At 36.9% G+C, this 144,179-nt stretch overlaps 2 protein-coding genes across 2 annotated transcripts in view; both read left to right on the forward strand.

Moving 5' to 3' along the window:
* Window positions 1-30,935, forward strand: part of COL24A1 (collagen type XXIV alpha 1 chain) — a 380,712-nt gene extending 349,777 nt beyond the window's left edge. The window contains exons 53-60 of the mRNA XM_074221770.1: window positions 3,497-3,532; window positions 15,122-15,157; window positions 15,251-15,277; window positions 17,191-17,256; window positions 17,946-18,114; window positions 21,594-21,703; window positions 28,354-28,569; window positions 29,736-30,935. Of these exons, the coding sequence (XP_074077871.1) occupies window positions 3,497-3,532; window positions 15,122-15,157; window positions 15,251-15,277; window positions 17,191-17,256; window positions 17,946-18,114; window positions 21,594-21,703; window positions 28,354-28,569; window positions 29,736-29,882 (807 nt within the window). The 3' untranslated portion in view covers window positions 29,883-30,935. The remainder of the gene's footprint in view (window positions 1-3,496; window positions 3,533-15,121; window positions 15,158-15,250; window positions 15,278-17,190; window positions 17,257-17,945; window positions 18,115-21,593; window positions 21,704-28,353; window positions 28,570-29,735) is intronic.
* Window positions 30,936-54,838: 23,903 nt separating this feature from the next.
* On the forward strand, window positions 54,839-110,848 carry ZNHIT6 (zinc finger HIT-type containing 6). The gene is made up of 11 exons (XM_074221771.1): window positions 54,839-56,153; window positions 56,262-56,416; window positions 59,504-59,569; window positions 59,654-59,760; window positions 59,850-59,935; window positions 62,121-62,224; window positions 81,353-81,421; window positions 82,648-82,728; window positions 83,637-83,714; window positions 100,281-100,405; window positions 106,621-110,848. The coding sequence occupies exons 1-11, from the start codon at window positions 55,206-55,208 to the stop codon at window positions 106,704-106,706; spliced, it is 1,905 nt and encodes a 634-aa protein (XP_074077872.1). The 5' UTR covers window positions 54,839-55,205; the 3' UTR covers window positions 106,707-110,848.
* Window positions 110,849-144,179: the final 33,331 nt, after the last annotated feature.

A 144,179-nucleotide genomic window follows, 5' to 3' on the forward strand; every position in this document is an offset into this window, starting at 1 on the left:
CTAGCACATAATATTGCTTAATAGATATTGTTCCCTTTCCCACAAAAGAGTGTAAAACACCCTATTTTTCTCTGCTCTGATATCAGCATGTCTAAGTTACCAGTAATTGACCACCACCACCCCTTACATCAATCAATAAACATTTATCAAATGCTTTCCATATGCCAGATAAGCACTCAAATTCAAAAAAGAAGCAAAGGATAGTCTCTGCCCTCAAGAAGCTTATAATCTAATGAAGAGCCAACATGCAAACAAATATATACAAAGCAAGTTGTATTAAGGATAAATAATCCAAACCCTCTCAGGGTCCTAGGAATTACCTTGTTTTAAAATATATGTATTTTCCCTACTCCCTACACTTAGTCTTGAGCCCCAGGCCAATGAATTTACAATCTATACAACCAGTTACTTACAAGGTAACTTATCTATATCATACATGAAATGTATACAACCAGTCATTCACAATAATAAAACTTCTAGATTTTAAACATAATCAACAATTAAACAAGCAAAAGAAATAATATTTAGGTGCTATAATATCAAAACAAATAAATAAATAATTAAAATATATCACAATACTATATAAATCCAGATTATACTCTCCCATCAATGTACTCAAAATCTAATTTAGGGGATAGAGTTCTGGGTTTGGTATCAAATGGAGTTCTAAGTTTCTAAGTTCAAATCTGCCCTCCTTAGTTTGAACAGTAAAGCACTCAAAATCTGACTCTAATTGTTCTTTCCAGTCATATTTCACACTACTGCTCATTTCTCATTTCAGTATTCCAGCCAAACTGAATTCCTAGTAATACACTAATCTTGTCTCATCTATGGGAATTCATTCAAGACATGTTCCTGGTAAAAAATAAACTCCCTTTAAATCCTTACCTATTGAAATCATTCTCTTCTTTTAATGCCCACCTCACACATAACTAAAAGTGATCTCTCCCTACTCAGATTTTTCATCATGCTTTGTCAAAAACCATCACATTTTGCCTATATCATGAATGACCAACTTAATTGCCCTCCTCTATTAACTGACCTCCTAGAGGTCAAAGGCTATGTAATTATTTATCTTCCTGCTATAAGATGGTAGATATAAGAGTGAAGGGATAGATTTTATTTTGAATGTGTAGAGTTTGAAGTGGCAAAGGGGAAGACTAAAATAAGTTTGTAGGTGGGAGCTATGATAGAGTTGGGAAAAAAGATAGTACATAAATTGAGTAGTTATTAACATTCAATACAACTACGAGAATAAATTAGTAGTCTAAAGAAGAGAGTATACAAAGAAATGGGCAAAAGGCTGAAAATTGACTTTGGAAGTGCTCAGTGTTAGAAAAAATTAGAAGATTTTTAGGAGAGTAATCAAAAGTGTTGATTATAGAGGTGGGAGAACCAAAACACTGAAATGTCACTAACTACATGGGGACAGAGAGCTTCAAGTAAATGTGGGTATTCAGCAGTATCATATACATCAGAGAGAGAAGAGGAGTGAGGAATAATGAAAATTCACTTAACAATATGGAGATCATGATGACCTTGAAAAGATTACTTTTGGTAGAGATGGAAGACCTATTATGGAAGAGTAAGGAGGAAACCAACTTGAGAAAATTTTCAAAGAAATAAAGAAATATTTTGAGGAAACATTCAAAAAGGATTCTTATCTTTTCTGGTGTTGCAGACTTCTCTGCCAGTCTGTTGAAGGCTATGAACCCCTTCTCTGTCAGTCAACTAACATTTATTAATAGGGATACAAAACTCGCAAGGAACTTGCTAGTTTATTGGAAAAGACAACATGAAAAACCATACAAACAAGTTATATAAAAGATAAATTGGAGAGTGTCAATAGAGGGAAAACACTAGTCTTAAGGGGATTGGAAAAGATTTCTTGCAAAAGGCGGGACTTGAAGGAATCTAGGAGGTAGAAATGAGCAGTAGAAGTGTTTATGGATAAGGGATAGTAAGTAAAAAAATTCCTGAGTCAGAGATGGGAGTCAGAGATGGAGTGGGAAGAAGAGCAAGGAGTATCTGTTTTGACTAGAGTAAATGGTTTAACTAGTTATTTTAGAGCCCTAAAGCCCACTTCCAAATTAAATGCAAACTTATAGTGAGTAAAACTAACTGAATATCACATCAAAGAGAATTTTTAAACATTTGAGAGGTAAAACTGGAATTTGTATGAACTAATGAAAAATAATCTGGCTGTGGCAGAAAACGCATAAATAGTACACATTGTCATGTTCCTGAAATTTTATTTCCAACCACACTGGATCAGAGCACATCTCTGAAAATTTTTAATGAATAAAGTAAAATATATAAGAGTACAAGGGAAACCAATTACATTGGAATAATTACCAAATAAATTAAAGTCCCTAGTTAATAACATTGCAATAAAGTGAAATTTTTTTCCAGATTTGGGAGAACTGATTATTCTTGAAAGAAAAGTGAGGAGAGCAAATAGATAAAAAATTAAAATGCTGACAAAGGATGATTCAATCCCTGTGAGGAATTAGCATCTGGGAATAATTTGGAAATTTTTATTAAATGCATATAAATGAGAGTGAAGAAAGAAAAATAACATTCTTCTGCTATTGGAGAGGTTACCCTATTGTTTGAAAGGATCAAAAGAGAACATCACACTGAAATAGATTTACAACTAGAAAAACATGTGGTTATCAATAGACATTTCTCTAACCTTTCAATATTCCTCCCTCTGAGCTTCAAAGTCTATGAGGGAAAATCAAATCAAATACATTGTATTTCATAGATTGATTCATCAAGATGAAGTGGGTGATTGTATTTACAACATACTAATAACTAAAAGATTATTCTCCACAGAAGGATAAGATGCTAATTAGTCAAAGAAAATGTATGTGACTGATAAATGTCGAACCAAGTAGAAGAGATCTATTGGGAATCTGCTTCTGAGTAGATTACCTAATTCACCTCTGCTTTCCCATGACAATGAATTTCCCAAAAATGTATGGTGTGATTGGGCCCTCTTTTAACAAATTCTCCTTTTATGGATTTCTCATCCTAAAATGGCTTTGAAATGAAGATTTCAGAGAGACAGAGAGAGACAGAGAGACAGACAGAGACAGACAGAGAGAAATTGATGTTGGGGAAAGGGATCCCCACCTGCTTTTCAGCAATAGTAAGTGTTACACAGTTTTGGTTTTGGCTACACATGGGATATGGAAATAAATGTTTTGACTAGAGTGACTGAATTAACTGATTATTTTGGTTTCTTAGAGATAGTGCCACAGTCAAATATGGAATTAGAGATAGTAAGACTAACAGAACATCAATTAGTATTTTTAAATCTATCAAAAGAGAGACTGGAATTTTATACAAACAAATGAAAAAAAATGTTTTTCTGTGGTAGAAAAGACATAAATAGTACAGACTGTAATGTTCTTAAAATTTCATTTTCAACCACAAGAACATGTAATAACTAACATACTAGGCAAACCCTCCTTTTCTTTCTTTCTTTCAGGGACCCAGAGGTGAAAAGGGCCATAGAGGTGAAATGGTAAGTGGAAAAGTATTTTTGGTTGTTAACTGCATTTTAAGTATCATTTGTCATTATTTTGTGCTGAATTATTAGGAAGTATAGGAAATATATAAGTGCAGCTAGGTGACACAATGAATAGAATACTAGTCCTGTGTAAGAAGGACCCAAGTTCACATCCAGTCTTAGACACTCACTAGCTGTGTGACCCTAAGCAAGTCTCAGTTTCCTCATCTGTAAAATGAACTGGAGAAGGAAATGGCAAATACTCTAGTACCTTTGGCAAGAAATCTTCATATGGGATCACAGAGAGTCAGACATCACTGAAACAGTTCAACAACAAAATAAAGAACATTTATTACATCAGTTAAATATGCTGAATTTAACTAAATGTGTAAAGATATGAGAAATAGTAGGGGATAGTAAATAGAGAACTAGCTCTGGAGTGAGAAAGACCTGAGTTCAAGTCCTTCCTTATACATACACACACACACACACACACACACACACACACACACACACACACATATATATATATACACATGTATATTTGTGAATAGATAGATAAATAGATAATGGATATAGATGTAGATACAGATTTAGATAGATATACTGACCATTCACCTTCATTGGTTGAAGGAGTCTTCTCATTCTGAAATGAGAACAGTCATCAATATCAATGAAAACACAGGACTAGTTCTTGTCCCTGTCCCTATAATAAATTATATATAGCTTTAAGAAATACCATTAGCTCACATAAATAACATTTTTATATAATTTAAACCCTTCATCACATCATCTGAAGATGGTCTCAGTTTCCTCTTCTGAAAGAATGGAGTTATTGGATGAGAAGATCCCAAAGTTTATTCCTAATTCTGTATTCTATGATGTTAGATAGATGTCAAAAGACTCATCCTACCTATTTTACAAGTAGCAAAGTTAAGGTTAGAAGTTAGATGAGTTGCACTTGACCATACATCCGGTCTGTAGGACTGTCCCCCCACCAAGTCAAAATCAAGTTTCCTGATTCCCCTTAATTCAATGTTCTTTCCAAACCAGTTCTCAAAAAAAACTTTTCAAAATTCCTTACTGCCCAAATGTATAAAATGAAATAAATTTTTTCATTTGACATTTCAAAAACAGAGGGTTTCTTCCTCCCCCAGCAACAACTAAACAAGAACACAATCCATCTTCACTGGGATACAGTGAGACAGGGAAGGAACCCATCATGGCCTCCTCACCACGGAGGTAGACAGTCATCCAGGAAACACGACTAGATAGATGGGAGCCCACCTGACCTGCCTACTCAGCATTGGCTATTTTTTAAGTCTGAAATGTGCTCCCTTCACTTTTTTAGAATCCCATTTCTTTCAAGGCTCATCTCAAGTGCCACATGCTACATGAATCCTTTCCTAGCACCTCTCCCTCCTGCCATATTACTGTCTTCCCCCCCGCCAAATATTTGTGTAGACCTACTACGGAAATGCCATCTCCCCTTATATGCTCTGGTTGGGCAGAAATGATTGTATTTTAATATTTGTGCTCCTAGCTCCTAACACAATACCTGGTACATTAATAAATGCTTATTAATTGGTCGATTAAATGCCATCCATTTTCCTTGAGTATCAGAGAATCATAGTTTCAGAATTGATAGAGATGTCAGTGGTCATTAATCAGTCAACCATCAAGTGTTCATTACATGCATTCTTTGTGCCAGAGACATAGCACAAGACTGCCAGAATATAAAAACAAAGAATAAAACGGGCTTTAATTCCAGAAATTAAAAACAAAAATAAAGAATAAAACAATTCCTACTCTCAAATGGGGAAAGTAGCAATTAGTAAACAAGTGTTTATGTGCATTTACTACTTCCCAGGTATAACCTGAGAATTCAAAGGAAAAGTTAATGCAGTCCCTGTCTTCAAGGAGCTTACCTCCTAATTAAGGAGACAAAAATTAGTATATGCAAAATATATACAAAGTAGTTGGAAGGGAACCTTAGAGGAGAATATATTAGCAGCTGGATGATCAGACAAGACCTCCTGGGGAAGATAATAATTTAGAAAATCTAGATGGACATAATAATAAATATTAAGAAAATAGGTATGAATAAATACAAGGGAGAGGGAGTATACAAGCATTTGGTGGGGAAGGCTCTAGAAAGACTCCCTTTAGAAAGGACACAATTCTTCGAGTTAGAGGTGAAGAGAGAATATATTCAGGCAGGAGATGTCAGTTCAAAGGAAGGCGTGTGTTAGATGAAGCTGTGGGATGCAACTAGAGAAGATCAGAATGTCATAACATGAGGAAAGAAGAATAATGAGTAATGAGGCTGAAAATATAGACTGAGACCAGATTGCAAATGTCTTTTTTCAAGAAAAAGCAGAGTAGGGGGATAGGGAGACATTGCTGTATAATAAGCAGAGCAGTAATGATCAGTTCTATTAAGGATAAACACTTTTAATAGTTCATGAGAGACTTGATCCGGGAAACTCAAATAGGAGACTGATCCAATAGTCTAAAAAACTCAGAGAAACAGAATCCATTTAACTAGACAGGAACCCTGAGGGTTACATATTGATTTTGTTTTAAAATATAAAATATTCAATTGTATTTTTATTTATTTTGCTAAACATTTCTCAATTACATTTTATTCTTGTTCAGCCCACAGTCAAAAGAATTGACTGGTCATATATAACCCCTGGTTGCATATTTGAATCTTTGGTCTGGGCAATCAGGGTCTGAACTAAGGCGATAGATATATAAATAAAGAAAAGCCTCAGATGTGACAAATGTGATAAGAAGGGAATGCCAAAATTGGCAAGATGGGACATGTGAAGTGATGGAAAGGAAGAGATTAAATATAGTCCTGAGGTTTTGAATGTGTGAGATTATAAGGAGGCTGATAATGTCAACATATAGAGGCAAGTTTGGGAGAACATAAGGTTTTGGGTAAAAGATAAAGAGTTTTGGACAAGCTATTGAATGGGTTGGGGCAAAGTGAGCTTGAGCTAGTTTGAAAAATCCATTTTAAAATGCCCAATAGGCAGTTGCTAATACAGAATTCAAGTTGAAGGAAGGATATATAAATCTAGAAATCATTTTCATAGAAAAAGAACTGATAATGTCACCAAGAGAATCTAAAGATAGAAGAGAAGGCTCAAGAATTAGGGGCATCATAAGAGTCCAGGCAAGATTATCCAGGAGGAGAAGATGCTTAAGAGTGTCAAATACAGCAGAAGAGTCAAGAGGAATGAAGTCTCAGAAAAGACTATCAGTTTAGCAAATCAATGGAGAGAGCTATTTCAGCTGAGTTATGAAGTAATAGAAGGTTTAAAAATAAATGAGAAGAAAAGAAACAAAGATGTAAAATGTGTAGTTTTTTCAAGGATTTGACTGATTAGGATTTGGACCGATAAGATGAATGGTGAATGATAGTTTAGGAGTATACAGTGTTCTAAAACTTTTTGCTTATTTTTGTTTTGCTTTTTAGGATGGAGTAGACTTGGGTTTGTTTCAGGTGAATAGGTAGAAAGGCATAGATAAGCAGAGGGTAAAGATTAGAAAAAGGCAGTGATCATAGAATTATAGATTTGGAGCTAGAAGGAGCTTAGAGACCACTAAATCTAGTCATATTTTACAAGTCAGGAAACAGAAACAAAGAGATTGAGTAACTTTCTCAGAGTCAGAGAACTAGCAAATACCTGCAGCAGAATTTGAACCCAAGTCTTTCTGATTCCAAGTCCAGTTCTCTATCTAAAAAATCATGTGCCTTCTCAGTGATTAAGGACTGCAATCTGCTGAAAAAAATAAAAGAGAATAAAGCCAGGTGAATATGTAAAAGCACTGGTCTTGGCAAAGAGCCTGAAGTCGCTTCATCAAAGACTAGAGGTACAGTCCAACTGAAGTTGGATAACATGAATTCATAGTGTATCCCGTCAGTACACGAATGTTCCTTCCTCTAGCTCCTTTCAACAGCACAGGAGTCAAAATGGAGGAGGCAGATGGTATGTGTAATGTAGGGCTAGGATCTGGCAAAGAATGAATAGCTACAGGAAATCCGAATCGGGGATTTAAAAGGCCAAAGCAGTGTAGCATTGAATTGGTTAACTATAAGATGATTATTGGAAAATGAGGAAAGTGAAGTCAGAGCAAGAATATTGGCCTGAGAAAGTATTGAGAGAATTGGAGCTCCCAATGAAGACAGCAACCCATATAGTCCAATCCATAACTGAAAAAAATATTATCTCTATAACATTCCTGGCAAGTGGTCATCTAATTCTTATTTGAAGACTTACGTGGCATGTTTATCAAATGGGAGTGATGGAGAGGAGCCTAGTATCCCTTTAAAAGTCCAATACACATTTGGATAACTAATTCTAGGAAATTCTTTTTTAACATCAAGATTAAATTATCTTTCATCTTCTTCTCATTGACCCATATTCTTTTCCTGAAAACAAAAAGAACATCTTTTAAAAAAATTAGTCTGAGCTTAACATGCACCAACTAAAATGGAAATTTCCATCTGCACAGTAGGAAAGGAAAAAAGAGTATTATAAATGAAGTTTCAGGTCTCTATTATATATAGCTTGTTTTTTGTTCTTTTTAAGTTTATGATAAATTTAGTTTATAGCTTTCAAAGCTGACCTGCCTATTATTTTTTCTCACCTTCTTCTGTTCCCTGCATTAAAAAAAAAGATTCCTCAATAACCCTCTTTTCATTTTCTTTATTTTTTGTTACATTTTTTCAAATACTTCCTTCCCCTCCCATCTACTGTCATTCGGAAAAAAAGAAAGAAAAACAAAGCCCTTGCAACAAATATGTAGTTAGGAAAAATGAATTCCTGCATTGGATGTATCCAAAAATATATCTTTTATTCTCTATCTTGAGTCTGTTACCTCTGGAGATAACATGCATCAAATCATCATCATTCCTCTTAATCAGTAACTTCTTTGTCACTGAATTGATCCAAGTTCTCAGGTCTTTCAAATTGTGTCTCTTTTTTATGATGTTATTATATAAATTGTTCTCCTTTGTATTTTACTTTGTATCAGTTCAAGCAAGTCTTTCCAGGTTGCTCTGGAAAACTATCCATTTCATCATTTCTTATGGTGCAATATTTTATTTGATTCAACTAAATGATGAAATGGGAAAAAGTATTATTCCTGGAGTCAGGAAAACCAGAGTTCAAATTCAGCCTCATATTCTTCAGAGGTGTGTGAGACCTTGAATAAATAAATCACTTTCCTTAATTATAATATGAAAATAATAAAATAATAAAATCACCTTTCCCAGGTGGGATCACATGAGATATTTGATTTTGTTTTGTTTTTAGGTTTTTGCAAGGCAAATAGGGTTAGGTGGCTTGCCCAAGGCCACACAGCTAGGTAATTATTAAGTGTCTGAGACCGGATTTGAACCCAGGTACTCCTGACTCCAAAGTCAGTGCTTTATCCACTACGCCACCTAGCCACCCCTCAAATGAGATATTTGTTAAGAACTTAGTTGTTCCTGGAAAAGAATCTGTTCCTAATAAATGCTTGTTTCCTTCCTTCCTTCCATTCATGTACTATAACTATTTGCCAAAAAAAAAATAGGAACCTTCTTCATTTATAGTTCTTTGCTAAAATAAAAAGATCTATATATATTTACATATATATGTCATCTTTCTCTTTCTTTTTAATTTCTATATTTAGTACTAACCATTTTATGTTCCATGATACTTTATTCATTCTTGGTGATATTGACCTCTCCCTATCCCTTGGAACAAAAAGCAATCTTTGTCCTTTTTCTCTAATGTATTTATGATGTCACTCTTTATGTCTCAGTCATGTCTCTATTTATAGCTAATCTTGACATAGGGTAGAAGATGTTGGTCTACATCTACTTTCTGCCCAGACTACCCAACAGTTTTGTCAGAGTGAGTTCTTACTCAGCAACTGAAGTCTTTAGGTCTATTGAGCAGCATTCCACTTTGTTTCATTTTTTTCTGTATCTTGTGTCACTACTCTACCTTGATTCCCCTTGAATTGTTTCACTTTGAATTTTTGAGTTAATTCCATAACATAATAATTGCTTAAAAGAATACTTTTGTAGTCTCGTCTTCATAAAGAAATCAACATGATTTGACTTCTTCTTCTTCCTCTTAATCTTGGAAGACAGAACTGGGAACAATCGGTGAAAGTTTCAGCAAGACAGATTTGGACAAAATTGTTAGTAAAAATTTCCAAACAATAGAATTTTCCTGAAGTAGAATGGACTGCCTTGGGGTGCAGTGGTTTCCTCTTTACTTGAAGTCTTCATGACATTCTCTAATTGAGAATGCTGCAGATAGGATTCTTGTTCTTTTTAAAGGAAGATTAGATGGCCTCTAAAATCCCTTCCAAAAAAATAAAATAAAAAAATAAAATAAAATCCCTTCCAACCCTGAGATTCTGAGGGGAAAATTCACCTCAGAAGTGAAAGAAGGTAAAAATATTACATGGTGATTTTACTGAAGAAGAAAGGAAATTGGATAAGGGAAACATTAAAAGACAGAAAAAATGACTGAAAGACAGAATGAGAGGGACATAAACGTTGGTAAAGGCATAAAATTGAGAACTGAGACATAAAGAGAAATGCAACTTCTGGTATAGATTCAAGGAAAGAAATATAAATACTGTAATAAAGTAATTTGTCCTGCCTACCAGAAAAGCAAATTCAAGGGTGAGAAAGCAGACCTGTAAATATTTTCCACTATGTTTCTTCCATCTCTTCTAGTTATCCATGTTCATATGTATAGTACCATCCTTCTTATTAAAGCCTCTATAGCCTACTCTTTTACTCCATTAGTATTGGAATTACTTTATACAGTAACAGCAATATTGTTTTAAGAACAGTTTTGAGTGAATGACTATTATAAATGCTCAAATGAACTACAAAGAATACATGAAGGAGAGTACTATCTGCATCCAAACAAAAAACATAGATTGGAAGTATGTAGAGGATGATATTTACATATATGGGTGTATGTATACACAGAATTTGTGTCTAATGTCATCTCTAGGGTGGGGGAAGAAAGAAAAATGAATTAAAAAGAAAGTTTACAGATAGCTTTATTATATATTTAAAATGAATAGCAAGTTGTATCTAATAGATTTTCAATTTTATGGTCAATCTTTTTCTTTTTAGTTATATTCTTATAGAAATATTTATTTTATTCCATAAATTAAAAGTAAAATAATTTTTAAAAAAGAATTGGAGAAAAAAACCTTCTTCATTTTAAGTTCTGTTCCAGATAGAGACATAAGAGGAGTCCTGCTTTCCTTCCACTCAGAGATTCTCTTTACATAGTAAAGAACCATGTTAAAATTATTATAAATAATGAGAAATTAGCTGGGGGGAAATTTGTACACAAAATTGAGGGGGTAAGCCTAGAAAAAGATAACAAACTGATTAGATAATGAGAAAGAAGGAACTAAAGTATGATTTTCTAAGCTATTATATGCCAGCTTTTGGCTAAATGCTATATTTGTTTCAAATCAATAAGTTTTATACCAAATACCTAAAAGCAACCAAGAGTATGGCCTTTGCTTTCAACAATTCAGTAAATTGCTTTAAAATATTAATGAAGCAATAAAATAAATAGTTTATTCTCTTTTTAATGTAAATGTACTGATTTTTGTGTATTACTTCTTTCCTTTAATCTCATTAGAGTTGATGTTGATTCATAAAGGTAAAAACCTGTAATTTCTTGGGAACATTAAGCTAATTCATGAAAATTTCCAATTAACTTTATGTTGTTATTGGATTAAAAAAATTAGTAGCATTTCTTAAAGTGTCATTAGGAAATTCTCAATGCATTCTGTAAAAGGTTTTATGTTTAAAGAATTAATTGACTAAAGACTCCTAAAGATTTACTGTATTTCAGAAATATAATATACCCAAGGGATATGTCTCAGATAGTGATACTACAAATGGACCTTTTTTGAAGAGAATTTTATTAGCAATGAGTTTGTGAATCAAAGCAATTAAGATATAAATACCCCTTTGTAGAAGTATTGAAATGTAATGTGCAGTCACATTTTCTAGAAAGTAGTTTTAGGAATTAATATTGCCTCTGTGCTCTAAAAACCAAATTACAATAAGATTATAGTGTTACTCATCGAAAGGAAAAATGCAAAGTAAGTTGTAACACATTAATTACCAGATAAATTTGAATTTTCTTAGAAAAAACATTAAACTTTCACATGTTCTATAATTTGACATTTGTATAACCTGATCTTGATTGAAGACAGGTCTTTTCCACCACTAATTTGTGGCTCCCTCTCTCATTTTGCTACCTAGTTGGAGGGATGGGGGTGGGATAAGGGAAACATTTCCTTCCTTTCTTTTCTAAGCTGCTAAACTGCTTCTTTAAGAGCCATTCTGCCCCTGTCTTAACATTACACTTCTTTGTTCCTAGAAACTATATTGAAAATTAGTTTTTCAAAACTCTCTCTCCCTTCCACCAAGCTCACTCCTCAGATAAATCTGCCATGTATATATCAAACAATTATTCCCCTTCTTTCTAAAGTATTATAAATTTCTCGATCAGATGTATAACTAAGGACATCAGGTTTTATTCCACGGGGTGGAAATTTTAGAGGGGGTCCTCCTAGTGGATTTGTCCCAGCAGGTGTTTGATTGTCTGGTTTCTTCTGTGGCAGTAGTCTCATCTTAGAAGCACTTCTTTCTCCTTCAGCAGTTGAGAAACCTCATGGTATCTTGGACTCAGTTCCTTCACCCAGTAGTCCCTATCAGGGGATGACTAGCCCCATAACTCATCACTTATTCCTATTGCAAAAAAAAAAAGGAAAAGGAAAAGGAAAAAAAGAAAAAAATTACTAGTTGCATCATTATTGTCAGCAAACTCAATTTTGAAAGATTACAAAATTTCCTGACTACAGCAAAAAACTACTTTTTTGTAACAAGATGAAGCAAAGGACTTTATAAAGAGCAGTAAAACAAAATAAAAAAAGCAAAAGTCGGTCTCATTACCAAAAAATATCTTAGCATCAAAGTGTAATTTGTTCCCATCTTCCAAGGATTCTGGCAAATTCTTTATAAAGGTACATTTGAACCAAATAACAGAAGTAGAAAAAACTCATCAGAAATGATTACAGCAGGAAACAAATAGTGAGATTACCAAAAATCACAGATCCAGACCTTCACTAGAATAATACACACATGCACATGCATATTTAGTCATGTGTTTGCATGTATGTGATCATGTGTGTGTGTGTTTATGTATATCCATTCATGCTCACCTGTTATCCTGTCTTATCTTGATTTGGAAAAATATAATCAGAAGACCCTTCACCTCTCTCTTTGGTTCATCTGTCCCTTCTCACATTTGGCAGTACCTGAAACACCTCAAAAGTTGGCCATTAAATCTTTCCTCTCACTAAACTGGATCTGTTACCCTGAACCATCTAAGAACACAAGCATTTATTCCTCAAAGAATGACCCACACCTCCTTAATTGAAAGCACTTGGATTTACAAGACACCGAATAAAACTGGTTTAATTTAACCCATTATTGATCTAGAAAGAACTTGGACCTAAGAGTCTAGAAAACTCACTGTTTTGTTTTGTTTTGTTTTTTATTTTGGGTTTCCACTTTCACCAGCTATCTATACTGTCTTTGTTATGTCTAGTGGTGCCACCTCTCAAAGGGGAAAGAATTCTGGGTTTGTATAGAATTCAAGAAATACCCCCTTTATTTCCAAACACTTCCAAGGACTTGCACTGTTGGCTTCATTTACTGGTATTGCCCTAAATAGGGCCCCTTTAAGGAACAGGGTCCAAGTTTGCTTCTCCCTAAAAAGATCCCTGTTGTTTATTTACTTCTTAACCAACTTCTCCTCTACTCCTGTGACCATTACTCCATCACTATACTGTTCTGGTTCCTGGTCATACTGGTCTATTCCTTGCCTCTATCTCCCTTTAAAGAGTTTCATCCTCAGTTTTGCTACTTAGACTTCTGGCAACATCAATCTTTCCTGTTGGCACTCCATTGCTCTGTTGCTTTCTTGGTTTGTTTGGTTACTGTCTCTGTTTTCTGGTGTTTAATTTCCTTCCCACAAAATGATGCCAGGACCTCAATAGTTGGAATACAGATCTTTAGAATTAATTAGTCAGGGGGTGGCTAGGTGGCGTAGTGGATAAAGCACTGGCTTTGGAGTCAGGAGTACCTGGGTTCAAATCCGGTCTCAGACACTTGCCTTGGGCAAGCCACTTCACCCCATTGTCTTGCAAAAAACGTAAAAAAATAGAATTAGTCAGGACCAAAGTGTTTCTTGTCTATTTGATATTTTCCTGTTCTAAACCTAACCTCAGAAACATCATTTCAGATTTGGGCTCCCCCTGATTCCTACTGTCTTCTCCCCTAAGATTATCTTCTATAGATCTTGAAGATGGGCTTCCATAGATCTCTACATATTTTGGATACACCTGTTTTTTAGACACATTGCCTCACCCATTAGAATGAACTCCTTCAGGGCAAGGTTTTGACTTTTTTTTCTTTGTATTCTCAGCACCTAGATAGGGTATCCCCTTTTCTCACAGAATCTAGGTAATATGACTATCACTCAGTCAATATTTCCAAAGTAAGTCTTTTAGGGAGCTTCTCTTTATATTTTCTACCATCTTCTGTAATAACAGGGCAAAACCGTGCAAATTATCTCAGATTTTTTCAGAACCTCCAGAAAATTTAAAAATAAAGAGGCTGAGCTTTATTCCCTGACCATGAATAAAGTTGTAACTAGGGACAAGATGACAAAATTTAAAGCAACTTAACAGTACACATACTCATTCAACAGGAGGAAACTACTGAGTGTTATGCCATTAGCAAGAATTGGTTAAAATAGAAAGTTAACAAATGTTGCCTTCCTGACTACTGTCTCTTCCTCCATCTCCCAGGTCATTTTCTCCCTTGTCCACTTCTGTCCCCTCCCTAACAGGGGCTTCCTGAAACATCTGAAATACAAGTCTCTCTTTATAACTCCCCAGGACTCTGTTCTTGGGTCCAAGAGCTCTCCCACCAGTATCCCTTCCCCTCACCAAAAGAACTGATCTTTCGAAGTTCATTTAAAGATGTCTTTGATGCTCTTGCGTTGGGTTCATTTTGGACTGTTGCCTTGTTTGCTAGCCATAGCTCTTGACTTGGTAAAGATTCATGTATCACTAGTGTGTGTGTGTGTGTGTGTGTGTGTGTGTGTGTGTGAGTGAGAGAGAGAGAGAGAGAGAGAGACAGAGACAGACAGACAGACAGAGAGAGAGAGAGAGAGAGAGAGAGAGAGAGAGAGAGAGAGAGAGAGATTGAGAGAGAGAGAGAGAGGGAGTTTAGTTTAATTCTTTAAAGGGAGGGAATGACTTCCTCCCCAAAGTTAGCTGTCCAAATTAAAGGATTTTTGCAATAGAATATAACCTATGGGATAAGACAAGAAACAACTCCTAATTTCAAGCCATTGAATTGATTTTTCAACTCTCTTTTGGTTGCCTACAAAGAAAAAATAATGATTGACTTCTAATATAACTCCCCATGCAAAAAGAACAGTATTCATATTCTGCTTTGTGTCTTTCTTTCAGGGTCCCCAAGGCCCAAGAGGTCATCCTGGGCCACCTGTAAGTTTACCTGCAATTAGACTCACACTTGAAATTCACTCATGTGCTTCTTTTGAAAAGTCTTCTATTAAAAAAATCTCTTCTGTTTTTCAGGGTCCACCAGGAGCACCAGGGCCACGAGTAAGTTTCATATTTTTTTAAAGCACATAAAATAATTTCATATTTAAAAAAACTTTTCTAGTGAACCCTATATCTATGCTCTGGCTTTCTATATACTACCCATATTGTTGTCTTCTCAATATTGTACTGACCTAGAGAAATTATGTCTGTTTAGCACAGTGTTTAGTACTTAGTTGGCACTTAATAAATGTTTCTTCCCTTCCCTTAACCTCTTTCCTTTCCAAGAGAAAATAAGGTTCATCTCAGAAGTGTAACAGTGGAAAGTTTAAGTGTTAAAGTATTTGTAGCAGTGCCTCTTCTACTTGGGAAATTTTTGCACATGTTTTCTTATTCTGTTAGTCAAAGTGAAGAAAAGTTTTTGCTTTGGGCTTTGAAATAAATGAACACATTTGCTTTTACTGTCTTTCATGTGGCAACAAAAGTTCAACTCAAAGAGAGCAGCAATAAGGCCCATGGAATAGACATAAGACTAAGAATTCAGGAACCCTAGATATCTAGTTGCATTTACACTAGTGATTCCCACTGGAGACTGGATCATCCTTCTTGTTCTTTGGTCTGAAGAGTAAGATATAATTTTCACAAATAGACTTCCTTTATGAAAACCCTAACAGCTAAAAGGAAGATAGAAATGTTGCCCCTGGTAACCATTTTTCTATGATCTCTTCCATCATTTTGTTTTGTGTTTGGTTGGGGGCTCTTTTTTGGGGGGGTGCAAAGCAATGGTATTAAGTAACTTTCCCAAAGTCACTCAACTAAGTAATTATTAAGTGTCTGAAGTCACATTTGAACTCAGGTCCTCCTGACTCCAGGGCTGGTGCTCTATCTACTGCACCACCTAGCTGCCCCTCTTCCATCATCTTGTATAGATGCCCTAGATTTGCCCTTATCTCCCCAGTCACATATTAGTCAAGAGGCTTAAATCATTCTGTAGAGACAGATTATCAACTAACCAACACTCCAGCTTGCGATATTACATTGGGATCACCGGAAATGCATTTTTATACCATTCAATCATTTTACAGAGATTCTTAAATAATCAAAAATCAAAGTATCATTTATGTAGTAAAAGTTACCAATAAATTGAGAGAATTACTGAAAGCAGTTTCCATTCTATGGGTTTCCAAGAAGACAAGCAATATGATTGTTCTGAAACCAAGTAAAAGGATTGGTTGACTTGGATGTGTATTAACTTAGGATGTTCTACCAATTCACAGCTCTTTCCTTACCATCTTGGTTTTTCAGTCCATTATAAAAAATAAAAAAAGAATTAAAAAAAAGAATTGCTGAAAGATTTGAGTTGTACTAATGGTTCTGTTGAGTCTCTCTCTCTCTAAAAATATCTTTTATTAAATACAGCAGTAGATTGAATTCTTTCTGTATTATTTCTTTTGGGAGTAATGGCACATTTTCCTACTTACCAAAATTGTTTTTAAGACCACAGAAGTATCAGATTAAACTAGTGTGGTAACTACCTCAGAACAGTATTATTTTATTCTCCTTTCCTTCCAAGATTGCAACTGTTAAAAGTTACTAAACTTATTTATTCTTCACTTTACAATTCATTAAAATGAGACTCATATTTCATTCATCTTCCACTTGAGTAGCTCTTTCCCCCATTTTCACCTAGTGTGGACAAATAGTTTTTCATTTAGGAGCTGTGATTTTTATTTCTACATTAATTAAGAGACCTTGGAGATTTGAGTGAGGGCAATATGTTGTCCTTTTGGAGAGCCAGGCAATGTCTGCTAGAACTGTCGTACCCTAAGCTATAAACCAAACCACCACCCTCTACACCCCCATCAGATAATATGTCTGGTATCCTAGAACAGCAATGCTTTAAGAATTTACAGCCTCCACTTAGAGTAGTCCATGTTGATCTTGTTGCTGATCTGAAACGGTTTTGTTTTATGCAGAAACAAATGGATATCAATGCTGCTATTCAAGCTTTGATTGAATCAAATACTGCACTGCAGATGGAGGTAATATATTTTGCTTTATTTACATTGGCATGCAGAGTATACAAATTATAGAGAGTTATTTTTTAAGAGGCCAAAATGTGGCTTCATCACAAAGATTGTATTTAAAACATATTGAAAAATATGAGCCTGCTTTTTCATGGAAAAAGTTAGTTGCTTCTAACATGATTAAACACAAATGTATACAGAGGATGCTTTTTCAGGAACATTTTTAGAATACAATCTTTACATTGTTAAATGATTTACTATAGAGGAATTTCGAATAAAATGTCAGAAAGAGTTAGCTATTCTCCTAAGAGGAGGATTGGTCATTATTGCTTCTTGGTTTTCTTAATCAAATACTTACCAGACAATAAAAGATCAAAAGAACATACCACAGTAAATATACTACTTTCCCCTCCCTTTTCGATTATTGTCTTAGATTTCTTGAAAATATGCAAAATAACACCTTTGAGAAAGGGGAGAGGGAGGGAGAGGGAGAGAAATGTCATTTCAACCTTTTAATGCAGGTAAATGTTAATAAGACATATCCATGTATTTTTAAATTTTCTTCTACTTTACATTTGTCTCCCATATGATTCTTCCATGCTTTGGACATCTTTCCTGCCGGTCTGTGGTCCATGTTGATCATTGGATTTAATCTTCTGTGATGGCTGCTCCATGCTAATGTGATCATCATGGTGGCTTGGCAGAGCTACCAAAATACTGAAGTGACTTTATTAGACCACAGTACAGAAATATTCAAAACCCTGCACTATCTTAGTAATGTTCTACACAGCATCAAGAACCCTCTAGGCACACGAGATAACCCAGCTCGCATCTGTAAAGATTTGCTTAACTGTGAACGCAAAGTGTCAAATGGTAAGTACATTCAGTTTCATATCATTAAACTTTTTCATTGATTAGTTTGAAATTTGAAATAACCTTTTTCAAAATATTCATTTTTACCCTAGCAGATAGCATTTTCCCCCAGATACTCATACTGGTGAATCAGAGGTATGACAATGAGGAGCTTCACAATCCACCTTCAAAAAAAAACCTACTCTCCTTAGTAGCCACCATATTGAATAGCCTCACTAGCTCAAACTAATTTCTAGAATTCTTGCCACCCACAAATAAAGGAGCATCTTTCTTCTACCTTTGCAGACAAAGAGAGACATACAGAAAATAACTATCTCACACAAAGAGCCAATTAAAAGAAGAATCACATTTTTTATATTTTATATATAATATATAGCATAATTTACACAATGTATGTTAAATACTAATAATAACAAATATTATCATTTTACTTTGAAATAACAATTTTCAGCCTACTAGTTCTACTTCATGCAAATGATAATTGATATGACTTGATCCTTTAAAGTATTCTTCAATTCCGGTCTTTCTTTAAAAAAGAAATCTCAAAGAGGAATCCTATCCTTATCTATGCTAATTTCCACCCTCAGTGTGACAGATGAGGAAAAATCAATCCACCAGTTTCAAGGGGAGCACTGATAAATGTAGTTAGTTCAGGCATCTGGTGGGCAGCCACTGATGAGGTCATCATCCTAGCTATGTCATGTGCAAATCTGCTCTCAATCTGAAACTGGAACACCTACTAATTAATCATTTTGGCCAGAATTGTCAATGGGGCCCAATCTGTCAGTCTGAAACAAATATTTTGACAAATATATTCTGTAGTATGGATTCATTTTCACATTTGTATTTATCAACATATTCCTTCCCAATGTGTGTTGTTATTTGCCTTTATAAAAATACTTCCCAAGAGAGAAAAATGAGTGTGAAGGGCACTGAAGGTAAATTTCCCATTTCCTTTTTCCTAAATTTGACTGACAGTTGAGATTATCTTATAGACTATTTCACAGCCTTCTGGAAGAAGAAGGAGAAATAATGGAAGTGCTTGCCACCAGAAATCTACCAAAAAAATCTTATAGATTATAGTACAGTTTTCTAGATCATTAATGGTATGATGTCATCTAAGAAGGAGGCTTTCATTGAAGTGCCCTGCAGATTGTTGCTTAGTCTTCTATTTTTTAAATCAATAGTTTGAGTAATGACAGAAATAGTATGATAATCAAATTTTCAGATGACACAAAACTAGGAAGAGTAGGCAAAGTTTTTGAGTGGCAAACAGAATTCAAACAAAATAGCCTAGAAAATTGCACCAAATTGATCAGGCAAAATTTAATAGGGATAAATGTAAAGTTCTTCCATGGGTTTCCACAATCAGTTTCATAAGTCCAAAATGGGGGAGGCATGATCAAGAGGTACAAGTGAGAGAGATATGGATATTTTGAGGGACTTTATACTCAATAGGAACCATCCATATGTTGACTAAGAAAATACATTATTATGGTACCTTAAGAGAGGAATGATGTTTCTAACCTCACTGTGCTCCACCTCAGTCACCCTGCATCTGGAGGACTACAGTCCATTCTGGGTGTTACATTGTATGAAGGACATTGATAAGGTAAAGGGTAACCAGAAGAAGGAAACTCAAAGGATAAAGGACTTAGAATTCAGGCCACATGGGATCAGTTGAAAGAACTTAGCAGGTTAAACTTGGAAAAGAGAAACAGAGAATTGTCTTCAAAGATTGGAAGATGTAAAAGAGGTTTTAGACTTGTGCTCCTCTGCTCTAAGAGGACAGAACTGGGGACAATGGATGGAAGTGACAAAAGTTTTATGTAAAGAAAAATCCCCTAACAGAGTAATCCAAAAGTGTAAAGGATTGACTCGGGAAGACATAAGTCCTACTTCATTAATATATTTCTCAAGTATGTTATAGGTGGAATCTGTGTTCGTGTACAGGCTGCACTAGATGAGTAGCCTTACCACTTGCTGTTGTATAGTTGTGTCCTACCCTTTGTGACCTCATGGGTCATAATAGCACACCAACCTGTCCAGAGGGGTTTCTTGACAAAGAGACTGGTGTGATTTACTATCTCCTTCTCTAGTAGATTAAAATAAACAGAGCTTGAATGACTTGCCCGTGTTCATACAGATAGTATCAGAGCCTTGATTTGAACTCAGGTCTTCCAGACTCCAGGTCCAGGGCTCTTTCCACTGACCCACCTCCTTTACCACTAGTTGATGTTACTGTTGTTCAGTCATTTGGTCATATCAAACATGTCATGACCCCATTTGGGGTTTTCTCAGCAAAGATACTGGAAAGCTTTGGCATTTTCTTCTCCAGTTTTTATAAAGAGAGAGGTAAGAGATTTGCCTGATGTCACACAACTAATTGTCTAAGGTCATATTTGAACTCTGCTCTTTCTGACTCCAGGTTGGGTCCTATCCACAGCTCTACCTAGCTGCCCCACCCCACCCTTTTATTTTGACCACTAGTAGATCCTTGACTTCTTTAATCCCATGAAGGTTCTTTCATAGACAGGCAATATAGTGTAGTGAAAAAGTCTGGAGAACCCTCAGGTTGAATTTTAATTCAGACTCTTGTTAGCTAGGCAAATATGGGAAACTCATTAAATTTCTCCTCTTAATTTCTTCATCTTGAAAATAAGAATAATGGCATTTTCATTACCTACTTCATGGTATTGTGAGGAATATGTTTTCTAAACCTTGAGATATTTACAGAATATGAGTTATTTAGTAGTAACTATTATCAACATATTATTAACTGAACTTAAAGAGGAATTATTTATATTTTTTTAGTGATTTACAAAAATAACTTTTTAACCGAAATGTTCTCTCCTTAACTCTTCAGAACATCCTAGAGGTCTTAGTGCAGTTTTAAGCTATTTAATCCTAGATTATTAAAGTTTTAAATATTAAATGAAATGTTGAACTATTGCTCAAACCTGCTCTGGCATATTGAGGACATCCAGAATGATGTCTGGTCTAAAGATGCATCAGTGCAAGACTACATGACTGATTCTACTGGGAGACAGCATGAGATAATGGGAAGAACCTAGGCTTGGAATCAAAAGACCTAGGTCTTAGTGCTGCCTTGGGCAAGCCACTTAACCTCTCTGTGTAGCAGTTTCTCATCAATTAAAATGAGAGTGTTAGTTCTAAGGCTAGTTCTAAGCTCTCTCTATTAACTAAGATCTCATATAAGAAGATGATAGTTTAAAACACTGTTTTCTGATTCTTTATAATGATTTTTCTTCACTCATTTTATTATTAGCACATCCTCTCATTCCAAGATGAAGACATATTTATGAACATTGGAGTTTTGAGAATACAACATGCTTCCCACAAAAAATAAGCCTGCAATATAGTATATTAAAAACATCTTCCAAACAATCTTTAAGAATGTTTCAAATACATTTTAGTTTAACACTTAATTCACTCAGTTTCTTTTTTTCCTTTAACAGGAAAATACTGGATTGATCCAAATCTTGGGTGTCCTTCAGATGCCATTGAGGTTTTCTGTAATTTCAGTGCTGGTGGTCAAACATGCTTATCTCCTGTATCTGTGACAAAGGTATGTCTCTAACTCTGTGACAGATGGCAAGACTTGTTCTCAGGCTTGAACATCCAAATAATATAGATATAATAATGCTTAATTATAAATGAAGATCAAAGTGCTATTATCTCAAAAACATAAGAAATAAAATTATTTGATTTTTAAAAATGTCTAGTCCTGGTAATTCATAAAAACCTTAGTGTATAGTTATGTTTTGTCAAACTCTATTGGTGGTTTTTAATATGGTAATATGTGTGTATATACATTTGTAGATATATTAACATGTATTGTATGTATATAGAGGGTTTTAGTAAATATTTGTGTACACAGTGTGTCTATATACACACACACACACACCCAAGTATGTACATTTGTAAACACAAACATATTTGGGGGGTTTGAGGGGGGGTTAGGGGGTTTTTTGCAAGGCAATGGGCTTTAGTTACTTGCCCAAGGTCACACAGCCAGGTAATTATTAAGTGTCTCAGACTGGATTTGAACTCAGGTCCTACTAACTCCAGGGCCAGTACCTCTATACATTGTGCCACCTAACCACCCCCCCCATATGTATGTTTTTAAAAGTGTATGTTGTCATTTTTGTCACCATTATTGTAATTATTGGCAATTTCCAAGGTGGAAGCCCCTTTGTATTGGAGAGTTTCCTAAAGTCATAAGAGGTTAAATAGCTTTATTATGATCATGCATCCAACATTTCTGAGATAAAACCTGAGTCCATATTCTCCCTACTCCAAGACCAGTTTTTTTATCCATTCTATCATGCCTTTTCCCATAGAGCAGATTATATATATATATATATATATATGTATATGTATATGTATATATATATGTATATGTATATATATATATATATATGAGAGAGCAGTGCCTAATGGAATAAATTTTAATTATGCTAATGTTGTTAGACGAGAAATCTTAACAAAACTTGCTAATATTGAACATTATTTATAAAGTAAAAGACAAAAACTAAGTTTCCCTGGCTATCATTAAAAACTATCTCTTATCTAAGAATTTTTTCCTTCTAGCTATAAATTAATTAATTATCTAAGAGGTATTAGAGATTCTTTATTTTACCTTTGGCCATATATTAAAAATATTTAAGAAGCAAAAAGCTTCATTCTAAACTTAATATGTTTATATTTAATTGAGGAAAAAATCCTGTTTCTCTCTCTCTCTCTCTTATAAATGGATTTTCTAGAACTTCCTATGGTGAAGTATTTGAGTTTCATACTGACAGAGAAATCTTTCTTTGAGAAATATATCATCTCTATATCCTTTTGGCCTGGCCCTTACATAATATACCACGTTCATCTTTAGGGGCCTCTTTCAATAACAGTCTCTTTGGCTTGTTTTCCTTGGAGCATCAGAATTTGGTGTTTCTCCCTCCATAGGGCCCCAAGTAAGCAAACACACTAACAAAATAAAATGGCCAGTTTTTGGTTAGCCTGAAAGAAGAAGTAGAATGAATAGACTCTAGTCTTAGGACCTTGAGGAGCAGGGAAACTCTTCTCCCTTTTCTGGAGAGCATCAAACAACCTTTCATTCTTATGCACTCTGCTTTTGGACCAGTAGTCCTTAAGTAAAAGATTAAGTCTGGGTTGCTCCACAATGCACATACTCTACCCTGCATTTCCTCTTATAACCCATATTTCTATTATCATCCTTTTGTTTTTGTGGAAACTCTTCTGTCCAATTAAATTTCCCCTAAGGATCAATCTCAGTCTCCACTGAATTCTCTACCTCAAAAGTTGCTTTCTAGAGTTCTGATCTCTTCAATTTTATAACTTCTCCTTGACACTCTCCTGTGGAAAGGCTAAGAATTCTAGTGCATGATTTCTGTATTTTCTTTTGTTTTTTGGGGTTTTTTTGGTAAGGCAATGGAGTTAAATGACTTACCCAAGGTCACAAAGCTCAGTAATTATTAAGTGTCTGAGATCAGACTTGAACTCAGGTTCTCCTAATTCCAGGGCTGGTGTTCTATCCACTGAGCCACCTAGCTGCCCCAATTTCTATACTTTCTAAGGTGTAGCTCCATCAGGAAAACAGGGAGCTACACCATAGCAAGTGAAGACATAGAAAATTTGGATTGCATGAAGACCTTAAGAGAATAATCTGCTTGTCCAGGTGGTCTTTACAAGGAACCACTTGCATAATGGTCTTTATTGTTGGCTATAGTGATAAAGCTATGAATTTGTTCAGTACCAGACCAAAACCTGGCCTAGGAAAATTGCATGTTGGGTATGGATATGATGGAACAGAAGAGTATCAAGAGATTTCATATCTTGCCCAGTTAGTCCTCACTTCATAAAAGGAAACTATGACTTATCTGTCTAGGAGTCAGTAAAGGAAAGATATTCTTGGCTCATACACAGCCATACATTTTTGCTTCATGTGAATTAAGACCATTAGTCAAAAGGAAAAAAAAAAGATCAGCCACATATGCAGCCCATCGCTCTCCTTCTCAATTACTAGGAGAACTAGCAGGGGTCTTGCAATACTTTGGGAGTATGCTCCCCTGAGAAATCTTAACAAAACATATATATCCATTATTCACCCAAAAAGCTAAGGTAGAGGGATTCAGGGAATTTGTTGTCTTTTTGGATGGTTTTAAGTCAAAATTTTAAAAAATGGCTTTCTTATTCTTTCCTCTGACTTATTGTATCACCACATCCCTAGAAAGTCTAAGTCGTTGTGAATTGCAGGATGGGGATATAGAGCCCAGTTCCCCAGTCTTCTGAGTAATTTTAACTGCTATGATTCCTTTCTCCTGTCCTGTTTAACTTTTCATTGTTTCCTTGTTGTTCTTCCTTCTCTTTCCACTTTCTTAACCCTCCTTTTCATATTCTTCCCATTGTCCTCTTGTTCCTTCTCTCTCTCCCTCCCTCCCTCCCTCCTTTCCTTCTCCTCCTCTTCCTCCTAAAAATGCAAAGTAATGACCAGACAGAGAGAGGTGTCTTCTCGGGCTTCATAGAATGTTGATCTTAGTCCCACTACTGTAACACCAACTCAAACTATTATTCTTTCTCTAAAAGTGTCATACAAAGATACCAAAACTTATCCTATTTTTCCTCTGTGACAAAAGTCACCAAATCAAAGCTAAGCAAATGTTAGCAGTGCTGCCTTCTGTGGCAGTGATTCCTGCTAGGTATAATCCTGCTCACTGCTTGTCAATAGAAGCATTGTCAAGGGGATCCCACAAATGTGATTTCAACCTTCTTGAAGTGCCTTGTATCTAGCAGATACTCTATATTTTTAATAAAAGACAAAAAGGAATCAGTCCCTGCTTTCAAGGAGTTTACATTTTGCTGGAAGAGGGTTATTGGGCAAAAATACAACCTGTACACAAATAAGGAAATACCAAGAGCAAAGCAAGAAAATAGAGGAGAAGAGGGTCCAGGGCTGAGCTTTGGAATGATTGATGATCTTTAGTGATTTGGTGATCCAGGAAAAGAAACTGAGGGATAATAATCAAAATACACATGGAATTTCTCAGAAAGAATCAAAAGGGAACAATGTCACAGAAACTGAAAGATTATTCTTAAGGAGTGGTGTTGTCAAAAAGTGAGAAAAGCTTCAGAGGAATCAAATACAATAAGGTCTGAGAAAAAGCCATTGGTTTAGCTAAGAATAAGTATAGTGATTCTCTGCTCTTTCTCTCTTCTATACAAGAAAATGTTCATGCAACCTCTGCTTATAAATATTCAAGGAGAGGATGGAGGAATCTACTACCACCTCAGAAACCAACTACATCTAACTCTAAAGATTTTAGAGTACCCTTTTGTGGTTATCATACCCCTATGACATGAAGAAGAGGGCAAAGGAAGTGGAATGGGAAGAAAGAACAATAAAGAAACAAGAGTAGAGTACCCCACTATCATACCTAGGTTCCCCTCTTGTTACCCAACAGTGATTAGTGTCCCAATTCCATTTGACTATTTAACACCAATTAGCTTTTACACAAGAATATTTACAATAAAGATAAAGCAAGAATAGAAGTACAAATATTTTTGCCAATTCCTGGGAAAACACTTTTACTTCTGTCTCTTCAGTTTGAGGAGAGTGCGCTCAACCTTAAGACAGTTTCTATATAGCATTTGCTCCCAAGATGCTCTCTTACAAAACCTATATGATTGATGAATTAAATCAGTCTTCATCTCTACTATTGCTGGGCTGGGTCAGGCAGGTTGCTTTGGATCTAATTCTTCCATCTTTAACTTTCAATAAATCCTAGCATGGACTCCTGTTCCCAGACTTACTATGGTTTATTCACCAGAAATTGTGGAGTATGCAAGGTTGTAGCTCTCTCCAATTTCCTTTAGCTAAAAGAAGGAAGGAACAGACACAACAGAAGCAGAAGCACCATTAGGACTATGAACAGTTGCCTCATCCTCCCCGCCTATTCCCTTACAGTAAATCATAAAATTTGAGAGTTGAGATTTCATCAGATATTTAGTGCACCCCATACAATCAATAACCAATAAGCATTTCTTTAGTGCTTACTAAGTGATAGGAACTATGCTAAGGACTGGAATACAAAGAAAGGTAAAGGACAGTCTCTGCCCTCAGGAAGCTCAGACTCTAATGGGAGGAAACAACAGCATACATACATCCAACAATATGAATAAACTAACTATATGGAATAAATTAGATGATAATCTCAAAGGGAAAGCACTAAACTTAAAGAGGACTGAAAAAGTCCTTTTGAAATAAGGTGGAATGTTCACTGAAATGAAGAAAACCAGAGAGGCCAGGAGGTGGAAAATAAAGAGAAGAGAATCACAGGCATTGAGGATATCCAGGAAAAATGCAATGAGTGTTATTGTAAAATAAATGTTTTTTTTTAAATAGAGTAGGGAGATGGAGTGCATATTTAAGAAATAGAAAAGAGGTCAGAGTCACTGGATTATAGAGTTATGTAGAGGGGAATAAAGTGGGAAAATACTGAGAGATAGGAAGGGGCCAGATTCTGAAGGACTTTAAAACTCAAATGCAAAAGGAATCCCCACTATCATATACTTAACAAATGACTTTCCAACCTCTTCTTTTTCAAGGAAGGGAAACCACCACTTTTGGAGGCAAGTAATTTAGCTATTTAACAGTTTTAATTGTGAAGTCCTTCCTGACTTCAGTCTAACTTTGTCTCTCAACTTCCAATAGGATAATCAGGTGGATAGAGTACAAAGTTGTTTACACACTGTTTCCCCCATTAGACTGTGATCTCCTTGAGGGCAGGGACCTTTCCTTTTACCTTTCCTTATATTCTGGTTCTTGGCAGAGTGTCTAGAATACCCTGACTGTCTCAGTTATCCATCATGGATGAGACTCAGCCTTGTTTCTTGAAACTCATGACCTACCTAGCTAAAATTTTTCTTTGACAACCTCACTCAAATTCCTTTCAGTTGTCTCAAGAATACTTCCTGCCTCCCCTTCAGTCTTCCTTGTACTCAGGTCCAGTCCCACCATTTTCACCAATTTTGTCCACATCTCACTCTTTCAATTAATGTGAACATTCTACTTATGACACTTAGATTTCTTACCTTTCCAACTACCTTATTCTTAAATTGACTCTGTCTTCCCAAGGCCTTAGAATTCTCCTTTTTCTCTTTAATCTTTTTATGTTCTCCTTAATTAAGTCTTTGAACTTTCTTCTCTACAAGCAGAAAGTAAATTCAGGCACAGTATCTGGGTCTGAAGATTGTTCTTCAAAATTTTCTTAATTTCTCTCTCCCAAAATTCAAACTCTGACCAAATTCACTAATCCAAACCCCTTCAACTCACCTAGACAATTTTCTTTTATTATTCTATTCAACTACTTCATTCTCTCTCTCTCTCTCTCTCTCTCTCTCTCTCTCTCTCTCTCTCTCTCTATTTCTCCTATGACCTTCTATACAGTACAAGCCAGAAACCAATTATTGGTAACAAATTTTATGATTTACTGTAAGGGAATAAGTGGGGAGAATGAGGCAACTGTTTATGGTCCTAATGGTGTTTCTGCTTCTGGTGCATCTGTTCTTTCCTTCTTTGAGGTAAAGGAAATTGGAGAGAGCTACAACCTTGTGTACTCCACAATTTGTGGTGAATAAACCATAGGAAGTCTGGGAACAGGAGTCCATTCTAGGATTTATTGAAGGTCAAAGAGGGAAAGATCAGTTTCAGTCAAATTATGGAATCCCAAGCCAGAATGTAAAATATGTATTTGTCTAGGTTATAAAGTCAACTAGAAATGGATATCATTTATTGGTACAATAAGGATCCCTGCAGTGACATATTGACTTTTTATCTGTGTTTTCTTGCATTTTTATTTTTTCTTAACTTTTTTTACAATTATGTTTTAATTTGTTTCTGGAAGATATATAGGATATTGTTGTCCTCATATCTCTGCCTATTTGATGACTGTAGGTCTATTGATTGAAGTAGGAATTAGATTCAAGAAAGGGAAAGTGTTCTTAGAGATTGGTAGAAAATCAGAATTTTGCATATATAAATATAATTACTTGAATGTCAAATAATTCCATTGTGAATTATAACTATTCATTTAATAAAATTCCTAAGATAGATCTTATCTGTCATTTTTATCCCCAATTTGCTACAAGAAACAAATTGTTCCATTGCTATATTTCATAACATCAGTATTATTTTCATGAAATTAGTTGGAGTTTGGAATTGGGAAAGTCCAGATGAACTTCCTTCATTTACTGAGCTCAGAAGCCACCCATATCATCACGATTCATTGTCTAAACACACCGGTATGGACAACTCAAAGGACTAGTGCCCCAGGATTACCCATCAGTTTTAAGGGATGGAATGGCCAAGTCTTTGAAGAAGACACTCCACTTGAACCAAAGGTGCTTACAGATGAATGCAAGGTAAAGAATGGAATGACATTGTTTGAATTATTCAAATTACATTAAAATACAGTCTTTGAAAATAAATATGAATATGAGATGTATTACTTTTAGTTTAATTGTATTGTGACCAAGGGGAATTTTTTTTCTCCAGACTAGTAGAATGAGAATTTAATGAAACTCTTGAATTCAATTCAATTTCATAAATAATAAGTTTTTGCTTTTTTAGGGAACTGTTATGCTTCAGGGAGATGATGGAAAAAATAGCATAGTACTTACCTTCAGTGAGTTTCTACTCCAGTAAGAAAGTATTTCATTCCTGTGTTTTTTCCTCTATTATAACCATAAACTTTTTTATTTAAATATATGGTAAAACATCCTAATAATTAGAACTTAACCAAAAATGGAATGGCTTGCCTTGAAAATAGTAAATACCCCCATTACTAGAGGTCCTCAAACCAATTTTTGACTACCTGTCAAATAAGGATTTAACCAAGAGTCCTTCAATGTCTTGTGATTTATTGAAATGTATATTATAAAATCTGAATTATAAAATCTTTGCCTTATATATTACACAGTTGGTTATGGTGGAAAATATACTGGGCTGAGAATCAGGGTCCTGAATTCTCTCCTAATTCTGCCATGAAAATGAAGTTAACCTTTGGAAAATAGGTTGATCCTTTTCATTCTCTTCCATATTTAATTTCACTCAATTATTATCACAATTTAATAAGTATTTGAGGTCCAGATGAGAGTTTATTAAAGAGAAGAGAGAATGAACAAATGGGAGAAATGTGGAAATGAATGCTTTTTATGTGAAATATGATCAACAAAGTCTATGATTTGGGTGACTTTGGGGCTTCCAAGGGATGGGAAGATTGTGGAATTGCAGTCAGGGAAACTTCAGCTTGAATAAAGAAATATTCCCAAGTAGAAGAATCCTGTGAATGGCTCATGTTGAGGAATGGAGCAACCTCTTCCCCTCTAGTCATCTTTTGATGATCAGTAGGTGAAAATCAGAGCCAGATCTGAGTGTGTGAAGGTGAGAACAAAGAAAACAGTGAAGTTTAGAGCAGCAGAAGATCTGAGTTTTTATTTCATGAATTTAAAGAAGTATCTATCTGCTGTTACTAATTATTAATGAAACAGTTGCATATGAAAACATGTCTCTCTATATGTATTTACAGATTCAAGATGGCAGCTGGCATAAAGCAAAATTCCTTTTTCACACTCAGGACCCTAATCAGCTCCCAGTGATTGAAGTACATAAACTTCCTCATCTCAAAACAGGACAGAAACACTACATTGAAAGCAGTTCTGTGTGCTTTCTCTAAAGATTCTGAATCTGTTCAAGATTCAACCTGATTGATGGCCAGGGAATTGTTGCAAAAGGAAAAAAAAACACACAGATGAAGATCATCATTAAAAAAATATGGAAAAATGTGTGAAACATTGGCTATAACTTAAGAATCTCAGGAAGAAAAAGACTTCCTCCTAAGAAGGAGAAAAGGCATTTTTTTTAAAAAAAAAAAAGGACTATGATATTGATAAATGATATTTAATTTTTTAAGAAATATATACTGATCATTACTTTCTTGTAGAATTCCCTGGGACTTAAATTTATATCTGATTAAGGAATTCTTCAGGGTCTCTTGTGTTTTTAACCTATTTGACAGCACTGTAAAAAGATCCCCTACAGACAGCTGGAGACATAAGTACTATGGAGCAATACTGGCTAATGCTCCCTAATGTGCAATAGCTTCTGTCTGAGAATAAATTAAGCCACCGTTCATTAAGTCTTATTTTCCCCACCACTAAGCTGTATTCTGGTCCCTAGAGGGCATGTACATCTTAGCAAAGGGTACACTACCTCTTATGTGTTGCCTGTTTGTGTTGCACGGTGCTCGTTCAAACCTAAGGTGCTTCTGGCTTTAGTTTCGAGTATTTGGTTCCCATCGTTGTTGTCATTCTTTAAGGCTGCATGTACTGGTTACATCAAGATATGTTTTAATTGTTAGTACTTATTTTAATTTGTTTGGTCACATTTAAGAAAAACGTTATTTATGTGAAATCCTTGTTCTTTAAAAAAAATTTATCACGAATATGGACTAGAGATTAGCACATTGTATCTTGTGCAAGACAGTTTGGGGGAATTTCTTCATTTTGTTTTTATTTTTAAAACCATTGTAAAAATATTTCAGAACAGCTACATACAGTAGTAGGTTTGGGTTTATAGTTTCCGAATTAGAGTTAACTATTTTAAGTACCCATGATCATCTGAGATGATTCTTTGTATATAAGTTTTTGTAACTTTTGGAAGTTGTTAATACAGCATATATTTTGAGTTGCTGCTGTTTTAAATTATAACCACCATAAATATTTTTGCATCCTAGAAATTCCATGTTTTTGTTGCATTCTTTGAGTCTGTTTTACTTTTTTTTCTTAATTCCTTTGGGCCTAAAAGAATTCACCTTTCCAGGCTTCAAAACAGTGTCTCAGAAAAGATGGGCTTTTATTATTCCAATCAGGTTTATGAAGTTCACAATCTTTCCTCATAGTCAGAAAAATGTTCATTTGGAGCAAAAGAAAAAGATCATCCTTTTCTGTACTTGGGAAAATGTGTTCTGATGTTATTAATATATATTTAAACACAGTAAGTCACATTTACCCAAATACAATAAAAATATTCTTTAAACCATTTTTGTTGATGGGATGTTTTCTTCCTTTGTTACCACGTCCTTTTGTGAGTATGTATTCCAGGCCCATTGGCCATCTTCAATACCTCATCTTGGAACAAAGATGATCTTCAGTTCCCAAAAACAATGCCAGTGGAACCCAAGCTCTGACAAATCCTACTAAGTTAAAAATTTTCAAGTAAAAACTCACCAACAGCTGGGCCTGTCACCGAAGGATCAATCATCCTATCCAAGTCATCAGGTGACACATTATTCTGGCTACCATAACTTATGAAATCATCTACTAAGGTTTATAAAGGGAGTACCTTCCTTGTCAACAGCATAGATACCCATATTAATGAAATTCTATTTATATAGTACCTGGAGGAAATATGTTCAGCTAAAAAATGTCTATTGAATCTTGGTATATGATTGGCATAAATGCAAAACTGCTTAGTCTTTATACAGACAAGAGTATAAGCAACAAGATCATTGTCCTCACTAAAGGAGGAATCTGTATCTGGGGGGGTGGATTTTCAACCTTGATTCCAAAGGAGCACAAGGAGAATCTCTAACCAGTTGGATCCACTGACCAACAGTCAAATAATTTCAGGATTATGCTCAAAGGAGGATAAAACTCGGCATATCCTTTGATCCACTACTAGGTCTGTATCCCAATGAGATCACCAAAAAAGGGTTAAAAATATTCACATGTATAAAAATATTCGTTTACAGCTCTTTTCATAGTGGCAAGGAATTGGAAATTGAGGGGCTGCCCATCAGTTGGGAAATGGCTGAACAAGTTATGGTATATGAATGTAATGTAGTACTTTTGTTCTATAAGAAATCATGAGGGATGAGACTTCAGGAAAAAAGCTGGAAAGACTAGCATGAACTGGCAAGTACTGAGCAGCACCATAAGAATATTATAAACACTAACAGCACCACTGGGTGATGATCAACTATGATGGACTTGTTCTCAGCAGTACAATAATCAAAGATAATTCTAAAAGACTTGTGATGGAAAATACCATTTATATCCAGAGAAGGAGCTGTGGAATTTAAATGCAGACCAAAGCTTACTAGCTTCAATTTTTAAAAGTTGTCTTATATATTATGTCTTTTATTCTCTCTAATTTTTTCCTTCCATTTGGATTTGATTCTTCTTTTACAACATGATTAATAAGGATCTATGTTTAGCATGGATATATATATACACATATATACATACATACACATATATATATATATACATATATACATATATATATATATATATATATATATATATATATATATAGGGAGAGAGAGAGGGAGAGAGAGAGAGAGAGAGAGCCTAGATTAGATTGTTTTCTGTAAGGGGAAGGAGGGAGGGAAGGATGGGAGGGAGAAAAATGTAAAACTCAAAACCTTGAAAAAAATGACCTGAAAACTACAGTTGCATGTAGTTGGAAAGATAAATAAAAAATTTTAAAAAAGAAAAACAATGGAATGAATAGGAAATAGTAAGTTTATTCTAAACAAACATAGGGAGTCACGCTCTAGAAAGTGCCTCTGAACAAAAGGTTAATCTTGTTTTAGACTGAACTTATACCCCCAGTACCAGCCTTCTTTACAAAAGTTCTTGTTGCTATTCAACTCTGCCTGACCTCCAAGGACAATACTGTCCATAGAATTTTCTTGGCAAATGTATTAGAATGATCTGTTATTTCCTTCTCCAGTGAATTGAAGTAAACAGAAGTTATGTAACTTGCTCACAGTCACACCTCTTTTGAGTGTCTAAAACCAAATTAGAACACATCTTTCTGACTTTGGACCTCACTCTCTACCCACTGCCTAGCTGCCTCTTTACAAGTTACATGGATAGTAAACCAACTTGAATTTTTATTATTTTATTTTTTTCCAATTACATGCAAAAATAATTTTCAACCTTCATCTTTTTGTAATCATTTGAGTTCCATAGTTTTTACCACCCTCCTTTCCCTTGCCCCTCCTCATAGCAACAAGTAATTTGATATAGATTGTATATGTAAATCGTGTTTAACTTATTTCCATATTAGTTATGTTGTGAAAGAAAAATTAGAATTAAAGGGGGAAAATATGAGAAAGAAAAAATAGAAAAGAAATGTTAAAAAGTGAACATAACATGTTTTACTATGCAGAGACCATAGTTTTATTTCTCTAGATAACAGGCTCCAGACACTCTAAGTGCTTAGAATATAAAAACAGAAAGATAGTCCCTGCTCTCAGGGACCTTACATTCTAATGGAGGAAGACATATTAAGCAACATTTTGTGGCAATTTCAATTCATTAGACCTTTCAAAGGAGTGATCAGAATAGAAGAAAGGAGAAACCAGATAGGGGACATTTATGGGTGACTGTGCAATTCAGCTGGCAGAACTGTTGTCAAGTGGAAGGCCCATCTGTGAGTATGCAGGAAAGAGGAGGGAACCAGACTGACAGTTTCATAATTATTATCTAAGCTATTCCAATACTTACAGAAAATATATTACTGTTACTAGCACCTCTATCCAAGGCTGCCAAAAAGAGAGGGAGGATTTTCCAACAATGATTAAGGTCACCTGTTACTTTTCTTAACAAAATGAGCCCTAATCTTGATATACAGATACACAAAGATATATAGATATAGATGTATATATATATATATAGATAGATATATAAAAATATAAATAAAAAATATATATAATGAATAGGTATAGCATTTATTAAATGGCTACTATATGCCAGTCACTGCACTAAGTTCTAGAGGCAGAGATGAAGAAGCATTCTAGCCATATTGAATAACTAGTCATGTATATGGGATACCTTTTGTGTCCTTTACTTTATCTATCTATCTATCTATCTATCTATCTATCTATCTATCTATCTATCTATCTATCTATCTATTTATATTTGGCAAGGCAATGGGGTTAAATGACCTGCCTATGATCACAAAGCCAGTAAGTATCAAGCATCTGAGGCTACATTTGAACTCAGATCCTTCAGAGTAGGTGCTCTATCTTGTCTTATCAGTGTCCGTTAGAAAAAAGAGCAAGCATACATCATTGATGGCAATTAGCTGGGGGCAATGAGATAATCATCCTTATTGGCAAGAATATGGTAACTGCATACTTCCTGATGCTAATTTTGCTACTTCTGACTTTATGAGAGATTGCAAAAATCCAACCCTTTGGAAAATTTTAAAGTCATTTTGCCATGGCTTGGATTGGATGCCTTGCAAGGGTCAGAGAATGGAAACCTATTCTAAACTTTATAGCAGCTGCTGCCTTTCCTTTTCCTTTTCCCTTCCCTGACTTATTTTTTGGCTTATTAAAAGAATCCAGTAGAAAATAATTGAATTGTGGTTAGAGAAACTGCTGAAATAATGATACATTTACTTTAGTACTCTGTTTCTCCCTTCTGTTCTATTGCCCTGTTTTATAAGTGGCATTACAAATGTCTAAATGTTTTCTTGTTCGTCTGTCTGAGGTCAGATTTGTCTGTCTGAAGGCAGATACAGCCAATAAATTTTTCCTTCTAAAGATCTGATTCCTGTTGGGAGAGTAGCTCAGTGACCAGAGATGCCCAACATGGTACCCAGCACAGGGACAATTAACATATAATATCAGCAGCTCTGTTTCATATGAACAATCAGATATCCTGGGGTAACTATTGACTGTGGACATATGTGCCTGTCCTTCATGTATGTGCCCGAACCAGAAAAGTTCCTGGTATATCTCCCTTCCTGCTATATTTATTTGCCCTCCATGTACGAATGTTACATTCATAATGGTTATATGTCACTGGTTACACAAGTTCTCTGTATGTGCCTCTTCCCCAACAGTTTGGTAATTTACTTGGAAGATGGAGGGTAGGAGGGAATCTTTTCTTGCTATGTTTTTTGCTGTTTAATTAAATCTCTTCTATTTTGAACTAATTTAGCTACTTCTCTGACTGGCAAAAGTAAGTACCTAGTAGAGAGCCCTGAGTTGTGGCTCACAAAGTCATAAGCAATGCCTCATATGGTTGCTCACAGAGTACCTGGATCCTGAGATAGTATTTATGCAAGACCACGTGTGAGAGGAGTTGCCTCAAAGGCTACACATATTCCTTTGTTTCCATTTTTTATATATTTTGTAATTCTAAATAGGTTGATGAATTCCCTGTGTCTGTGTCTCAAAACATTGGTATCTAACATTTTCTCTTCATTACTCCTCTTTACTTTGTCTGATTATCATTCTTGAGACTGACCTATCCCTCCTGGGACCCCTTTCCCTTTTGAATTTTCAGACAAAGAACACCATTTATTCTTTCTCTGAATTATTGGAAATTTGCTCTCTAAAATCCACGATACATGTCAGACCAAGTCCAAATTCCTTTTCCTTTTTGATCAAAAGTTTTAAGTGGTCATTTCCTACATCACTACCCAGAAATCCTATCATTTATGTCTCTACAGCTAGTTCTCCTGTTTCATGATAATCTAATCCAGAATGAAGTTTCCCCCATGTTCATTCCCCCACTTTGTTTCTCTTTATCTAATTCCTGGGTTTTTTCATCTGAGTATTTTAAGATGATTCTTTCCTCACCTACCTCTTTATACCTAACATGTTGCTTTTGAATAAAATATAACCTTTTGCCATATGTTAGTGATGTCTTTTCTTTATCGTTTCTTCCTTATGTGAGATTAAATTTTCCATATTTCAGAATAATTGACTCATTATTTAAACTTCGTGCATTTTTGGTATTGATATTTAAGGCCAAGAGTTTTATTATTGGGCTTTTCATCAATTTTTTTTCTGTAGGGAATATGCTCTCTGGACTCACTCACCTAGAGAAAAGCTGGCTATATCTTCCCCTTAGAGTTCTAGGGGTTCTGCTATATTCCTCTAATGCCATTGTGTCAAGCCCCAATTCCACTGTGGGTCCCCCACATGCATTGTAAACTACTAGTTAACTAACAACAATTAGTTTTTTTAAAATGATACTACAAAAATGTAAGAACAGAATTATAAACAACCCCCCCCCAATCCTTTAGGGTATATTCTCCCCTTCACTACCTCAGTCTCTGGAGATGATGGATTCAAATGCAACTTCTACATAACATCAATCCAAATTCATCTCTAAAATCAGTGTCACTGTGGAATGAGTCCTCATCTCAGCTACCATTATGCTAAATCCCAAAGGTTACTTCTTGATCTGTGGGGCATCCATTATGTATTAGCATGATGGATTTGGACTTGGACCAGGACTTAACCCAGGCTTTGAGTAGCTCACTCTCCTAATCTTTAAAAACCCACAAGGTCATAGAAGCTAGATTAATTTCCTTCACCACAAACGGAAGAACAAATACTTAGTCAAAATACTGAAGCCTATATTGATGGGATCACGTGTCCCCTCAGAAAGAAAGGATCTAACACCTGTGGAATTAAAACATTAACATTATCTCTCACTAGAAGTGAATGGCCAGTTACTAATCATGCTGAGATGGAATAGGACCAAGAAAAGAGGGCTAGGTCAAAAAAAGGACTCCCAAAGTTCTGTCTCCACTACTTCCATCAATCAAAGAAGCTGTTATCTACTATGTGGTTAGCAGACTAGATCCAGTTAGAGAATGTCTATGCAAGCTCTACATCACTGGCACTTTCATTATGTTATCATGCCTTTCTTGGAAGAAAGCTACCCAACCTCTTGCACATGGAGAATTGTACCACTGGTATTCTTTGCTTGCTCATAAGACCAGTCTCCATTATATCTTCCATAAATTCTTGGGAATCTTGCCTTCTGTTTTTCTTCCTACATTGAAATTATTTCCAATTATATTTACCTTCATATATAATAAAGTTTTTTCCTTTTCAGCTGAAAACTTTTTTTGATTAGATTTATAAGTTTATAGGTTCTAGTTACAACTTTATCAGTTCACTGCCCACCACTCCAATAGATGATTACCCTTCTTATGCTGTTCCAAAATAATCTCTACACCATCTTGCTAACCATCTATTCATTACCCAAATTTAACTCTTAATTTCTCTCTTACAAATGTCTGGATGTCTCTACTGCTAAATGAGCTCAAATTTTATGAAATCTAATGTTTATAAGTAAAAACAATAAGCAGAAAAATAAGATTATAATTTCTACAAAAGAGAGCAGTTTTAGAGCCAAAAGACCTGAATTTGAATCCAAGCTTTGCTACTCAATACTGGTGTGACCTTGGTCAATTTACTTCCCAAATTTGGGTCTCAATTTTCACATCTATAAAATGGGAATGGGAGAGAGAAGGGAGGATATTTAAAGTCCTTTCTGGCACTGAACTTATGATATAATAAACACTTATGGGGTTTCACAACTGGGAACAAAAGATTACTTTATTAGCTGGACTGAATCACAAAAATGTAGTTTTCTTTTGTAGGAGGGAAAACATTTTCTTGATGAGCATGAACACTCATAGAATACAAGAAAGCAAAACCAGGATGATCACAAATACCATTGAAGAGGTATGATAAAGTGATAGACCTTGTTGTCATTCCCTACCCTGACATTCTGAATGACCAAGTTTAATTCTCCTACCCCAGACTAGCAGTGTTTAGAATTTGCAAATAAGAGGAGAGCGCATGTTCAATGTGCAGACTAGCGCATTTCTATGAAAGGACCAAGTGTAACTTTTTCCCCCTGACCTTATAGGTAGTTGGCTGTAAATAGGTGCGATGAAGTCGTTGTCACCTAGTTCTGGGTACATGGTTATGCAATCTGTGTGCTTTGGATTCAAAGCCCTTATGTGACTCAGGGCCATGGTAGAAAAACGGCGCCATTAATATTACCTCAAGGGGGCAGAAATTTATGGGTAAGTTGAGCTGGCTCCCTTGGCAGGGCCCTCAGTCTACTCAAATGTATAAAAAGTAATTCCAGTAACAATCCATTAAAAGTGATTTGGTTGGGTGTGCATATCTGAACTGGTTCATATCCAGCATGTAAGAAAAAGGTATCCCTTTTTTCTTTTTTAAAAGTAAACACTAAAAGATCAGTTTTATGAAGACAATTTCCTTTGGAAATCAATCATATGTATGAATTTCTGTGAATATAAGGTAAATAAAAAAAAGTTTTTTGGACCTCTATCAATTTGACAATCAATTAAAAATTCTTAAAAATTATTTTTTCTAGTTATATATAAAAGTAATTTTCAATATTCATTTTTGGTTGTTTTTTTTTAGGTTTTGTCTTTTACAAGGCAATGCAGTTAAGTGACTTGCCCAAGATCACACAGTTAGGTAATTATTAAGTGTCTGAGGCTGGATTTGAACTCAGGTATTCCTGACTCCAGGGCTGGTGTTCTATCCACTACACCACCTAGCTGCCCCTCGATATTCCCACTCTTCCTTCCTCCCACCCTAGAATAGCAAGTAATCTTATATACAGTATATATGTTCGATTGTGTTACACATATTTCTATTTTAGTCACATTGTGAAAGAAGAAACAGAACAAAATGGGAAAAACTAAAAAAAGGAGAAAAGCAAAGAACAATTTTTTTTTAAATGTGAAAATAGTATGTTTTCATCGGCATTCAGATTCACATTCATTTCTCTGGATGTGAATGGCATTTTCCATTGTGGTCTTTTAGAACAGCCTTTGATCACTGATTGCTGAGAAGAGCTAATTCTTTCATCACAAAATGTTTAATGTGTACAATTTTCTCCTGGTTCTGTTCATTTCACTCAATATCAGTTGATTAAATCTTTCAAAGTTTTTCTGAAATCTACCTTAGTTTCTTATAGAGCAATAATATTCCATTATATTCATATCTTGTTCAGCCATTCTCCATTTGATGCTCAACCCCTCAATTTCCACTTCTTTACCACGGCTAAAAAGAGCAGCTTTGAATATTCTTATATGTGTGGGTCTTTTCCCTTTTATGTGATTTCTTTGTGATACAGATCTAGTAGTGGTATTGCTGAATCAAAGGGTTTACAATTTTATTGCCCTTTGGGCATAGTTCCAAACTGCTCTCCACCAACAAGGCATTAGTGTTTCAGTTTTCCCACATCCCCTCCAGATCATTTCCCTTTTAGGGTTTATTGTAGTACTTCAGAGTTATTTTAATTTGCATTTCTCTAATAGTGACTTAGAGCATTTTTTTCATATGACGATAGCTTTAATTTCTCTATCTGAAAACTGTCTGTTCACATTTGACCATTTATCAATTGGAGAATAACTTATATGATTACAAATTTGACTCAATGAAGACTTTATCAGACACACTGTCTAAAAATTGTTTACAAACTTTCTGCCTTCTTTCTAATCTGGGTTGTATTGGTTTTGTTTGTGCAAAAAAATGTTTTAAGTACAAAAGTTGTTCTCTAGGTCTTCTTTAGTCATAAATCCTTCTTTCCAAAAACCTGACAAGTAAACAATTCCTTGCTCTTATAATTGACTTAAGGCAACACTCTTTATGTCTAAATCATGTAACATTTTGACTTTATCTTTGTATAGGGTGTGAGATGCTGGTCTGTGCCTGGTTTCTGCTATACTATTTTGCAGTTTTCCCAGCAGTTTTTGGCAAATAGTGAGGTCTTATCCCAGAAGCTGGAGTCTTTGGATTTATCAAACAGTAGATTAGTATAGTTATTTACTACTATGACTTATGAACCTAGCCTATTCCACTGATCCACCATTCTATATCTTAGTCACTATCAAATAATTTGATAACTGCTGCTTTATAATATAGTTTTAGATCTCATATGGCTATGTTTCCTTCCTTTACATTTTTTCATTAATTCCATTAACATTTTTCATCTATTGTTCTTCCATATGAATTTTGTTATTATTTTTTGTAGTTCTATAAAATAATTTTGGGGTAATCTGATATGGCACTGAATAAGTAGATTTGATTTAGGTAAAATTGTCATTTTTATTATATTGGCTCAGCCTACCCATGAACAATTGATATTTTTTCAGGTGCTTATATTTGACTTTATTTGTGTGAAAAGTATTTTGTAATTATATTTATATAGTATCTGAGTTTGTCTTGGCAGGTAAACTGAGTATTTTATAGTGTATACAGTTGTTTTGAATGGAATTTCTCTTTCTATCTTTTGCTGCTTGGCTTTATAGGAAATATATAGAAATATTCTTGACTTATGTGGGTTTATTTTAAATCCTGCCACTTTGCTAAAGTTATTTGTTTCAAGTATGTTTTAGTGTATTCCCTAAGGATTCTTTAGGTATACCATAATATCACCTACAAAGAGTGATAGTTTTGTTTCCTCATTGCCTATTCTAGTTCTTTTAATTTCTTTTTCTTCTCTTATTGCTAAAGCTAGCATTTTTTCTTTTTTATTTAATTTTTTCTGAGTTACATGTAAACAAAAATTAAAGATTACCATAATAGTCATGTTGTAAAAGTAAACCTATACCCCCACAAAGAAAAAGAAACCTCAAGAAAAATAAATAGGAAAAAAGGGGCACTTCAGTCTGTATTCAGATACCATCAGCTCTGTCTTTGGGTTGAAAAGCAATTTTTATCATAAATCCATCAGAGAAATAGCTTCAATATTTTTCCCATAGTTGCTATTGCTAGCTGTATTTCCTTCCATCCTATTCTTCCCCACTCCCATTTATTCTGTTCCCTCTTCAAAAGTGTGTTGTAGGGACAGCTAGGTGGCACAGTTGGGTAGAGCACCCATCCTGGAATCAGGAGGTCCTGAGTTCAAATCTGTACTCAGATACTTAATAATTACCTAGCTGTGTGACCTTGGGCAAATCACTTAACCCTGTTACCTTGCCCCCCCCCCAAAAAAGTGTGTTATATGACTACTATCATTCATGATCTTTCCTCTCTTCTATCCCCTACACCTCACCTCCCCCTGCCCCCTTTCTCTCATCCCTTTCCTCTCCTATTTTCCTCTAGGGTAAGATAGGTTTCTATACACAATTGACTGTATGTTATTTCCTCTCTGAACCACTTCTGATGAGAGTGAAGGCTCACTCACTCCCCCCTCACTTTCCCCCTTCCACTCCATTGCAAACATTTTTCTTGCCTCTTTTATGTGAAATTACTTACCCCATTGACTTCTCCTTTCATTTTCTCTCAGTACATTCCTTTCTTGACCATTAATTCCATCTTTATAATATATCATACCTTCATATTCAGCTCCCTCCTGTGCCTTGTCTTTAAAGGCTCCTTCTAACTGTAATAAATGAAGAGGTTCATCATCTTCCCATGCAGGAATACAAGTAGTTTAACATCATTAAATGCCTCATAATTTGCCCTTGTCATCCACCCTATTATGCTTCACCCAAGCCCTACATTTGAAGATCAAACTTTCTGTTCAGCTCTGGTTGTTTCAACAGGAAAGTTGGGAAATCCTTTATTTTATTGAATGTTTACCTTTTACCCTGAAAATGTATGTTCAGTTTTGCCAGGTAGTTGATTCTCAATTGGAATCCAAGCTCTTTTGCCCCCTGGAATATCATATTCCCAGCCCTAGGAGCTGGTAAATTTTGTGTTATCCTGGCTGTAGCTCCATGATATTTGAATTGTTTCTTTCTGACTGATGGTACTATTTTTCTTCTTGACTTGGGAGTTCTGGAAGTTGGCTATAATATTCCTGGGAATTTTCATTTTGGGATCTCTTTCAGGAAGTGACTGGAGGATTCCTTCAATTTCTATTTTACTCTTTACTTCAAGGATATCAGGGCAATTTTGCTGGATCATTTCTCAAAAACTGAAGTCTAGGATCTTTTTCTGGTAATGACTTTCAGTGATTTTAAATAATCTCTTCTAGATCTGATTTCCAGGTCAGTTGTTTTTCCAAAGAGATATTTCACATTTTCTTCTAGTTTTTCATTTTTTGGCTTTGTTTTATTGTTTCTTGATTTCTTACAAAGTCATCAGCTTCCCTTAGCTCCATTCTACATTTGAAGGAATTATTTTCTTAGAGAGTTTTTGTATCTCCTTTTCCATCTTACCAATTTATTTTTTAAAGTTTTTTGGGTAGTTTGATATGGCACTGAATAAGTAGATTTAATTTAGGTAAAATTGTCATTTTTAGTATATTAGCCTTTTAAGGCATTTTTCTCCTTATTGACTAAAGCAAACATTTTTAATACAATATTGAATAATAGTGGTGATAATGAGCATCCTTGCTTCATCCCTAATCTTATTGAGAAGGCTTCTAGCTTATTCCATTTTATAAGATATTCACTGATAGTTTTAGATAAATACTGCTTATCATTTTAAGGAGAAATTCATTTATTCCCATGCTGTCTAATATTTTTTAACAATAATGGATTCTGCGTTTTATCAAAAGCTTTTTCAGCATCTTTTGAAATAATCATATAATTTCTGAAGGGTTTGTTATAGATATGGTTGATTATGTCGATAGTTTTACTAATATTGAACCAACCCTGTATTCCTGGTATAAATACCACCTGGTTGTAGTATATTATCCTTGTGACAATTTGCTAAAATCTCTTTACAAACATTTTATTTAAAAAAAATTGCATCAATAATCATTAGGGAGGGGTGGTTAGGTGGTGTAGTGGATAGAGCACTGGCCCTAGAGTCAGAAGTACCTGAGTTCAAATCTGGCCTCAAATACATAATAATTACCTAGCTGTGTGGCCTTGGGCAAGCCACTTAACCCCATTGCCTTGCAAAAACTAAAAATAATTAAATAATCATTAGGGAAATGAGTCTATAAGTTTCTCAGTTTTCATTTTTCCTGATTTAGGTATCAGTACCATATTTGTGTCATAAAGGTAATTTGGTAGGATTCCTTCTTTCCTGTTTTTTCCAAATCGTATTGAAATTAATAGTATTGAAATTAATTGTTCTTTCAATGTTAGGTAGAATTCACTAGTGAAACTGATCTTGGAGATTTTTTTCCTAGGGAGTTCATTGATGGCTTTTTCAATTTCTTTTTCTGACATGGGGTCATTTAATTATTTTATTTCCTCCTTTTCTGCTTATATGGGCAATTTGTATTTTTGTAAATATTTATCCATTTCACTAAGATTGTCAAATTTATCAGTGTATATAATTGGGCAGAAAAGCTCCAGATTATTGTTTTAATTTCTTCTTCATTGGTAGTTAATTTGTTCTTTTCATTTTTGATACTGATAATTTGATTTTCTTTCTTTTTTTATCAAATTAACTAAAGACATGTCTATTTTGTTGGTTTTTCAATAAAACCAACTCAGTTTTATTTGGTAATTCAATAATTTTCTTACTTTCAATTGTATTAATTTCTCCTTTTATTTTCAGAATTTCTAATTTTAATTTGTTCTTTTTCTAATTTTTTTAGATGTAAGCCTACTTCATTGATCAAGTCTTCTTTCTCTATTTTATTCATGTATGCATTTAGAAATATCAAATTTCCCCTAAGAAGTGCTTTGACTGCATCCCATAAGTTTTAGTTTGTTGTCTCATAATTGTCATTCTCTTGGATAAAATTGTTGTTTCTATTTGTTTGTTTGACCTACTCATTCTTTAGGATTAAGTTATTTAGCTTCCAATGAATTTTTAGTCCATGGTCCTTTATTACACGTACTTTTAATGGCATCATGATCTGAGAAAGATATATTTATTGTTTCTGCCTTTCTGTATTTGTGAGGTTTTTATGCCCCAATACTTGGTCAACTTTTATGAAGGTATGATGTACCACTGAGGAAAAAAACACATTATTTTCTATCTCCATTCAGTTTTCTCCAGAGGTCTATCATATCTAACTTTTCTAAGATTTTATTCACATCCTTTATTTCTTTCTTATTTATTTTTTGGTTAGATTTATCTAATTCTAAGAGGGAGGTTGAGGTCCCCTACTGATATAGTTTTACTATTTCTATTTACTGTCTAACTTCTCTTCTAATTATTTGAATGCTGTATCTGTATCACTTAGGGGTGTGTGTGTGTGTGTATTATTGATATTACTTCATTGATATGTTGACTTTTAGCAATATGTGGTTCCCTTCCTTATTTCTCCTAATAAGGTCTCTTTTTACTTTTGCTTTAAGATCAGGATTGCTACTCCTGTTTTTTGTTTTTTATTTTGTTTTTTTTTTTACTTCAGTCAGAACATAATATATTTTAATCCAGTCTTTTCCCTTTTTTTCTGTGAGTATCTCTCTGCTTCAAATGTGTTTCTTGTAAACAACATATTGTAGAATTCTGGTTTTTAATCCACTCTGTTATCCGCTTCTGATTTATGAGAGTGCTCATCTTAATCACAATCACAATTGCAGTTACTAACTGTATTTCCCTGCATCCTAGTAACTATTTGTTTTCCTTCACTCTCTCCCTCCTCACCAGTATTTTGCTTTTACCCCCACCTTCCTCAACCTTCCCTCCTTTCTATGAATCCCCCCTTTTTCTTCCCCATTTCCCTTCCATTTACTTGCAGAGCAAGATAAATTTCGAAACCCAGTTAGGGTGTATATTATTCCCTATATGAGCCAAATCTGTTGAGAATAAAATTCAATCAATGTTCACACTCTCCCTTTTTTCCCTCTACAATACTAGGTCCTTTGTGCCTTTTCATGTGATGTGATTTGCCCTTTCCTGCTTCCATTATTCTCCCAGTACAATCTTTTTTTAATATCTTGTTTTTTAATATCACATCATAACCAATTTATAATCACACTCTCCAACCAACTTATCTAATAGAAATAAAATTCTCATAAATTATAAGTATTATCTTGCCATGTAGGGATATAAAGTTTAGTCTTACTAATATTTTTTTTCTTTCCATTTACTTTTTATACATTTCTTGAGTCTTGTACTTGAAGATCAAATTTGCTGTTCAGTCCTGGTCTTTTTATCAGTAAAGTTTGAACATCCCCTATTTTGTTGAATGTCCATCTTTTCCCCTGAAAGAACATGCTGAATTTTGCATGGTAGTTAATTCTGACTGTGGTTCCTTGGTATTTGAATGGTTTCTGTTTTGGTCTGCTTGCAATATTTTCCTCTTTAGCTGATAATTCTGAAATTTGTCTAAAATATTCTTAAAGTTATTATTTTGTGATCTTTTTCAGGAGATGATTAGTGGATATTTTCAAGAACTATCCTATCCTCTCATTCTAGGATATTAGGGCAGTTTTTTCTTTCATAATTTCCTGAAAGACTTTTTTTTTTAAATCATGGCATTCAGGTAGACCAATAATTCAATAATTATCTCTTCTGGAACTATTTTCCAGATCAGGGATTTTTCCTATGAGTTACTTTACATTTTTTTTTAGATTTTTCAAGGCAACGGGGTTAAGTGGCTTGCCCAAGGCCACACAGCTAGGTAATTATTATTAAATGTCTGAGGTTGGATTTGAACCCAGGTACTCCTGACTCCAAGGCCATTGCTTTATCCACTGCACCACCTAGCTGCCCGTTACTTTACATTTTCTTCTATTTTCACAATCCTTTAATTTTGTTTGATGAGTTCTTGATGAATTATAGATTTATTAATTTCCACTTGTTCACTTCAAATTTTTAAGGATTTATTTTCTTCATTAACTTTTTTATCTCCTTTTCCATTTGCCCAATTTTACTTTTAATCGAATTGTTTTCTTTTTCCATTTGGCCAATTTTACTTTTAAAGATATTGCCTCCAGTCACTTTTTGTGCTTCCTTTTCCAATTTTTCAAAATGTACCTGCTTGGCTCTCATTTTCCCCCAAATTTTTCTTTTACCTCTATTTTGTTTTAAATATCCTTTTTTTAAAATCTTCCAAGAGAATTTCTTGGACTTAAGACCAAATTCATAATCCCCTTTGAGGTCTCACATATAAGCATTTGGTCATTGCTTTCCTCTTCTGAGATGGTGTTTGGATCTTCTTTGTCCCCACGGTGGCTTTCTATAATGAGGGACTTTTTTTGCTCATTTTGAAAGTTGAGCTCTGCACCTGGAACATAGGGGAGCCCAGTCCCAAGATTTTTGTTCTGGGGGGTCAGGGGTCTGATCATTGACTTTCTGTACTGAGGCTTCAGGGGCTAATGGCTTGTAGTCTGAGTTATAGTAGCACAAGCCAGTCCCACCTGTTGCACCAGCATTCTGGGGTTTGAAGTGTGTCTTCTGTGCTGGAACTGAAGCCCTCACTGCTGGCCTACTGTACCACCAGCCTGTTGGGTCAGTCCCCAGGGGCCTTGATCAGTGATGTGCTCTGTGGCTAAGAGCCTCCCACTGGCTGCCCTTTTCCTTGCCTTGGTTGTGCTCCCCTTTTAAGTAAATGAGACAGAATTTTCTTTAAGTCCCTCCAAGATATTTTGAGTTGAAAAGTTGTATCATTGTCTTTTTTGTGGTTTCTATCACTCCAGAGTCTGTTTAGAGTCTTCATTAGTCTTTTTTAGAGGTAAACTGGAAAAAGCTCAGGGAGCTTCCTAGCTTCTCTCCACCATCTTGCCTTCACCCAAGAAGTAATCAATAAACACTTCCCAACAATTGTTAACATGTCAACAATCCTTGTCAACAAACTAAAATTAGACCATAAGATTTTTCAAATAATATGATAAATCAAATATTCTAAGACTGCACATTTACCATGTGTTTTATGAAAGTATGTTTTCATCACACAGTAAGGCCATAAGGAATTCAGGTTTTATGTTACTAGATAGTTTCCAGTTTCTGATTTGTCCTTTAGAATAAACCATGGTGGAGCATGTAGTAATGGTGGGGAAAGGTAAAATATAGTCTTCTTCAGATTGAAAGATAATATCATTTTTTGCACTGACCAATGGTTCAATGCTAAAAACAAATAGTTTTATCAATTAAAATGATGCTCAAGATGTGTTTGCCCATCAGCCTTAACTCCAACTTATACTCCAGACGAATTGGATTACTTACCAACTAGATCATTAGAACCTTCCACAAGAGCTTTAGAACATGTCTTGACCATCTGTCCTGCAATTTCATATTCTATATATTACTAGGTTATCATTTGTCCATCTGCTGGACCTTTCCATCCATCCTGAATCTGAAGTCTGTTTTATGTACTGTCTCCCTCTCTGAGAAAGAGGACTGTTTTGTTTATCTATTTATAGCCCCAATACATTGCACAGTACTTTGACCAAAGTAAGCTATTAATAAATGCCTTTTTTTCATTCATCTGTGGGATCATAGAATTTAGAACTGGAATGGACCTTAAAAATCATGTCTAACTCCTCATTTTATAGATGATGGAGTTGAGGTCCATAGAAGTCACATTTAAGTCATACAAAACTTGGATTTTCCCCATTTGTATGTCTCCAAAGCCTATGTATTTTTTTGTGTGGTTTTTGCAAGGTGATGGGATTGAGGACTTGCCCAAGGTCATACAGTTGGGTAATTAATAAGTGTCTGAGGCAGAATTTGAACTCAGGTCCTGTTTCCAGGGCCAGTGCTCTATTCAATACACTAACTACCCAGCCCAAGTCTTTCCACCATACACCACACTTCTTTCTCTTCAGTTAAACAGCCAAAATGGTAAAATCATTGTAGTTTCTATCCAATATCACTCCATCTCCATTGAGCAGAAGACAAGAGAAGTATGATTAGAGATTCATTCATCAGAGAAAGGTCTGAGTGTCTGCTAGCTCGATATGAGCCAAAGGCACATGATGGCAGCCAATAAATCTAATTCAAAGGAGACTTTTGGCAAGACAGCTAAATAAGATGTCATGGCTAAGTCCAGATCCCTTCATCACTTCAAAGCAGAAAGAAATAAGCTATATAAAGTAAAAAAGTAACAATAGAAAAAAAGACAGAAAAATAAATAATTCATGACAAAGAAAACCTCATGGAAAAAAACACCAAAGGGATTGAAAGAATTGAATAAACAAGTAGTTAGCTGAAAAACAAGGACTAAATTATATTGAGTAAAACTAAGTGGGGAGAAATCATATAAGAAAGACTTAAAATTGCAAAAGCAACATTTAAAAAGCCCCCTACCCAAATGATCACTGAACAATCAGAAGAAGCTCAAAAATTATTTAGAAACCAAAGAATTAAAGGAAGAAGAGTTCCAAGGTTATTGAGTAGTAGGAAGAACAAACAATTCCCCTACTGAAATAAAATTTCTCCAAACTAATAATAATAATAATAATAATAATAATAATAATGATAGCTAATATTTATATAGCTTATTTCTCCTGATTCCATTCCCAGAGCTCTATCCACTGAACCACATTCTTGCCAAATCTAGAAAAACACCAGATTAAATCCAGGAAAAGTAAAAGAGAATCATTTTCATAGCCCACCTAAGTGCAAGGAGACAGACTGAGAAGTCTGTGGACAATAAGGACAGAGTCTGCACCAAAACTCAGGACCCAGACCCATCCTGAGGCACTGTGATCTCATGTAGGATGTGGGAACAGGTACCAACTATCAGTTTTTTCAGTCAATACTCAATTCTATATGAACTATAGGTGCTTTCCAAGAGTAAGGAGTTTGTGTAATGAGTTTGGGAAAAGTTCAGATGCAAATAATATGTGGGTCTGACCTAAGAAGTAGAATGGAGGGATGGCTAGGTGGCACAGTGGATAGAGCACTAGCCCTGGAGTCAGGAGTACCTGAGTTCAAATCCGGCCTCAGACAGTTAATAATTACCTGGCTGTGTGACCTTGGCCAAGCCACTTAACCCCATTTGTCTTGGAAAAAAAAAACCTAAAAAGGAGGAGAAGGAGGAGGAGGAAGAAGAAAAGGAAGAAGAGAAGGAGGAAGAAGAAGAAGAATGGAGTCTCAGGTCCATTTTGCAGCCCAGTCTCAAACCTCGAGGAATAACCAGAGCAGGATTTCCAAACCATAGAAAAGCTGATTGTTCTGATGCTTCAAAACATGCAGTGCTTCTCATCTGACTGGTGGTGGCCAAGACCATCATTGATGCTTTAAAGGAAGCAAGTTCACAGGCTAGATAGACCAGGATTAAGGAGAATTATGGTGGATCCCAAAGGCTTGGGATTAGGACCTGAAGAAATAGAGTCAAGAAAGATGAAGTGGTTAGAAGGTAAGAAAAGCTAGGTGGAATTATTAGAATATTTATGTTAATTATTAGAGAGTTGGCAGGGTAAATTGGTGAAAACTGGCATGTCTGGGCACTGGGTAAAAGGCTAAGGAATTCTTGATACAACTGAAAGATATTTGAGTGAGGTTTTAGACATGTTGAATTTAATATGACTACTGAACATGCTGTTGAAGTTATCTGAAAGACTGTTGAAGATGTGAGACTGGAGGTCAACAGAGTTTGGGGAAAAATAGAGACTTGAAAATCATCAGCATAGAGATGGTAAGGCGAGCTGATGAGTTTACCAAGTGAAGTTGTATAGAGGAAGAAAAAAAACATAAAAGGATTCAGGACAGCACCCTGTAAGTCACCTATGGTTAACAGATGATCTGAATGAGCATCCAGCAAAGGAGTAGTCTGAAAGTAGAAGAACCAGCAGAATAGTGTCCTGAAATACTAGAAAAGAGAGTATCAAGGAGAAGAGGGTGATTAAAGTATCAAAGGCTACAGAAAAAGAGAGGAGAATGAAGTGGCTGGAGAGACATCTCCTAGAATTCAGCCATCAATACATATAACTCGTAAAGACAATAAACTGGAAAATAAATTGGGCCTTGATCTGATCATAATTTATAACAATTCATTTTCACTTAGAACTTGCTACTCTTAAACCTATTCTCCATGCTTCTTAAGACCTCCACTCATTATTCCTCTGTCACCCCTGCTTATTTATTCTCCATCCTTCTCATTCTCTACCCCTTGGGGAAACAATTAAATCTATACTATGCTTTACTCTCAAATTCAGTGTCAAGCACATCTTCTCAATCCCTGACCTTGGATTACTTCCAACATCCATTTCCCTCACATTCATCCGATTGAACAGAGTTGAAGAAAGGTATGATATTGTAGTGATTAGGTCAAAAACAAATTCATGTTATTTAACCTCAATACCTTTATTGCTAGAAGAGAATGCTTCTGTTCTTTTCTCTGATTTTCTATCTCATTCACCACAGTGACTATTCCAAAACTTCTCTTTCATTTAGCATCCCACAACCTTCTGCCCATATCCTTTAAACTGAAGACTTCATCTCATGCTTCCCTGGGAAAACTGAGGTCATCTGCCATCATCTCCACTCCCTCTAAACTTCAGCTTCTATGTATTCACTCCTTCCCTGATGGCTACAAATATATTCCTGTCTTCCCCAATCCTCAAAAATTCTTCATTTGATCTTACAATTTCTATATTTTCCTCATCATTTCTATATTTTTCCTTACCTTTGATTCATGGTTAGTCCTATCTTAGTTGTCTCCTTGTAGTATATGTTTGATATTGGAATGAAATGAGATACCTCTTGATCACTCAATTCTTAACAAAAGGAAATTTATTTAGCCATAGCAAGAAAAAGACAGAGATGCAATAGAACAAAGTAATTCAGCTTCTTTCTAGAGATGCCCATAATGTTCCACCAGCCAAGCATTAGAGTATGCCTAAAACTCTTAATGGCTCTTTCCAGAAGAATTGCAGTCATGTATTCTTCGTTCCTCATGCCAAATGGCTTGAGATACAAAGAAATTCCCAGATATTATTTTTAATAGAGGACATAAATCCTAGAACCCAAATTTATGACTAATATTAAAATTCAAGGCACTTGGGTCCCACTCAACAATGGCAAAATGACCAAAACTACATGATGATTCAATTTACTTCAATTCAATAGATATTTCTTAAGAGCTTATTATTTACAAAGTATAGAGCTAGGAGCTACTGAGGCAAAGGAAAGTGCCTCAAAGAATTTTTAGTCTTCTAGGTAATTTGAGGAAGGAGAGAGAGCAATTATAAAGATAATTTAGAAGAGGGAAATCAGGAACTGATACCTGAGCAATGGGGAGGTAATGCCTAAGCTGAGAATTGACTTAAGTATTGCTAAGAAGCTAAGATGAAAGAAAGAAAGAATGCATAAGTGACAACCTCTGTGGAAGCACAGAATTGGAATGTAGAGTTTGGTTTAAACACTTTGGCTGAAATATAGGCAATTAGATGGTGTAGTGCTGAACCTAGAGACAATGTTCTTGAATTCAAACCAAAATTATCGCTCTGTGACCCTTTGTCTCCATTTCCTAATCTGTAAAACTGATCTGGAGAAGGAAAAGGCATACTACTTCAGTATCTTTGTCAAGAAAACTCCGAGGGGGGGGGGGGGGGCTGGCTAGGTGGCACAGTGGATAAAGCACCGGCCCTGGGATCAGGAGTACCTGAGTGCAAATCCGGCTTCAGACACTTAATTACCTAGCTGTGTGGCCTTGGGCAAGTCACTTAACCCCATTTGCCTTTCAAAAAACTAAAAGAAAAACAAAACCCCAGAACTTCAAATTGGGTCATGAAGAGTCAGACATGACTGATTAAGAAAGAAGTCAGGAAAAGTAGGCTGAAACAAATGGTGCAGGGCTTCAAATGTCCTACTGAGGATTTTACATACTATCCTCTAGACTAGAGGAAGTCACTGCAAACTGTTGAGTGACCTGTGCTCTAGGAAAAGTATCCTGATAGCTGTATGGCTATAGATTGGGGTGTGGAGAGATAGGATACAGGGAAACCACTAAACCTATTATAGTTCAAGTGAGAGGTGATGAAGATGTGAACTAGACGGGTGGCTAGGTGAGTGGTGAGAAGGATGTGAGATATGTTGGAGTGGGAAGTGAGAAGTGAGAGGGTAGGACAGTTAAGATTTGGCAACTGATTGGTGATAGGGAAAGAAAATAAGAAGGGAGAAATTCTGAGGCTTGGGTGAATAGAAGAATTGTGGTATTCAGAATAGAAATTCCAAGCAAGGATGTTTAGAAGAAAGGGGTCGGGGTAGGGGGAAGAGATAATGAGTTGCATTTTGGACATTTTAGGTTTGAGATCACAATGTAATGTAAATGTTTAACAAACACTTAGAGGTCTGGTACTGAAGTACCCAGTACTTCACACATACCCACATACATTTGGAATCCTTTTGTGTCAAGATAAATATTGAACCAAAGGAAGCTGATGAGAATCAAAGGAAAAGATTATACAAAGAAAAAAATAAAAGAATAAGTTTTGGGGAACCCTTAGGCTTAAAGGGTGGAAACCAGCAAAAGGGATTGAAAAGTAGTTGCCAATTAGGTGGGGAGTACCAAAGAAAGTAGAAAAAGTATGAAGGAAAGAAGGTGGTCAAAGAAGTTGCAAAGAATTAAAATAGAATGAAGTCTGGAAAAAGATTATTAGATTTAGCAATAGCAGGTAACCTTTGAAAGAAAGCTTCAATGAACATTTGTAATCCAAAGTCATATTTTATGGGACTTTAGAAAGGGGTTGGAAGTGAGGAATTTTAGGTAATTTATCCTGTGATTTTTGGCTATGAAAACAGGATTATATATATATTTTATACGAATAATACACTTAAGTGGTTACTATGTGTAAAGCACTGGACATTTAAACAGAAAAGATGAGCCCCACTCTTAAGGAACTCACATTTTATTAGGGAAAATAATATATATGGAAGATTTCAGGTGCAAATCAAAGTCTAATGATGGTCACGAGCATACAGCTGGCATTTCAAATGAAAAAATATCAGTTTCTGTTATTTAACCAGTAAATTCACATTTTAAAAGAGATAAAAAAGTCTTAGGTGGGAAAAGTTGTTACTATTAAGATATAAGCAATTTTTCAACTCTCTCATTTTACAAGATAAGGAAATTGAGGCTGAGGGTTTAAAAACACATAGGTAATAAATGGCAGACCCAAGATTTGAACTCAATTCTTCTGTCTCCAAAGTCTATATTCTTTCCACATTACCAAATCCTCAGTCAAAATATTCTGATGTCAAACCCTAGGTTTCTCAAGAGGAAAATGATTGGATCAGAGCTATATTGTTAGGAAAAATCAGTCTGGCAGCAATGTGTGAATATACAATAGTTTCTAAGATTTATCTTTCCCTTAGCTTAGTACTTAACATAAATAACTCGTTAAAATTGGAAATTAATCCATGGGGAATTTTCTTCTTCTCAACCACTCTTCTCCCTCTCCACAAATACTTCCATAGTCTGAGGGTTCTCTATATTTCAATAACTATATTTTGGTCTATATATAATTGGAAATGGGGAATGGAGCCTAGACCCATAATTCTCCTGATACATAAAAGGAAGAAGCTCCTTTTACCCTGATTGGGGGGTGGGATGGGGGGGAATGAGATCCAGATCCATGATTTTCCTAATAAAGGGAACCCCACAGATGAGGAAAGTCTCTCTACCAACCTTCTTTTCCAAAAGAAAAACTGGAAAGAATGAATAGATTAATCAATGAAAAAGCATTTACTAGGAGCTAAAACAGAACTAAGTACTGAAAAAGCAATACAAAAAAGCCAAGATGGACCTTGTCTTCAAGGATCTTCAAGAGGCCAGAGAAAGGCAATTTGAAGTTTCTGGGTTTTGAGTGGGTCTTAGGGGAGTAGAATAACATTTTTTTTCAAGGGGAAAAATGGTTGAATTGACTTGCTCTTAGCTCCAGCACCAGAGGGGAAGGGAAAACACATGGTCACAAGGCATTGTTGAGGATTCTAGATTGTTCCAGAAACCCTATCCAAAAGCAAGGAGGGTCCTGTTTGGCTCAACCTCTATTTATTGATCATATCTGATGGGGGGAAGTGGAGAGATGAGACCCAGCTCCATGATTTTCCTACCAAAGGGAACCCATAGAGGAGGAAGGTCGCACTTGCAGGGCAAGTTAGCACCTTCTCTTCTATTAGAGAAACTGGAGAGAATGAATAGTTTAATGAAGGAAAAAGTAATTACTAGGGCCAAGAACAGTGCTAAGTACTGAGAACTAGTACAAAAACCATAGAGAAGCAATTTGGTTTGAAATTACTGGCTTTTAGGCAGTTAGGTGGTGAGCGGCCCTAGAGTCAGGAGGACCTGAGTTCCAATTTGTTCTCAGACACTTAATGATTACCTAGCTGTGTGGCCTTGGCAAGTCACCTAACCCTGTTGTCTTGGGGGGAAAAAAAACAAAAATTTACTGGGTTTTGAGTGAGCCTTAGAGGACTAGAATAGTTTAATGAAAGAAAAGGTATTTCTAGGACCAAGAACAGTGCTATGTACTGAGAAGTAGTACAAAAACCGAGACAGACCTTGTCTTCAAGGATTTTGGAGTTGCGCGGTGCCTACAGGGGAGCAATTTGGTTTGAAATTACCGGCTTTGGGGCAGCTTGGCGTTGAGCAGCCCTAGAGTCAGGAGGACCCGAGTTCAAATTGGATCTCAGACATTTGATACTTACCTAGCTGTGTGGCCTTGGGCAAGCCACTTAAGCCTGTTGTCTTGGGGGGAAAACCCCAAAACAAAACAAAACAAAAAATTACTGGTATGTGAGTGAACCTTAGTAGAATGACTTGCTCTTTGCTCCAGGTCACAAGGTATTGTTGGGGATTCTAGGCTGTCCCAGGGACCCTGTGTGAACCGGAGGGGGGTCCCGAATAGCTCAGCCTCCATGGATCGACCCTCTGTGATGGGGGACCAGGACGGAACCGCACCGGAAGGGCCCTCTTCCCGGCCAGCTTGGCGCCTTCTCCTCCGGGCGGGGCGGCGGGGATTTGATTGGCTGGCTGACCGGAAGAGGTGGGAGCTGAGTCCCCTTAACTCCGAGGCGATGGAGGGAGGGGAAGCAGAGAGGATGGGGAGGAGGAGCTTCCATTTTTGTTAAGAGGAGGCTGAAATCTTGAACAGGCCGCGGGCTGCCTGGATAACCCAGAGAGAGAGTGCTCTAAACTGGGGCCTGCGGGGGGGCCGCGCCTATTGGTGGATGAGGAGGAAGTCACGCCCCTAGGTGGCTCCCGCCTTCCGTTTCCTAGGAGACCGAGCGCGCCGCCGTCCTCGCTTGGCGGAAAGGTCGTAAAGCGCCGTCGGCACGGTGAGTGCGGTTTACGGCGGGGGGGGCCGTTGGCGTCACGTGCTCGGCGCGGTCGCTCCCGCGAGAGCGGCGAGGCCCGGAACGGGGCAGCCGGCGGGAGCCATGGCTGAAGCCGCGCGGGGCGGGGCCGGCGAGCCCGAGGAGGGGCCCGAGGACGAGGAGATGGGGCTGCGGATGAAAGTGGAGCCCGAGGGGGGAGCCGTGGAGGTGAAGCTGGAGTGGGAGGGGGGCGGGGAGGCGAAGCTGGAGTGGGAGGGGCTGCGCATCAAGGTGGAGGTGGTGGGGGAGGCGAGCCCCGAGGCCCCGGCGCTGAAGCAGGAAGCCGCGGAGGAAGTGGAGGTGAAGCAGGAAGGGGTGGAAGTGAAGCAGGAAGTGGAGGTGGAAGTGAAGCAGGAAGTGGCGGAGGTGAAGCAGGAAGTGAAGCAGGAAGTGGCTGAGGTGAAGCAGGAAGTGGTGGAGGTGAAGCAGGAAGTGGTGGAGGTGAAGCAGGAAGTGGAGGTGAAGCAGGAAGTGGAGGTGAAGCAGGAGCCCCCCGACGAAGTGGAGGTGAAGCCGGAGCCCCTGGACCGAGTGGACATGAAGCAGGAGCCGCCAGACGAGGTGGAGGTGAAGCCGGAGGCGCGCATCAAGCAGGAGCCCCTAGACCCCGCCGACGTGAAGCAGGAGTCGGACGCCGACACGGAGCCGCTGTACCCGGGCCCGCTGGGCCTGCAGGAGGCGCTTCTGGACAGCCTGGCGGCCCTGCAGGAGGTGGTGGGCAGGCTGCAGGCCGAGGAGTACCGGCTGCGCTGGCTGGGGGCCGGCATCCTGCCGCCCCGGGCCCCGGAGCCGGGCCCGGCGCTGAGGGTGAAGGAGGAGGAGCGGCCCGGCGGCCCGGAAGCGCTCGGGGAGATGAAGGCCGAGGTCAAGGAGGAGGAGGAGCTGGAGGCCGGGCAGGTGGAGGTGAAGCCGGAGGTGAAGGAGGAGGAGGAGGAGGCTGAGTCCGAGGTGAAGGAGGAGGTGGATGGAGTGGACGTGAAGGCGCAAGTTGGAGCGCGGGTGAAGGAAGAGGTAGGTAGGAGGGAGGCCCAAGAGCAGCAGGTGGAGTTGAAGGAGGCGGTTGGGTTTGGGGATGGGCGAAGGGGTGGCTGGTGGTTGAGACAAATAACGTGTGGACAGGCGGTGAAGGAAGAAGCGATGCCCGGGCAAGAGATGGAAGAAGAAGAAGAAATGGATGGAGCCCGGGCCCGGGAAGACGGAGCAGAACTGACGGAGGAACCAGAGTCGCCCAGAGAGGCCCGGGCGGGCAGCAAGCGGAAGCTGGCCATGTCGAGGTAGGATGAGGCGGGTAACCCCTGTGTGGGAGGCGTGGGGCAGAGTGGGCAGGCATGGGAAGACGTGCAGAATTGGGATCTAGAGCACCAGAGGGTTCTTGAGACCTCAACTGGTCCATCAGACTAAGTCGCAACATTTGACCTGGGCCCTATCAGAGCGGTTTCGGGAAGAATAGGAATGGGATATGGGACGACAAGGATAGGAAATAAGTCAAAGCCTGTCCTAGGGGTTGAAGACTTTGAGGCCAAATGAATTAATTAGATTTTTGTCATCCTCTTTTAAAGCAAAGAGAATCTTTAAGTCCTGGGTCGTGTTCATTTTAGATGGAAAACGTACCTATATTTTTACATAGGGTTTTACTTGAACTTATCATCATTGGTTTTCACTTAATCTAGAATAGGCAAGCAGTTCAGTGGTACAGTGAATAGAGTCCTGACTCTTTAATCAGGAAGACTGGAGTTCAGATCCAGCCTCACGTAACTGGCTGGGTGATCCTGGGCAAGATAGCTAAAGGCTGCCTGCCTCCATTTCTTTATCTGTGAAATGGATAGTACCTTCACACAGTTTTGATTAGTAATTTGACTTATCCACAGTACATTCTGAATTAAGGTATCCATCTCACTGTCCCATGTGCTGGCTGAACCAGGTTGAAATGTAATTGGGAAATGTTTAACAAAATAAATTTAAAAAAATACAATATTAGATAATGTCAGTTTGTAGTTTTCTAAGTCAGTATGTGACCCACTAGAATACATTTCTATTTGAATTTGACCCCATTGTCCTAGAGGGCCGGGCAAGGAACACGTAAGGAAAATGGCAAAGAGGCAAATTAAGAAAATTTAGACTTGATATAAGGAAAACTTCTCAACAAGTAAACTCTGCCTTTAGACAGAGTGTGATTCTCTTTTTGTCAAGTGTGTTGTAGGAATTTCTTTTCAGTATGACTGGACTAGAAAGCCACTAAAGTCCCAATTATGAATGTTTATGATTTGTGTAGATCCCATGAAGGACACATATGGCTTGTTTGAGGACCAGTCTCTTACTTAGGTTGGCCACAAGGTGATAAATGAATGATGTAGACACAATAACTTCAGAGACCATTTACTAAGCAATAGAAGAGTTGTGATGAGATCACAAATACTGGGATGAAAGGGGGAAGGGAATCTTATTGTCCAGAACCACAAATATAGAAGTATATTTGAGGGTATTAGGTTAGAGTGGTCGGAAGGGAGAAGGAAGTATTGATCTTTCTTGAATTAGAAGCACTGTATTGTTGCATTCTTAATTTGGCTTCAAGCCTTCTGTTAGTCTCATTGGTTGGTCAGCCTTTTTGTAGAGAAAAGATGTATGCAGAAGACTTTTTTTATCTCATTTCCTTAAATACCTTCGATAGAGGGTTGAAAAATGAGTGGATAATTTTTCTCTAGTTTATATGAAATAATACTAATATTCCAGTTGTTATTAGAGAATTTCCTAGCAGAATTAACAGTGGTCTCAGTCGTTATATCTACTGTCCTTTCTCAGACCTTCTTGACCTGTCACCTTTGACTTTGTTGACCTCTCTTGATACTCTTCTCTAGGTTTTTGTGACACTCGTAGTTCTGCTCCTTTATCTGTCTGACCTCTTCAGTCTTCTTTGCAGGATCTTCATCCAGGTCATACCCTTTAAGCAGAGGTGTCCTCTAAGCCTCACTTCTTCTGTTCTTACCATCTTCTTTCTCAGCTTTACCAGGCCTAAACTTCCTGACTTCCAGCCTGTATCTCCAACTGCTTATTGGATAGTGAACTGGGTATCTTTTTGACATCTCCAGCTTAACTTTGTCCAAAACCAAACTCATTCTCTCCTTCCCTCTAAACCCTCCCTTACTCCTAACTTCCATGTTACTGTCAATGTCTCATGCTCCCAGGCTCCTCGGTTCAAACTTAGGATCCCTTATTCTCACCCCCCTCCCATATCTAATTAATAATCAACCTTTTTTTTTCTCCCCTGCCTTGGTAGCATGCCACTTCTATGCCCCCTTCCCTCCTCTGACACTGCTACCTTGGTTCAGGCCTTCATCACCTCATCCCTAGGCTAGACCTGCTAGTGAGTCTTCCTGCTTTTTCTCCACTCCAGTATATCCTCTAGGCTAAAAGATCTTCCTGAAGTTCAAATCTAACCATGACATTCTCGGATTCTATGAATTCCACTGGCTTCCTGCCACTTAGCAGAATAAATACAAAATCTTCTCTTTGACTTATATAACCCTCCATCACCTGCCTCCAATCTTCCTAGACCTTCCCTCCTCACATAATCCTGAGCCTCCTTCACTGACACACTGTTCCTGTCCCTCATCTCCACCTCTTGGCATCCCTCAAGTCCTAACTGAAACCTCACCTTGTGCAAGATTTTCCCAGCACTCCATGTCAGTCTTTTTCTTTCTGAAGTCCTTCACTATTTATCTGGTACTATTTTGTTTGTCCATAGTTGCTTGCATGTTGTCTCCCCATGTTGTCAGACTGGGAACTCCTTGAGAGTAAGGGTTGTCTTTTATTGTGTCACCATACATCACTTTTCATCAAGGAGGAGAAATATAAATGCTTTACCAAAGGAAAATTTCCTGAAATTGAGAAGTGCTCTCATATTGGTTTAAGGCCTCAAAGGCTTTTAAATCACATACAGACTGCTAGAATGTATGCCTGCCTTTAAGGAGCTTACATTCTAAGTGTCTGACCAGGGAGTGTCCATGGAGACTTGTAAGTATGTAAAAGTCAGAAGCAGCACAGAGAGGGTATGGAGGCCGACCATTCTTTGCCATTAAGGAAAGGGGCAGGTTGGGAGAGCCAGCAGAGTCAGGCCTGGGGAGTGGCAAGTTCCTGAGAAAACCCAAGCAGAACAGGCAGGGGATAGTGAACTGTCATGAAGTGCTTTTACTTTGATTTATTGTTTTTTTTTTTTTAAACAAAGGCTTACTTTTATATATGCCTCAATTGTTGAAAGTACCCAAGTTCTTTTTGTAAAATTATTCATCTACAAGTAGATTACAACTTAGGTGGTTTTAATATTACATATATTTGATAAGTTTTTGTTTTTTTGTTTCTTTTAGCTGTGAAACATGTGGTACAGAAGAAGCAAAGTACAGGTGTCCACGCTGTATGAAATGCTCCTGCAGGTACGAAATAAATTTAATCCTCTTTCTGATGTTTCTTTGTTTCTCTAAATGAAAATGCAAAGTTTTTGTATGTTGCCTTTTCAGTCTAGCCTGTGTGAAGAAGCACAAAACAGAACTTACATGCAATGGAATTCGAGAGAAGACAGCATTTGTTTCATTAAAGCAGTTTACTGAAATTAATCTTCTAAGTGGTAAGGCAGAATATCTCATCTTATTTGTAACTTGATGCATCTTTTCCTTTGGCCTGTGTCACCTGATTCTTATACTTTGAAAAATTTAGATTATAGGTTTTTGGAAGATGTAGGAAGATCAGCTGACTACATTGCTAGAGATATATTCTTGAAAAGACCCTCAACAAATAGAATTGTAAGTGTTCATTTCTCTTAATAAGTTTATTACTTTAAACTTAACCTAAGGGAGGGGCAGCTAGGTGGTACAGTGGATAGGGTGCTGTTATTGGAATCAGAAAGTCTCCTCTTTTTGTTCAGATCTGGCCTGAGACACTTGCTAGATATGTGACCCTGGACAAATCACTTAGCCCTCTCTGCCTCATTTTCTCATATGTAAAATAAGCTGGAATAGGAAATGGCAAACCACTCCAGTATATCTGCCAAGAAAACCCCAAGTGGGGTCATGGAGAGTTGGACACGACTCAAAAATAATATTTAAAAAAAAAGGTTAAAGGAAAGTAAATAACCACAGCATAGATTTCATTTTTATGAAATTGTTTAAACATTTTCAGTTCAATTCCCTTGTTTTTTGTAAAAAAAGATCTTTTTGCTTGTTTATTTTTATGTTTGTTTGCTTTTATTTATGAAAATAAAATCTATTTCATACTCAATCATTTTGGTTACCTTCTCTTAAGGAAAGGGTCCTCTGTTTGCAAAACTAGTGCTCTTTCCTCTTCTATTTGCTCCAGATTTGTAAAGATTTTTCCTAAAATAAGTAAAAAATTAAAGCTTATCATTGTGATTAAATAACTTTTTGTGAACACATTTATTTTTCTATTGAGTTATTAGCAAAGAAGCGTTATCATATTTTTAAAAGTTTGTTCTTCCATCATTTATTTTATTACTGTTTTTCTTGGATTATCTAGTTCATTAGAGAACTGTTAGTGTGCAGAGTGCCTGAAAGAAAGGTTACTGTATGAAATAATAAATTTTAATTTTTCTTTAGAACTATGTAATAAGTTTAAAAATCATATTCTTCGAGATAATGGCTGGATGTGTGTTTTCCTCATTGTGAGGAACTCACTAATGAATAAATTTTCTCTGCTAATTCTTAGATAATTGACTAGAGTGGAAGTGTCAAACCCATAACCTGAATCAAATTAAGATGTGAATGGAAAACAGTTTATAATAAATAAAAATACAGTAGAACATAGCTAGTGTTACTGTATGATATGCAACCTTTGGAAATCTTTATCTAATTTATAGTTTCATGATCTTCTCTGTTTGAATTTGACACCACTAGGCTGGAACATTGAGAAGATAAGATTAACAATAAAAGGCCTAAAGTTACAGTTAAGTCTTAAATGAAAAATTAATCTTTAGTTAGTGAAAAAATTTTTAGTGAATCATTTGAATTTCTTTTCCCTAGCCCTAAAGTTTCTACAAAGTAGAATGACAGCAACTTAAGATAAAGCATATTTAAAGATTATACAGTACTTTGCTACATATCTATATAATGAAATTTTCATTTTAAATATTCCTTAGTATTCACAATCTTTACCTTTCAGTAGTTGTTTCTGAATCCAGATGAGTCTTTAACTTTTCATAGAAAAGAATGATACCACTGGTTATGCCAGGTTTTTGGGCATAAAAGGCATTTATCATCATCATTATTATTATTATTATCAAGTGTTTTTGTTATTTATTTAATTTAAACAAAACATAACACTTCCAGGTGTCCCCATAGTACCTGTTTCATACTGAAATTCTACCCAATAAAAATATTCAATATAAAATTTCACATTTAATAATGTTAAAAAATAATAAACTACTGGTTTTGGAGGTGGAAGATTGAGGTTTGAGTTTTGGTTTTGGCAATAAGTGTTGTAATTTTTGATAAAGTCACTTATTTTCTATGAGACTCATTCCCTCACTTGGAAAATTATAATATTTATATTACTTTTCTCACTTTTTATGAGGAAAAATGCTTTGCAAAACTTTTAGAATGTAATTATTACTAAAAATAACAGTTACATTGTTGCTTGAGTACATAGAGTAATACATAATTGAATCTTGATATCACTTTTAATGAAATAACTTTGTCGTCTTCATCAGAATTATGCTGAGATAAGAGTAACAAAATAGACCAGTTTCAGTTTGTTTTATTCCTTGATTTTTGATTATTAGTGGAAGTGCTTATAAGAAATGGCCAAAAGGAAAGTGGTTAACAAGAAGAGATTAGAATATCTTTGGATTCTATATTGATTATTAGATAATTAAGAAATCATTTTAGCAACCATAGTTTTTTTCAAAGTTATAACTCAGTTTTGAAGTTGCTTAAGCTCATTGGTTTTAATTTTTGTTTTGTTTTTTTCTATTAGTTAAATTACATGAAAAACCGAGCACGGAGACACAATATCGACTTAAGAATTTTGCCAATTGGTTTCACCAAAAGAAGAGAGAATTCAACCATGTTTGATAGAAAGTAAGTATCTAGTTGTTTTGGAAATGTCTTAAATTAATTTGTTAATTTAATAAATTACTTTTGAGTTATAGTCTATTCTTGGTCATAGTAATGAAGGTAGACTATGAGAATAAATTGCTCTTGTCCAGAAGTAACAGTGTTAAGTGCTCTAAAAGACATATGATCTAGATCAGAAGGATCATTATAGGTAAAGTATTGCTGAGGGATGTGGAGGGGCAGAAGAATCTATTAAGGATCTTTTAAAGATGAGGGAAACTTGAACATATTTTAAGATAGAAAGATTAAGATAGGGAGGGATTAAAATTTAAAGAGTGAGAGGAAGTGATAGAAATTAAAACTACTGAAGAAGACAGATTTTGTCCTTGGCAATAGAGGCCACCTCTTCATTAGAGAACATTGTGAAAAAAAGAGGGATTGTGACATGATGCCAAATGGCCTTGATTTTTTTTCCCTTTTTTTAAGTTGCTGTGCAAAGTCCTCACCTGATGAGGTGGATGAGGAGCTGATGTGGGAGAGTTTAGAATAGAAGATTGGAATAACTGTGTTGAGTAGTGGGGTGGGAGGTGTAAAAGGATTGCATTGCTGCAGTGAGGGTCCAATTGAGATTGCACAAACTAAATTTGTTGTGGACCCAGTAATTTCATGACTTCCTTCTGCTGTGTTCAGCTGCATATGAGTAGGAACAGAGGAACTGGATGGTGGAAATATTTTCCTATTAGGCTTCAGCAAGGCCCCAGAGGCAATAAGACAAAGATGCAAGCAATTTATGTGCAAAACATAATGTAAAATAGAATTGATTCACCAAGATATTGAGATTAGGAAGAGTGGAGAATATAGCTGTAGCAAGGATATTGACCTGGGAAAGTACTTAAGAGAGGTAGAAGGACTAGAGATCACATTGAGAAAGAAGACTTAAATAAGTAGGTTTAGGAGCAGTAAGGCATAGGACAAGATAATAAGAGCATGACCAGATAAAAGAATTTCAGAGTTCTCAAACATAGGTTATGACAGATTAAAGGGAAAGACCATCCCTGTATTATTAGGTGTTAAGTAATGCTGAGGTACTATTGAAGAGCATGTCATGGGAATTGAATACTTTTTGAACCATAATTTTGGAATAAGGGAACAACAACACATAACATTGAAATTTCTTAACTGTGGTGAGCATAGGTATTGAGGAGAAGAGTCAGTGCTCTTTCTTCAAATCTTGTCGTTCAAGCAGTTCTAAGTCCATACAACCATATTTCATCAAGCCCTCATCACTCCTATTTATCAAGAAGGCTAACATGAGACTGTCAGATGTTTTCCTGAAATCTGTGTTCTTTGTATACTGTATCCCAAACCTAACTTAAATTATACTACCAAATACAGGAATGAAGATGGTCTAGCATAGCCTGAATTTATCAAGAATTCATATTGACTTTCTTTGCTTCTAGCTTCTCTTTTCTGAGTTCTCAGAATTTTGCCTGGCCTATGAGGAAGAGTTATCAACCTGCCTTAGTAGACTACACACAATTCACTTTTTTTAAAAAATGGGGGAAATTACTTACTGCTTCAGGGTGTCTTCTGTTTTCCATGCTTTTTTGAAAAAAAAAAGGCCATTTCTTGGATCCATGTACTCATTGCATTTCAAATCACACACAGAGATGAGCATAATTTGAAGAGAATTCAGCTGCCACCTTTCTAGTTCAGCCCAGCAAGAAAAGGGATTTCCTGTTATATATTATATCCAGCCTTATCCAACCTTTTGCTTGAAGATATCTAAGAAGTCCCTGTTAACTAATTGTTCTATCCTTCCCAGTGCAACAGTCCTTGTCCATGGAAGAGGAAAACCATAGCCAAATGAAACTGGGTAGTTCTACCTTGTTCATTTTCATCCCTGAGATGCAACCTTTTTGGTTCCTTTACCTCAACTCTTCTAAAAATCTTGTTTGTCCTGAGCTCATTCCGGGCTTTGTGGTTTGCATGATACCATTTATAGCACCAGCCTGCTCTTTATATCTATTTTCTGTTTCCTTTAAAGCAATAGCATCTCTTTAGGCAGTCGTGACCCCTTTTCTTTGCATCAGACTAATTTCTATTGGTATCTTCAGAATTCTTGTTCTAGTACTTTCTGTTTCTCCCCAAGACCAATTTTCCTTGAAGAATAGCAGAGCATAGGAGGAATCAATTCTTTGTATTGCCTTTTTTTTTCCAATGGGAAAGAGAAAAGAATTTGTCAATATTTTGAAAACAATTCCGTTGTTAAAACTGGGGAATGCTGCATCTACATTCAGATGTCCTTCTTGTCATTAGTTTTTACTTAACTATTTTATTTTACATTGTTAAAAAAAGACCTTTCTTGAAGTGGGAATCATCTGTAAATATTTGTAATATAAAAACAAAACATCGGTAAAAGTTTTAAAACAAAACTCCCTGAATTTTCCTAGAGAACTTTGTGAGATCCTCTCCCACATTCTAATTTGTATCCTTTTTTTTTTAATGTTTGCATGTCCCTATCTCCCTTTGCATTGTAGACTTGACCACAGGATTTTTTTTTCATCTTTGTATGGCCAGTACCCTAGCACAATCCCTTGTATGTAATAGCTCACTTAAATTGTATTTGTCAAAGCGTTTCTTTTCCTGCCAGTTTCATTTGCCCTTTCTTTAATCCTCCATGATCATTTTTCCATCCCTATGGTTCTTTGTGGTTATTGAATGTTTCCTCTAACTCCCTTTTCCTTGCCTTAAGAGTTGGGAGGGACTTCAGAGTCATCTAGCCTAATTTATACTTAAATGATATTGCTTCTATACCTAGCAAATGGTTCACACGGCTTAAAGACCTCAAGTAAGGTGAGGATCTGCTGTTCCCCTTCACTCTAGATCTTAGGGTAAAAGCTTAAATATCAAAGCTGAATCTTAAGCCTTTTTCAGGTTTCCTTCGTTGTTCTTAAGTCTGTCATCCTGGGTCAAATAGAACATGTTTTATCACTTCCAATTATTATTGAATATTTTATACCTTTTATGCCAGACCTTGTGCTATGTACTGGGAATAAGCAAAAATGAAAGTCCTAACAGGGGAGACAATGTGTATGTATTAGATCTGTAACAAGGTCATTTGGAGAGAAAGCCCTAGCAGCCAGGAGATCAGAAGAGGCATCCCATAGAAGAACTGGTGTTTTAAGTCAGGTTTTGAGGAAAACTAGAAGTTCCAAAAAATCAGAATTCAGGAAGGAGTACATTTGGAGCCAGAACTAGAGCCAAGAGATGGAAATAACATTTGTGAGCAGAACAGCGATTGGTTTGTAGAGTGCATGAAGGAGAGTAATGTATAATGAAGCTGGAAAGGGAAAGTAAGTTGGAGGCAGATTGTCAGGGGCTTTAAGCATGAGATGAGTTTATGTTTGATCTTCAAGGTTGGGGAGCCATTGGAGTGTTCTTGAGGAGGAGAGGGACTGTCTCAGACCTTTGCTTTGGCAGCTCTGGGAAAGATGGATTGGAGAAGGGAGAGAATTGAGACAAAACCCAGTTAGGATGTCCCACAGTGGTCCACGTGAAGGGGAATGAGACCCTTATCCAGAATGGTGATGTGTGAGTGGAGAAGAGGGGGAGAGATGAGTTCTGCTATGGATGGGGGACTATGTCTGAGTCTGAGGGGACTGTGAAATAGTCGGTTTGAAATGTCTAGCAGGCATTTGGTGAGGCCAGCCTAGAGCCTAGGAGAGCCTTGGGCCAGTCATGAAACCTATGGGCCTAACTGACTTTTCTCCTGACTCAGCATTCCTTTTTCCTTTTACCAGTTCTCATATATTGTGGCCTAGAGGCTCTTTGTCATCCTGAGCATACCACTCTGGTTGCTTTTCATCTTGTCACTGTTCTTCCCAAATTGGAGCACTCAGAGCTGCCCCCACTACTCTTGACCTAGTCTTATTAGAGCAGATTAAAGCAGACAGTCAACCTCCCTCTGCAACTCAAGAGCATGTTGTTACATTTTATGTTTTTAAAAGTTTTATTTTTTCAACCAGCAAAAATCTACCCCACCCATTGAGAACAAAGTAGAAAGAAACTCTTGTTATAAATAATATAGTCAAGCAAAAAAGATTCCCACATTGACCAAGTTCAAAGAATAAATTTGTCTCATTCTGTGTACCTTTTACTTCTACTCTCAGGAGGTGGTAGCACATTTAATCCTTAATCCTCTGGAATTCTGGGTGGTCTTTACTCTAAACAAAGTTTAGGTTTTTGTCTTTGTATAACTTGTTTTCCTGGTTATGTTCACTTTAATCTCCTAGACCTGTGAATTCCCAGGTTTCTCCAAAACCAATCCCTTCATCAGTCTTTATAATAAAGCACAATAGTAGTCTACCATGTTTATAAATCATAATTTGTTAGGTTATTCTGCAGTTGATGAGATTTCATACTTTACCACCTCAAAGAGTTATATTTTCATGTAAGTTTAGGGTTTGTTTTGTTTGGGACTAATCCCTCCCATAATCCTACCCTCTAATCCTCCCTTCTCCCTCTTCTTCCTATTTCCCTGTTAAATGAAATGTGCTTTTGTCCTCAACTATAGTGTGTATATTTTTAACCTCCTTGACCAGTTCAGATGAGAATGATACTCAAGGGTCAGCTGGTTTCCCCCCAGACTCCCACCTTTCATTCCTTGTATATGTGTCTCTTGTGTGCCTTTACCTTTCCACCGCCCTGCCCTCCCCCCCCCTGCTTCCCCAAGTATTCTTCTTTGCCTTCCTTTCCATTCTTTAAGATTCTCAAGCTATAACAACCCTCCCAGGGCTTCTGTCTAATCAGTCTCTCTCTCTGATCCCTTATGTAAGGGTCTTAAGGCACATACATCATCTTCTTACTTCATTCTTTATCTTTGCTTGTGTTTATCTTTTTGTATTTTTTTGAACTTCAGAATTTCTCTATATCTCCAATCTTTTCATCAGAAATGCATTGAAATCCTCTAATTCATTAAAGGTCAGTTTTATCTTTGTAAAGTTATACTCAGTTTTAACTGGGTAAGTAATTCCAAATTTTCTATTCCTTAGTAATGATATTGTTAAACCATGGGTGATCCTGACTGATCCTCAGTGATTGAATTATTTCTTTCTGTTTGCAGTATGTTTTGGCTTGGAAGCTCTGGATTGGGGCTATAATCTTCGATTTTTCACTTTGTAGTTTCTTTCTGGAAGTGACTGGATTCTTTCTAATTGAATGTTGCCTTTTGGTTCTAAGAAATTTGGACGTTTTCTTTTAAAATTTGAAATATGGGGGCAGCTAGGTGGCGCAGTGAATAGAGCACTGGCCCTGGAGTCAGGAGTACCTAAATTCAAATCCAGCCTCAGACACTTAATAATTGCCTAACTGTGTGACCTTGGGCAAGTCACTTAATCCCATTGCCTTAAATAAATAAAATATCTACAAAATTTTGCATTATGATTTCTAGGTCTTTATTGTGCTCATGGCATTCAGGTAATCCAACAATTAAATTGACTCTTCTACATGTTTCCTAAGTCTATTGTTTTTGCAATAAAATAGCTTAATTTTTTTTGTTTTTTTTCCATTCTTTTTTGTTTTGTTTTATATCTCATTGTGTCATGAAGTCATTGGCTTCTGTTTGATCCATTCTAATTTTCCTGGTGTTTGTTGCTTAGACAAGATTTCTACTTCTTGTGATGAGATGAATTTCTTTACCAGTTATCTGCTCTGTGGCTCTCATTTCTTTTCCATATTTTTCCTCAACTCTTATTTCATCTTTTCCAGGAAATTTTTTTTTGAGGCATTTCTATGTATTGGAGTCATTTGCTTCTTCTGGCTTTGTGTTTTGTGACATATTCCTGTCACTATCTTAGCTTTTCTTTGTGGAATTCTTTTTTTATGCTCCCTTTCTTGTTCTACATCCTGTCTACTGGATGGTAAAGCCAACCTTTGTTCACTTTTGTAGGGAAAAATCTGGTCTTATTTGTTGCTTTCTTGGGATATAGAATGTTGTATTGTTCTTGAGTCTCATTGATAGCTTAGACTGGGGATCTCCAAGCTTTCATCATGCCAAAGGGTTCTTGATCCAAGGCAAAGTCTGATCACTGCTCTCTGGTCTGAGCAGTAGTGCTCAGCATGGAGCTCATTTGGTCCAGAAGGGCACAACTGCAGGCTCCCCTTTGATCTGGGCTTCTTCCCCTGTCTATTCCTCTGAAGGTTTGAACAGGCCTGAGCCCACACCACTGTTGAGTTCTCTGGGAATATTACCTATGGTCTGAAACTGCAGAGTCCCTGTATCTGGGACTCAGAAGTGCACAGTGGACAACAGTGCTGTCAGTTTTTACCTGTCACCAGTGTGATGTTCTGACATGGGTTTGGGGGTGCTCCACCAGGGATGTGGGACTTCTTGTCTGGTGTACAGCTTCTCCCTCCTTTGCATTGTACACACCTGGCCAGACCACATCCTCATTGGCCCCAAACCTCCACCATCTTTGGGTCTCCTTTTCCCTCTATGTGTACTCTCCTGGCAGTGTCTTTCATTCTCGTGACAAGTGTCTGTTACTTTATGAATATAAATTCCAATTTCTGTTTAAAGAACTGCGGCAGGTCCTTATGCATCAAGATTAAACAAGGCTCCATCTTTTCCTTCTGACATCCCTGTTTTTTGTCAGTAGTACAAACTTTGGTTTGGTCACTCATATTCAAAACTTTGGTTTATCCTGTCTCTTGTCCGTTATGCCTGTATGCCATTGTGCCTATTCAGTAAATCTCTCATTTTTCTTTTCCTATTCATTCTGCTGTTGCCCTTGTAGAGTCCCTTGTAATGATCCCTCTGCCACAGTCATTCTTTGCCTTCCAGTCCCTATGTTCTAGTGCTGCCAAATTAGTTATATTTTGGTCTTGTTCTTATATTGCTCTTCTGCCCAAAATCCTTCAGTGATATTCTGTGCCCTGTTAATAATGATAATAATTGATAACAACAGGTTGCATGTTAATAAACCTACAAAAGGAAAATAAGCATTTATACTGAGCATTATGAAGGAATTAGCCTATTGATTAGAATTGAATACATAAAATTTTTATATATGTATATGCTATTAACTTGGAAAATAAATATTTGCAGGTTATAGAAAAGTTAGTAATGTAGAAATTTATTTTTAACAGTGGTATTTATTAAAAATATTTAGAGACTAACCACTAGGTGTCCCTCTTGTAAAGAAATAGCAATTCTGATTTTTTTTTAACGGAAGTATGGATTTTCATGCTTCATTCTCATAAAGTTATAATGTTCCTAGTTGTGGGACTTCTAAGTCCAGCCACCCAGACTTATTTGAATATCAATAGTTTTTCCTAGTCATACATTTTCTGACCTTCATAGAAATATTAATAATGCTACAATATTTTCTGATGTCATATGCAGTAATTAAGGAGGGGGTAGGGTCGGAGGCCAACTCACAGAGACAGAGAGGCAGTGAATGACCTGAAGTGGTGCAGATATCATGCATACAAATATGCACTATTCAAAATTATAACTATTTAAAATATACTAATTGATTCCAGGCAAAATGACATGTATAAATTTGAATAATTCAGCCTCTTCAAAGTTTTCATTATTTGTCTAGATTGACCTAGGGAGGTGTGAGGGGTTGACGGATCGATCGGTGGATGGAGGGAGGGAGGGAGAGAGAGAGAGAGACAGACAGAGAGACACAGAGATTTGAATTTTGCCTAATCCATCACTGATTCCTTTGAGAATCCAGAATCATTTCTCATATCACATGATGAGCCATAGTATTTAGCTGAATGCTAACTTTAGTACATTTTTAAGTATAATCACTTTGCTTGTTGGCTTTGGTTATTGGTGGTTGTTTGTGAAGGAATAGGGAATTTGCTCTGGAACTTCAAAAGAGGAATGATAAATAGGGATGGATCAGATAGTTTCCAAGTCCTAGTGATTTTTCTTTGTAAGTGTGTCTCCCTCCTCTGTCCCTTCATTTTCATTACTTCAGCCAGCATCCTAGTACAGGCCCTCATCATCTATCCTGTAATCCTTCCTATGCCTGCCAGATTAATCTTCTTAAGATTACCCAGAAATCATGTCATTGCAAAATGGATGAAACTTGTCCTAGGGATTCCCTTTACCTCTCTTTCTATCACTTTTTCCTCCAGTAAGTTATTCTTCTAATTTTTTGTTTCAAAGAAAGAGAACAAATTCAGTAAATCTGATCAAATATATTGGGGGGGGGGGGACTTGAAGGACAAGGAGCCTTGAAGTAGAAAATTTCAGAAGAGATGAGAGAATGAGTAGGAGATCTTATCTCCTCAGTCATAGTTTTAAATAACGGTATGAGAAGGACTTGCATTGATGTCCTGAGTGCCCAGCACTGAGTTTTGCACAAATTATGTTTAAATTTCCATCGTCCACCATCTTGGTATTTTCTTAAATAATAATTTTTTATTACTTGGGCAATATCTGCCACCAGAAATCTGTATCTTTTAGATACCACAAAATGAGAGAAAATTTTTGATGTGAAAAGTAACAAGTTTCTTCATAAAATGAAAAGAATTTTTTTTTTGAAGTTCTAGTTTTACCAACTAAGCATATCTTTTCCTTGATAGATTGACTTAGTGAACTGGAATTAAATGTCAAAGTACTAAAATAGCAGGGCAGAGGAGACTGTTTTTTAAATTTTCCTGTTACATTATTTTGACTTTGAAAAGATTTCAAGATCTGGTAGCCAGTTCTTTCAGGATTAATTTGTGACTTTTGTTCCAGTATTAGCTGTTTTGAAAACTTTTTTGTAATCCTTTTAAGTTCTGTTTGCCTTGTCCAAATGTAAGAATTATTTAGAGGGGTTTTGCCAAATAATATAGGAAAATATAGGAATGTTTATAAAATTCTGTAACTGATAAAGGGAGGAAAAGAAACTACTTAGAAACTTCAATCTCTAAAAAGAGAATATTTGAAAGGATAGAACAAGTAGGATGTTTTAAAAATATTAAATATATCTAATCAATAATAGAGAAAGAAATTGTTTTGTTTCCTAACAGTCATCCAGGAGTATAGCATTAATAGCTTGACTTAATCATGCTGACATTCCACATTTTCATAAGGCTTGGTGTTAATTGTTCACTGAGCTTTTAATTTTGACAACTTGTTAATGGTACAAGAAGAGAAAAATAGTCATGGTCTTTATGACTTCTGACTCATGATCATATATGGAAAGTTCAGGAGCCAAATCTTACTGGTCCCCCTGCATCTGAAAGTCAGCAGTGAAAATGGCAAAGAAGCCTTTCTGTTCAGAATTGATAATATTTGAAAACAGACAAGTGAAAGATGAAATGACTGAGAATACAGGTTCAGTCTTCTAAAGCAGATTGATTTACTAAGAACAAGCTAGCTACTAACATTATTACTAGAAGGAAATTGTTGGTACATGAAATAAGGTTCCATCCTTAATCTTGAAAGATGAACATCGATGAAGCAATGTATCTCTGTCATTACTCCCCAATTAAAAAAATAAAACAAAATTCCACAAGCAGAGTCCATTTGTACATTAGCCATGTTTTAAAACATGAATTTATTTTCAAGGAACTGCTTTACATTTTAATTTTAAAATACAATGAGAGCTGACATATTTATATAGTGTTTTCTAACTTAACAAGCAGTTTTCTCAAAACCACTCTGTTTTAGGGGTGGCTAGGTGGCACAGTGGATAGAACACTGGCCCTGGAGTCAGGAGTACCTGAGTTCAAATCCAGCCCCAGACACTTAATTACCTAGCTGTGTGGCCTTGGGCAAGCCACTTAACCCCATTTACCTTGCAGAAAACCTAAAGAAAAACCCCACTGTTTTTCAAGTGAGGAAGCAACCACTCAGCTTAAATTTTGACTTCCACAATTAGTCTCAAAGCTGATACTTGAATCTAGGCCTTCTGACCTCTAGCCTAGGGTTTTATAGTGGATGCTCTGCTGCCTCTATTTTGTGCTCCTGGTCCATGAATCATTTAGCTGCAAGAGAGAAATCAGATCTACTTTTAAAGGGTTGTGAATTCATTTTTTATTCTGTTTTATCATTCTAAAGTAATAAACATTCTGTATTAGTGTTGGAATTTGGTCATAAATTCCTGATACAAAAAATTTCCAATTAATAGAAATCTCTCCAAAATTCTCAAGTATAAAACTAGAACTTCCTCGGTATTTTCATTTTCCAGCTTCTGCATATCTCAGGGTAGCTTTGGTCTAAAGGTGTTGGCCTAGATTGAACTTTTTTTGCTATGCAAAATAATTGAAGAATAGAATACTTTAATTTTTTAATAATCACTTTTTTCAGAAGGGACCTCATGATAGACAATCCCAGGGAAAACTCATCAGTGTCATGTGCTATGTATCTCTTGGAGAGTGGTTAGGAATTGAATGATATTTTTTAAAGAAGTCTAAATTTTCTAGGCACATTATTAGATTGGGAGATATTAACTTTAGGTTATCCTTAAAGGTTTCTAGACAATTCAGCCAATCATCTGCATCTCAGTGAGGGGAAACACATGAGGTAAAAAGGCAACTTAGAAGCCAACATATTCATAATTTTAATCATTTTCAAATTCAAACCCAAGATTGCATTGTTATACAATCCTGATTCTAAGTTTAGAATAGTTTGACCAGCATAAATTACATTTAAATATGTTCATCTAATTGGAGAATGCTTTGAAGGGCTGGAGTTTTTCTTGTCTTTTCCTTGAAGATAAATTCTAGAACCTTCATTAATACCCTGATTTACTTTTTTCCCTTTCCATTTCAGGGATTCACAAAATTAACTGCAAATTTTTTTTTTAAGTTTCTCTGTCTCAAACGTGGGGCACCACGTTTAGCACTTAAATGTCTTTTGTTAGAGTGTGAGACAAAAGTATCACTATTATTATCCCTATTTTACAGAAGAGGAAACTGAAGGCAAAGAGAAGTTCACACAAGTGGTGTCAGGTGGAATTTGAATGTAGATCTTTCTGACTTCAGGTCCAGTATTCTCTCAGACAGCATTCATATAACTAGGTCCATACAGAATTTCTCTTTAAGTCTGGAAGGACTGGAATATGTAACTGCTGAACCCATTGTCAGTGCCTTCTGAGGGATGGTGAAGAAAGGGGATGAAGTTGACAGAAACCAGACCAATGGACTTGACTGGATTCTCCACAGAATTTCTATTTAAAGCTTTAACAGAACTCTTGACAGTGTCATATTTTTGTGGGGAAAGATAGAGAATATGAGCATTATTAGGTAAACAGACAGATCTGTGCTTAGCCCTGGGCTGTTTATCTTATTTGCTTACAGGTCTAGACAGTATACATATCACATTTGCCAGTGATGCAAAATTGAGAAAGATAGCAAACATTTTGGATAACAAAAAGTCCTTGACAAACCAGAACATTGGTTGCATCTTAATATGAAACAGGAATAAATACAAAAATATTTTAAAAAATCAACTTCACAGGTATGAGGCATGGCTAATAAGTGCTTATTTTGATAAATAACTGGAGGTTTTATTAGACTACAAGCTCAGTGAGTTAGCAGTATACTATGGCAGCCCCAAAAAGTTTCCTAATGATACTGTTAACTGTAGACCAGCTTTGTAAGGATACAAGTGAAAAATTATATACAGATCTGAGTGTCTGTGTGTGTTAGGGAGCTGCAGAAAGAGAAACTTAATGGAAAGGAAAACTCAGTAATTAAGAGCTATCTAAAAGCTGAATGGACAGCCTCAGGAGGCAAATTTCCTTCCTGAAAAATTGGACTGTGCTCTGCATCCCTTGGTCTTTGATAGGTGAACAGCTTTATATTGCTGAGAAAGAAGACAAAGTAAAAATAGAGAAGGAGCAGTTGGAAAGGTGGGAGGGGGTGAACCACATGCAGCACAATGACTCCTAATCCAGGGAGAAGAAAATATTGAGGGGTGGTTAGCAAGTGAGTAGTGATGTGTAGATGATCTCCAATGTTCATATTTTGTCTTCAGGATATTGTTTTGTTCATTTGATATCACTTATACTATCTAAAAATTCCACAAAACTTGAAAATAATTCAGCCACACTTCTAACAACCCATTGCAGGCAAAATGTGAAAGGTCCCTAGTCTCAGAAGACTGTGTCCATCTTAGCTTCTTAATAACCCTGAACCAGCCCTCTGTTTGAAACAAGGCAGTCTCCCCTCTGAAGCTTCTTTTCTAACCTTTCTCCCACTCACTTGATGCTGGCTACATTGGAGAATGAAAGTCATCAGGGTAGCTGAGAGAAAGTAAATAAGTTGAAAGGAAGGTTTGCCTAGATAAGGCATAGTGTATTTATTTTTTTAAAGGTAAATTCAATTTTGGATAAGTGAATAATTATATTTAGAAAGTCACCTTAGATAGAATCTATAAAGTGCTTGAGGTTTTCCTTTTCCTAGTTTTTTGGTTGGCCATTCAAATAGGGTTTAGATGTGTTACCTTTGTTCAGTGTTAGAGATCACGGTGCTTTTTGGTATCTGGTTTTGTGGATGTTAAATATAACTTGGCCAGTGTGTAGAAATCATGTGGGGCACAATTCAGTTAGGTTCCCAGGCTTCCAGATTATAATCTTTACATTATCCCACTGGACCCTTCACTTCCCTCATTCCATACTGTGGCCATATCTTCCAATTTCTGCCTGCCCTGTCGCCTTCCAAATAGCTGCCACTTTAGTAGTTCATGCCCTCATCATTTCCAGACTGGACTATGGATCTCCTGCTGCAGAGTCTTGTTTCCTAAATTAACATCCACCTGTGGGGCTTACCTCCTATAGCTGCAAGGATAGAATATAAAGTCACCTGTGAACTTCTCCTTCCACCTCCATCTCCTCACCTTTGTACTTTATGTCCCACATGTTATCTACAATTAATTCAAGCACCATCTTTTTCAAGGAAAGCCTTTCCTTGCTTCCCTAGCAGTTGGTACCTTCCATTTTAACTAGGATAGGTTTTTTTTAACTTACTCTGTGTGTGTGTGTGTCTTATTTCCTCCATTAGAATGTAGAACATTTGACAGGTATGAATTGTTTCATTCTTTGTATTTGTCTCCCAGGGCTCAGCATAGATGAGGGGCTTCATTAATACTTGTCAGTTGGTTGTTCAGAAAAGATCATAGACATTCTTTGTACTTTCCAACTCATGCTGTAAATGGCATCCACTGTGAAGAGTAGACACTGGTAAGGTTGTAGATGCAGTTCTTTCATTTTTGTTTTAACTTTCCAAAAGTATGGAATTTATTTCTGAAGTATGGAATTACAAATATATGTGTGTGCATGTATATATATATACATGCACACACATATATTTATATGTAACAGAAAAGTAATTGAATGTTTCCCTTGAACATTTCAACTTGGAGCTGAGATCAAGTTTTTTTAGCCATTAATATTATTACATAGTATATTAGAAATAAAATTCAAATGGACTCCTATATTCTAACCTTAAAGTATAGTTAACCAAATACTATGATGATTCCTAAGAATTCTCCCACCTATGTGTCTGGAATGTTAAGTGCCTCCTATGAAGGTATTTATCTTTGATTAAGGTATTTGGGGGGTCTGTTAAATGTTGAGAACTTTGGGTGAGTGTTCTCGAAATTATCTTAGCAGTGACTGAGTTTGTCTTAAAATTCCAACAATGACAGATAGAATATTTCCTTTTATTCTGACTCAGGGTGTAAGCAAAGAGTAGCTAGGGAATATGCTATTATGGTTCAAATGAAAAAAAATGGACCACATCCCTCTTGAATTATAATTTCTATGTAGTATCTTAAAACATTCTGATTTTTTGAACCACTTTATGGTACTGCTGCTGCTGTGTCTTTCACAATGATAAACATTGCTAAATATCTCCTGGAAAAAAAATTGTTTATTTGTTTAAAATCAGGAGTTGTTGAATTTGGCGTTTGAAGATTTTTATAGCCTAAAATAATGTCTCATTTGAGGTTAGAGAAGTACTTGGACATTAAAGTCCTTTGTTATATTTGGTGAAACAAATTTCAAGGCTTGATATCCATAATTAAGGAAATACATCATGAGTTAAAATAATCCATTTCTAGCAGGGTCCATAGCTTGCCCCTGAAGGCAGAAGAAAGCTTCTCCCCAACCTGTGACAGATGTTAGTTGGATCCAGGATTAGGACCGAGAGGGAGTTTTTGAACATATGATCCACCCACTTTATTGCAGATGAGGAAACTGAGACCTGTAGAGGTTGTTACTTTCCCAGGGTCACATAGTAAATGTCAGAGCTACAATTGGAACTGAAATTCTAATTTTTACCATTATCTATACATGTGGAAAATGGTAAAAAGAGCTTCATTTGCTGAAAGTTATATGTGTAATGAATAATTGCTATTGATTCCAGCAAATAGAATCTTTGGCTCAAGAGTGAAGGGACAAAATTTAAAAAAAAAAGAGCAAAGGGACAATACTTCAAAGAGTTAATTGTACTTAGCAACCAATTGTTGTCTACTGTTTTGCTACTGAATGCATGTTCATAGGCCTCCAAAGTGTAACTGCAGCCAGCTGGACTCAACAGGATATTTCATAGACCTAGCCATTCTAAAACATCAGTTCATTGTCCTTTATCACAGTAGAAGTATATTTGAAAACTTAAAGGCATTCTCTTGATTCTTTCAACATTGGATATTTCTTTCATAGTAGCAGATCAGGTTCTCAGAACTTCCTAAATTCTGGCAGTTGTAACATCTCAAGGTTGTCAGGAATCTCAGAAATCATCTAATCCAGTCTGCATCTGAAAAGAAATCCATCCCCTTTACACAATCTGGCCATCTTTCTCATTCTAATTTTGGGGATAGCTCAGATAAAGATTGTTAACTCCAACCCCACCATTGTTCTTACTTCTGCCCTTTGGAACTAAGTAGACCAAGTCTGAATCCTCTTCCAAGGGACAACTTTCAGATAATTGAAAAAAAGGTATAGGCTTCTATTCTCCAAGTTCAGTATCTTTACACTCCGCTACCCAGCTTGACAGCATGATCTCAGGGATTCACATCACCATGTTTGCTCTTTTGCATCTTCTTTAGCTTATCAGTTATCCTTCATAAAATGTGCCACTAGACCTGAACATGGCACCCACTGTAGTGTAGCTCGGGTTGAAGATAGAATTGTCACCTCCCCAGTGTTGGTCAATGCAGCCTGAGGTTACAGTTCTTGCTCAAGGTTGGCAGGAATCTCAGAAATTGTAGCTGCCATTGCACATCGTGGATTCTCCAAGCTTGCCATCACTAAAATCTCTACCACTTTATAGCCAAGAATATTAACCCTCCTTCTCAGCTTTATGTTGCCTGCATAGTTAATAAGCATGCCTTTTGGTACCTTTATTCACCATTGAGGCAGTGGAAAGATCACTGGAATTGGAATTAGAAGAATTGCATGTAAGACACAGGACGAATCAGTTATGATCTTGGGCTAGGTTTCTTTTGTCTAAAGTGAAGGTGATGGAGGAGAAAACTTTCCAAGTCCTCTCTGGCTCTAAATCCTTTGATCCCAAAGTAACTAGCACTAGAACAAGGATAGATACACAAAGCACCTCAACTGAGACTTCCTTCTAATAAGATATGAAACTGCTCCTCACAGCCTTTCTACCAGTTCTATCAAGGGAAAGTATAGCTTTATGGATGGACGGGCACACACACACACACACAAACACACAATTGTATCACTATAGTTTCTTTTTTCAGAAACAGATTCTGTGTGTTGTGAAAATCATGTTCAGAATAGACATTTCTTCAGTTGCTTTCACTTTTTGTAGGATGAAGGCAATACAAACATGGATTAGTGTTTGTGCTTTTGGTGGGACTAGGACTCCCACAGATGTACCAGTAAGTGAAATTCTTAAGTTCACCATCACTATTCTATCCTGTCAGGCTTGTGACTTGTTTCCTGAACTCTTGCTTCTTTTTATCAGTGATAATATTATTTTATTTCTGTCTCTGCTGATTTTCCCCAAAAATCCCCTCTGTTATACCTTTTTTTAAATGACAAATATTTTCCTTTATGTTTCCAGTTGTAGTATAGAAAATATTCAGAAATAACCATTACATAATAGCCAAAGACAACACAAAAACATGCAACTTCATTTAATGTTGTGATATTTATGCAAAAATATTTTAAAGAAAATGTTTTCATATTAGAGATTGCAAGTACAGTATGTGATAGTTACAAATGTTTTTCTACTATTCAAATTATCTGACATTATAACCAGACAGAATTAGTGCCTCTATCAATGTTTTCCTCATCACATCACAGAAAGAGCCCAAACTGCTTTAGAAAAAACATTACATTTTAAGACCATTTCCAAAATCTATTTCTATAAATCAAGAAATCCATTTATTCAAAGTTACATATGGAGAATTAATCACACAGAAATTGTATCATCTTTTTTCTCAAAAATTTAAGTATTCTGTTCTTGGCATTTTGGTATGATAGCATGAATTTTTTACATTTGCATTAATTGGAAATATACAGTCAAAGTTCATGAACTTATTAAAGTTTATGAGATATTGCAAAGTTCAATACAGAACTGTCACTAATAACTGTTCCACCAAAATGAGATAACAAGGATGCTGTAACCCTCTTGTTTGAATTCTGTCTGATACAGATCCTTGTGGCTTAATACCCATAATGTAACCTTAAAAAACGTAACTGGAAAAATATACGAGGCACTTTAAAAAAAGCAGAAAAAGAGAAGTTTGTATAGCTTAATATTTTAATTTTAGAACAAATAATAATTATGGTTAACTATTCATAGGAACCTCTGCAGTGCAATTCCTGTGATCAGGATGACTTTCTTAAGTGAATCATTTAGGAAATAAACTTACTCAAAAGAGTCATTTAGATAACAATCCTAGTTTTAGAATAGGGAGATGGGAACAAATCACTTCGGGGTTGTTGTTTCTTTACTCATAAATTGAAAAAATGTTAAAAATAGATGACAGCAGTGTTACACTATGAGGAACTTTTGTTCTTCTCAACAATAAGGTGATCAGACAATTCTAAAAGAGCTTCAATGGAAAATACACCATCCATATTCAGATCTGTGGAATCTGAATGTATATCAAAGCATACTCTTTAACTTTTTAAATGTTTTTTTTTTCCCTTTTCTGATTTGTCTTTCATAGCATGACCAATATGGAAATATGTGTGACACAGTTGTGCATATCAGATTCCTTGTTATCCTAGGGTGAGAGGAGCAAAGACTAGGAGGGAGAAAATTTACAGAAATAAAATTATCTCTTTAGATAACTGAAAAAATTAATTATTTTAATGCCATCTAGAATTCTTTCATGGTTAAAGAATTTGTGATTCTTTACTCAAAATTTAGTATGAAATCTCATCTTTTATTTTAATGATTTTTCCACTTATTTTTACACATTGTAGATATAGTTGTAAACTATATTTGATTCTTTAAGTTTTAGAATCATATTTCAATTATTTTTTAAAGATCAATGATTTCTAGAAAGAAAAAACCCAAGACCATAATAAATGAACTATGCAGAAATATTTAGTTACTTCATGCACAATATACTAATAGCATTGAATTTCACTTCAAAATTCACATAATTTGTATAATAACAAATATGCTCACAGAAATCCTGAAGTAAGATGTAATTATTTACAGGTTACTACTTAGCAAAGTGTGGATATGACATTTCAAATTTTTAAGAACTAGAAAACAATTGGTAGGGGAACACAACACATTTTGAGGAAAAATATCATATATATATATATATAATTTCTCCAGTTGAAATTCAATAAAACCCTTTTCCATTTTCTACCTATTTTTGAAGGGTGGAACAAAAGTTGTTATTATGGAATACTTACGAATATTCATCAAACAAAGCTAAGAATTGACTTTTTTACTTTTTCTTTTATTTGAAAGTCTTTGACTTTTTTTTTGGTTTGGCTTCCTAGGGAGCATTCCTTAGAAATCTTAAGTGACTCTTTTATCCATTTTGGCAACTATTTTCGTGTCTGTAATTTCTTGAATCTTTTCATATATATTAAAATATTTCCTGCTTTACTGGATCTTCCTTGGGATTAACTCCTTGAATTGTCAGATAAGCCCAAAACCTGTAAGGTCAGCCTATTCAGGTGGTTCCAACTTTTGTATTTACTCATTTCTAGAAACTGACATCATGGACTTTAGCATTTCATCACAGAAAAGGGGAATTCTCAAATACTGACAGATATGAATTTCTGTTGGATAATCTTCTTCACTAATACCTTCTGCCAGTTATCATGTGGCACTCACTCCTCTGAAGGACTTTCTTAATATGTAGGTCTCCCCCCTTCCCCAAGTAACTCTTCTGAACATCAGGAATGCAAATTTAAAGGCTAATAGTTGAATTGTAATCTATAATAATCTTCTATTTTCATTATCTGTGTATGGTCATCATTTTATACACATAGATAGATATATGTGTCTATTTATGAGCATGTACAAAGTGTTATAGAAAGAGTATTTGACTTAAATCAAGGGGCCTGTCTTTAATCCTCAGTGTCATACTTACTGTGTGATTTTGGGTAAATCACATTAACAAATTCTTGGGTTGCTGTGTCTTGTTCTGAGAAATGGAGATTATGATCTTTATAGTGTCTCCCTTGTTGGATCATTTGACTTTTTTTTTTTAATGTGTTTGCCTGAGTTTCTTCTCTCTTCATCTTTTTTGGTCTTGTGATTGTTTTGGCATTGCCAATTTTTTCTTAATCTCTTTGAGTATGTTTTTTTAATAGTTTCAGTATTTGTCTGGTGATACTTACTTTGTTTTCTTTTTTTAATCTTTTGTTTTTCATATTTTAGCAGATTCACTTGCTCTGGAGTGTTTGGGGGGGGGGGGTGCAAGGCAAATGGGGTTAAGCCCAAGATCACACAGGTAATTATTAAGTGTCTGAGTCCGTATTTGAACTCAGGTACTGCTGACTCCAGGGCTGGTGCTTTATCTACTACGCCACCTAGCCGCCCGAGAAAATATTTCTTTATGGAAGAAATGTTGAATTTCAAGAATACTACTTTTTAATAAAAACACTTACTTTAATTATTAATCTAAGAAAAAAATTCAATTACTTCATTTAATCAGCATTTATCTGCAAAGTAACTTATTTTTTTTTTTAGAGAACAACGCTTCTATTGGCATCTGAAACTCCTGTTTCCTCAGAGTCATGCTGAATATGTAGAAAAGGGGTATGGTATTCTATGCGCCTTTATAAAGAAATAATTTCAATAGGCAGAAACCTTGTTTTTCAGAATAAGTATCAAAGGATTTCCTATATCCTTACTTCGCTAAAGAATAGAATTTTAAAGCTGAAAGGTATCTTAAAGAAAATATTTTTATAGTTATAGGCATTTGGCAATAAATTATTACAATAGATGTTCAGGCACAAATATACATTTTATATACATATACACACATATATAAAATACCAACTGTGTTTTTTACATTTTTGACATCTGAAGATAATCGTGTGCTCCTAATGGGATTAGAATCTAGATTTATTTCTTTAGGTTGCTTTGAGAAAAGTACATGCAATGTGCACTATTATCACATAGTTATTTCTTGCAAATTTCTTGGCAAATAGTTGGGATTTACTTTAGATTGTCATGGGCCTCTTTGAACTTCTTTTCTTTAAGTTGCATCTTATACCAAAAATAGGAAAAAGTCTTAAATATTTTTTCTGCAAATGAATATAGTTGCAGAATAAACACATAAGAATGATTAAGAACTATTTTATGTGTTATTTTAGAACACTTGTTTTATTGAGAAGCTTTGTGGTTTGAAGTTATCTATTTGAACAAATTGGAAAACTGGTAATACTTTTTGGGTAAAAATTCTTTTGTCTGGCTTTAGCAGTTAGAGTGGTTAAACTTTTTAACCTTTTTTAGCCTTCAACAAACTTTATTTAATTCAGCTTAATTCTATTTTATGCAAGTTTATATTAAAAGAAACTTTATATTTCATAAATGGATTTTAGTAAAATTCTCAAGATGTTTTTTATAAGAGGTTATTAAGTGTGCCTAAGAAGTCTTGTTAGCTTTTTAAAAAATGTTTTTGTTGAAAAGAGTGTTGAAAAAGCATATCCATTGGGAATTGACTTAAATATATAAAACAAAAGAAATCAGATTTTTTTGGTTTGCGGTTTTTCAAGGGGTGTTTTGTTTTTGCAAGTTAATCAGGATTGTGACTTGCCCAGAATCAAATAGCTAGGGTCAAATGTTTGAGATCATATTTGAACTCAGGTCCTGACTCCAGGACTGGTGTTCTCTTCATTGTACCACCTAGCTGCCCAAGACAGCAGATATTTTTTAAAAGTGTAAATTAAAATGCAAAAGGCACCATTTAGTTTTAAACTTAATATCTTCAATAGAGAATCATAAATTTTATTCTTTGCTTTTTCTATATTTGGTAAAAGAGTGCCTGGTGATAAAAAGCTTCATGAAATCTTAAGAACCTACATTGATCCTGAAAAATCTGATCCTGTAATTCGTCAAAGGTATTCTTTTAAAATTTTATACATAACTTTCTAAAGTTGGATTATGGATATTGATAGTTTCTAAATCATTCTCCAGTTATTATTTTATCAACTTCACATTTCAAATTTCATACCATAATGTCACTTTTAATATAATTCAGTCATCACCGTATTATCTGCTTCATAATAATTGAGACTTTTAAATCAAGGTTTTTCTCATTACTATTACTTAATGGAAATTGTACTTTTTGTAGACAAACTTAGTACTTGAAAATTATATCCTATATTGAATAATCTTTCTCAGACTTACCCTAATTTGTGTGGCAGTGCTGAAAGATGTTTACAGAGAAAGTTCTGTCTATAAAGTAGCTTGCATTTTTCATTGCATATTCACTTGGAATGTAAATAAATGTATGATGTGATTCCGGGAAAATTGAGGTATAAGTTTAAACTGGCTATACTCTGAAGTGTCTGGTGTAGTCCCAATTTGAAATCATCTTTCTTCTCTCCCAAAACTGAGTTACAGGGTTGCCAACCTCTAGTGATATGTTTAGGGAGGCCTTCTGGCCTTTTTACAATCCAGTTAAGAGTTTTCTTATATGTAGTTGCAAGAAATGTTTTATTTTTTTGATAAATTTCTTGCAAATATTAGTTAACCCTAGCAAATGAAATAAAATTTAAAAACTAAGTAAAAATGACAATCGTAGAAACTTAACTGGTGAAATGAATTTTTAAAATGAAGGTGCTTATTGGAATAATGAGGGGGGAAAGCCAGGTTGGAGGGGTTGTTTTTTCCTTCCATCAAGATATGATTTGAAAAATGCTGTTAGCCCTTTTGTTGTATCTGTCATGAGGGACAATAAGAAATCAAGTTTACATTTCTTTTATTGTCACAGAATGTTATTAATTAATGACTAAATGTATTTCAGGTTAAAAGCTTATGTCTTATCTGAGAGTGGTGTACAAATTTTAATGAAGATTGAAAATATGCAGCACAACTTAGTCAGGTAAAACTGTTCTCATTCCCATCTGACCTTTCAAATACTGTAATCTAAGTTGTTGATGTTAACCTTTTTTTATGTCTTGCTATTTGACTTTAAAATTTTGTATCTCATGAATTTCACAGAGTTCAAATTTTTAAATGAACATTAAGCAAACAAAATATGACCTAAGAAAGTGTTAAAAGGCAAAAGTAAAGTTCCATATCTTAAGATATTTGCTTTAAAACCTTAAAATACTAGCCTTTCAGTTTTAGAAGGTAAGTCATAAATTGTGTTTTGGATGTCATAAAACTGCCCTTTTGCCAGACTAAAAGTAGACAAGGAATTATCTTAACTTTGAAGCATGAATGATTTCTATCTGCAAGGAGAAAAAAAGGAACATTTCCATTATCAGCAACTCTTAGAATTTTGTTCCATTATAATTTCAATTCTTAAATTAATTAATTTATATCTTATAGCAAATATCATTGAAATTTGGTTGTAACCTATGAAACCCTAACACATTTGATTTCCAAGTTCTATAACATTTAATTTCATTCAAGAAATATTAAATATTGAAAAATTTAGATATTTAAATCCATTAGAATCAATTCTCATTTGAATAAGTGATAACTAGAGTAATTGATATATGTAAAATGACAATAATAGCTTATGTAGATTGCTTTAAAGGTTGCATAAAACTTTGCATATTTTCTCGTTGATCTTTAAAATTATGATTTGAGGTAAACAAGAGCTACACATTTTTATGTGGTTTTTAGGAAACCTAAAATTCTAATGAGTTGTAATCATGATAATCCTGGCTCTCTCTGTGTGTTAAGAATAGAGTGGGTAAAAACATGGAGACTTAGTTTCTTCATCTGTTCAGTAGCCTGGAAAGGTCCCTTCTAGGTTGACTGTTGTAAACAAGGGATCAGGGATTCTAGTGAGATGCCAGCTTGATGTGGGAGAACATACAGACACCCAGTAGATACTCTTCTCTTCCCTTCCCCCATCCCCCCAAATGGAGTGAAAGTTAGAAGCACATTGAGAATGTAGGGAAGATGTGACTTCTCCCAGTAAAAGTTGGGGGGGGGGGGGGGGAGAGGTTTGTGTGGCAGAATAGTCACTTGAGACCCTAAAGGCTTCTATTGGACTCCAACTGGCTGCTGGGCATTGATACAGAGAAAGGTAAAAGCTCACTGTCTGTTAGACAACACGCAAACAATTATGTACAAGCAAGATTTATACCAGAAAAAGGGAGGGAAATCGGCAAAGATTAGAAGGGATTGGGAAAGGTTGCTTAAAGAAAGGAGAATTTTAGCTTGAAGTAAACTGAGGGTAGAGATGAAGGAGGACATTTGAAGAATGGGGGGTGGATAGTGAAAGTGTCTAGAGATGAAGGGTCTTTTCACTCATTATCACTGCATTACAAAGTCCATTGGAAAAGGGAAGGGAATGAGTAAGATATAAGAAGCTTAGACAGGTTGGGGGCCAGGTCATGAAGGACCTTAAATGCCAAACAAAATATTTCAGTTTTGATTCTGGAAGTGATAGTGAACCACTGCGGGTTATTCACTTGTATTTTAAGAAGATCATTTAGAGCAGAAAGGTCCAGGAGAGATTTGAGGCAGAGTTGCCAGCCAGCAGGCAGTAACTACTGATACTGCAGTAGTCAGGTATGAGGTGGCAAGAGCCTGCACCAGGGGTGGAAGCACCAGCAGAAGAGAGAAGAGGAGTTGTGTACAAGAATTGCTATAAAATCTTGGGTGGCGAAGTTTCTCTATCTCCTTGTGTCAGTACCACAAAGCATATGTTCCTGTGCTGTCTGTATAAATTCAGTTAGTGGGAGTTTTTCCTAGCATTCTATGATACTTTGGGAAGTTTCATACAATTACATATTTGTATGTACAAATACATATATACATGTTTATATAACATATATGCACATAGATGTTATTTTAACCAGAAGAATTTTTAAACCAGGGTAGTTTGAAAATCTTGTATTCATATTTAGACCAAAATTAGAATTTCAATACTCATTGTTCACAATTACAATTTTAGCATTAGAGGAAAATAATTATATTCAGAGAATTAAGAACATTAGAGTTCAGAAGATTGTGCCTTCTAATTTTAAGATAAGAACCATAAAAGACTTTTAATATTTCCTTAAAAAAAGTTTGCTGGGAATTTATGGCTTTGTGGGGTAACTGACTTAAAAAGAATTCTAGAATCCTTAGCATTTCAGTGACTTTAGATTAAATGTCTTTTACCAAATCATTTCATTTTATTAATTTCTCTAGTCATTGCCTTTTTGGTTTGATTTATTGTCGCATTTCACTAAATGCCTGGGTATTTAAGAATTGTTTATTAATTGAACTATCATTTTGACTGTTCTGTACACAGAACAGCTTACATTCTGTTGATCTTCCAAATTAAAATTTGCTTTTAAAATAAATTAGGAAACTTCATTCACCAAAAACATTCTGATATAATTCAGACCCATTTCTTACTCTTCAAATTTGTTTTGCTTCCTAGCTCCTTCTAAATATTTAGACTTATTATGATGACTTTACTTTAACTGTTGTCTAGGTATTTCTAAATTCTGCATTCTAACATTTTCTTTGTAAATTAATACAAAGTGATACAAACAAGTTGTTGAAACTAGGAACAAACATTATCTTCTAACTTCTTGTTGAACTGGCATTAAAAAAAACAAAATTCCTAACAAATGTTTCTACAATAAAAGAAAATATGCTTAAAATAAAAGCTCAATGACTGGTCAGTAAATGTACCGAATACTATTAACTGAACTTAGCTTGCATACATGAATAGGGTTCCCTTCAACCCAATAACTTGTGGTATTTTTTTGCAGTTATGGATTTCATAATATTGTTTCAACTATCATTTCAATAGACTGTTTACCATTTGCCCCATAAGAAGACACTTCCTCCAATCATGCTAATTAATGTGTAGGTTTCTTTTGATGAGGGTATATATTTGCTCTGGTTATTCCCCAGGCCTGGAATTCTCTCCCTCCTCCACTTTGAGTATTGATCCTCCCCTTCCCCCCCACCAAGTCCAGGCTAAAATTTTGCCCTCTATAGGAAGCTTTCCCCAACCCCTTAAATTCTCTTAATTATTTTCCATTGATTTTTTATTTAGGTTCTTCAGTGTAGTTGTTTGCCCCATTCGATTCTAGGCTCCTACCTAGGTGACAGTGACCATCTTTTGCCTCTTTTTTTATCCTCAGAATTTAGCACAGTGGCCAACATATGATGGCAATTAGCAGATAACTGACAGCTAGACCACCTTTGGCATGTATGCTTTACAATGTTAATAAGTGTGTGACCTTGATTAAGTCCCCTGACATTTTGGAACCTTTTGTTTTCTTTGTAAAATAAGAGATGCAGAATTCTTTTTCTTTTGGCCAGAATTTGAATTATTTGTTGAATGCTGCTAGAATTAGAATCACAAAATTTCAGAGTTGGAAAGAACCTCAACATCCTTCCAACCTACCCTGTATCTAACATTATTCTCCCTTTTTCTCTCCTACTCCAGTCTCATGAGGAGATGCAAAGAAAGTAGGCCCTTCTCCTTGCCAAGACCAAGCCTCTAATTGTACTTTTGGTCTCACCTCCAGTTTTCTTTAGCAAGGTAGTCTAATATTCATCCCACCCCCTATCTATCTTAGTCTCCTCCCTGCTTAATTTACTGGCATCTTCCCTGGTTCCTTATAGAGTCCTTTTCCCTGGTTTGATTAGGCCATCCTTCCAAGCTGTCATCTCATATCTCTGTTCTTCCTCCCAAACAAACTGTAGGTAAAATTGAACACTTGGTCTCACCATCTCATCCTCTTTTCTCTCTTCTCAACTGTTTGCATCCTGGCTTCTAACTTCATCACTCAGCCAAAACTACATTTCTCTCTCCAGTCACAAATGCTCTCTTACTGTCAAACCAAGTGTCCTTTGGTTTTTGGGTTTTTTATTTTTTGTTTTTTTTTGCCCTCACTCTTCTTGACCTCTACAGAATTTGATATTATTTACCACTCAGTCCTGTAAGATATTTTTTCTTCCCTGGATTCTCAAGTTCCTTTGCTGGATCATCCTGTTTAATTGGATGTGCCCTCAAGAATTTGTCCTGGGCTCTCTTCTCTCTATACTTTCTTAGTGAACTCAGCTCTTATAAGTTCAATCATCATTTTTTATGCAACTGATTCTCAGATGGATATAAATAGTCTTTTTCTTAACCACTATTTCTGGATTGCCAGTCCCTAATGGGCATTTTGATGCAGATGTTCCATAGGGAAATAGCATGAGAAAACACTTGAATTTGAAATCAGAAGCCCTGGGTTCCAGCTTACTACCTATGTGACTTCCAGTAATTCATCTGACCTCTCAGACTCGAGTTTCCTCATCTGTCATGAGTGGATTAAAGTGTCATCTGAGATCCCTTACAGCTCCAAATCCTGGATCGTGTATCTGAAACAGAAGTTAATAATGTTTTCCATCTTATCCTGCTTCTTTCCAAGGGTCCTATCATATCCAGGATCTTAAAACCTCAAGAGTTAGCTTTAACTATTCACTCTTCTTTTATATAATATATCCAGTCTGTTGGCAGATCTTGGGGATTTCCACCATCGCAACATCTCTGTCCCTCTTCTCTCCACATAATCTACCCCACCACCACCTCTTGCTTGGTTGGACAATCGAAATAACCTATTTGGTCTCCTTCCCTCATGTGCCTCTTCAACAATTTATCCTTTACCCAACTGCAAAGTGATTTTCCTAAAGCATTTGGAGGTATGGGCCTGTCCCTCCTCAGCTCAGTAAACTTTAGTAGTTCCCTCTTCTTTCTCAAATAAAATCCACACTTCTCTCTTTGCAATTTAAAACCATTTCAGTTTTATTAAGTATTAACTTTCCTTCATGCACTTCTGTGGTCCAGCCAAATTGGCCTTCTGGTCATCTTTGCCACATGATATTTCAACCCTTGACTCTCTCCCATCATCCAAGATATCCATGCCTTAAATGTATACATTCCCCACCACCTTCTTTAGAATCCAGTCAATTCAGATGCTACTGAACTTTTCATGCTGATGGTGCACCCCATATCCCACCCCCCCAGTTAGTTTGTCTTTATTTTGTATGTATTTAAAAATAATTAGTTGATAGAATATAATCTCCTTAAGGGCAAGAACTCTGGGGATTTGTTGAGTATCATTGTACCCCTTGAGTCCAACATGGTGTCTACCTCATTGGTAACTTTTTTTTTATTTTAGTTTTTGCAAGGCAAACGGGGTTAAGTGGCTTGCCCAAGGCCACATAGCTAGTAATTATTAAGTGTCTGAGACCAGATTTGAACCCGGATACTCCTGACTCCAGGGCCGGTGCTTTATCCACTACGCCACCTAGCCGCCCCTAGTAACTTTTTTTTTTAATAAAATGTGTTAACTGAAATGAAGTTTTCTCTGTAGCAGATCTGAAGCCTGATCATCCAGTCTTTGCTTGAAAGCCCACTCAGTCCAAGGATATCCCTTTTCACTCCTGACTAGTTGTAGCTTTAAGAAATTGTTATTTAAATCAAATCTAAATTTGCTTCTGTGATTTGTATTCCTTGCTCCTAGTTCTGCCTTCTGAGGCAGAAAAGAACAGTAATCTCCAAATAATTGATAAATCATACATCCTTTAGGTATTCACTTCTATAGTCTAAGCATCTTCAAATCATTTACATTATCCTCCTTTGGCATGAATTTAAGTCTTTCATGATCCAAGTTCTTCTCTTCTGGAAGTTCTCCAGACTATTTAAAATGTGACATGTAGAACTGAATATAACATTTCATTTATGCTTAGTTTAGAACAGAGCACCACAGGACCATCATCTCATTCTTAGAATCTGTGCCTCTATAATTTTAATGCAACCTAAAATCAAATTCGTTTCCTTGCCTGCCATATCACACTGTTGGTCCAGAGAGTTTTCCAGACAAATTTTGATCTATCTAATACCCCATCCCATATAATCCATCTAGCCCAGGTGTACAATTGTTAGTTTGTCTCAAGAGTGTGCATATAAACTTCTTGTCCACTTGTAATATCAAGTTGTGTTTTTTTTTTCTTACTCTCATTCCATCTTTTGTTCTAGTGCCCATTATGACATTTGGGTCCTAAGGACAAAGAAGAAACAAGAAAATAATACTTCTGACTGTAATTGTTTTCATTACATATATAGCAACAGACCTAGTTAAAGTTCTGTGTGTAGTAAGTAATAGAGTAGGGATATTGGAAGATTTGGAGGTAGATTTGCTTCTGAATATTGTCTCTTCTCCGTCTTCCCCTTGTCACTTACTCAATGTGGCTTCAGTTTCTGTGAGAGTTTGACTATCAAGAGGTCTTACTGTGTGTGTGTGTGTGTGTGTGTGTGTGTGTGTGTGTGTGAATCCCTTTGGCAGACTGGTGAAACCTGTCTACCTCTTCTAATTTATTTATTTAGATTTTTTCAAGTTTTAAGGCATACTTTTATGAAGAAAAATGTATGTTAAAATTGCTATTTTTTTTTAAATTGGACCAATAGTAATAATTAGGAAAAAAAGAAGAAATAAGAAAAGGTATAAAATACTCTGAGGGATAGACTTGCCAATTTGCAGCTTAGAATAAAAATGTTACTTTTTAGATGTACTGATTCCAAATTGTACTTGTTAATTTAGAACTTTTTTGATATTCATCTTAACCTAAGTGATTTTAAAACCAAGATTATTTAAATGATAATGATACAATATTAAACTTATCACAAAACATTAAAAGAATTCCAAGATTTCTAAACACAATATTAACTACATTCAGATGCTTTCTACTTATGTAAACAGAATATGCTGTTGGCCTCTCTGTAGACTTCTTGAACATAACTTTGTAGTGAGGGAACAGTATGATAATCAAAAGCAAGCCTCAACTTTTTAGATCTCATTTACATTATTTTTACTTCCCTTTTGGAATGTCTTTGGTGCCATTAAGATTTCCTGTAATCAAGCTACAAGAATTTGTTAAGCACTTGGTAGGTCAAGAAGAAAGTCTAGTTAAAAACAGTGGTGTTCAAAATCAGTGAATCTAGAGGTTTTCCTTGGGCACTGGGTCATAAAATACAGCTACCTCAAGTCGCTCAGCATGTCATGGAAGTTATAGTCAAAGGCCCAGCTCACCAGCAGCAACTGAAAGATGCTCAAGAGCCCACTGGGTTTGTGACTGTTAAGCTAGGCTGGCCAATATTAGAAGGACAGTAATAGGAAATAAGTCTGGAACAGTGGGTTATATAACCACTTTGTGGGTCATTAAATGCTGGTGACCCTGGTGGCCCTCCTGCAGGACATTTCCCAGTGTGACAGTAATGAAGCCAGGCCCATGCCATACTCTGCAGCTTTGTGGAGATTGAAGAGGCTGGGTCTAGAGATACCCATCAGGAGTTGCTTTAGTCAGGAAGAGCGATATGAACTTGGGCAGAGACACAAGTAGGACAGTCAGTAGAGGATGGAGATCACATCTTGCCTTTGATCTGTCCTGTTTGCCCTTGGGCAAGCCACTTCACCTTCAAGGACTCAATTTCATCATTCTCACAATGAAGGGGGTGGGCTAAAAGACCTCTGAAGTCACTTTTCAGGCTAAATTTGTGAATCTGTGTGTGAAAAGGAAAGGAATATATATTGGAGAGATGACATTTAGAGATGCCAGTGATCATCAAACACTCCATACATGGCCTCTGCTTTTAAAAGACTTCCAAGAAGGGAGAATCCCGATGTATCCGGGAAGCCCATTTAGCATTTGATTGGGATTGGGGTGGAGGGTGCAAGATCAGTCCCTCCCTCTGAAATTGCATGCCTATATGACTGGAAGGAGGATTAACTATCTACACAGAAAGAAGGAACTTTGGAGGTCGAGCCTGCTTCCTGCACACAGCAGGGTGGGGGGAGATAACATAGCAAGAAAATGACGTGTTGGTCATTTTAGAAAGACTATTGTTGACCCAATGCAACTAGAAGATGTGAGAAGGTCATGTGAACAAAGCAGGAACTCTGTGTAAAGAGGAGAGAGCATTGGGGCAGAGCTGATTGTGGATATAGAAAAGACCGATGTGGAAGAGACTTTGTCTGGTGAAGGAGAGACATATATGAGACAAAGGAAAATGTCTTGGGAAGTGATGGGTTCCCCTTCTCTGAAGGTCTTCAAACAATGCACTTAAGTGTAGATTCTTTTGAAAGGTGCAAATTGATTAACTATCCAACACGCTTAATACATCCTAGTTTTCATGAGTTCTTTGTGCACTTGTCTTATCCTACTATGAAATAGAAGCCCTTGTAAACTGAACTGAACTGAGTGGTTTGGCATCTTTGCGCTTCCAATCCTCAAGAATATTTGTTGAATTGAGAGAAGAAATATCTTAGACAAACTAGCTCAAGGCTTCTAGAAATGCTATGCTTGGATAAAGAAATGTCTTAGATTTTTCTCTTCAAGTTTTTTTTAACACTCCCAATATTTAAATTATTGTCCACAATTTATAAGGCATGTGTCTAAAGGTTTTTTAAGGCTAATATTTATAGCATTAACATTTCCTGGATACTGGTTTGGGTGACAGCTGCACATCTAGTTCTAGTTTCAGATATATTGAGGCCCCAGGGAATGAGTCAAAAGTATTGAACTGACTTTTCCCATGGCAAAAATTGAGGTATAGCAAAAAAAAAAGTCAATTCTTTGCTGTCTCATACTAGAATGGTTGATACTTGAGCCACAAAAAATAGGATATTTTTGGACTTTTGAAGTAATAAAGTTTCTATTAAGTAGCCATACTTTTGTCTGCTATCAAAGATTTAAACTCCTCTGGCATTGGTTGGTTCAGATTCCATTTGTGTGTGAGTTTCTGGGATTGATAAGCATCTGAAAGGAAAATTGACAACTGAGAGTGAACAAGTTATCTAATAGGCAACTTCAGCTTTCTGTAGTTGATGTGGCTGAAGAGTTTTTTACGAAAGAAGTAGGTTTTGTAATTTAAATAAAGTTTGATTTGACCTAACCAGCACCCAGTATCATTCCTCCAGTGTGGAATAGTCTTGATGTAAAAATTTTCTTCTTGAAAATAGTTCTATGGTAAACATTGTCAGCTTAGCTCTAAACAGAATCCATGGGCTCAGCTGGTTGGCATAGCTGTAAACAGACAGAACTGTGAAAGAAGCAGTTGTAAATGTGAAAGAATTTTTACTTTGGGAAAGTGAGACAGGGCTTGTTAAACCAAGGTAGAAACAAAAGTACCATAATAAAAATATGGCAAATTTGAGAAATTAAAAGCTTATTATTTCCATAGAAATTAATCTATACAGATACTTTTATCCTCAATTGAGTATGTTCAGTGTAAGATCAGAGTTGAAAACAAGCTTCATTTTCTCCAGTCACTAGAGCTAATAAGTTTTAAATTGATTAACCCTTGATATGTTTTCATTTCTGGCCCCTGGATTTGGCCCATTTCTCCTAGCCTTCTACAGCCAGATCTTAAGGGGGCAGTTCTGTCACCACTCACTCATGTAGCCTTCCAAGAAAATCAGTTCAGATAATTATTATTATATTCATGCCCTGGCCTTAAGGGGAAATTATAAAGTTCCTACATTTGAGGAGCTCACTTGTGATCCATGCCATGTATTTTAACACTATTTATGAAGAATCTTTATAGAGACAGCAAGGCAATGACTGAGTGCATTGGAAAGAACTTCGGGAGGTTGTGAGGGTGTGGAGCTAGATCCAACACTAACCAGGAGGGTGGGCTTTCTGAGCAGGTGGGGGGGGGGAGCGCTCATTCTGGATCCCTAGGACTAAGGGTGAGAAGACTCCTTAGGGGCCATCTAATTAGTAGCACATACACAATTCTCAAGGCAGCCTAGTGCGCTTTTGGACAACTCTTATCACTGTTAGGTTTAATGTCAGAAAAGAAGACCTAACTTAGCTCTTTTAAAATTCCGTCTGTTCCTGGTTTTGCCCTCTGGGTCAGGCAGAGCAAATGTATTTGTCTTCCACATATTTGAAGAATGACAGGTTCTTGAACAGAGAAGTGATATGATGAAACCTGTTTTCAGAAGAGTAATTGGGCAAGCAGGATACAGGAGGCAGGGATTACCAATTAAAAGATTATTTAGCTCATCTAGGGTGTTACCATGGCAGAGAGAGAGGACTTTACACATTTTCAGTTTTCTGATTCATTTTGTCTTTTTTCTTTTAAATGCAGCCCACTTTCTGCCTGGGCCAAAGCACATCTGGCAAGTTATTTTCAGTTCTGGGTGCCACATTTTATCAGAGATGATGATAAGTTGGAAGTTATCCAGATGAACACTCAGTTGAAAGATTTGAGGATGCTTAGCCTAGAGAAGAGGAATTGTACAGTATCCTGAATTGAGTATCTTGATCTGTCCTGACCAGTGCAGAATATCCTGGACCTCCCTCTTTTGTACAACCTGTCTTTTTTTGTCATCTCAGATCTCAGTAGCCATATCACACTGAGCACATTGATAACTTGAACCCGGCCTCCCATTCTTTGCTTGGGTTTTTCAGATTGGTTTTTAACTAAATGTAGAACTTGATGTTTGCCTCTGTTAAACTTCGGCTTGTTTATTTCAGAATAGCTTTCCAGCCTATAGAGGCCTTCTTGCATCTTTTTCTGGCGTCCATTGTATGGAATTTGTGCCAGACTTGGGAAGCCATGGACATTAGTCAACTCCTTTGTACATAGAGTTGCTCAGTCATGTGTTGAAGATTTTGGCTTTTTTGTCTGTCATCCAGATAGGTCTGCATTTTATCACATTTTTAGTGCCTTGACAAACATATATTAAGTGTCTATTATTTGGAAGCCACAACACACTTTATAAGTAGGGTGAGAAACTTAATTCAATTAAAACTTGATTAAATTCACAAAACTTTTGGCAAGATATGTTTCTTCAGTCAACAAGCTAAACTGTGCTTGGAAGTTCAAAGAAAGACTTAAACATGATCCTTGTCTTCAAAAAGCTAACATTCTAATGGGGGAGACAACATATAATCATGTATGTATGTATAAGAGATATAGAATATTTAAATGGTGATCTCCCAGAAAAGACACAAGCAATTGGGGGGATTGAGAAAGACTCCTTACAAAAGGTGGAATTTGAACTGAGTTTATATAGGGTGTGCTTGGCAGTCCTCCTTAGCTTTATAAAATAGTGGTCAAGTTTCAGAGAAGAGAATGTTAAGAGTTAGGCAGGTTTTTTAAACCATCTAAAAATTTACTTGTTAATCAATGTCTTAGATGTCAGATCCTTGCCAGTGACCTACTTGCCAGTTGACATACTATTGGATGAACTGAATCATCAAATGTGTATAATCACATTCCATGTTAAACCAGAAGAAGAGATGAAATCAGTCTTATGTGGAGGATCATCTCTCAGGTTCTCCTAGGAAAGGCGAATAAAAGGAGTTGGCAGAGTTGCTTTTCTCCTTTTAGAGGCAAAAATAAACATCATTTCACAGACCCTTCATCTTCTCATATTTCAACATTTGTTAGAAAGACCACCATGAAGTTAATTGCAGCTTATACACCAACATCTGTTACTAAGGATAAGAATGTAGAGAAGACATTGAATAAATTATTTAGTAAGACCCAACAGATTGAATGAGCATATACTTTATTAGAACTTTGAAGTAAAGGTGAGCATAGAAGAGTTATAAGTAGAACCATTTAAGATTTATCATGTTAGAAAATGTGACTCAAAATTGAGAGGAAAAAAACTTAGACTCTGTACTTAACCTTGTCTCCTTTGTATACCATAAAAACTTCCATAAGAAAAAAATAACCTCAAAATATGTGATGTGAGTCTAAAAGGTTAGACCATTTTAAAAAATTAAAAAACAAGAAAACTACTTTGGCTCTGGCCAAGGAAAAATTTCTTAACAAAAAAATAAAAGAAATTGCTAAATATAACCATTTTGATTTTATAAAACTTTAAGAGATTCACAAGAGACACTGAAAATGGAAAGTGAAGAATAGAAAAAAAGCATTCTTATCAACTGTCATCAGCATAAGGCTCATTTGAGATAAAAAGGTACAATACAAATATAGAACTTAGCATCATTCTCCAGTAATAAATTTGTCCAGAGGCCAACAGATAGGTATAGAGAGAGAGGGTTAAAGATTCACACAGCATATTTGGCAGTCATGTTCCATATATCTAATCATAAGAGAAATACAGAGGAAAATAGCTTGTAGCTTTAACTTCCCATCCTCCAAATTAGCAGATGCCCCCAAGTGGGAAGTTAATGTTGGGACCTCTCTGGAAAGACAAGCACATAAATACTCTGGATTTAGAATTAGCAAAAAATAAAATGAATAAAAGATTAAACTATATTTGTAACACAACATTTTGGTTACAATTTGTAATTCTGTTAATGAGCCTGTGCTCCCAAGGCGGCCACAGACAACTCTCTGTGGCAACAAAGAACTAGAAAACTAGAAGTATGGTTGAAAAACTGTAGTCTATGCATATAATGGAATCTTACTATTCAGTAAGAAACAAGGAAAATGAGATATTCACAGAAATGTAGAAATTGAATTAGTACCGTGAAAATCAAAAGAACATTTTGTATACTGTTGTAAAAAATAAGATGCTACAACATGGAAAGATCGTTAAATGATGCTAACCTTTGGATAACTAAAGAATTCATTCCCTACCCTAGGAGAAATAAAAGATTAGATAATTTTGTTTAATTTTGGCTGAACTATCAACCCCAAAACAGCAAACACAACACACAGAGTAGGTAGGTCAAGAATGCCACGTGTCCAGAAAAGTTTATATTCAGTTGCATATATGATACATGGGGTTGATCTATCAGTACCTCTTATCTTGAACAGATGCTTCCAAGCTACTGTGGACTATCTTGAGAAAGATAGAGAAGGAATCAAGCATGATGGTTCTGAATCATTTGGGAAACTCAGAAGTGCTTTTAATGATCCCCACCTTCTTCCTGAAGAAAGGTCTAGCTTTTGAGCACCAGTATTCCTCCAAAGATTTCGTGTAACTGGAAATCATGCAGTACCTTTGTATGCAAAGATTTAAAGTTATTCCAAGTCACCCAGAGGACAATGAAGAAGTATAGGGTAGTCCTAAATAGCCTTCATTGTGTTGCAAGACGATCATTGTGCACAAGCTGCAATATAAATAATCATAGAGAGAAAAGCTGGGGAATAGGACATCAGATGGATTCATTAGGTAACAAGATTGATGTGCTACATTGGTATATATGTGATACTGAATCTAGAGGAAGGTCCCCAGTAAGTAGACATGTGAGGGTGCTGGGTTATAATTTTCCCTCTTGAAAGGGGAGTACTCACTTTTATTTAACAACAAACTTAGCAAATATTAAAGAAGCAACTGTAAACAACAAGCTTGGGAATGAGTAAAGATGACAATGTACTACAGACCTTTAGTAAACATTTTTTCAAGAATTTGTCATGACCAAGCATTTCAGTATTCATCAGATCACATTCTTACAAGAACCATTTCACTCTTATATTTATGATGGCCTTTCCTTCCACATTGCAAAATGAGAGTTTTTTTATATACCTTTTATAAAATTGTTGAATTCATTTCACGTATCCCAAGGTTGAGACCCCTCCACACTTGGAAAATTCATAGACTTAAAATAGTAGAAAAGCTCTTTTTCCAAAAAAGAAAACCTTGTTTCACCTAAAATGTATGAAGATAAGCCTTGTTCTAGTTGTGCCCTTTTTTTGCCCAGTATAGGTCATGGTAGTTAAATGAACTAAAAAAATCCAAAAGTAAAAATGACAAATCAGATTAAAAAAAAAAAAACCTTGATGGACAGAATACACAAGATATAGAGTAAGGGAACGTTTTAAACTCAACTCAAAGACAAAATCTGTTTCTAATAATACTGAGATATTGTGAGTTCCAAAAATTGTCACATACAAATATTTGGACAAAATTTTTAAAACACCCATTATATTAATGGGGGGAAAAAGTGAATTGGACCTATTTCATTTGCATTTAGTTGTATTTTGTATTGTTTGGCTTAAATAGTAAACTTGAAGGTCTTTATTCAACTTGTAAGCTAAATTTTCTTTTTTAAAGTGCCTTCTCTTTACTATAGTACCACCACTTGGCTTTGAAGTTGAATTTTTCCATTTCACTTATTTTCCTTCCAGTCTTTTTCATTGTTAACTTATTACGTGGTACAAGTTCACCTTATTTTGAAGAACAGTAAAATTTTGTTAATTTTTTTGACAATTTTGACAAATGTAAATGTTTGCATTTGATTTAGGAGCATTATTCAATTCAATAGCATAAGGAACACATTTTTCAAAAATTTCTGGTCTTTGGTTCATTTTTATTCAAGATAATAGGAGAAAAGATTAGAAACTCAGTTTTGCCCTTTTGAATGCTAGCAATTTTGCCCAAAATTCTAATTTGAGAAATATGAGGACACAGAAATTTTAACTACTGTATTTCATAGATGAATATCTTCCTGCTCCTAACAGTCTTCACATGAATTTAGTGGAAGGGACCACTATCTTCAGAGATCATATAGTCCAACCACTATATTTTGTGTATAAGAAAATTAAGGTACAGAGAATTACATTGTTCTGTAGACTTTAAACATAGAATGTTTAGATTTACCTTAGCACATTGAAGTGGAGGCTACTACATAGCATGATTTGTGAACTTTTATAGTCACTATAAGAATGTGAATGGATGGTGGAGAAGAGAAGGCGACGGTTTGATTTTGCAAACTGAAGCAAGGCAACAGCTAAATAACTTTACCAAATTCATTTTGGTCATTCTTTTATTAAGTACTTAGTAAGAGCCAGGGGTCTGTATTAAGTGACAGCAATACAATGAGACCACAGCCCCTGTCTTCAAGGAGTTCCATCATCATCATCAGAGAATCATGTCTGCTAACAATAAATATAAACGATATACTTATAGAAATTTCCAATGTAGAATTGAGGGTTGGATGAGGGGATTTGAATAGGTTTTCTCTAGGAAATGGCCTTTGAGCCAATTTTTGAAGGAAACTTGGGATTCTGTAAGAATTAGGAACTGGGCTCTGGAGTTCTTAAGACTCTTTCATTGACATAATCATCTCTTGAAGGATTGTCCTATTAGTCCCAGACAAAAGAACCAGGAGCAACAAGTGGAAGCTTCAAAAAGACAAATTTAAGACTGTTAAAGGGAAGTTGTGTGAGTTGTGCAAAAGTAGAAAGAGCTGCTGCAGGAGGTTATGGGATTCCCACCACTGTAAGTCTTGCAGCAGAGACTAGATGACCACTTGCCTTTTCAGGGAATGGGTGTTTGAGAAGATAAAAAAAAATTTATTTTATTCATCTGGCTGGGCTGACATTTATTCCCTTCAATCAAGCCAGCTAATAAGTTAAAGGAAATTAAAATTTAAGACCGAAAAAAAGGAGGAAATAGCAGCGATAACTTTAAAGAACAAAGGGAGCTCTATTTCAGTATCTGAATTCTGAAACCAGAGTGATTTTCTTATTCTTGTTGAACCATTCAAATCAAAGAACAACATTTACCTGATTTCAGGAATCACATCACCTACAATTCAGTCACACAGTGATTGCTAAAGTACAGATCCTTTAGTCTGGACACCATCAGAGTCTCCCATCTCTAAATTATGAGACAACAGTAATAAAGCCAGATGTGGCCTTTAGGTTGCTTTTACCTTTGTGGTTGCATGATACTTTCTTTATTACTATTTCTAAGACACTGCTAATATAGCAGCTGTGGTAATAGAATTCACTAAAGCTAAACTTGTTTCCAAACATTGGACTAAAACTGTTTTAATGAACAAGTTAGAGCATTGCTTAAGTATTCTTGTACTTAAGTATAGCGAATATCTTGAAGATCAGGTAGGATTTTCTTTTACTAAAATGTTTTTCTAAGAGCTGGTCATAATTAATTTGGTTGAGGGGAACATGAAACAGTATTTTCATGATCCTTTCATCCAAAAGAGGAAGATAAATTAACCATTGCTTTCATTTTATTAACTTTTGTATATGAACGATTAACTTAATAGTCTATAAATATTCATATTAGAATATAAGCTCATGTACCGGTATCTCTCACACCTAGCATTTAGTGCCTGATACATAGTAAGCAATGAATGATCCTTGTTGATTGAGTGATGGGATAGTCTTTCAAAAAGAGCAAGGTCTTCTCTTGCTACCCTATGGAAGGAAAATGTTTACTACCTCCATTTTGCCTCAGTGGCAGATGGTCGGGATTAGAACCAGTTCATCCTTATTTGAGTTCAAAATCTCTACATAGAACATATCCTGAAGTGCAGAATAAAGAGGGATTAGTGAAAAGAACCCCAGAGGAGGTGAAAGGCTGAGTTTATTTCTTCCTCATCACATGATCTTTGTATAGTGTATATTCTTTCAAGAAGAAATCAACCAAAAAAATTGTGTTATTTTCATGTGTCTTTGTCCCAGGGTGCTGCCTATGATGCTTTTGTTCACCTCTCTGGGTACTTGCTTTCTAATCTAAATTTTACTATTTCTTTAAAGGTACTATGAACTGGATCCTCATAAAAGTCTCACAGACAATTTGAAAGACAAAGTGGTGATTGAGTACCCAACATTACATGTGGTATTGAAAGGATCTAAGAATGGCATGGTAATCCTCGGCCAAGGTAAGTGGAAATTAATGTTTAAGTGTTATGCTGTACTTAGAGAATTCCACTAAATAAACAATAATTAAGAATAAACCCACATTAAGTGATAGGAAAAAGTATTTTTGTTAATTTGCCCTTTAATTGTCAGTGACTATTGCCAGAAAAACAATCTACCTTAGCTTAGTGAGTATTCTATTAAGTAGATAACTTCAAATCCTTTTGGTCTTTTGTTTCCTTTCCCTATGTTGTAGGGAACAATGTAGGTAGGAGTAAAATCGACTCATCTCTTCAATATAAATATTTCCTACTTTTATTTACTTAACTTATTACTAAGTTTTGATAGAGAAGTGATCATGGTCCCTAACCAAACTTTCTTTTATTGCTTATTATTATTAGTAAAATAATTTTTTTTTCCCTAGTGATGTCAAGCCAGAAAACATTAGAGTAGAGGGGTTTAGTGATTTCTACTTTCCTGCTGAAAATCAGTGGCCCACTTGAGTACAATGAATATTTGTACATGACTTGTCACTTACCATATGAGAGAAAATGATCATAAATTCTGACTGCAGAATATTCCACTGTTTTTATAAAATGACGAACCATATTGTGACTTAGCTGACAGAGCACCAATGATAGATCAGGGACATGGTTATGTGCAAGAATGTAGCCATCCTTGCTTGATTTTGATTTTTAAATACAGAAGTAACCTTTTAAAATAGATAATATTTGAAAAATTAAGAATTAGATAAGTTACAAAAGAATAGGATTTAGAGCTGGAATTGACCTTACTTAAAGATTTTAATATTCTTTAGAGTAATATACTAAGACTCTTTATTGTTCTGCTCAGAGATTGGCCAACATTCAGTTGCATAAACTCATTTTATTTGCTATTTTAGGAACTGAAAAGTTCTGTTTAAAAGCACAAAGCAAAAAGATAAAAACAAGATTATTATTGTAAAGAAACATGTTTTTTATCTTGTGATTTGAAGGCTTATAGAGTATTTAGAAAGTTTTTAAAAAATTAGTAAATATATTGTTCTCAAACAGTGAGAAGCTGTCAATGAAAGTAGATTTGTCATTCCTGGGTTAGCCTCAGCTGAGTTTACATATTGGTGATGGAATTGATATTTTTGATGCATGTAACACCAACGCTGGTGCCGGTGGGCTTTTGTTCCCTCTCACACAAACTTAGAATAATGGAAAAATTTCTTCTGAATAGTTGGCTCTGAAACATCTTTTGAGAATCATGTTAGAGATTTTCCTCAACATGATTGTATCAAGGAATAAACATTTCTTTCCTTGCCTTCCATGCCTTTACCCATGAGGAGTGTACCCACCACCTTTTTAAATTTCATCTTCTAATTTCCCCAGCTCCTGGCAGCTCAACTCAGGTGCCCCCTCCTGCAAGGGCCTCACTACCCCCCCCCCCCCCACGAGCCATTGTATCTCCTTCTTAGTGTTATCCTGTATCTCATCTCCGTGTATGCATTCCACATACTCTTTTAATTGTTCTTTAGTCTTTGTGGGAGGGTCAGATAGTGCTTTTAATGATGATTTGACTTGATGGCTACCTTTATGATTAGGCAGTCATTCTTTGTTTCTTTCTTCCTGTTGTCTCCTAACTTAACCTGCTGACTTCTTCTTGTTTCTGTTTCCTCCCTACTTTTGTAGCTCCAGTTTTGATCATTTGAATGCAATCTAAAAGTCCATTATAACTTTCCTTTTATTTCATTTTTGTTACTTCAGTTTCTCAGAGTTGTGAGGATCAAATAAAAAACTTGTTCCCCTCCCATTTCACAGGTATTCCTCTCAACAGTATAGATTTCCAAGCCCTCCATCCCTGATCTTACCTGACTGTCTAAGCATGAGGGGGGATCCATCCCCCAGGAACCTTCCTTTAGATCTCTCAATATTGTATAGGGGGAGGGGAGGAGGGATGATCCAGTGGATCATAAAAGTCGTAATAAATGTTTAACTACTAGAACTTCCTCTGTCTGTATTCCTAGTCTTTCCATTAAATTAAGCTTGGAATCCTTTTAAAAGGAAGATTCTGGTAGCTTGTACAAAGTTCAGTAAGGACATTTTTCCTTCACATTTGCTTCATTTACTTTATCCACACTCAAAAGATACCACTATAGAAATGAATTACAGTTATCAGCCATTTATTGCATTTTAACAAACTGTAGAAAAACTTAATTATTTTACCCCCATGAACCCTATTAATTCTTACAGAAATAAAACAAAAAAGCAATTGTAAAAAAGTTTTTCCTATAACAGGATTTGAATTTAGTTATATTTGTCCTCTTCTTGTGATACATCTTTTCTTTAGTGTCTGAGTAGTGAAAGATGTGTCCATAAAAATGACCAAAATTTGACAGTGTTATAAACTAGAATTCTTGAAATTCCTTAGTTATAAATTGCAAACCCCTAAATGCTATAGTAACTCTTATAGTCACACTTTTGTGCCTATTATTTTATGCTCAAAATAAGCCATAACTTTAGCTTTGAATGACAAGTTTTATTTTTAATGTTATGTAATAACTCCATTTCTCTTATTAATATGCTTCACACTATTCTGTCTAAATGTTGGTTTCACTGAAAGCTGTATAGTCCTAGCCAGTGCAAACATTTCTGAGTAAATAAACACATCGCACACAGTTTCTTTTTTACCTTGTTTAGGAATGCAGGTGAAAGTAGGGCTTCCTGTAAAAATGAAAAAATAAAGAACTGCTTCAGAAGCAAACCTGAAATCTTTCAAGGCCAAAGTTGCTATTTTCTGATGAGTGTGTAAAGCTTGATTGAACCATGGGTGTTATACTTTTAATACAGAAGATCATTTATAGCAGAGAGCCACATTTTTAGAAGATTTGAGAGAGACAGAAAGTGTGTGTGTGAAAGAGAGAGAGAGAGAGAGAGAGAGTGTGTGTGTGTGTGTGTGTGTATGTGCGCACCCCATTGTATGAGCAGTTAGAAGCATCTTCTTTGTATGCTCCTGGAACATGGGATTTTTGCCAGGGTGGTCTAACTAATAGCCTAGATTTAGGAATTTGGGAGAACCAAAGATGGCATTTTCTTTGGAAAGGCTTTGGAATTCCTCCCCCTCTCCTAAGACAAAATGTTAAATTGTTGCTCTTGAATTTAAAGTACAAGGTGTCTCTCTTCACTTTGGCTCTTGCTCTGGTAGGGGGTGGGGGCGGGGGGGTTGAAATGTGGTTCTGGGCTGGGATTCAGCAGTTTTCACACTTTGCTTCTGTTAAAATGTTTTTTATGGTCACAGATTGCCAGAACTTTTGAAAAGTTTGCCTTCATTGATGGGGCAGTTAGATATTTTGGGTTTGTCGTTGTATCTTTCAAATCTAGAAGAAAATAGAAAATTTTTAAAAATGTTTATTAGCACATTGATAAAGTTGAGCTGAATACCTTTTGTTTAAGTGAAAATGCAAAATCCTCAATGTGGTGTTTCTTTTGCTGGCCTATACTTGTTAAGTGTGACTTTAATGTCATTCTTTGGAGTAAGAGAATGACCACAAAAGTAACAAAAACTAAGACAATAATGAAGGTTAAAAATTAACTTTACTTTGTAAAATCTTTAAAATCTTCACCATTAAGTGCCTACTTTTATAATGTGACTTTGGGGTAATTATATTTTTAGTGTGGGCTTATTTTTTTCCTTCAGAGAAACACCATTTTGAGATAGCAGCCTATATTCAACCCAGTACATCAGGTTTTCTCTGCCACTTTAAGATACCTATTGAACAAGATAGAGAATCATAGTGTCTTTGAATTGGGAGAGATTTCAAGAGTGTTCTGACCCAAACCCAACCCTCATTATAACTAAGACATCAAATCTTTCCTTTACTATGATACTTTCAGTGACAGGGACCTCAAGAGCATGCCCCCTGTTCTTTTCTTTTAATTAATAAACGTTTTTTCTTACTCTGAGTCAGTCTTCCCCAGTATCCTCAATTTTGCATTCAGGTGTCCTAGTTCAGTGACCTCCAGAGCCAAGCAGAGTAAGGATAAATCTCTCTTTTACAGGATAATTCTTTTAAAATTTGACAATTCTCATATTCCTCTTTCCCCAATCTTCTCCTCATTCTGTCACTCATCCTTACATAGAAGGTTTTCAAGTCATTTGCCATTCAGTGTCTTTCTAAAATCAAATGACCACAGTTGGACCCAGAACTCCAGATGTGGTTAGTCTAAAGGAGAGAGAAGAGTGGTGGATTTGAAGGCAGCTTGGAGCCCTGGCCTGAACCCTGCCAAGACTTCTGGACTTCCTCTTCTCCAGGGGTCAGGCCAGCTCCAGTTTCTGCCTCCCTCACACTGGATGCTGCCTCTCTTAATGCAGTCCCCCCGCCCCCCCACTCACTTCCACCTCCCATGTGCCCACTGCCGTTTCTGCCTCTCCCAGCCTTGTCTTGTTTATCTAATTCTATTTTCTGGGCCCCAGGGTCAGTGCCCTTTCCCCTTCACAATGCATAGTAGTCATTGCATTAGCCATCCATGTTGGTGCCCTTCTTCGGAGACAGACATTTAGTAAACAAGTGGTGGGGAAAAGGCAGGCAGCCCTTGCCCTCCAGGAGCATCCATTCTTGTGAGAGAAGCCAGATAGGAGATGAGAGGCTAAGAGAGTCTTAGGGAGTCAAGCACCTTGATCCCCAGACAGATATCTTGCCCAATAAGTATTTACTGGATTATTTGAATCAAAATGAATTTGCTCCAGTAGCTGCTGGTTGTGTTTTGTTTTCTTTTTTATGAATTGCTTTCTAAGCAGCTCCCATTTTCCTGTACTTTGCAGTTGCCCTGTTTTTTTTTTACCCAAATGTAGGAAGGACCCTCTTAAATTTTGTATTTGTTACCATCAATTCACCATTCTGTCCCATCCATCTCAACTCTGCCATCTGAGGCTGTTGTGTTAAATAAGCCACATGTCCCAGCCTAATGTCAAAGTAAAGACAGTTGAAAAGAGAGGCTAGGAAGTTCGATGGCCATAGGGAAAACAGCTGAACAAATGAAATTGCCGTGAGTTTATGGGCATGGGTGCCGGACACCGTGTTATACTTTGGGAACACAAATACAAGAGAAATTCCCAAGGAGCCTCTTGGAATTTGGGAAAGAAATCATGTAGAGGAGTGAAGGCCATTTTGGTCCAGAAAGGACCGAGGATATTTAATAAAACTATCAGACAGTAGTAGATATAACTTTTCCAGAAGCAATGATAAAGCGTTGTTAGAGCAAACTAAAATAGAAACAGATATCCCTATGGGTTGCATGTTGACTTAGAAAACTGCAAATTAACATTTTGTTGTATTGCATTTTGATTTATTTTGTTAAACATTTTCCAATTACATTTTAATCTGGTTTAGTCTTTAAGGGCTGCTGCCCTGGGCAATGAGTTTGATCCCTGTGGTGTAGAGTACCATTAACTTGAGAAAAAAATTCAACTTTCCTGCCTTTCTACAAATAAAACGCAAATTAGAAAGTGCCTCTGCCTTCTTGGCTTAAAAAAAAAAAATCACTTTAAAATGGAGACTGACCCAGAACAGCTCTCCTCTGCTCAGATTATATGCAACTCTTGAATTGGCCTCCATTTTTTCAGAGAATTGCTGGGGAGGGGGTGGATGAGGACAGAACAGCAAAGTGTGGCTTTTTTTTTTTCTTCCATTGTAGGACTTGATAACTGGAATACAGCTCTTAAGTCCCAACATTTGGTGCTTCTCATCTTGCCTTTCCCTCTTGCTCAGGGTCTGTGGACTTACAAGACTGTTGCTCCAGCATTTATTAGACACTCAGGATCTAAGTAATCTAGAATGGACCCCTGGGCCCTTGGTTTTTTGGAGAAGACAAGAAAAAATTAAATCTTGGAAAAATTTATTCCAACCACCCTTGCTTTGCATATCCTGTATAATAATAGTGATCTGTTCAATGCCACTAGCGTGGAATCATAACCACACTGTGAAGTGACCATTCCCAAGGCCAGCCTGTACTCAGGAAGGATGTTACCTCACAAAGTAATTGCCACTTTCACTCTCTGGGACTCTGTTTATCCTGGCCAGAATGTCCGTCCCGGCTGCTGGCAGGAGGATATGGCTTTGGGGGCTCAGGGAGTCGCCGTGCCCCTGGCTCCTGATCTTCCCAGCTCATCATAAGGGAGAAGAAAAGACGCTCTGAGAACAGTCAAGGCAAAAAGCAGAGTAAATATATGACTATATCTTTACTTACTTTTCCAGAGAGAAATGAATCCACGGAGAGTTTTGGCAGTGAAAATCCAGTATTTTGTTCTACGGAAGAAGGTGAAATCAGAGAGAATTTCTGAGGAACATACATTTGTTTGTCTGCTTTGGGAAAGGAAAAGCACCGTTGGTTTTGGTTTTGGTTTTTTACTTTTGAATTTAAGGGGTTTTTTTAATTACATCAAGAATTTTTTTTTCTGACCCAGTTTCCACGTGAGGTGCCCAGTCAAATTACAGACTTTGTCTTTTTCCTTTGATCATCATAGTATGAATTTGTTCCCATTTTCCCATAATACTTAGTATAGAAGGCTTATAAATTTTAGTATTTAATATTTAACATTTAATTAGATATTTTGAAGCAGAGCAACTCAGATTCTTGCTAACCAATGAAAGATTGGCATGGAAACTACATAGCTAAAAGAATCTGGGTCCAGTGAGTTGAATTATTAATGTATATTGATCCTAGAGCAATAATCCTTGTTTTGTCATTTTAGCTGCAAATGTATCTTTCCATCTTGAGGAATGGAAAAAACAGTGTCTTTTAATTGAGTACTTTAATCTGCAATACACCTAATATATCAAAATGGGAACTGTGGTAAAATGAAACAGAAGGAAACAGCAGTTCCTGCTGTTTGAACCATCAGTGTGCTTGTTCTCCTTACTAGGAATCATAAATGTTTAATGTCATCCACCACCATGTGCTTCTCCCCTTTAACTGCATTTTAAAGTGTGTATGGAGTAGTTGAGTTACTAATTTATTTATTTTTCATTTCTACCTTAGCAATACTTGAAAAACTTGGAATCTGTGCTAAAGAAATGTACATATGTGTACAATAACTTTAAATTTTTATCATTTGGTATCTTCATAAGCCTTATGATTTCACTTGTTGGAATTGCAAAGTTTTCCTAATTTTACTGGAATTTCTTAAGTTGTGAAATTTGACTGTATAGATTAAAAGATTATTGCATCTGTGTATTGAGTGATTTAAAAAGGGAGATAAAAAGGACATTGTTGTATTCATGGTTGTTTCAAAATTGGGAGGAGATCTAGAAAATAGTGTGGGGCCTTAGGAAAATTAAAAATATGGAAGGATTATAGAACAGTGATTTGAAAGAAAATATCATAATAACTACCATTGTAATTGAGAAAGAGGATATCTAAACTATGATGAGGTTCATTGAGTCTCTGGGTGAAAAATGATTTAAATATAGTTTTTATAGAATAAGTTAGCATGATATGAGAACTTTCTATACGTAGCTAAAACTTTGTCTTAAGAATATAAACCCCCCCCCATTTTTGATTGTCTTTCCTCTTCCATTATAAAAACATCTGATTTGAGGGTCACATAGCAAAGAGACAACTAAAGATTGAGATCTCAAAGAATTCATTTATGGGGGATGAATAGGTGAGATTTAAACTAATATGAAATTTGGCTCTATTGCTTTGGGAGTGGGATAAATCTGAGTTAATATGAATAGTATAAATACCATGAAAAATGTTAGTAAGCATAGCAGAGAGATTTGATGAATAGAAATGGGGTAAAGTACACAAAAGGAACATGTGATCTGAATATCAGGGTGGAGAGGAATTTCCTGACAGTGAAATCTGTTATGTTGTAGATTTATTTCCAAGAAAAGTGTTAAGAGTTCCATTTGTGGAATTTAAATGTAGACTGGATAAAACCCAAAGCATTTATCCTGTACTTTACCCTACATCTTTGCCATCCTTGCAATCTAGAATTTCATTTCTTAAACATTCTCACTGGATTAGTTCTATGGAAAGAATCCACTATCATTCTCCTCTGCCCCTGATCAGCACACACATTGATTCATTGTATGAGAGCTCTGTCATAGGTTTTAAAAGGGGTTAAGAGTGAGGAGAAGGAATGAATTTACTGAGTCCAGAAAGTAGTATAGCTAGAAACTATATATTCTCTGCCCCTTTCTGGTTGTGGATTCTTGACAGGTTCTCTAGGCAAAGTGACTTAGATCAAGTTCAGCTTGCTGCCTTTCACAAGGCATATTCTATGCACAAGAGGTGAACAGGGTTTTCATTTTATGTTTTTGTAAACATTGAGTTCAGAAGGAAACTGGGACTTCTGTAATTGTTAATTACTGCATAGAAAGGTTTACTTAATAGCCACAAATTACTGTAAATATGGCCTCCAGCTGTTCTTTTTATAAATATGAATTAAAGATCACAAGGAATTATTTCAATAGGTATTATAATTACCAAAGCTTAGTTAGTGGCCAATTTGTTTCACCTGTAACAAAATAATGGGATCCAAGGTTCTTGGTGACCATTAAAATGCTAAAAATGTACATGGGCTTTTTTTATATCCTTTTGTTAGAGGGATAGCATTTTTAAAATTTGTGACTTTTCTTGGTTTCTCTAAATTTTTATTGTTCAAAAATGTATTCTGGGGTTTTTTTATATCACTTAAAGACTTTTAAAATGACTTCTGAAATGATTTATGTTTTGTCTTTAGACAAATGATTTATTCATAATTTAATGGCAAAGAACCTGTGAGTTAAAGTAATTTTTTGATGGTAATTAAAAGTATAACACAAGCTGCATATATAATCCTAGACATTTTAATATTTATCTGAATTCTTAGAATTGTTTTCATTTTCCATTTGGGACCTCCTCATTATTTGTCTTGACATTGCTCATTTGAATAAATGCTTGTAGCTTCAATTTTTTTTTCTCTGTTGCAAATTTGGAAATGGTATCCAGTTTTTTCCAATATTAAAGAATTTTTTTTAATTCAAATGATGTTTGGTACAATGTTTCAAAAATAAAAGGTCACTTAATTATGTGTGAAAGATGTGTGAATGTCCGTGTGTGTGTGTGTGTGTGTGTGTGTGTGTGTGTGTGTGTAAAATGTCTACATAGTTTTAAAAATATATTTGCATGTGTATCTTCCTTAGAGAATGTGCCCTTCAAAGGACAAAAAAGGACAGTTGAAAACCATCTAAAGTGGGAGTATATATGAGATGGGCTGCCTTTAGTCCACCAGTACAGGAAGTACCTCTTACTCTTGTTGACTGAAGTAGGCATATTGTAGTCTAGCAATTATTGTTTTGAATACTCTACCAGCTGGGATTTGGGAAGAGCTCTGGGTTCAAGGAAAATAGGTGGTTAGTTGGAATACTAATAGTGTATGAGTGTATGTATGCATTTGTGTATATAAAATACTAGCAGTAAGACAGTCCCTCAGGTAGTTAGGGTTCCATGGGAGGAAGCCTCACAAGAAAGGGGGCCCAGAAAAACGGGATGGGAGGGATGGTGTGTCAGTCACTGATCACCTAGGAAAATTGTCCAGTGGATCAGGGTGCTAAGTGCTGGGGATATCCCCCCTAAAAGAACAAAAAGATTTAAAAACCAGTCTTGCTATCAGGAAGCTCACAGCCTTCATTGGGGCAGATACATGAAAACAACTATGTAGAAATAGACCTTGTTAAAGGATAAATTGGGAAGAACCAGGGTAGCCCCTAGAATCAAGGGAATTTGGGAGAGACTGAAGCTTGAGAGAAGCAGTGATGGGGAAGGAGAATACCCCTGGCCCGAGGGACAGACCAGTGGCTATGGCACCTGGGCTGGGGAGTGCAGATTGTGGCCAAAGTGGAGGCAGCCTGTGGTGGGGCAGGGTTGAGCAGCTCCCCTCCCTCAGCAGAAAGCCCTCTCACCTTCTGAGATTACCTCCAAAGTCTCCTCCCTCCCTCCCTCTGTCTGTCCTTTCTGTCTCTCTCCTTCCCCGTCTCCATCCATAGTTTAAACATTGTCTCTTCATTACCCTGCAAATCCTTTAAGAACGGGGACTATCTTTTTTGCCCTTTTCTGTATCCTGCTTCTTAAAGTAACCATTAAAAGTCAGCTGTCTGCTGTTCATTGGACATTCATTCGAAAGGCAGATTATTTTCTATCCCAGTTTGCAATGAATAGAACAATTTGTTTCTCCAGCTTGAAACTGGAAATGTCTGTTTTAATAATCATTTCAACTTTAACCCTCTTTTATTATTCAAAAAAAACCAGTTATCCAATGATTTGTAAAATTGTTTTCTTGGAAGATTTTGGTTCCAAGCCTTGCTTTTATCCTGAGTGTTTTCAGCTTCTGCTTTGAATCTTGCCTGTATTCACTGCCTGTTTGAACTTTAAAACTACTACTCATTTAACTGTCATTGCATTGCTATGTTTCACAGTAGGATCCAAGATATTAATATCATTGTGCTCATCCACATTGGACACTAGTAGAGTAAGTTTGAGTCTCTTAAAATTCTAACCAAAGATCCAAAAAAGGATGGACTACATTTACCTTTAAGGTTATTTTTTAAGCTCTTAAACTATCCCATAATCCTATGTAAAATGTTAGATATGAATGTGGAAAGTAAAGTATGGTGGTAAAGACAAGTCTCCAAAAACAAAATGTCATTGACATCTAAAATTACTGTCATTTGACAGTAAGGGGTCTCGCTTTTGTCTCTGCAAACCCAGCTATCACAATAAATAAAAGTCTGTTGATTGTGAATTTGCTCCTGTTCATTTGTTCATTTTGCTAATGAGCTCCAAAGAAGTATGTTTGGTGGAATGGTAAATAAAAGTGAAAGTCGTGGGGGATGTATTTAGCCAGGGCGGGCTTGGAAGGAAGTAACCCTGTCCAGTTCACTTAGAAGCCAGGAAAAGCTCTGTGGAGGAAATGGGATTTCAGGAGCTGTTTGTTTGAAGAGAATTTGGAAGGAAAGCCCTCTCAAAGTCAGGGAATCCTGAAAAAAAAAAAAAAAGGAAAAACTTCAGAGGTGCAAATGGAATAGTTGGATAAAGGACCCTAAAAACTGCAAAAAATGGCCCTGATCCTTGTACAGGGAAGGGAGAAACAAGTGTGTGTGCTCTGATAAACTCAGCCAAGGAGGAGGGGAGGGGGAGGGGGAGAAGGTTTTGGTTTCAGGGGAGGGTGTCCTTAGGTTTACTGTCTGTTCTGGAGAAAAAGAGGAGTCACAGTTTTACATAGGCTCAGTAGTAGTTTCACTTTTCATCTTGGAAAATTTGCATGCTCCCAGGTTACAACTGAGCAGACTGGGTTATTTTTACTGTGAAAAATGATTGTTATACACCACTTCGAAACCACCAAGATTTTTTTTTTCCTGCTCCTTGAATAGTTGGTTCTAGTCGATCCATATGGTACGAATTTGTTGTGGTAAGAAAGTCCCTAAAGTCCAATAACCAGCTATTTTTCATGGAACCCTGTGGTCCTCTCCTTGACTGTGCTGCTCTGTATGCCTGAAGAAAAACAGCCTCTCTCGGAACTGAATTTGAAAAAGGATCTGATCGTTGGTTAACCAACCTCTGATGACGCTGGGCTTTTAGGGCCTTTTCCAACCCAGAATAGACAGCAACTTGTTCCATATTCCAGTCAGATTGAAAGATGTCTTAAAATTCTCTGCTCCAAACTTCTTCCTGAATAAATTGATCATTTGCTCAGCCAGCATCCTGGTTTGGTCTCAAACTGTGCAATTTGGAAACCTGGGTTAATGCCTTTTGTACAATCAAAACTTCTAAACAGGTCAGATTTTTTTTTTAATTTATAGTAGTGAATGGAACTGAATGAGATAGTGTTTAATTGCCTTGGTAAATTCTCAGAAGACTAAATGGTACTATTTATGGTTAGCCTATATTTGGATACTTTTGAGGGAGAATGTAATTTAAATGTTCCTTTCTAGCCTCCCTCGGTGGTAAAAAGGGTGATGATGTGGGATATTGGGGCTTTTTTAAAAACCACTAGATTCCACCCAACTTAGATACCACTGGCAATATGTATATATGCAGGGGCAGAGCAAGGAGGAATAGTAGCAGAAGGAGATTATTTGTGCACAAAAAATTGCACTGAATTAGTATATATATATAAATTATATATATATATATATGGCCCCATTCTGCAAGCATCCTCCTCCTAGTGTCTTTGTTGCTACCTGACTCACTGGGCCAGGGGGAGGTGTCATTCTCCTTGCTTGCCACTGCCACCCTGAGCCCCTTCTTTACCATTCAGTCTATTCCTTTAGATCATCCTCTTCAGATCTTGTCCTCTCATCAGATCTACCCACCCCTAAGAGGTTCTCCCATCTTAAGAACTTGCACACCTAGCTTACAGTATTCCTGCCAACCCCAAATCAGTTACCATTTTGGTGACCACGCTTCTAAAACCTTGGCCTTTCAGGTCAACCAACTCCCAAGACCTCCAACTCCAACTGCCTTGACCATTCACAAGGTCATCACACTGTAAACCTCAACATCACCCACATTCCCACATCTCCAAAATTCAGAATCCTAACATTGCCTGCTGTTGAGTTTTCTATCCAACCTGTCCTACTCTGTTGCTTCTAATCTACTCTTTGGCCTCACGAGCTTCAGTCCCTCCCTGTTCTGCCATAGCATGGGATTTGGAGCCAAAAGGGGAAAGGGAGTAAGAGGCAATAAGCATTTACCAACACCCTCTGCTGTGCTAAGCACTTTCAAATGTTTACTCTTCTGTTCCTCACAACCAAGCTCCAAGGTAGGCAGTATTATGATCCCCATTTTACAGTTGAGGAAACTGAGGCAGAGGTTAAGTATATTATTTTAGGCATAGGAAACAACCAGTTTTTCTGGTTATTTTGTGTAGATTATTATGTCTAAGGAACAGTGTATAGGCCAGAATTGCCAGGCTATAGAGAGCATGGAAGGGAATAATGTGAAAGAAGCCTGGATAGCTAAGAAGGGAACTGGAGAGCAAGGATTAATTTTTGAATATTACTTAGAGAGGCTGGCCCATAATACTGCATAATAAACACATGTTGAGTGATCACTATGTACTTTTTTTTTTTTAGGTTTTTGCAAGGCAAACGGGCTTAAGTAGCTTGTCCAAGGCCACACAGCTAGGTAATTATTAAGTGTCTGAGACCGGATTTGAACCCAAGTACTCCTGACTCCAAGGCCGGTGCTTTATCCACTACACCACTAGCTGCCCTGATCACTATGTACTTTTCCCCCCAAATCCCATAAGCCCACATTACAGAGAAAGGGGGATCTTTTGAAGCTTCAAAGTGGTTTTCAGAATTCAAAAGGATTTTCTACCTATACCTTGGTATAGGCTGAAATATAAGAATTTATTAGTCCCTATTCTTCCCTCTAAAATTAGCTCCCTTTTACTTGTTGATATCTTATTTTACTTAGTTATTTGCTTATTGTTTCCCCTATTAATTGTAAGCCCCTTGAAGGCAGGACCTGCTTTTGCCTTTGATTTGTATTTTCAGTGCTTACCACATTGAACTTAAGTGTTTCCCAACTTAACTGAATAAATATTTGTATTGACTACTCTGGTAGGGCTAAAAATACAAAGAAAAATGAAACACTTCCAATCTTCAAGAACCTTCTATTCCTCTGTAAGTGAAATGTGCACTGACTCCTATCAGATGAGTGACTCCTAAGAGAAGGGACACAGAGCAGCCTGAATGTCGCCTGTGATGATCAGGGAATAGCCTTGCCATTATATATTATTACATTACCATTTCAAGTTAACCAGTTTAACAAGTGCCCAGGACCTTCCAAGATAGAGATGTGAGGGGTTTAAGGGATAGGTCGTTTGGAGGGTGAGGAAGCAGAAAGGGAGGACAGAAAGTCCAATATTCTTTTTTCAAAAACTATACCCTAGAGTCCAATATTCTTTTTTCAAAAACTATACCCTAACATCCTTTCTTGTTTGTGAATTTGAAGAGGTCGTTCTGAACCTTTGCCTGGGCAGGCATAAGTCTCCTGAAGGAAGGGGTTTTCAAGTGCCTGGCTTGCTAGAGAGGGGTGGGGGTGGCCTCTGTTTATCTGAGGATTGTTTTCGAGCAGGTGAGGGATTTTCATATTAAATCTCAGTTGACTTTAGAAATCAGGAAAACACCTGGCTTCCTCTGGAAGCTTTTACCCTGTGGAAATCAGGGCCTTTGATTTGGTCTTTTTGTTAAGAATCTGTGGTTTTCTTGCTGTTGTTCATAGCATATTAATACATACTAATGTTATTTTCCATTATGTTAATACATATAGGAACACGAATGTGTAGAAACATGCTTCTTTCTGTTGTTTATAACATTTAGATTGTTCCACTATAGTAATATAAACATGCTTCTATTGTTCATAACATAGATTTAGATCTGGAAAGGAGCTGACATTTTCAGCATCTTCCATTTTGCAGCTATTAATATATAAATATGAATTTGTAGAAACATGCTTCTATTGTTCATAATATTATAGATTTAGATCTAGATCTTAGATTTTCAGGGCCTTCCATTTTACAGATGAGCAGACCAAGATTCAGAGAGAATAAATTCACAAAGTTAGTAACAGAATCCATATTTGAACTCAGTCCCCTGGCTGCAGACCCTATGATTTTTTTTCCATTGTATCACATGAACCAGAATTGTGATTATCTTATATTTCCTTATACCATGATCCCTTGGGTCACAAGCCAACCTCCCTCTGTATAAACAATTCCTTTCCCCCTCGTTGAAGCGGTTTCTTCTTGTGCCTTCAGTATTTCTTCTTGAGATTTCTCATCCTTCATGGGCTTATTTCCTCATAGAATTTTAATCTACCAAATCCTCCCTTTTCCTTCTCTGAATCCTTGGAATTCTGCTCTCCTAAAATCTAAGGTACATTTCAGTTTATGTCTGACTTCTCTATCATAAATTCTAAAGTAAATGCTTACTTTCACCCTCCCTTGAGTATTTATTTCCATTTCATTTATAGCTGTTTCCTTATTGATGAAAATTTGGTCCAGTTCCCTTTTTGAAGGATAAAGTTTTTAAACTTGTATTTTTTAAAATTTTCAGTTATTAAACATTTATCTTCAGTTACTAAACTTATTTTTCTTTCTTCCACCTTCTCTTACCCTTGAAACAAAAAACAAAAAAATGAATCCCTTGTAACAAAAAAATAAAACAAATTCTGAATTGACCATGTCCAAAATGTGTGCTTCAACCTTTACCTTGAGTCCATTAGCCTTTTATCAGGAGGTAAATAGGTCTCCATTGGACCCCTGAAATCATGACTGGTCCTACATTTATCAAAGTTTTTGATCCATTCCAAGTTTTTTTAAAAGATTTTTACTGGATAAATTGAACACTTCATTGCATGAATTCATGTCTTCCTGGGATTCTAGGAAACTGTCCCTTTCTTCATGTCTTTTGGCACAATATTTTTCCATTACATTCATATACCCTAATATGTTCAGCCATATCTTAGATTCTAGCTCTTTGCCACCTCAAAAAAAAAAAGAGTTCCTATGATTGTATTGTATACTTGGGTCCTTTTCCTCTTTTTTGGAACTTTCTGGGGTATAGGCCTGGTAGTTGTCTTTGTCAGGTCAAAGAATATTTAGTGATTGGGGGGGGGGGGGGTGGAATAGGGGGCATAATTCCAAACTGCTTCTCCAAATGGTTAGACAAATCCACAACTCCACTCTTAATGCTCCTGAAAAAAATGGCATTGTCTAAAGCAAGACGGGAAATTATAAATTTGTTTTTCTTTAGCAGAGAAATCGGAGCAAGAATACAGGAATGAAAACAGAGGAGACAGACAGACAGACACCTCTCCCCAGATATCTGGGTAATTTATAATCCCCATCAGTATTGTATTATCCTCCTGTGCCAGGTTTCTGATCTTTTAATCCATTTCTCCTGTCTGTTGCATACTTGGATAACAATATCTCTTCTGTTCTTCTGTTGATCTTTACCCAAATGCTTTCCCCCATGCTTACTCTGGCTGCTCAAGCTCCTCACATGACTGTGTCTTCTTGATGCATGATACCATTCTACTCTCCTTTTGCCCATCTTATAACTTTTGAAAATCCATAACCTTCCAAAGCCATATTCCAGTCATGGATCCCATCCTACCAAGCCTTACTTTAGTCATGAGGTCAGATTTTCCTCCACATAAGGAACTCTAATTCAGCCTGTTTCTTTTTTATATTTTGTACATTTTTATATATCATAGTAGTCCATGGATTTCATCGTTGGCTCCTTGTATTTTTCTCTTGAGATTTTCTTTCTATATTGTAGCTACTCTCTATGAAAGTTAGCTTGGCACCAATTCTTTGACTTTTTTTTTCCCTCTACTTCTTTCAATTTAAGATCCTGTAGATTAAATTTGAAAAACTTCAGAAAAATAATTTTCCTGGCCTGGCCTGGTTATGGTTTCATGTCTGATACAGTGAACTATTCAGAGACTGAAGGTTAAGATAGGTAATTTATTTAATAAAAGCTTATTCAGCTACCTCCAGGTTTAAAAAAAAAAAAGCAAAAAACCACCCACAGAGGAGTGAAAACAGATAAAAGCAGTTTGATCCCTGGGGACAAGAGCTCCCATCAGAGCCACAGAACTGTCTTTATGCAGTTTTCTCCTTAGCCAAAGGAACCACAGCTGGATCCCAGATCACACATTTAAGGCAAATTACCCCAGGTTTGTACCACAGCATCTTGGCTCACACCAGTCCCAGTAGGTGGTGTGGGAGTGTGGTCATTTACTCCAGCCACCCCAGGTCCACTTGCCTACTGGCCCACTGCAGCTGTCTTGTCCATGTTGAGTCAGCGATCAGTTCTCAAGCCTTAGTCCCTGTGCTGAAGAACGGAGATGTAAAGAAAGGCAACAAACAGTCCTTGCCCTCAAGGAGCTCCCATTCTAATAGAGGAGACCATGTGTAATTGGTTAGATACTCAGCAGATGATGGAAGAAAAAGGAATTTTATCAAGGCATGGATTCAGAAAATGAGATTTAAGCTGAATCTCAAAGTTAGGAAAGGTAGGAAGGGTAGAACATTTCGAACTTGAGGATACAAATGCAGAAAATGGAATGTCCTATGTAAGGAAAGTGGGATGACCTTCCCAGATTGTGAAGAGGGAAGGTAAAATGTAAGAAATAAGGGATCAGGTTTTAAAGGTCTCTAATTCCCCTTGCATAAAATGACTAATTTGTAAATATGTTAAACAGAAATATACATATACAACTTTTACCAGGATACCAAGGAGAAGGAGAGAAGGAAGGGTGGTAGAAAAATGGGACACATAAATCTACAAATAGATGAATGTTGAAAAACTACCAAAACATATAATTGGAAAAATAAAGTAAAATATCAATTTAAAAAAAAGATATGATCCCAAATAGAGGACCTCTTTGTTTACATTTTGAGAATAAGAAGCAACCTAGTTGAACCTACACTTATAAAAAATTCATTTTGGCATTTAAGTGGAGAATGAATTAGAATGAGGAGGGAGATAAAATGGAAGGCTATCACTAAGTAGTGAGAGGTAGTGAAGGCCTCATGGAGGGTGGCTGTGGGAAAGGAGAGAAGAAGACCTAAAGGAGAGGTGCCATGCAGGCAGAAATGACAAGATTTGGCAACAGATGGGATATGAAGGGTGAGTAGTCAAGAATGAAGTTGAGATCTCTGAGATACTACCTCACACCTCTCAGACTGACCAATATGACCAGAAAGGACAATGATCAATATTGGAAAGGATGTGGGAAATTTGGGATACTGATATAGTATTGGAGCTATGAACTCATCCAACCTTTCTGGAGAACAGTTTGGAATTACAACCCAAAGGACAACAAAACTTTGATCCAGCAATACTACTACTGGGTCTATACCCTGAAGAGATGATGAAAAAGGGTAAAGCATCACTTGTACAAAAATATTCATAGCAGCCCTGTTTGTGGTGGCAAAGAATTGGAAATCTAGTGAATGTCCTTCAGTTGGGGAATGGCAGAACAAATTGCAGTATATGTACATTATGGAATGCTATTTTTCTATTAGAAACTAGGAGGGATAGGAATTCAGAGAAACCTGGAAAGACTTGAATGAACTGATGCTGAGTGAGATGAGCAGAACCAGAACACTGTGCATCCTAACAGCAACATGGGGGTGATGGTCAACCTTAATGGACTTGCTCATTCCACCAGTGCAACAATCAGGGACAATTTTAGGGTATCTGTGATGGAGAATGTAATCTGTATCCAAAGAATTGTGGAGTTTGAACAAAGACCTTTAATTTTTTTTTAAAAAAGTATCCTATTGGGCAGCTAGGTGGCGCAGTGAATAGAGCACTGGCCCTGGAGTCAGGAGTACCTGAGTTCAAATCTGGCCTCAGACACATAACAATTACCTAGCTGTGTGGCCTTGGGCAAGCCACTTAACCCCATTGCCTTGCAGAAACTAAAAAAAAAAAGAAAAAAAAGTATCATTTAATTTTGCTATCTCTTATATTTTATTTTTTCCTTAGGGATATGATTTTTCTCTCAACACATTCATTTTTGATCAGTGTATACCATGGAAACAATGTAAAGACTATCAGACTGTCTTCTCTGGGGGGTGGGGGGGGAGCAAGATTGGGGGGAAAATTGTAAAATTCAAAAAACAAAAATTTTAAATTAAAAAAAGAATGAAGCTGAGGTTTCAAGTCAGAGCGGTTGGGAAGAAGGTGGTAACCCTTAATAGAAAAGTTTTGAGGTGGGGGAGAGGAGGAGGTTGGAGAAAAAATGAGTTGTTTGGGGTATGTTGAGCTGGAGAAGGGAATGACAAAATCCAGTGTCTTTGCCAAGAAAACCCCAAATGGAGTCACCAAGAGTCAGACACAACTGAATCACAACAAAAACTGATCACCTTGCTGCAAAGAGGCAGTCCTGTGATCAGAATGATTTGAAGTCCTCCCTTTCTCTACCTTGTGTCAGATACTGATTTTGTATCTAGAATGCAAACCTAACAGCAGGCAAGAGCAGAAGGAGGTAGGCATGTTCCATCCTTGATTAGGAAGTAGTCATTCCTGTATATTAGACCATGGTCCAGAAATCCAAACCACCTTCATAAATATCATCTTAGCAATCTGTTAAGGGACAGCTAGGTGGTACAGTGAATAGAGCACTGGCCCTGCAGTCAGGAGGACCTGAGTTCAAATCCGGCCTCAGACACTTAATAATCACCTAGCTGTGTGGCCTTGGGCAAGTCACTTTACCCCATTGCCTTGCCAAAAAAAAAAAAAGAAAACTATTAACTTTTCAAATCTGTATTTTCTGAAAGACCTCGGCAGCAATGATAAAAAAAAAATGAAATCCTGAGTTCTTAAAAGTCTTCAGTTTTATTCCTAATACTTGATAATCCTAGATCTGTTTTCTAGATTCTCATTGACCATGTCCTTTGTGTTTATATGAATCCTCAGAAGCTATTAGTAATCAATAGGGTGCCGAAGATTTGGAAGACAGTTCTAACTTTTTTTTTAGGTTTTTGCAAGGCAAATGGGGTTAAGTGGCTTGCCCAAGGCCACACAGCTAGGTGATTATTAAGTGTCTGAGACCGTATTTGAACCCAGATACTCCTGACTCCAGAGCAGGTGCTTTATCCACTGCGCCACTTAGCCACCCCTGACAGTTCTAACTCTTGAAAAGCTTTCTGTTACATTCAGAATATATGTATATTTTCTCTATATGTGTGTGTGTGTGTGTGTATGTGAAGAAGATAGAACTATACCACCACCACCACCATCATCATCATCATCATCATCATCATCATCAAGACTTCAAAGAGCTACCTTCCCCTCACTCACCCCCAGCAGCAGTCAGGAGCCTCCACTTCTCGATATGCATTCCTAGATTCATAGGATGGGCCGATGAAGGGACAAGTAGTTCTTTCCTTCTCATAGGGGCTGGCATGCTCTCTTTCAGAAGAAGCTTCCTATTAATTATATAGCTCTTCTAGAGTTCCTAAGACAAGTTAGCGGGAATAGTTCATCCCAGGTACAAGAAAAAAGGGAAATGGTTTGTCTGTAGATAATTTAAACACTAATAAAACCAACAAAAAGTCAATATGCTTTTTATTATCACCATACACTAGTAATTCTAAACAATGTCAGTGATATAATACTCCGATCCAAAAAACAAAGTCTTTTCTTGGTCTCAGTTCTAAACAATTGCAGCATGACTGCAGTTGGCCCCCAATACACTGAGCCTCAGCTACTCAATATAGTTGTAATGATTTGGGATTGTTCCAGCTCTTCTTTAATCCCTGGGGATCTACATATTCTTATGGATTAAAAATGAACAATTGGGTCCCTTAACCTTGTCCTCAGTTTCCTCATCTGTAAAATGAGAGTGTTGGCCTAGATGGGCTCCAAGATCCCTTCCAGCTCCTCCACAATTTGGTGGCACCCTCTCTGAAACTTTAGTCACCCTCTCTTAGTATCCTCAGAACTTTGCAGACCAAGAAGCTTGGAAACAGGAAGTCCTCCAGCCTGGTTGGTAGCTGCCTCTGTTTATGACATGGCATGGTCCAAGCATCAAAGCCCCTCTTTGGGTAAAGGGGCTCTTTGTTCATGGGTCCACCACCTCTAAGCCTGGTCTCTCGTTTCCCCTCTTTTTTTTCTTTCAACCTTCCCCCTTGGGCTGAGATGTCTTCTGCTTTGGAAGCCTGGCTGCCCGCCTGTACCAGGGATGGCATTTCCTCTTCAAAGGTCTGCGGCCACAGCTGCCCAGCCCTGTAGAATGAGCGCAAACCTTTGAAATAGCTGTGGCTTCACTGGATACAGAATTGGAAGTCATGAGCTCCCCGTTTTTTTTTTTTTGTTTCAAACCTTTGGTTTCTTCATTTGGTTGCAGTTTTCCTCAGTCACATTTGATTCTGACTAATGAGATCAGTGGCTTTTCAATGTTTATTTTTGAATATTTGGGTGTCCAGCCAACATGCCAAGCTGACCGTCTTGAAAGCAGTCTCTTTTTGTAGGATCCAGTGCCTGGAGGAGGAAAGGAGAAGCTGCTCAAGAGAGGCTACTCAAACTGCCTCCAGGAGAATCAGATCTGTGGCCAAGACCTCCATCTGTGGACTCCAGGCAGAGCACTTCTGAGACTTGAGTGGAGTGGAGATAGCAGTAGTCAATCAGTTAACATTCTGGGCTGACCCTTGACATTGAAGTAGTTCCTTTGCTTAACTGGAAGAAGTTGTCTCATGGCCAAAATTGGGTGGGGGGGGGGTATTTACAAGCTTTTATTTTAATTTTCTTTTAGTTTTACATAAATTGCTAAAAATTCTTGTGGTTTTCAAAGTCATCTCTGTCAAACTGGAATTTGTCCCCACCTTAAAACCCTTCCTACACACCCTAAGGCATTACTAGGAGTCTGAAGAACTCCAGCCCCTGGTTTGTCACTGAAATACTTGTCTGCATGTGGCTCTTTTCTAAATATAAGTGAAGAAACTCATTTAATGTGGGGCAATTGGCTCAGGGGTCTCTGGGGAGCATATACAGAAAGTGACTGACATCCCATCACAACTCTTCCTCGTATTACATTTCTCTGTGTACGAGTCCTATCCTTGTAGCATAATGTTAGCTCCTTGAGCAGGAATGCTGATGTTTGTTGCCTTTGCAAAGACTAGCCCGGTGTATCACATTCTAACTCTTGGGAAGCTTTCTGTCATATTCAGAATACATGGCTTAAGAAGATAATAGAACTATATTATATCCTCATCATTAAGAATTCACATAGATACCTTTTCCACATTCATAAGTCTTTTATGAACATCTTATATGTTTAATAAACATTTCTTGAATGGATTATTATAAACATTACAAAATGTCAATAAATCACTCAGCAAACATCTAATCATTTAAACACATATCATGTACTGGAGATGCAAAAACAAATGGGGAGGCGGCTAGGTGGCGCAGTGGATAAAGCACCGGCCCTGGAGTCAGGAGTACCTGGGTTCAAATCCGGTCTCAGACACTTAATAATTACCTAGCTGTGTGGCCTTGGGCAAGCCACTTAACTCCATTTGCCTTGCAAAAACCTATTAGATAGATAGACAGACAGATAGATAGATAGATAGATAGATAGATAGATAGATAGATAGATAGATAGATAATAAAAATGGGAAATAATTCTTATTCTCAAGGGAGAACATAAGGAGGAGATAGATTTGAGAAAGCACCACGTTATCTTCTCTATTAGAATAGTAGGCAGGTACACAGGTGGATAGAAAATGATTGATACAGAATAGGTATATAATGATAGAAAGATGGTGTCTAAAAAGATGATAAATATAAAGAAGGAGGGATGGATGGATGAATGGATGGGTGGATGGATGGATGGATGGATGGATGGATGGATGGATGGATGGATGGATGAGTAAATGATAGGTAGATAGATAATAGATATATAATGATGGAAATATCGATGATGGATTAGATGATAAAAAGAATTAGGTGGATAATACATAATGATGAAAAGAATGGTGATAGATAATAGGTAGATAATGGATACATAATGACAGAAAGAAAGATAACAGATATGCATGGGTTTTTGGTGGAGGGGAAGATTCTAGTAATGGGATGCATCAGGATAGTTTTCAAGTAGAAGGTGATGCTTGAGCAGACTTTGAAGGAACAGAAGATTCTAAGGGATGAGGAGAAACTGCATTCCAGAATCAGCCATTGTGCATAGCTGCTTCAGACTTCAAGCATCCCATTTGTGTGGTCAGTTCATGGGCCCTCACCCAAACCCAGCACAAATGTCTAGCGAGTCTTAAACGGACAGATGTCAAAACATAGACATGATGAACACACACTTCCAAAGCTAATGACTAATTCTGACTAGAAGAGCATCTCTTCCTATGGGACACCATCTCCACCCCACCCCCCCCTACACCCCCTTCCAAGTCTCTGCTTGTAGCTTTGGGACTACATTCTGGGTTGGGACCCATCCAACTGAAGATGGAATGCTTCATGGAAATGATTTCACTGGCTCTGCCCAATCCCCCTTAGCCTCTCCTTTAACTAGAGAAAGGAACTACTTTCCCATAGTTTCACGAGGTTCCAGAAGGCTCAAGGTATTTCCTTCTAATTTGAGTCTCCTACAGAGAGAAATTCAAGCCTCCCAGTGGTACAGATTACAGGGAGGTTTCATTTCAGAACATGTCTTTGATATTTAGCTTGGTTTGAAAATAAATATGGCTAATAAGAGAGACACCTCTCTGTGATCCAGTTTATTTGGGAGCAGCATCCCAGGCAATGTGGATGTTATCTTTCTTTTCCTAGATGTCAGTTTTTCTCTCTGATATGAACCACCTAGAGACACTACCTGAGTCCTGTCATCAACAGGAGCCCTTGTCCCCTCTATCTGAGGTGACAGTTGAGAGAAAGGCAATTTAAACAGCATCAAATGACCCGGGTTCTAATGCTGGGATCTCAACTGAATCTCTTTCCTTTCTTGGACCTCTCTCTGCTCCTCTGTAAATGATGAGGTTGAATTAAATGGTCCCAAAGATTACTTTCATCTCTAGATCTTGCCTCCATAAGGTTTCTTTGTGGAAATCCAGTCTAATTCTTCTGGAACCTCCTAAAACTCCCATCAAGTGGCTTCAGGCAGAGCCTTGGACAAGATTCTGTTTTCTTAGTGATACATGTCAAAAATCTCTTTTATTTTTGTTTCAATATGATACCCTTTGTTTTTGTAATAAGACCACAGGCAGGTTTTTCCTTTAGTCCCTCATGCCTTGATCTCGATTTTCTTCATTTCCATTCATGCATCAGAAGTGGAGGGGGAAAGGAGGGTGAGGGGTTAGTTTACATGGATTTTATACCTTCTCATTCTTTAGTTCTGTACTCAGATGTCTCTCTAGAAAGTTCTCTGTGAAACTGATAGATTAGCTTTGCCTTTGGGAAGCAAAGTAAACAGTTCAGAATTTAGAATCAAAGGACTTGAGCTCAGATCCAAAGTGTGTCATGGATTAACCCCATGATCTTGAGTAAATCATGTCCCCTCTCTTGGCTTCAGGTTGACCCAAATGATTCTAAAATCTCTCCAGAACTACACAAGATGGGCTCCAAGATCTCTTCTAGGTCATCTGTGACCTCATTATTTTAAGACTTTATTATATGAAGGACTATGACCATACCCTGCAGTTTGGCAAAACCTCCAACCTTCACCCCACCCATAACTCCAAAGAACACGGAGGTCCCATGACTTGAGAGATTTCCCAGTATCTGCAGGAGGATAGGTGTCTAGGTTGAATCAGCTGGTATTACAGCATTATCCTCTTACAGATGAGGCTTGCCCCAGATCGCACAGCTAATATCTTGGAAGACCAGGTGTGAACACCGAGAACCCACTCCAAGCCATGATGTCTTTTCCAAAACTCCTTAATTGCCATATCCTATTGTGAAACAAAAATAACAAAATAGATTTCTCCACCAGGACAGTGGCTGCCAACTGGACAGAATATTGCCTCTAAATTATCAGCAAAATATGTACCCCAGGCAAATCCCAAAAGGACCACAGAGCGTTCTGAAGGTGTGACTACTCGTTTACCATAGTTGACCCAGATAGCAATGCCCTTTACCTATGGAATGTATCTTTATCCTAGATCCCTTTCTTGCCCCCACCAACCTTGGGCCCAGATCTGACTTTTTCTGCAGTATGTATCACTTTGTGAATAAGGGAACTTCAAGGATAGTCCCATCTAGACTGTGTCACATACTTCCAAGTCAAATGTATTCATTTGGATTGAGCTCCTGGAAAGTCTTATTCACAGTCTTAAACTTTAAAGAAATCTCATTTTTATTCTTTTAAAATATATGCATCTAACAGCATTGCAAATCAGATCAGCTTTAATGAATCTGTGACTCATGTAATATAAACAAATGACTTCCCTGGGTAATGGGAGAACTGATGGATGACATGGCTGAACCAGTTGGTAATCTCATAAAGACTAGGGAAAAGGAAAGAGGATCAAAGAAAGATGAATACTTTGATTCTCAAGGAAGGAAAGAGTAAAATCTACATTTGTGACAGATCAGTGGACTGGATTTCAATTCTTAGCAAAACTCTAAAATGAATTCTTAAAAGGATAATTAATGAATGATTAGAAAAGGAATTAATGTTCATAAAGAACCCATGTGGTTTCCATCAGTTACAGGCCATCCCTCAGAAATGTTTGTTAATTGAGTCACTAGTCTCATAGGTCAAGGGAACCTTATATTTGTACTTTACTTAGATGTTGGTAAAATATTTTCCAATGTTTCATGCCTTTCTCATGGACATGAACAGATATTAACTGGACAGGTAGGTATGGATCTGGTTCAATGACTGGATCCAAAGAGTAACCATTAATGGTTGGATAACACCTGGGCAAGAGGTCTCCAAAGAAGTGTGCCAGGGATCGAGTTTGACTCAGTATGTTTGCTATTTTTATTGATAACTTGGTCACAGCATAGGTGTCATGCTTATTAATTTCACAGATGACCCAAAACTGACAAGGATAGCTACCATGCTGGATCAATCAATGAATTAGCAAGCTTTAAAAATTACCTACTATGTTTTGTTTCAGGCATGATACTAAGACATGAGAATGCAGAGACAATAATGAAACACTGCTACATTTTGTGTACATTAGGGAAAATGTGTGTGCGTGTGTGTGTGTGTATATGTGTGTGTGTGTGCACGTGTGTGTGTATAAGCAAGTATCACAGTGGCTAAAATGTTAGACTTCGAGTCAGAAAGACAAGTTCAAATTCTGCCTTATATTTTTCTTCTAAATTCACCCAACCACAGTTTCCTCATCTATAAAAACAAAACAAGACAGGGGATATGAGAAGAATGAATACAGACACAATATCCAGGTTTGAACACATGGTCAGAAGACAGACAGATGTGGGTGGCCAGAGAATGAAACAAAGACCTCTCTCTCTCTCTCACTCTCTCTCTCTCTCTCTCTCTCTCTCTCTCTCCTTTCAATTCTCTATCCCCTCTCTTTCCTGGAAGGCCATATCTGTTTTCACTTAGAAGGAGATTTTTAGAGAGTTTTTTGGGGAGGATCAGTTGGAAGGAGATTTTTAGAGAGTTTTTGGGGGGAGGATCAGTAGTGAGAGGCCTTGGAGTGCCAAGCTGAGGGGCAGGATACAGTAAAGTTAAAAGCACTGTATTTTTGAAATGCAGAATTCTTTGTGTGAAGTCGCATTTGCATAATACAAATTTACATAAAGTGAGAACTGTCTATGCAAAATAAATACAAAATCATTTTTGCTGAGAGGCTTTAGCAACTGGAGATCAAGAGAGATTTATTTGTAGGAGGTGGCCCTTGAGCTCAGCTTTGAAGAAAGCTTGGTTTCTAATGAACAGGGATGAGTCAAGACAAATCCACAAGCATTGTTGACTTCAGCCCCCTCCCACTGTGCTAAGCACACACACAAAAAACAAAAACAAGGTATACCTGCCCTCAAGGAGTTCCAGTTTAATTAGGAAGATAATATTTACATGATTATGTACAAACAAGGTAGATATACAGCATAAACTAGAGATAAACTCTGAGGGAAGGCTTGGAGAAAGTCTCCTTTCAAAAGAGAGGATTTTAGCTGGGACCTGAGGAAGACAAAAGGTGAGGAAAACATGCAATCTGTCTTGAGGACAGCCAGAAAAAAATACCCAGAATCAGGAGATAGAGCATCTTATTGGAGAAATATGGAAGGAGGACAGTGTCATTGGTCTAAAATATAGATACTGAGGAGTAAGTTTAAAAAATTATGGTTGAAAAGGGATCAGGACATGTAAAGTTTTACAAGCCAAACAGTTTATACTTGATCCTGGAAGTCATAGGGAACCAGTGGAATTTATTGAATAAGGAAATGATAAAAGTCAGACCTGGGAGATCAATCTGACAGCTGAATGGGGGGTGGACTAGAGTGGGGAAATTCCTGATACAGGCAGATCCACTTACTGCAGTAGTCTAAGCATGAGGTGATGACGTTTTGCACAAGAATATAGGAGTCTCAAAAAAAAGAAAAAGTTACAAAAGAAAGCTCTTATGAAGGTAGAATTGAATGGGCTTGGCAATAGATTGGATATGAGAGGTGAGCTATAGTAAAGAGTCAAGGGCGACATGTTAGATTCAAGCCTGGGTGACTGGAAGGATTGTGTTGTCCTTAACAGTAATAGGGAAGTTCAGAAAAGGAAAAGGGCTCTAGGAGAAAGATAATAAGTTCAATTTTGGACATATTGAATTTAAGATGTATATGATATCCAGTAAGAGAGGTCCAATAGACAGTTGGAGATAAATGAAGTATGTGACAGGAGAGAACTTAGGGCTGTAGAGGAAACTAAGAATCATCTACATTAAGTTGATCGTTGAATTCATCCTGCTATTGAAATCATGAAATGAAATAGAGGCAGAAGAGAAAAAAAAAATCCCAGAACTAGGTTCTAGTTGCCATAATAACAGATACTGTCTGGGTAAAGCTCTGGCAAAAGATACTGAAGAGGAGTAGTCAGGTAGAAGAACCAAGATGGAGCAACATCACCAGCCAAGAAAGAAGAGAACGCCCAGAAGAAGGCGACAGTGTGAAAGATGCAGAGAGGTCATGGAGGATAAAGACTGAGAAAAGGCCATTAGGTTTGACAATTAAGAGTTTAATTAGTAACTTAGTAGGAAAAAATGTTTCAGTTGAATGATGAAGCTGGAAGTCAAACTATAGTTAATTAAAAATGTTAGAGAAAATAGATTATAGGTGACTTTCTCCAGTTCGGTCACAGAAGCAAGGAAAAATATGACCTAATTGCTAGAGGCAATGGATAGATCAAGTGAGAGTTTTTTGATGATAAGGAAGACATAGGCATGTTTGTAGGCAATAAGGAAGCAGCCAATAGACAAGATGAGAGTAAAGATCATTGAAAGTGAGAATGAGGGCAGCTAGGCGGCACAGTGGATAGAGCACCGGCCCTGGAGTCAGGAGTATCTGAGTTCAAATCCGATCTCAGACACTTAATAATCACCTAGCTGTGTGGCCTTGGGCAAGCCACTTAACCCCATTTACCTTGGAAAAAACCTAAAAAAAAAGTGAGGATGATAGAAGGGGCAATATCTTGGAGAATGTGGGATGGAATGGGATCACTTTGGGATCATTTGTGCAGACAGAAGATAGCAAAAGAGAAGGGTCCCCTCTTCATATGAAGCAAGAAGGAAAACTTAGAAGAATATATCTGAGAGATATGAGGAGAGGGAACTCTCAGGGAATGGCTTAAGATTTTTTAGTAAAATGTGAGAAAAGGTTCTCAGCTGAGAAGGCATTGGGAGGTGGATCCATGGAGATCTGAAAGCTAAAAAGGTTTGAAAGAGCTGTTTTGGTGAGCAGTATGGTGAATCCTTCAGTGGGGTGTAAAAAATGCCTACTAGAAATGAGGGTCCAGATGAAATTATGTAACAAATTTATGGTGGACCCAGACAGCAAAGTTTCATGATTTTTAAAAATTCTGTTCAGTAGTACATGAATAGAAGGAAAGACTGCAGATGGTAAAAGTCTTGCATCCAATACTAGGGATAAGATTCTTAGAAGTCTCAAGGGACTCAAGAATAAAGGAGAGTGTAGAGTTGAACAGATTCACCAAGGGATCAAGATGGAGAAAGGAAGAGAGCATAGCCAGGACAAGGGTGATGGCCTGGGAACCCCTTGTGAGTGGTGGAGGGATCAGAGACCACAATGAGGACAAAGAATAGGCTTAGAAATTATAATTTCCCACTAGATGGTATAGTGAATAGAATTCTGGACTTGAAGACAAAAAGACTGGAGTTCATAGAGTTGTAATGAGAACCAAATGAGATGTAAAGTGTTTTGCAAACTTTAAAGTGATGTAGAAACATTAGCTATCGGTATTTTTAAGGAAAAAGGAGATCCGGGCTTGTCTATAGGGAATAGAGGAGGAGCCTTAAACTTGACCTGGTTAATTCTATAGCTCGGGGTGCTTCCTTAGTAAGTTTGGGAAGGGTAATGACGGGCTGTATTAATTTTGTCTCCACTATGTTTGACCAGCGAGAACATAGCCATTCCATTTTGCAAGCCTACTTGAACCTTGAATTTTATGGAAACACTGACATCTAATCTCCCAATTACAAAGAGTCCCCTAGTTATTCCATTTGGACAGATGATTAAAGTCTTCCCCCTCCCCCTCCAGGGGAGTGTAGGCCTTTCAGAAGAACAGGAAAGGGCCAGTTACCCAGGTGTTTGTCAAGCATGAAGATGTTTGAGGTATGATAATGTCCAGAGGCAGTAACAGCAACAAAAACCCCAGGCAGCAGACACTGGGTCAGGGAGAAGCAATAACAAACGACAACAACCACTCCAGCAAATGTAAATGTTCAAACCAAACTGAAATTAAAAAAAAAGGATCCAAGAGAGCCAGAGAGCATGAGCTCATTCCAATTGCACCCTGGCCAAAACAGCATCTGCTCCCGCAGCTTCCAACTTTGCCTAGCATCCTATCCCCTGGTGCTTCTCTGCATTTGCAGAATTCTGATTGGGCCTAGGCATGGACAGGGTTCACTCTCATCCTCTCTCTCTCTCTCTCTCTCTCTCTCTCTCTCTCTCTCTCTCTGTCTCTCTTCTCTCTCTCTCTCTCTCTCTGTCTGTCTCTCTCTCTCTCCTCTCCCACCCTCTCCAAGGAGAACCCGGCCCTTTAGCTGAGATCTGGATGCTAGAGAAGATGTTTTCTCAGAATGTCCCTCCCAAAATGCTTTACCAGGTCTGCTGGGACCTGAGGTTTTCATCTGCAAGGCAAGCAGAAGCAATGTGGACTTTTATGTACCATGTGGATTGGAATCCTATCCTGGACTGGGCAGGCCTCGCTCATCGTCTTGCCCTGCTAGATCACTTCCTCTTTAGTGTATGAACAAGAAACAATTCATCAGCAGAGAACATTTCATACAGAAGCCTAGAACTCAAGGGTTCTGCCCTGAAAGAGGCAAGGTGTTCCTATTCCTCACTATGTCTCCTCCCCCACTTTACTCCCCTAATCCCCTTGATTTCCCTGTTTTTTTTTCTGCATCATTTGGAGAAACCCTGCTCTTTGAGGTGGGCAGTGGGCAGGGACACCTTTCTTTCCATTCATTCCATCCTTCTAGAAGTCCTCTCTAGAGGCTGGCTTGCCTGAAGTTATATTTGTGCAGGCTAGGAAAGGTGGATGCCCATTTGTATTTTTCTATTATTTTCCTGTTTTCCCTCCAAACTTGCTGCCCTTTTAAGAGGACTGTCACATTCAGAGCCTTTGCTTCCTTGGGTGTAAAACAACCAGTGATAAAATGCTCTATTAGCTTTATGGACTTGAAATAAGGAGACCCACACTCTTTGGGGCTGGAACTTCTCCAAGTTTTCTGCAGCTGCTTTTTGAAAGGTGATCATTGGCATGGTAGAAATAAGGAACTTTCTAGCAAACATGTTAGGTTCAGGAATAGCATATTTATTAAGCAATTTTCACCATGTCCAGTGGCTTGGAAAATTGTGACTCCTCAGGAAGAGAGAACCAACCAGGCAGCTAATTTTGGGAAAGCTGAGTCAGTAAAACTAGGGGTGCCACTAACCATGGATTTGTGCCTACAATGAGCGGTAGTGGTTTGTTTTCACAAACTCCAATCTGTCCTAATATTGAGGTACAGGATGTCCGAACCATTAAGGAATCTTAATGAATTCTGGTCATTCACATAGCATGCTATTCAATGACACAGCCCTGCCCCTCTCAGCCTTCCATTGCCCTCCACCCCCTAGCATCAATCTTCATTATAAACCCCAAAGTCCTGTGTTTCTGAACCTGTCTTCGGCCTGCACCTCTAAATGCCAATCATCTCGGGCAGCAGAGACCTCAGAGGAAGTAGACTAGAGCCAATGAGCTGGCAAGGATCAAGGAAGGAGAGACTAGTGCAAACAGCAAGTTCTCTTTCCCCCCGTGCTAATGGGGATAGAGGAAAGAATGCACTGAAAGAAGATATAAGGGGTGCCTTGAACCAACAGGAGATTGGTATTGCCTCCCAGAGCTGACATCAAAAGGGACTGTATTCTTGACAAGCCAAACTTAAAATCGGAGCGGCCTCTCTGGGACCTCTTCATGGCTCCATTTCTTCACAAAACGCATCTCAGGTTCCATGAGGCCAAGGATCATGGCCCTGGGGTCTCAGAATGCGTCAAGTGGAAAGTGACAAGGTCTATTAAGGTTTCTTGAAGTCCTGCTGGGACCCTCATCTTTGTGTGAGGCTGCAATGATTATTCCCTCTCATTTATATGAGAGCCAATGGGGTTACCTAATTCCAACTCCACCAGGTCACTAATGTTGCAATAGAGTTTCAGAAGTTCTAAACTATGACCCCCTCTACTCTGCCAAAGAAAGAAAGAAGGGGAAAAAAAAGAAGACAAGTTTTTATTTGTATTGTTGCTATGGAATTCAGTTCAACTGTATTCAGATGCCGTTTCTTTTAATAAAAAAAAAATTAAGCTGTGTACTGCAGCAGACCAAGCTTACATGATGTTTATATTACAACGTTGCCATGGCAGTGCATATGGTTTTATTTGGTGGAAATTTGTGGTAAAAAACGAAGGAAGTCATATGTATGCAAAGACAAACAAAAAAGGAGGCTCAGAAAATAAATATTGAAAGTTAAAAGGGTCACTGAAGATAACTGAATGGTAAATCAAGGATACCATACCATGAGGATCACTCAATTGGACTAAGTTTTCTCCTTTTCCAGTCATCACATAAAACTAGTTCCCAACAGTTAAGGGGAAGGGAATTATGTTTTACTTTATCAAATAACAATCATGTACTACGTACCAAAAATAAAATAATCTCTGCCCTTGATGGCAGTGCTCATGTTCCATAAGAGTAAGAGAGAGAGCTTGTACAAATAAATATATGAGATATATGCACAGTAGGTGAGTAAATATTTCAAGACAACTAATTTCCATGTGGCATTGACAGACATCTAATCTAGGATCTGTCCCCTTCTCTGCAAGGAAAATTACAATTTCTCTCTTTGAAGTCAGATGGCCATGCTTGGATACTTTCTTCTTCCGTCATATATCTCCAAGGGGAACATTGGGCTGGAATTATATCTACCTACCACACATCAAATATTGATAGTCTATAAGGGCCCAAAGGTATGTACAAAAGATATGTATATTGTGAAGGAAAGAACCAAATCAGCACTATTTTCCCTGATTCTTCTTTTTTTAGTTTAGTTTTTTTTTTTTGCAAGGCAAATGAGGTTAAGTGGCTTGCCCAAGGTCACACAGCTAGGTAATTATTAAGTGTTTGAGACGGGATTTGAACCCAGGTACTTCTGACTCCAGGGCTGGTGCATTATCCACTGCACCACCAGCTGCCCATTCCTAATTATTCTTAAAAGAGAAGATAATAGCTTATCTCTAGCTTAGATGTTGTACAAAAGACTGTCACAAATAATGAGAAAGCCCACTGGAATAGATTCAAGTTAGAAAAGTTATTCAAAATAAAATAGACCAAAGAAAACACAACAATAAAGAAGCGCTTTGACTTCACTAAACACACCAACTTAACCAAAGAAAGAGGGAATGATCTCACTAAATAGAATCCCTTCTCAGCAATCTCTGGATTGGGTTATAAGTTAAGGGACATGTTGGGGACCAGATCCCCACAGGTCTGCATCTCCAACTACTGCCAAGAACCATTCAAAAGTTTGGACTTCAATCTCTCCACCAATGATTAGTCATGTTTCCTACTGCATGTAATGACATAGCTGTCCCTGTGGAGGGAGAGGAGGGAGGAATCCCAGGCTTGGAAAGAAGATGGGGTTACCAAGTTATCCACTGAATAAATTCAATATAAATACAATGTAGTTTTGCTTTTTTTTTTCTTTAGGTTTTTGCAAGGCAAACGGGGTTAAGTGGCTTGCCCAAGGCCACACAGCTAGGTAATTATTAAGTGTCTGAGACCGGATTTGAACCCAGGGACTCCTGACTCCAGGGCCGGTGCTCTATCCACTGCACCACCTAGCCTCCCCTACAGTGTAGTTCTTAAACAAGGGAGGATAACTAGCAGTAGAGAGGATCCGTGCAGACTCCATGTCGATGGCGGTATACCTGACTTGAGTCTCAACACAAAGCAGAGCCTCAACAAAAGAGAAGCGAAGCATCTTCGTCCTAGGCGTGAGCAGTGGCCAGATCAAAGGTTCCAAGATGGATGTTATAGACTCATGTGAGGAATTCTACACTAGAGAATAGAAAAGGAAATGGTGTATAATGAGACCTTAAATAAAGGTTTGAGTTAATTGTAATGATCTTTAAAACTAAACTGAGACATTTATTTTTATACCAGAGAGTATAAAACACCTAGCCAGTAGAGCAGATAGAGTGCCAGGCTTGAAATCAGGAAGACTTATCTTTGTGAGTTCACATATGAACCGAGGCACTTAGCTGTGTGACTCTGGGCATATCATTTCTCCCTATTTGCCTTTCTGTAAAATGAGCTAGCAAAGGGAGTGTCAAACTACCCCAGTATAACTTTGCCAAGAAAACCTTAAGTGAGATTACAGTCAGACATGATTGAACAACAAATAGGGAGCCAGTGGAGTACATTGAGTAGGAGAGTGTCATGATTAGGCATGTGCTGAAGGGAAAATTACTGTGAGGGCTATATATTGGAATGGAGAGAGACTAATTAAGAGACCATCACAGTATTCTGCAGCAAAAGGGTAGGGGGCCTAAAAACAATGAATAGTGAAATGGAAACAGATACAAGAACTATAGAGTGGAGGTTTAAAAAAATAACCAGTAAAATGTGGCAACTGATTAGATATTTGGAATGAAGAAGAAGAGAGAGAGTCAATGCCAAAATTATGAATCTAGGAAACTGGGAGGATATATAGAACCCTTGAAAGAAATGGGAATATTTGGAAGTGTATTGGGATAGGTTTGGAGAAAATAGAATTAATTTAAATTTTCATTATGTATGTATTAGACATTCTTTTAAGCATTGGTGATACAAAGAAAGGTAAATACATGGTCCCTGCCCTCAAGAAACTCACATTCTAATAGAAAAAAACAATATAAAAATAAATAACTGTACAACTTAGAGACAATGCAAATGAGGTAAGTACAGAAGATAATGCCACGTTGAGTTCAAGATGTTTATGGGACTTTCAGCTGAAATGGCAATTTGGGACTGGAGTCGTCTACGTAGACATGATAACTAAAGCTATGAAAGTTATGGAACTCACCAAGTAGAGAGAAGACTCAAAACAGAATCTTGAGGGATTCAGTTATGGGATATGATATGGATGAAAACTGAGCAAAATATGCTGAAATGGAGTGGTCATAAGGAGAGCTGGGAAAGAATAACATCATGAAAACCCAGAGAGAAGAGGATACCACTTCTCTCCAGTCCAGCACTGGTTGTTCCTCTAACTTTGAAAGATTATTGGGAGGAACCAGTGAGATAGTATCTGTAAAGTGATTAACACAGTGACTGGCACATAGAGAATACTATATAATAGCTTTTAATACATATTTAATAAATATTTAGTGATTGATTGATCAGCTACCTGTCTTCCAGCTAACAGAGAAGACACTACCACCATTGCAAACTTCTCATGGACCTGCCTACACACACACACACACACACACACACACACAACCAACAAAGAAGAGTCTAGTCTAATTAACCTTAAGAATATGTCTCAGACCCCAAATTGCCTTACAAATGAACACCCCAACATTATCAGTATACCATTACTATAAGAAACCAGAGTTTCTTATAGTCATACTATCTGATTTTTTTCCAAGTAGGAGGTCCCACTGAGGAAGCAAAGTTAATGCGATGCAACTCCACAACAATCTCAAAAACTTGCCCAACATGAAGAATCACTTGTCCTGAGGGAGTATTTGCAAGTCTGATTTCAACTTCAAATCAACTTTGTCAACATTTCCTTTCACAATTCTGGATTAAAATGCCAAAGGCTAGAAACCAATGAAAGAAAGTGAGGATAAATTCTCAGCAATTTTATGTTTTTAATGCTTCTGTATTTTGATGGATCTGTGCTTCTAACTGGTCAAAGTATCACCCACTAAAACTGGAAGCTACTTGTCAAATGTGAGCTTTTACACCTTAGATATCAGGTAGCATTACAAATGAAAGTTTGATTTGTTGTTTTGTTAATTGTCTTGATTCTAGAATGTGATGGAGAAAATAGTAATTATGCAAATTAAACTTTAAAGTGAGTTGTATACATATATAACTTAGATTAATCACTGCCATGGGGAGGGGGAAGGGAAGGAAGGTTGGTAGAAAAATGTAAAACTCAAAAGCTTATAAAAGGATGAATGCTGAAAACTATCTTTGCATGTAATTGGAAAAAATAACAGTAACAATAAAGTGTGCTGTGCATACATTCCCCCCCGCCCAGAGTCAATTAAACATTTACCTGGGGGTGGCTAGGTGGAGCAGTGGATAGTGCACCAGCCTTGGAGTCAGGAGTACCTGGGTTCAAATCCGACACTTAACAATTACCTAGCTGTGTGGCCTTGGGCAAGCCACTTAACCCCATTTGCCTTGCAAAAACCTAAAAAAAAAACACAACATTTACCAGCAATCTCTCAAAGTTGCAAAGCCCTATATATTCCTGCCTGGCCTTCTTCAACAACTCTTGCCTATTTCCACCACCAACACAATGGAACCAACCTCTAGATACCACTGCTTGTATCCCAATGGAGCATGGGGATTGCGTGTTGATTATTTATTTATTTGTTTGTTTGTTTGTGATAGAACTATCTCTGTATTGTTTTTCTAGTTTCTCTGATGACGTGGTATACAACATCAGTTTCTTCAGTCATAGATTTTTGCCTTTATTCAGTATTAGAAGTCACTAAAATCACCTCTTTGGTGTGATCTTGGACATGGTACCTTCTTCACTAGGACTGAGTTTCTTCCATTGTAAAATGAAGGGTTTGAAATGAATGGCTTCTGAAGTCCTGTCCAGTGCTAAATCTATGATCCTGTGGTTTCCTTTCCTGATCCTATCCCTACTCTTTTCTACCATCTTTTCACATTGAACCATATATCTTGAATGTCCATTATTGTTTGCCTGCTATCTCCCTCATTAGAATGTGAGCTCCTTGAGGGCAGGAACTGAATTTTTGCCGTTATTTGTATGCCTGGCTCTAAGTATAGTGCTAAGTAAACCCTAAGTAAACCATACTTTTTACTTAGAAATTGTTAGCTGAAATCATAGTCTTCTGAATTGTTGGAAATATATTATGTGGATATGTAATAAGACACTATCTTGTATCTTATTTCGTACACTTATATCTACTTTGTATTTATTTTGTATTTTCTTTTCTGTGTAACATTGAGTACCCTCAATAGAATGTAAACTCCTTGAGGTCAGGGCCGGCTGACCTCATTTATTCAATGATCACACAGTAGTTAGTTACTTTTAATGGAATCCTTATTGATTGGATTGGTTTGGATTGGACAGTTAACAAAGAAATATTTGTGCTACTTATTCCAAAGGTCAGAATTTGGACATTTAATGGTATTGTTTGGGTCACCAAAGGTGACTAAGATTGCTCACAAAATAGAGCTGAAAAGGACTATAAAGAATCATTTAGCAGCCAGAGTCTCATTTTACATGTGGGGAACATAAGGTCAATAGAAGTAAGAGATTGCCTATAGTCCCACAGCTATTAAGAGTTCTTGGTCTCTGGGGTGAATTTCCAGCCCAGGGCATAATTTTGACTTTTAGCAATCCCTTGAAAGAAGCAGCATGGAGCGACATGAGCAGAACCAGAAGAACATTGGACATCCCAATGTCAACGTGGGGTTGATGATCCACCTTAATGGACTTGCTCACTTCATCAGTGCAACAATCAAGGGGCAATTATGGTATCTGTGATGGAGAACACCATCTGTATCCAAACAAAGAATTGTGGAGTTTGAACAAACACCAAAGACTATTACCTTTAATTTTTTTTAAGGTATCTTATTATCTAATTTTGCTATATTTCATTTTTTCCTTAAGGATATGATTTCTCTCTCAACACATTCAATTTTGATCAATGTATAGCGTGGAAACAATGGAAAGACTATCAGACTGCCTTCTGTAGGGAGTGGGGGGGGGAGGGAAGCGAGATTGGGGGTAAAAAACTGTAAAATTCAAAAAAGAATAAAAAAAATTTAAAAAGAAAGAAGCAGCATGTTAGAGTACAAGAACAACACCAGAGTGAAAATGGTTAAAAGTCAGGAGACAATGCTTTAGTCTCCGTTCTAGTCTCCCCAATAGATGTGGGACCTTGGGGAAATCCTTTTACCTCTTCAGGCTTGATTTTCCTGATTTACAAAATAAGGGGATCGAGCTCAATGATTCAACACTTAGAGAATCAAGGCTTCTTTGTCAGCTGGCTTCCATATAGCCCAGAAGAGGAGTTTTGCTGCCAGCTACTGTTGACTTGAGGAACTTCCTTCCCTTGAATTTGGTTCTGAATGCCTTCAGATTCTCTCCAATCAAAAAGTGATCATGCAGACTGGATTCAGGCATGAATCCAAGGGCCAAAAGTCAGAGAGATTCTCTTCCTCTTTCCAGACTTTTAGCTGAGCCTTGGAGTAGATAATATTTTCTCAAATATATTTCTTGGATCTCCTTGTGATTATTTATTATTTATTCCACCACGTTGTGTTAGAAGATGGACCCAGTGTCTCCTTCCCTCTAGAACTGATTCAGTTTGTGAACTCTTCTGCACTGATTGCCTATGTTCCTTCCAGGTCTATTTTACACCCCTGTTCTCAGCAATAACCATATCATTACACCCAGGGAGTTCCACATACTTATTCTTACATCAGAGCTCTTAGGGAGTTCAGATTGATCTTAGGGGCCAGCCTAAGGATAAATGAGCTAATTGGACAGTCAGTGACAGGCCCTAATACCATACTCTACAGAAATAAATGAAAGGAACTAGGGATACTCAACCTGGAAAAGGGAAGGCAAGGCAAAAATGAAATATTTGAAGGACTGAGACGTGGAACAGAAATTATGCTTGTTAATAGTTATTCATCTTTTTTATAACACCTTCAGACTTCATTCCTCTGTGACCAACCTGGTGATGAGGCTCTTCAGATTTAACCAGGCTAATTCTCCCATCATAACTGAGCAGTTCTTTCACAGGCCTAGATTTTTCAGCTTTATAGAGTCAGGGAGACTTGAACTTGATTGGGTACAGACTTTGAAATTTCGAGATTCCAGGGTCACTTAATTATCACTTAAAGAGCAGATGAAAATATGCAAAGCACATTGCAAATTTGAAAGTGCTAACTGTGATTGTTATTATTGCTATTATTGTTGTCATTACAGATTTATTCTGAACTTGAAGGAGGCTTTTTTCCCTACCTTATTACTTAGTTCTTTGTTTTCTCCTTCCTCAATTCATTCTCTCCTTTCTTCCTTTTCTCTTGGTACAATTTTTGCTTGTAATTAAAGGTCAAGAGGCAATTTGTGGTCACAGTTTAGTCATTGCTAGAGTAACTATCTTCTTAGGATGGTAGGATTCCAAAGGAGAAGGAGATTTAGAGATCATCTGTACCAAGGATTCTTAACCATTTATGGTATCCGTAACCCCTCTGGCAGTCCACTGAAACAAATGTACTTCTTCTCAGAATAAGATTTTTAAATGTATAAGACAAAAGTATACAGAATTACCAGGGAAGCCAATTATACTGAAATATAGTCATTAGAATATTTGTTTTAAAAATCCAGTTAGACATCTGATTAAGGAGTCCTGATATGATCCAAAGCCCCTCACTTATTTTTTTAAGTTAAACCATTTATTAAGAGCTTAATATTGAACATTGATGCAAATAATTAAATTTAAAATTAAGCAGCAGCACTTCTCAAGTCTAGACTGATCTTTGGCACTGGCTCAAGGATAAATAGGCTAATGGGACAGTCAGTGAAAGCCCTGACATTATATTCTACAGAAATCAATTAAAGTAACTGGAGATATTCAACCTGGAAAAGGAAAGGCAAAGGCAAAATAAAATATTTGAAGGACTATGACATTTAAACTAACTTGAACCCTTTCTCATAACACTGTTTTTAAATGCATAAATACAACAAATTACAAAAAACACATTTTTGAAATATTAAAAATACCTGGTTGAACCCAGTTAAAAATTCTTGATATGGTACCCTTTTGTTTTAAAAAAAAATGGTAAACCATTCAATATAATTGTAATATTAGACATCAATACAATTAAACCAATTTAATAACAATTTACATTTAAACGTTGTTTAGTAAGAATGTAATTCATTTCAGGGCACTGGATATTGTAACAGCATTGTAATGCTTCCTCTGTCTTCATTAGGATTTTTGAATAATCCATTCACATCCATTTTTCCTCTTCTTTGATGATTTTAGTTAATGTTCTTGTTTCTTCCAATTCTAATTCAGTTCCAGTCTAGGCTTTGGATTATTTCATAAAAGTTATTCCATATTTCTTTTTATTCCTCAAACTTATCAGTCAGGGTCAAGATAGAGTGTGTTCAACTGTGGCTGGAAGGATCTACCCAGATTGGGCACAAGTAGTCTGTGATCATTTTGGGGTGGATTTTCTGAATTTGTTCATCTTGGTTTCTTCTGAGCCATTTCAATTCTGACTTGCTCATAGAGCACAGTACCCTTTCTGATGAGGGCATGCCATGCTGGGAGGTCCTGTTCCAGTGTCTCTCCCATGCTGCACAGTCAATTCCAAAGTTCTTAAGAGAGAACTTGAGAGTGTCCTTTTATCACTTTATCTGACCGCTATATAAGGACTTGCCCTGTGTGAGGTCTCCATAAAGTAGGGTTTCTGGCAGTGTGTATTTGGGATTAACAACGTAGCCAGCCCATCAGAGTTGTACTTTCTGTAGCAGAATTTGAATGCTTGACGTTTTAGCTCAAGAAAGGACCTGAGAGTCGATATCTTCTCCTGCCAGGTGATCTTCAGAATCTGCCTAAGACAATTCAAATGGAAGCAATTTAGGCCTGGCATTGACAGACTGTCTAGTTTTCATAGACATACAGCAGAGGTCAGTACAATGGCTCTAGAACTTCTTCTCTCCCACACTTTCCTTTGAAGCTTCCCAAACACTGAGCTTGCTCTGATGGTTTGTATCAGCCTCATTTTTGATTTGTATACCCTGGAAATTATGCTGCCAAGGTAAGTAAACTTATGTCCTGTGTTCAACACTTCCCCATTTGCTGTCATCCATGGTTCCACATAGGGATGGTGTGGTGTCGGCTCGTGGAGCACCTGGGTTTTCTTAGTGTTAATTATTAAGCCAAAATGAGCACAAGCAACAGAGAATCGATCCATACTTTGCTGTATTTCAGTTTCAGAAGCTGCATTGAGGGAACAATCATCTGCAAACAGAAAATCACACACCAACGCTCCCTCCACTTTGGTCTTGGCTTGTAGACTTTTCAAGTTGACGAATTTGCCATCCATGTGTGGTAGCTCACCTTGAGGCTATCTTCATCTTCACCAAAGGTGTCTGATCCTGCCTGGAGGGATTTGTATGAACTGATGCTGAGTGAGATGAGCAGAGCCAGAGAGGCACTGTGCACCCTAACAGCAACATGGAGGTGATGATCAACCTTGATGGATTCACTCATTTCATCAGTGCAACAATCAGGGACAATTTGGGGCTGTCTGCAATGGAGAATACTATCTGTATCCAGAGAAAGAACTGTGAAGTTTGAACAAAGACCAAGGACTATTACCTTTAATTTAGGAAAAAATCTAATATCTTATTGTCTGATCTTGCTATCTCTTATACTTTGTTTTTCTTCCTTAAGGATATGATTTCTCTCTCTCATTACATTCAATTTGGATCAATGTATACCATGGAAACAATGTAAAGACTGGCAAATTGCCTTCTGGGGAGGGAAGTAAGATTAGGGAAAAAATTGTAAAACTCAAAATAAATAAAATCTTTAAGAAAAAAATTTAAAAAAAGAAAACATTCTGCTAAAAAGTGTGGAAGCAAGGGTACAGCCTTGGTTCACTCCACTGTTGACTGAGAAAGCATGAGAGTACTGTCTATTATCCAGAACCCAGGTGAGCATACCATCATGAAATTCATATAATTCAAATAATTTCTGAAGGAAGAACACAGAACTAATATGAAGAGCACTCTATTAATACTACAACTGAGGTTCCAAAGGGCATGAGAGGAGAAGGAAATAGTAGGATAGGGACACCAGAATATGACTGGCACAGATAGGTATGAGGGGGGCACAGTTGAGGCCACAGATATGTAAATATAAAATTCAAAAGTTAGAGGAGGCACTACACGTACAAAGTATGGGGTGGAGTACTTACAACGGGGAGATCAGAAAAGACCTTATTAAAAGATGAACCTTGAAGTGAGCTAGAATGTCTAAAAGGTAGAGGAGAAAGAGTCTTCCAAGAATGGAGAATCAGTAGAACCTTCTGAAAGACTTATTAAGAAGGGAGGGGGAGGAGGGAAGCAACATTCCTTATTGGCTCTGCTCCTAACTCTCTAAACTTCCTTCTCCTCAATAATTTAGACATCATTCTTCACTCTGGAATATCCTTCCATCCTTCAGTCCCATTCTATGATTGGCCCCTTCCTCCTGAATGTTGACTTCTTCATTGCTATCCAATTCTTCATTAAGCAGATTCCTTCTCCCTTCCATTCCCACGTCTGTTCCTTTTTAATTTTCTTCTCTTACTGGGATCTAAGTTCCTTACTTCTTTGTATATCCTGTATGTAACACAGTGCCAAAATAGCCAGGGGCTTAATACTTTCTTACTTGATTTGAACATGTAGTGGACTGATGAATAGAATGAAGACCTATTTGTGGAAGGGAAAGAAGGGAGAAAATGATAGTCTTCCTTGGGGTTGAGGGGCTGGGTTAGAAAGGAGATGACATAGTACTTTACTTGCAAAACAGATGTGTCCACTGCCTCCCCCTTAATCTCCTGGAATCTATTTCCTAGCAAACTACATATTTGGTCTTTAGGAAAAGGTCTGCCTGTAAGAGAGAACCACAAGAATGCAATTATGTTTGTTGCCTAATGAGCCAATCAGGCTCACGAGTCTTCATGGCATGATCTCTGGAAAACAGCAATTCTTCGAAATAGCTCATATCTGGAAACTGAAACATATCTGCCTATTGGACTGGGAGCAATCAGGTGAGAATACATTTGGCAACTTAAGTTTTTAAGTACCATGCGACCAACTCAAGAGGAATAATCTACAATCTATATTGAATTTGGTATGTTAATTTTGTCATTGCCAGATCTGGCATTCATTCTTGTCTTCTAAGAGGATCCGATCCTTCTCCCTAGAGCTCAGTGGCATGAAAAACTGTGCAGACACATGGATTGCATTAACCAGTTTGGATTCCTCAGCCCCTTTGGTGATGCTTGTTAAAGTATTCATTGCTCTTTAGTTAGAAGTGGTACTCATTCCATTTCTTGATGTAACATTTGAAAAGGGAATGGAAGCAAACCACTGCTTTGTCATCATTCTCTGTTTGGGGATAATTATAATAATAAAAGGCAACATGGTACTACAGTGGATAGAGACCCAACCAGAAGAAATGGGATTTAGAGCCTACCTCTGAGATACACACACACATGCACACACACACACACACACACACACACACACACACACACACACACTGACATATTCTACCTATGTGACTCAGGCAAGTCAGTTAACCTCTCCCTGCTCTAGGTAATTCTCTAGGACTATAAGTTGCAGAGAAACCCCTGACCTATGTTAGTAAAGGGAATATTCTCATATGGCAGTTTCCCACATCAATAAAATCACAAATCTAATAATAATAATAATAATAAATATATGCATAATATTTTTATTCATTATGACCTTGGGCAAATCACAATCTCTGTGAGCCTCAGTTTCTCCATGTGATAAATCAAGAAGTTGGACTCACTGGCCTCTGCGCTCTCTTTCAGTTCTGGAGCCATGATCCAATGATGTCACATGACCCTCACAATGAACATGTGAGAATAATACTGCAGTTATTATCTCCATTTTACAGATAAGGAAACAGGCATGGAGAGCTTGTGACTTGCTCTGGATGAAATAGCTCATGAATGTCAGCAGTAGGATTCTAGTTCAGATCTTTAGTCTCTGTCCCAAGAACCCAGTACCTGAATAGTTGACTCCTTTCTCACCTCACCTCTCTCAACTCATCTCCTTTTCCATCTTGAATGAAAATGGACCTCTGGATTCTTTCCTATTATTTACATGTGTGAAGCATATGGGGCTGATGTTGCCATTGGAATCACTGAAGGAGACAATGGTTGTAAGACCTCACATTTTCTGTGATTACAATTTATAGTCTTAGAGATGAAGCATTAGTGTATTTAACTCTTTTCAGTATGGCTCCAGTGACCTCAGAAAATCAAAAGCTTCTATGCCATCAAAGCATCTTTCTTCTAGTGTCTGTAATCTCTGTGATAGGAGCAACTCATATCCAGCATAGGGCAGGCTATTTTTGGCAACATCCATTAAATAAAAGTAAATAGTTTTTCTCTAAAAACATGAAAACATCCTCAAGATTTTTATCTGTGCTGGTGACTAAGGACTGAACCATTGAAGTATCTTCCCAATTGCCTAAAACTTAAAGTCAATAAATAAGGAGTCATTAGGGTCAGCTAGGTGGTGCCATAGTGCATAAAG

The sequence above is a fragment of the Macrotis lagotis genome, chromosome 2 (assembly GCF_037893015.1).
Source record: "Macrotis lagotis isolate mMagLag1 chromosome 2, bilby.v1.9.chrom.fasta, whole genome shotgun sequence".
NCBI lineage: Eukaryota > Metazoa > Chordata > Mammalia > Peramelemorphia > Peramelidae > Macrotis > Macrotis lagotis.

Excerpts from the sequence above, each read along its gene's own strand:
- ZNHIT6 (XM_074221771.1), top strand. The coding sequence starts at position 55,206 with ATGGCTGAAGCCGCGCGGGGCGGGGCCGGCGAGCCCGAGGAGGGGCCC. Across the intron at positions 59,936-62,120 it reads GACCCTCAACAAATAGAATT|TTAAATTACATGAAAAACCG; the intron begins GTAAGTGTTCAT and ends TTTTTCTATTAG. Across the intron at positions 83,715-100,280 it reads ATGCAGCACAACTTAGTCAG|GTACTATGAACTGGATCCTC; the intron begins GTAAAACTGTTC and ends ATTTCTTTAAAG.